Below are 127,155 nucleotides of genomic sequence, written 5' to 3'. Positions count from 1 at the left end.
GATTTTATTGGTGTTAGACGCTGTCAGAGCTGCCCAAGGTCCCAGCTCACAAAGGACCAACGCCAGTTCTTGCTATATACAAAAGTCTTTATTAAGGTTCAGTTTCCATTTCAAAGCCGCGGCGTGCAGCTCTACGTCTCAACCCTAGACCGCTGAAGCTCCGTCTGAATCTCCACCCCCCAGACACCAGTTTAAGACTCTAGCCTTGCTCCACCTCCTCCTCTGCTCTTTCCTCCTCTGGGTCCTCCTGTCCGCTGGGGTGTTGCCCTTTCTGGACTCTTCTGATGCTGAGTCCCCGGATTCTTCCCCCTCCCTCCGGCGGGCTTTAGGACCTGGCTCCCAATCCGTGCTTCCTGCTGTCCCGTGGGCCTGTACATTTGAACTTGGTGCGCGCGCCCAGCCAGCAACCTTTCTCCTGACCATTACACTGCTCCTGTCACTGCTTCCCCCCTCGGGGGGGCTAGCTGGACCTGGCTTCCCCTCCGTTCCCTCACTCTGCGATGGAGGTGTGGCCAGCTCTGACTCATCTTCTCTCCCTACTGGAGGAGACGCTGGCCCTGATTCATGGGACTCTTCCCCCCCGCTACGCCCTGGTGGAGAAGCTGGTCCCGATCTCCAGCTGCTGCTTTGGGAGTCGCCGCTGGCCCCTTGCTTCTGGTGCGTCCTTCCCGGGACCCCCCTTGCCCTGGCCATCGGTGCCCCCTTCTGGGAATCTTCCGAGTCGCTGGAGAAGCTCATGGAATCTCTCGGCCCACTGTCATACTCCCCTACGCTGCCCTCGGATTGTTCCCCTTCGCTCTCCGCTTCCTCCTCTCTCCCCTGTGCCTCTGCTCCTGAACCCCTGACAGACGCCTTCAGCCTGGCTCTGGCTGAGGAGGGCGGGGTATAAATAACATTTAATATTATTATTATCAGGTCAATGGCCCACATAGTCCAGCATCCTGTTCTCACAGAGGAAACCAAATGCATTTAGAAAACCCGCAGGCAGATGTCTGTAAAAACACACACACACAGATAGAGATGTGTTTTGTTTCCAGCATCTGATATTCAGAACCATTCTTGCCTCTGACCATGGAGGCAGGGCATAGCCATCCTGAAAGCAACCAAAGACATGTTTTTAAAATCAAGAATGCTCCAACTCATGACAGTAGTTTGAGGGAAACTTTGATTCAGAAAAGGGACATTTTTATGCTCAGGGAATATACCTGTGGACACTAGTCGTGGTCAGGAACTCAGTGGCAGATTCCGTGTTTGTGCAACATTAAAATTGCCAGCTTTTTTTTCCTGGCCTGCTCCTGTGCCGTTAGAAGCCACCTAGCATGCAGAAATGTAGCAGGTGTAGTTTTTCCTAGCATAAAGATAACGGGACAGAAAAAGCCTTGCCTGTTGCATTTCTGCAAGCCAGGCTATTGCTAAAGTGTATGGGAGAGAGTTGTAGTTAAAAAAAAAAAAGTCTGGCAGCCATAGGTGTCTTGCAGCTAAGGGGTGGGGTGGGGCACATTTAAAGATGAACCTGCCTAATTCACACTTTCCACAATAACACACCAACTGAAGCACAGTAATTTTGCAGTGCAGTTCTTCGCATGCTGGAGTGACCTTGTTAGCATCTTTTTATATTCAGGTAGGTAGCCATGTTCGTCTGACGCAGTCGAAATATATATAAAAATAAAAAATTGTCCAGTAGCACCTTAGCTACAGTGGGGGGGGGGAGTATTTGATCCCCTGCTAAACTTGCCCATTTGCCCTCTGACGAAGAAACGACCAGTCCATAATTTTAATGGTAGGTTTATTGTAGCTGTGAGAGATGGAATAACAACAGGATAACCCCCAGAAACTCAGAAGACAAAAGTCAGAGATTGATGTGCGTTATAATGAGTGAAATAAGTATTTGATCCCTTTGCAAAAGATGACTCCATCAGAGGGCAAACGGGCAAATTTAGCAGGGGATCAAATACTTCCCCCCCTCACTGTAGATTCAGGTAGGTAGCCGTGTTAGTCTGACGTAGTCGAAATACATATATATATATAAAAAATTGTCCAGTAGTACCTTAGCTAGATTCTTGTTATCATCTGTCTGTCTCAAGAGACAATGGAAGAGTGTGCCATTGGGGGCAAAGTCTAACCACTGGAGATTCACAGTGCCTGATGGGACTGTAAAGGCCAATATGGGAGAGACATGTTTTGTTGCAGCTGGGGCAGAGGAAGGCATCGCGTTTTGCTGCTATAGATGCACCATAGCATTTCTTCTCTCTGCCCTCCTCCCAGAGGTCACTTCTCCCCTGGTCACTGCTATGGGTTGCATGAACTGTCTTGTCTCCAAGTGCTACGGTTAATGCTGCCAACCTCCATGTCACATTTGCAGACATCTTTGTAACACAGAGTTCTGCCTGAAGCCAGCTCCCCACAGAGCACATCCCTGAGGAGCCCATCTTCAATTCTGTGGACATGACTAAACCAGCATCGGTGTCGCTGAGGCAGGAGTGTGCACAGGCAAGGAATGTGGGCATCTTTCTTTGTCCTGACATATGATGCCCCAATTCTTCCCGACACAGTGCAAATGGAAGGCTTGGAGATGTCGCTTCTGTTGGGTAGAAGCTGCCCACAATTCGCTTCCATAGATATTTAGCTCTCCCAGAATCAGAGCGTCTCTGCAAATGTAGTAAACAGGAACCTAATACTTTGGAGCATATTTTCTTTTCTTGTGATTTTGGCATTTATGCCAGAAGACAATTATTAGAGGCCTTATGTCAGGGGCTCAGGAGCAGAAGCACAGGGAAGAGGGGAGATGGAGAGCGAAGGGGAAGAATCTGAGGGCAGCGTAGGAGAAGATGACAGTGGCCCGAGAGATTCCATGAGCCTCTCCAGTGAATCGGAAGATTCATAGAAGGGGGCGCCGGTGGCCAGGGCAAGGGGGGTCCCAAGGGGGACACTCCAGAAGCAAGGGGCCAGCGGGGACTCCCAGAGCAGCAGTTGGAGATCAGGACCAGCTTCCCCACCTCACCTGAGCATAGTGGGGGGGAAGAGTCCCAGGTATTGGGGGTAGCGTCTCCCCCAGCAGGGAGAGGAGTCAGGGCTGACCACGCCTCCATCGGAGAGTCAGACAACGGAGGGGAGGTCAGGTCCAGCTAGCATCCCGGAAGAGGGAAGCAGTGACAGAAGCAGTGCAACAGTCAGGAGGAAGGTCACTGGGTTGGCGCGAGAGCCAAGTTCAAAAGTACAGGCGCGCGGGGCAGCAGAGAACGAGGATTGGGAACCGGGTCCTAAAGCCCGCCGGAGGCAGGGGGAGGAGTCAGGGGACTCAGCGTCAGAAGAGTCCAGAAAGGGGAATGCCCCAGCGGACAGGAGGACTCAGAGGAGAAGAGAGCAGAGGAAGAGGTGGAGCAGGGCGAGAATCTTAAACTGGTGTCAGGGGGGAGGAGATTCAGACGGAACTTCGGCGGTCTAGGGTTTAAGACGTAGAGCTGCGCGCTACGGCTTTAGAATGGAAACTGAACTTCAATAAAGACTTTTGTACATAACGACGACCTGGCATTGGTCCTCTGTGAGCTGGGACCTTGGGCAGCTCTGACACCTTACAACTCAACAGGCTCAATTCTATGCTACCAACAGTTCTGGACCTGCTCTCGGACAGGAATGATCAAATTACTTTAATAGTGGCTGAATTTTTGAGTGCTGTCCATGTAGAAAGACTGGGCCATTATAAAGAGATTTAGTGGTTCTTAACTGATCGGTGATGTGGTAGTGTTGTACTGTATTATTTATGCAAATTGATTTTCTCTGGAGTTAAAGATCTGGCTGGGAAAAACCTTGTTATGTTGAGCTCGTATTTTGAAAAATTTGTATACAGTGTCTGTTTGATAATGTGTGGTTTGCTATGCCTAATAAAGGATATTCGATTCGAATTCGCTTCCATAAATCTGTGCTCAAGCCGCATGGGCCTTGATATTGGTCATCAACATCACATTCTCCCACACAAATGCATGTATAGTGGAAATAGCGTCAAAATGTCCAGTACATTAGGGGAAATTGCTTTGCAAAATATGTAAATTAGGAGAAATTACATAGAAACATGTGCACAAGTATTTGGAGAAATTCACACTAATGAGCTGTGAATTTTCAGGCGTTCTGTTTTTCTCATGCAAGTTGTTTAGTCGTTTAGTTGTGTCCGACTCTTCGTGACCCCATGGACCAGAGCACGGCAGGCACTCCTGTCTTCCACTGCCTCCCGCAGTTTGGCCAAACTCATGCTGGTAGCTTCGAGAACAATGTCCAACCATCTCGTCCTCTGTTGTCCCCTTCTCCTTGTGCCCTCCATCTTTCCCAACATCAGGGTCTTTTCCAGGGAGTCTTCTCTTCTCATGAGGTGGCCAAAGTCTTGGAGCCTCAGCTTCAGGATCTGTCCTTCCAGTGAGCACTCAGGGCTGATTTCCTTAAGAATGTATCAGTCTGATCTTCTTGCAGTCCGTGGGACTCTCAAGAGTCTCCTCCAGCACAATAATTCAAAAGCATCAATTCTTTGGCGATCAGCCTTCTTTATGGTCCAGCTCTCACTTCCATACATCACTACTGGGAAAACTGTAGCTTTAACTATATGGACCTTTGTTGGCAAGGTGATGTCTCTGTTTTTTAAGATGCTGTCTAGGTTTGTCTTCTCGTGCAAACTGATGCAAAAATATGGAGAATGGGAAATGAGAAACAAACGTGGACAGTTCTGCGCATTCCTAGATTCAGCTCAGCCCATTAGGCGTCCACACATCCTGCTCACGGTTTTGAATGAGTCGCTCGTGGTCATTCCAGTGTTTCTTGCTTCTACTCCTGGACATTGAGAGAAAAGAAGTATCTTTTATGTTGTGAAGTGCCCTGAGATCCCCGGATGAAGGGCAGTATCATACAAATTTAATAAACAAAACAATAATTTAATTCTTTGCTGGTATGACAAGGGGGAAAATATGGGAGTCTCCGAACTCTGAATCAGTGAAATAAATGTCTTCTTCCTGACTCACATTCAAAGGAAGGAAGATGGTTTCTTCCCCACCACAACCACCACAACCTCCTCCTCCTCCTCCCTCTTCTGCAAGCGTCTAACTCCATCCCTCGCCGAGCTTGAATTTCTACTTGACACCAAGTAATTATTATTTTGATTGGAGAAGGTTCCACTTTTAATGTGGCTCAGGGTGTTACTCACAGCATTCCACCCCCTGCAAACTCATGGTAGCAACCGAAGGCATGTGAGGGATTAAATAAAGAAGCCAAATGGATGTCTGCACGTGTGTGTGTGAGCCAGCAAAGCAGGAGGACACAAGAAGAGCTGGGGAAGAGGGATCTTCCATGAGAACAGGAGAAGGACAGTAAGAGCAAGGATCAAGAGGTGTAAATGAATTCGGAGGGGAGGAAAACCCAGGCAGAGGCGATCACAAAGGTAGGAACATCCATGACTTTGTCACAAAATACCTTGGAACAGTCTTGGCCAATCTGGAGCCTTCCAGGTGTTTTGGACTGGCTGGGGCTGATGGGAGCTGTGGTCTGAAACATCTGGAAGACCCCAAATGTTTGGCAAAGGCTGCATTTTTCACATTCTGTTCCAAGCGGCTATGTTTCGAGCAATCATATCTCCTATCTGAGATATATCCTGCACTTGGAGCCATTGCTGAAAAGTAGGCTGTCCGTTGCCAGGTGATGAATGAAATACACATCTCACCTTATGATAACCTTTAAACTTTATTTAGTTAATAGGGGGAAATTTGCAGGCTGCTAAGCCTTAGCAAAGGGACACAGGTGGCGTTGTGGTCCAAACCACTGAGCCTCTTTGGCTTGCCGATCAGAAGGTCGGTGGTTTGAATCCCCACGACGGGGTGGGCTCCCGTTGCTTGGTCCCAGCTCCTGACAACCTAGCAGTTCGAAAGCACACCAAAAAGTGCAAGTAGATAAATAGGTACCGCTCCGGCGGGAAGGTAAACGGTGTTTCCGTGCGCCTCTCTGGTTTCGGCTTAGTCATGCTGGCCACATGACCCAGTAAAACTGACTGCAGACAAAAGTCGGCAATAAATAAAACAGATTTTAAAAACCCAGAAATCTGATACTGAACAGTTTCAGGCTGTTTAGGGTTTAATATCCAGCGTATTTAAAGAAAGAATGGTTTATTCTACCAGATGCTTACAGGTGAAATATTCCTCCTAGCTCTATTAAAACTGATGGGCTTCTGAATGGCACTTGAGACTTCAGCACTGAATGAATGCTCCCATGCACTTTCTTCAGATTAACACAGCCCTAATATATCAGTACAAATTGTCCTTATTTATCAAGCGAAGACTCTGCATTGTATACAACGCTGCACAAGCTGAGTTTTGCTCTTACAACAGGACTGCTGTTTCTTCCACAGGACTGCTGTTTCTTCCCATCCCACTGTGTGCCACCGAAATCTGCTCTTTGTGTGTGGGTGGGTGTACTCCAATCCCCTGGAGTGGATTTTGAGGGGCTGGAGGGGAGGGGAGTTGAAGAAGACAGTCTGTTGCATGAACATATGAAGCAGAGCTGCAGAATTGGATCAAACCCCTTGTGTTCTGATACCCACCTGTGCAAATAGTAGTGTTATACCAGGGATAGGGGGACTTGTGGCTCCTCAGATGTTGCTGGACTCCCAGCTCCAACCACCCCTGACCACTGAATTGTTCTGTCTAGGGCTGGAAGGAGTTGATGGCAGCTGGACCACCGGTTCCTCATGCCTACAATATATTGTTACGTCACTAGGTGGCACTGGACTACAGACAGTGGCCTCAAAGTTGGGCAGCTTTCAAAGGGGATGAGTCAAAATTCCTGGAGGAAAAACTTTCAGTGGCAACTAATCACGTAAGCCTCCTGAATCAGAGGTAGTTGTACAACTGTACAGTAAAAACCATTTTTAAAAGTTAAAAGCAGACATGAATCATGGTAGAAATACGTGTTCTTAATTGCCTGCATAGGCCTGGAGGAATAGAAAAGTTCCCAGCAGGCATTTAGAAGTTGAAACATTTGAAATATTTATAAAAAACACCCTTTCTCCAAAGGTGTTTGGGGAGACTTAAAACAAATATATATAAATATCATAACATAAACCGTATAAGCAGGATGCCTCTGAATGTCGATAACTGGAGGGCGGCAGCAGGGGGCGCCATTGTGCTCATACACTGCTTGGGGGATTCCTATGGGAATCTGGTTGTTCGCTATGGGAAATGGGATGTAGGGTCTAGGCGGGCCTTTTTTCTTATCTAGCTACAGGATCTCCTTTCTTTTTTTACATAACTGACAAAAAAAAATGATGTTTTACAAAGGGACGCTTGCTTTATCACCATATGTGATTAACATTCCCCTCCCGTCTTATGAGTTTGCTAATGCATATGATATTAATGCTATTAAATTATTACAGATTGAATTTATATCCTGCCCTCCCTTGCGAAGGACCCCAGGGCAGCTTTACTTATCGTACAAGTGTCCCCTCACTTACGCAGACCCCGCGAGCATAAGTGAAATCACGCCAAGTGGAGAGCACCCTCTAAACACCTCCTCTGTTGCTCTCTTCAATCTATACCAAAAATACTGTATCCAAAATTACCCGCAACTAGAATCGAAGCTCTGGGGCCGGCAGGAGGCCGGAGGATGTGCAGGAAAGCGGCTGTGGCAGCTGTGCTACCCCGCACATCAGCTGTTAGGCAGGGAGGCTGAGCAGTGCAAACAAAGCCCTGCTGCACCTCTGATCTCTTCGGGGCTTCCTCTGCCCTCACTGACGTCATCTTTGGGCTCCAGGGAGGGTCTCCTCGCGAGCCACGAGGACTCTCTAGCTCTCTCCCGCCGTTTCCAGGCTTGGGTCGAATTATTTCATTTCTTTCCCAGTGCCCTGAGCATAAGCCGGCGTGTGTAAGCGCAGGGGGCAGGGGCCAGTAGTCACCAATGTATTTCTGATGGCTTGATGAACTTACTCACAACCCTGGTATTCAAAATAAAACCATACAGCTTAAAAAAAATATCTCAGCCCATTCAGTGTTTCGGCCAAGGACACAGCCCCTTCGATTCTTCCTTTTGTGTCAGATGGCAAAGTATCAAGGAAGACTTCCGTAGATTAAACCAGGGGTGGGGAGCTGGATTATAAGCTTTGATAGGTGTGGGTGGCGCTGGCCACCTATCAGTCACCTGGTCTTACAATGACATCCGGTGACCTTTTCGACCTGCTGATGATCAGGGTCTTGTGAAGCCCCTTTCAAAGCCCTATCTTTGATCCCAGGCACCTCCAGGCAAGGGCTGGAAGTTTTCCCTCTTTGGAAAGTCAGCCAGTGTGGACATTACTGAGGAAGATGGACCAGTGGTCTGACTCAGTGAAAGGCAGCTTCCTATGTTCCTGTCTCAGCTTATAAAGCCAAGTTATGATTGTCCGGATGTAGCTGCTGCGAGGAGCCTTGAAAACTGAAGGCGCCATATGAGCTGCTCTTCAGATCAGCGGTGGAACGAGGCAGCCATTTCCATCCAGTAATGCGTTTGTCACAATCAGTTTTGCTACAGTTCAGCTTCCGCTAAAACCTAAGTTATTCATCTCGTTACGCACTGTGTCTGAAACTAGTGTTATTTGTGTAATTAAGCACTTCAGCGGAGGAGAGACATAAAAACCAATGCAGTAAATAATGTAATTATTTGCATAGCGTTTGCGGACTAAAACAACACCCAATACCATGCATATTCGATCGGGCAATTTCCAGTACTGACCTCCGTCAATGGTGTGCAATTTGCATTCCTGTTTCCATTTCCCCTCATTCCAGGGGAATTTGAAAGTTGAAAAATTCAGTGCGCCCTAAGTCTTACGGTCTGCTGTGGCAAAGTTACTAACTTACGAAAGTTCATGTAAGTTATGTTGACGTTATGTTATTCCACCCCGTTCGTTTCGGCACAAAGGAAACACAATGCATTTGGGGAAGGGGAATAAGCACAATCAATTATGTATCATTTGCATATGATTTGCAAGCGCCAAATAGATTGATTTCTCTTTGGGACACCTGTTGGGGCGCCTGGGTCCACGCTACAAATTATAGGGAGGCCTAATGAAAATGACGTGGTGGCACTGTGGGTTAAACCACAGAGCCTAGGACTCGCCGATCAGAAGGTCGGCGGTTCGAATCCCTGCGACTGGGTGAGCTCCCGTTGCTCGGTCCCTGCTCCTGCCAACCTAGCAGTTCGAAAGCACGTCAAAGCACAAGTAGATAAATAGGTACCACTCTGGCGGGAAGGTAAACGGCGTTTCCGTGTGCTGCTCGGGTTCGCCAGAAGCAGCTTAGTCATGCTGGCCACATGACCTGGGAGCTGTACGCCGGCTCCCTCGGCCAATAAAACGAGATGAGCGCCGCAACCCCAGAGTCGTCCACGACTAGACCGAATGGTCAGGGGTCCCTTTACCTTTACCTTTAATGAAAACGAAAGCTTCTTCTTTAGAAAGACGTGTGTTAACACAGGAGACTGAAATAATCACAGAATTTGGCAGAGGCTGGTTTCCTGCCCTCGGGCACCACGGCACTCGCGTGAACCCCGTGTCCCTTACCGGCGAGGCCAAGTCCGCCCCCACATTCCCCCCGCCTGTTGCAACCCGGCCCATGAAAACAGGTCAGGGGAGGTTTGAGGGAGCTCCTGCAATCCTCAGCCCGCAGAAGAGGGGTGGAGGCTGCAAGGAAGGAATGTTCCCCAACTGCCTGCCTGCCTCCTCTTTAAGTACCAGGAAGGATCCTGAAGGGAATAAAGCACGATTCCCTCTCAGAGGTGCGACAAGAGCATCTGGAGCAGCCTTCTCGGCACTTCCGAGTGCCGAGGCCACATGAGGATTTTTAGACCCTGAGAAAGTTTGGCTCTGCTGACACCCAAAGGCCCTTGATATGATCTAGGGTAAGTCTGGAGATGCTTCTGGGTTTGCGGCTGTCAGATGGGAAATTTGGTAGGACCTCAGATACACCTCGCCACATATGCCCTTTGGGCGAGTGAATGCAGCTGGCCATTTAAGCGAGGCGTCACCCTCGGAGGGCGAAAGGGCTGGTCATCCAATTCGGCAGAGTGACGTGCCCACCCTCAGGCACAGTTTGTGGTGCTGTCCAGAAAGGCGTGAATAATCGGTTATTAAGGGCGTCCTATATTTTACCTGGGGATGCGGGTGGCGCTGTGGGTTAAACCACAGAGCCTAGGACTTGCCAATCAGAAGGTCGGCAGTTCGAATCCCCATGACGGGGTGAGCTCCTGTTGCTTGGTCCCAGCTCCTGCCAACCTAGCAGTTCGAAAGCACGTCAAAGTGCAAGTAGATAAATAGGTACCGCTCCGGTGGGAAGGTAAACGGCGTTTCCGTGCGCTGCTCTGGTTTGCCAGAAGCGGCTTAGTCATCCTGGCCACATGACCCGGAAGCTGTCTGTGGACAAACGCCGGCTCCCTTGGCCAATAAAGCGAGATGAGCACCGCAACCCCAGAGTCGGTCATGACTGGACCTAATGGTCAGGGGTTCCTTTACCTTTACCTATATTTTACCACTGGGCAGGAGGACTGTCACCAAAATGTAATGGAGAAGGGGCCCCTGGGTAAGGCGGTTGTTCACGCCACGCTGGCAAACAGAGAATTCAATTTTACCGCTCTCTAGCTGCTTCCTCACATTTCCGGCCAGGCGCCGAGAGGTGGTAGAATTCTGCCCACAAGACCAGAAACACGGAGTAGTAAATTCCCCTTGCTCTTTTCGGCAAGATGGCACAGGACGACCAGATTACCACCGCATGGGAGTTACGATACAATATGATCATCTTTATTGTCATTGTCCCATAAAGAACAACGAAATTGAAAATCTACATCAGACATTCAGAAACCAACAAGCCTACCCCAGCTATCCCAGCCTGGTTAGCCCCCTAAAAACTCTGATAACCCGTAATTAAATACAATATACTCCCACAGAAACTACCTTACACTGGGTGTAAATGGTCATCCCTTTGCACCCAGCTGTGACCTTGGCTTGCAGGTTAGGCTGCTGCTGCTACTGCTGGCAAAATGGCTTTTTCTTTCCAGGTGTCCTCCACACCTCAGCCAGCCACAGCTCCCATTAACTTGTGAGCAAGGTCATAGAATCGCAGAGTCAGAAGGGGCCACGGTGGTCATCTAGTCCAACCCCCTGCAATCTTTTGCCCAAAGCGGGGCTCGAACTCACAACCCTGGGATTAAGAGTCTCATGCTCTACCAACTGAGCTAAATGAAATGAAGTTTCCCCAGCCAGCAACGTGGGGAGGGGGGAACTTCACCTGCTGTATTTCTGCCCATCCCGCAGCTGTTTAAAAGCACAGGCCAGCCTGAATAACGGCTAAGCCTGAGCCACTCACCCAGTGCTTGTAGAGTCAGGTATGCAAATGTAATGATATTTGTTATTTGTGTATTCTGAATGTTTCCTTGCCGCTTTTCAACCACGCTAGCAGTAGAGGGCAGCAGAGGAGGATGAGAAAGCAGGAAATTCTCTCTTAATCGATAAGCTTTCGTCACTGGCAATTAAAATCCTGGCGTCCCATAATGGCCCTGAAAACTGGGACGCCTCCTCTGCAGCCTTAGTCATGCTCCATTCTTCCCAGCTGGAAAGGAAAGACAGCAGCTGGGGAGTGTGGCTGCCACACCTGATTTTCTGAGTGTTTTTCTGTCAGTCTGTAGCATTTCCAGCTGGTGCGGTTAATTACGCCTTTGCATCCTTTTACATCACCCAGTTCTGGTGAGGCCTGCCCAGTCTGAGCACTTAAAACTTCCTTTGCCTTTTCCCTTCTCCTTGCCCTTTTCCCTTCTGCTCCTAACATGAGCAGAAGAGCCGTACTTCATTAGACTGACGTTCCCATCAGTCCCTGTTTCCTGCTTCCAACAGTGGTCAGCTGGATTGCTTTTTCTCTTTTCTCTCTACTTTATTTTTTATTGGTTTTCAAATTATAGAACCACAGAGACGAACAATTAAAATAAAACAAAAAACCCATAATATATCCAACTAACAGGGCACACATAACCTAAGCGTATTAAGTAGTAACACCTAATTTAAGATCATGACATTCTTGAAAACCTGAAACTAAAACGATATGTAATAAAGTCCCACAATGTTGAAGTGAAATGAACGGAATTTACGTGTCCCTTAGAGACCTGTAACCTATGCGCTATTTTATCAGCAATAACTAAATTCTAGAGATTTTTATACCGTAATGATATAATCAGATTTTTTCCATTGTTGCGCCATAGAGATCCTGGCAGCTGCGGGCATCCATGTCAGAAGTTCATTTTGGTGAAATGTCCACATAGTATCTGTCCACATATTTATTAGGGGTAACTGAGGAGCAATTGAACATGCATTTTAATCATCTTTGATGTCTCCTGATAGATTTCATTACAGAATAAGGCACCCTTTGGGCATTCCCAACAGAGATGGAAAAAAGTCCCTTTATCCCCACAGCCTCTCCAACTATTTGGTGATGTATTGCAAGCAATATAAGATAGTTGAATAGGTATGCAATGTATAAGATTTAAGGAACATTCTCTCACATGTGCAGATACAGTGGTACCTCGGTTTAAGAACAGTCCTGTTTACGAACAATTCGGCTTACGAACTCCACAAAACCGGAAATAGTGTCCTGGTTTGCAAACTTTACCTCAGTCTAAGAACGGAATCCAAATGGTGGAAGGGCACCGGTGGCGGGGTCTTATTAGGGAAAGTGCGCCTCGGTTTAAGAACAGACTTCTGGAATGGATTACGTTCGTAAACCGAGGTACCACTGTACTTATTTGTGTGGCTTATTATTTAAGTGGGTTTTTTAAACAACAAAAATCTAGTTTTCTATTTGTTTTTTAAAAATCCTCAAGGTAGCATATAAGACATTAAAAATCTACTATATTTTTGGGGAAAGTTGTTTCTCTGTTAGCTTTTGGACACCTCTTAAGATATTGTAACCCATTTTTGCACAATGGTTCTTGAGATGAAGGACCAGGTTTTCGTCTGTGTTCAGATACAATTGGATGCCATTTTGATTCAAGATGGAGGACTGAACTTTTAGCCACTGGTTTCAAAACTGCACCGATATGTTGGTTTCTTAAAATTCCCAAGCCATGCCTATTACAATGTTGCTAGTTCACAATACACAATAAAATAAGGTATAGACTAAAATGAGAATAAAGCAGCAACACAGAATAAAACCAGCAAATGACGTAAAAGTCATGACAGTTAATGTCAAAGATCAGGAAATTTTTATTGTATTTTTAGTGGCTGGTGCCTTTATGACAATAGTAGTTGACAGAGGGGAAATGTCCCTCAGGAGGGAATTCCAAAGCCAGGGAGCTACCACAGAAAAGGTCCATCTCTCCTGTAATCACCTGCCTAATCTCTGGTGACGAGGAAACTTGGACAAGGGCCTCCGTTGCTGAAAAGCCTACAAGGCAACAGGCATCCCCATTGCTTGCTTTCAGCATCTGGTGTTTACAGGTTGACTGCCTCTCCGCATGGAGCGATCATTGCCAATGCAGCTGTTCAGTGGAACCTCCAGGGTGAGATGCAATGTACCTGTCTGAGTTGGGGACAGTTGTCACCCACCCTGTTCTGTTTATGAGCTCTCCGGGGGGGGGCACTTCACCAACTGGGCTGGACGCTAGGTTACGTGGATCTTTGTCTGATCCAGCAAGGACTTCTCATAGCCTCCGATGTTCCTCAAAAGGAAATAAAGCATTTCATAATCTGATCTTAGTGCCTCACGGGGCCTTGCCAGGCAATTCACAAACACATGACGGTCTCACCACTGCGTTACTCACTGTGCGATTGCTCCAGTGTTTTTTCACTGCACAATAGAGAGTGCCAAGTCATTTGAATACCTGGTACAGCAAACTAATTGATTTAGGGCGCCAGCAGATTAAATACAAGCTTCAGAACACTCTTAAGCCCCGTAGTCGCTGCCAGTCAATGAAGTCAGCACTGAGATTGATGTCTGGCCTCGTATCAGGCAGTTTCCCGTGTGCCTAGCTGGCCAAGTCATTACGATCTCTTCCTTCACCTCTCGAAGGAACAAACTAACCCCAGGACTGAGCTGTGGGTGGCCAGCCGGACGCCACAGCAGGGAAATGACAGCCCAACTGACTTGTTTAATTCCACATAGAAGAAAAGGAAAAGCAGCCTCCAGCCTTTATGGAAATACATTAGGTAAATAGTGTAGTCAGGATACTCCTCAAGTGCCAATAATACAATTAAATAACTTAACAAGGCCACCTGTTATTTATGTTCTGGGAGTTCCCTGCTCCCTTAGGCACACTCAACACAAAACTGATGGATAACAGGCCTTAAACGGTTGCCTGAGATACTGGGCTGCTTCCTTCTCAGCTACCTGAGCTGAAAGAGGCGTAATATTCTGCTTTAGGCAACCAGTTGCAGGGGGTGGGCCAGTGGTGTGGAAAAAGTGTGCATACGAGTGTCACATCAGCTACAGTTACACAGTCCTTGAAAGGATGCTCACAGTAAGCAGTGGATGAATGACAGTTTTGGTTTCTCTCTGTTTCTCATTTTTTTAAACCTCCAGTTCCACACATCTGCCCATCAGGGTGCACTAAAAACAAAAAACAAAAAGCCCTAATGAGAACTCATCGTTTTAGTGGGAATTTCTACTAATATTCACATATTTCGATGCAATGTTTACCAGATATACACTTAAATAAAAGCAACTTCCTCATATATAATACATTTCTGCACATCACTTTAACATATATATGAGCCAAAACCCAGGGGCAGCTTCTCCAGCTCCAGCCCCACTCTTGCACAGCTCCCATTCATTTCAGCGGGAACTTCTCAATGGACTGTGACGCGCAAGTCGGTGTTAGAAATGCGACAGCAGAGATCATTCTGCGTGTAATTTAAGGGTTAATTCCCTCAACTAGCCAGGAGGGGGGCAGGAGGAGCTGTTGCTTAGCAACCAGTCAAAGTGGCATCATCTTTGTTGCAGTAGCACAGGCTCGGATTGGCTGTGTAGTTCTGAGGGAGATTTAGCTCCGCATGCTTTGTTGAATGTCTCACTGCTTTGTACAAGGTCTAATGTAAGGAAAACAAAACCTCTCTGTCCTTTTACACCGGTGTTTTCTGTTTGTTTGTTTGTTTGTTTTCCAGTTCCCTCAGTAAAGTGTTATCAGGACTTCTTTTCTCTCTGGACTCCGCCTGCGTTATCTAAGTGACTTTGCTAACCGCCCGCGCTGCCTTTTCCCCAATCTGCCAGCGCCGCTCTTAATGACACCCAGTATTCCTTGCTTTAGCCAGAGGCAACCCTCCTGTATCTTAAGACCCCGGGATCCTTCTCCAGACGTTTGGAAAGGCCTTGCTGCCTTGAGAGATCTCAGAGCCTTTGCTCCTTTTTGCATCCTATCCGTTCCTTCTCTTCGTCACAAAATAAGAGCACACAAAAAAAACACAGATCTCTGCAAAGCTCCACAGGACTCCAAGGCCTGGGAACGAAGCCCATCTAGGAAGAAGCATCCCATTTGGGGAAAAGAGAATTCCAGAAGTTTCCAGACTTGTCCATAACTTAGGCCAGGTTTTGGCTAACTTTGCCACATGCAATTCACGCCTTACACTATCAAATGTTTGCCCAGAGTCCAGGTATATCACCTCTTCTCACCCATTTTTTTTTGTTTTGTTTTGGGGTAGTGGGATGCGGCAAAGCAATAGGAGAGAATCGTGACAAGCTTTTCTTCCCATGTTTGCTTTTAAACCATTTTCTCAAAATGTCATTATGGGAGGTATGGGTGGTACGTGATTTCTAAAAGGGCAAATTCCAGGCCTTAATTCTAAGTATGTTTTGGGAGTGGGGCCAGTGGCAGTTGTGGAAGGGTGAGAGAAAGGCTCTTCGTACATGCACATGGGGACCTTTATTTATTATAGACCATTAATTGAAACATATCTCGTTAAATGGGATTAAAATGGAATAGATGTGGCCTAAAGGAGGAGGAGGGGCTTCTAAGTCTGGTAGCATCTGGGAGAGTGATGGCTGCTTATATGGCTGAGTCAGATTCTGTCAGGCTCTTCTCGTTAAGTTTATATATATAAGTTCCAATATTGTTAAGTTCCAATGTCTTCGTTCAAACCCAACTATGACAGATGCCATTGTGGCTCCGCTCCTCACCCAACTCAACTCCCTTCTGTCCCCAAGTTCTTCTCAAAGGGCCAGCATTTTTGAAATCAAAAGCCGAGTTGAGAGTAGCTATTTTGAAGAAAGGACGGCCGCCCACGGCAGTCTCCCTCAAAAAGGACATTGCAGCAAACCCTTTTGCCATTTGCCAAAAGCTCTCTTCCTCTCAGACTTCATATTTTCTGTTCAAAGGCTCTCGATATTTACCAGCGGTGTTGGCTGCTAGTTCTAATCCTGGGCCAGATTTCCTTTAGTCTTGCTCAGCCTTTTGAGTTGGCGACTCCAGGCGGGTTCTTGTCCTTGGGGGACTGGAATTGGGCCCCGGGGTGTCTAGTTGCCAATTCTCTCCTTTAACGGGTTTGAATTTTTGCAAGCGGAGCATAATATAACCAGAGAAACTCCCAAGGCACTCCGCTGTGCCCCCCCCCCAGTAGAAAGGAGATGAAAGCAGGCAGCAAATGACATTCAACAAATACTTTGCTTGCTTTCCGTAATACATCGTCTCTTCTAAATGCACCAGATTTTTTCAATGTATTGTTTAAAAAGAAAAAGGCTCTCTCTAGTTGATACGAGAGCAGGGTTGTGTGGCCTTCCTTGACTCAGCCCTCCTCCGTCACATTCCCACCTCTTAAAAAACCAGTCACCAACCACTTAATGCGCTGAGGAGCCATTATCTTTCTCAGGTGACTGAGATATTTGTCTTGCTAATTTGTTTTGTTGGTATGCAAAGGCAGATTTCAGGATGCGTTCCAACTTTTTGCCACGCCTGCTGGATATTTTGTTCCGCTCGGTTTTTAACCTTGGGTAGACTGAGGAAACGCGTGCCGTCGTTTCTGTTTCATCGGCTGTACCTGCCCGGACAGGTACATCGCCGGATTGGGCTTTTTGACAACAATTCCACCACCACCATCCCAACCCCAACCCCCCCCCCCCAAAAAAAATAATCTGGTGGGGAAGAGGGAGAGAATTACAGCCGCAGCAGAACACTGACACAACTGCCTGAAATACAGTTTTGGAAAAGAAGCTTAGCTGCCAAAGGCAACTGCTGAGACCGTTCTCTTTCTCTCTTGCAGGGTCCCAACTATTTGGGGACTCTGGTGAGTTTGCCTCCTGCAGCTCCACTACCTCCACTTCCACCTCCAGCTCCTGCTCCTGCTCCAGTTTCACCTCCGGCTCCAGCTCCACCTCCTGCTCCAGCTCTAGATCTAGCTCTAGCTCCAGCTCCAGCTCCACCGATGAGCTGCTGCAACGACGAGATCACGAGGTTGCATCGCTGCGAAGATCACCATGACGGAGGCTGTCCATGCTCTGGCGAGAGCTCGCATTGCTCGAACGCGGAATCCCACAGCCGGAAAGGTAAGCTCTTTCCTGACTCACGGCAGCTGGGTTTGGGTGTATGGGAGAGCGGGTCAGGTCATAACCCGCCTGTCTTCCAAGGTACGTGTTGAGTTCAGGTGCCCGTGGTTCTCCCTTGCCCGGGTTTATTATCACAACCACCCTGTGAGGTAGGTTCGGCTGAGAGGCAGTGACTGGCCCAAGGCCACTCAGTGAGCTTCGTGGCAGAGAGGGGGTTTCAAACTAGGTACCCCAGGTTTAAATCCTGTTGGCTCCCCATTAAAACGTGTGTTAAAAGAAACAATATACCGTATTTTTCACTCCATAAGACGCACCAGACCATAAGACACACCTAATTTTTGGAGGAGGAAAACTAGGAAAAAAATATTCTGAATCCCAGAAGCCAGAACAGCAAGAGGGATCGCTGCGCAGTGAAAGCAGCAATCCCTCTTGCTGTTCTGGCTTCTGGGATAGCTGCGCAGCCTGCATTCGCTCCATAAGACGCACACACATTTCCCCTTACTTTTTAGGAGGGAAAAAGTGAGTCTTATAGAGCAAAAAATACGGTACTCTAAAAATTGGAATGGTAGGAATTGTTTTCGAATTTCATCTTCCAGTTGTTTAATCTGAGCACCAACAGGACTTCTGTCCTCCGTATTATGGAACAAAACGTGTATCTCTTTACCACTTTCTTCAGATCCCCAACAATAGTTTTCTTAAACAGAAACTGAAAAAAGTTGTTTATACAGCAGGCTTCCCACTCACCACCTGAATTAAAAAGAAAACAATTCTCAGAAGGTTAACTGCCAATTATAATTTGTGTTTTGTTGCAGCGAACAATTCCTGTAAGTAGGAAGTTAATTAGCGCTTACCTCCGAAACATATTTGAATAGTTATTTCATTAATTAGCATAATACGTCAAGCCTTCAGTTGCTTAACAACTTCTCCTTCTTTTTCAAATACTTTGCAACAAGCATTAGGGCTGCCATTCAGAAGTTATGAATTAATTGCTAGATTTTGCTTCCTGATGTGGCGCTTCAGGTTATGTCAGAAACAAACTCATGATAAGTTCCTGAATCCAACTGCCATCGTTTTAACAGCTCAACAATTCTCTTTGCAGATTTCTTAAGAACACTTTTTCTATCTTAATTACTTTACACCTTCAACAATTCCCCATCACATAAGTCCTTGCATCTAGCATGGATACAATATCCTTGGGAGTAATATCTTTTAAGGAATATTAATAAAGCAGCCCCATTTTTATAAATTTGATGCCATGCTTGCACTTAAAAGTCTTGTTCTTAGATCTATTTCTTTTTATATTTATTTTCACAATATCCTCAGTAAGAATTTTCTTTTCAAAAAAAAAAAGAAGCCCTTCATCATTTGAATTCATAGCTGTAATTACTGTATTCATTTGTGAGCCACTTCCTGGTCAGTTAGACCCTTCTTTGAAGCCTATACCTCATATCCCTAATGTGAAAGAAAGGTTGATGTTCCTGCACTTGAATCTGCATTATTTCTGCTCGATTAAAAAAAACAAAACAAAAAACCAGCAGAAACTGACGCCTAGTTCTGACACCGTCATGGGTTATGCTACTTCAGACTACAGAGAGGGGCACATATAAATAAATGCACTACATGGGGGGGGGGATCCTTGCACAAAAATCCTAGCCTAAGCTTCCCCTGACATTCTAATTTTGTGTGTGGAGGGAATTATTGCCATGGAAGAGCATTCAGCAGTGTGAATCTTTTCCTGCCGTTTAGAATGGTACAGTCCAGACTCCATACACAGACTTGACTTTAGCCAGTTCTTATGCACTAAAGTTCCTATTTCTTTGAGGAACAACAGGCTCCATCTGGGGGAAAAAATGCAGGAGGAAATTGGCGATTGTGGAGCATTGCATTTTATTTTCACAACAGCCCTGTGAGGTATGTTAGGCCGAGGCGTGGTGCACGGCCTGAGGCCACCAGTGAGAATCATGACGGGATGAGGGGTAGAATTTGAACTCAAGATCTCTCCTGTCAAAGTCCAGCACTCTGTTAATTTAGGGTCCGTCTTAATACATGCCTTGGCCTGAAAGATCATGGGACAGCCGCTTTGTTGAAGCTAAGCAGTTTGGGTCTAGATGGAAAGCCTCCCTTGCTATCTTGTTATTTTCATCATGAAAGTGAGACAGAATATATTGGTGTTTTCCACTGGTTTGGAGCGGTAGCTCTTTTTCTGAGTGGGGGGGGGGGGGTGTGTCGCTGTTACTTTTCGCATGCCTGTTTGCAGAGCGTTAAGGAAATTCTGGAATGTAGGTCACACCTGAATAGTAGCAATGTAATTTATGTGTTTTAAACCATTACAGTGGGTGGCGTGTGCGGAAGGAAGGCCTGGATGTTACAGGAACACCCAGGGGAGGAAATGCTGTTGTGCATCTTGGCATTCTGTGGACAAGAGACGCATTTCACTCCCGCCAGGGCATTCCCTGTTGACGGAGGCTTTACTACCCACTGCCAACCCTCAAGTATGCAAAAATAGGCTTGGGTGCACGTGGACCATTGCTCTAGGGCAGGTCCTTTTTTAAAAAATACCTGCTCCAAAGGTCTTATCTTACTACACTAGGGATTATATAGCTATATCTGAAATTTCATACTGTACTTAACTGGTCTTCTAGAGTTCATCATTATTTTCACTCCAGACATATCTGAAATTTCATGCATATCAGTTAATATCTTGACCCTCCTCCACGAAAATAGCTGTTTGCTTGGCCGTTTTCCTACATCGTGAAGGCTGAAATTTCAATTCGGTGGAGCAGGGTCAAGATATTAACTGATATGCATGAAATTTCACATATAGCTATAGAATCCCTAGTGTAGTAAGATAAGACCTTTGGAGCAGGCATTTTGAAATATATATATTTATGAACCGCCCTACTATTGCTCTGTGGCATAGCAGGTCCAGTGGTGCCTCGCAAGACGAAAATAATCCGTTCCGCGAGTCTCTTCGTCTAGCGGTTTTTTCGTCTTGCGAAGCAAGCCCATTGACGGCTTAGCAGATTAGCGCTATTAGCGGTTTAGCGGCTTTTAGCGCCTTATCGGCTTAGCGGATAAGTGGCTTAGCGGCTTAGAAAAAGGGGGGGGAGGGGGAAAAACCTGCAGGAACTCGCAAGACATTTTCGTCTTGCGAAGCAAGCCCATAGGAAATTCGTTTTGTGAAGCACCTCCAAAACGGAAAACTCTTTCGTCTAGCGAGTTTTCCATCTTGCGAGGCATTCGTCTTGCGGGGCACCACTGTACTTTATGTACAGAAAGCCCCAGGTATGACCCCCAGGTAGAACGGCCTGAACCTCAGGGAGTGGGCTGCCGATCAGCACAGATAATTCTAAGCTAGATGCAACTGAGCTGGTGACAAACGTATTGCTCTGATGTAGTCATTTGGACAGCCCTGGACATCTATGCACACTACCCAGGCTTGCAGCCCAAGGAGGTCCCTGCTGTGCTGTTAATGCATTTCACCCCTGGAGGTGCACTCCATTTACTCTCAGCACAGACAGGTGCCAACCAGATGGGCCAATGGGATCCACTGGTATAAGGCAGGTCCCTGTGCTCTTCTGATGGAGAATACCTGTGCAGCGTCAAAAGCCTACGTGGCTGGGTGGACATGGGGAGTGTTGCCGGACAGGATTTCCCAGAGGCAGAATGTCCTGCCAGGCTTCTCTTGTCCCTGAACGTCCTCATGATTAACAGGACCAAGTGGGAGATGCAACATGAGCAATGCAATACACCCTCTTGTGGCATAGGAATATCTGGAAATGATGTCAAGCAGCCGGAAATTCCAGAGCCAATTCTGCTGTAAGGCGGAATCGCGGGAGATTTAGGAGCCTATCACCCCGTTTCTTCAATTGGAATGCATCTGTGCCATCCCAGAGTCAAAATAATCTTAGGGTGCTTTTGTTCTTTAAAAATGTTTAGGGTACTCTCATTCCGACTCAAGAAAAATCACCATTTTATAGTTCAAATGGGGGGGGGGGGGAATAAATATAGTAAATGGACAAAAGTACAGAGGGCATGCATTACCTCATGATGGTGAAAAATAGTTAGTAATTTTCCTACTCATCTTGAAATACTGCCCCTCAAGGAGGCCAAACTTTCTTCAGTAAAACACCACACATCCACATTCCACACTGCTTCACACATTAAACGCTTGCTTCTGTCTGAGAATCAGGAAACACCGTTAAGGGAAATGAGGCCACCATGGGGGTAGCAATGGAACTGACGATTCACCTTGCTAGAGAAGAAACTATTTTTTTAAAAAAAAAATTAGTTTCTTCTCCTGTTAGATTCACAAAATGTTTAGGGGTATGTGTACCCCTGCGTCCCCCCCCAGAAAAAAAGCACTAGGGCTATGCGCCACAAATGACAAAAATTGTAATCATGAGAAGCAAAAGTAAAACAAAAGAAGCTATACTATATTTTAGTATATTTATATTTAGTGTATTTTAGTATATCTAAGTTTTTAAATATATAAATATAAGGTTTTAATATTTACTTTTAGCAAAAGTGGATTTGCTGCAGTAAGGTGACAGAGTACTTTAGTTGCACAAACCTAAATTCCTGATATGCACTTGAATCCCCTCTGCAAAGTACTGACCGCCTGGAGACAATATTCATCCTGGTCCTGAATTCTGAACCAGGAATTGTCTAACCACATGTATCCCTTGCTCACAAACCTCACAGCTGAACTCCACCCATCGGTAAAAGTAAAGGTAAAGGGACCCCTGACCATTAGGTCCAGTTGCGAACGACTCTGGGGTTGCAGCGCTCATCTCACTTTACTGGCCGAGGGAGCCGGCGTACAGCTTCCGGGTCATATGGCCAGCATGACTAAGCCACTTCTGGCGAACCAGAGCAGCGCACGGAAACGCCGTTTACCTTCCCGCCAGAGCGGTACCTATTGATCTACTTGCACTTTGATGTGCTTTTGAACTGCTAGGTGGGCAGGAGCAGGTACAGAGCAATGGGAGCTCGCCGAACTCCACCCATAGGTATACAACCTAATTATGCTGAAGAAGAAATCTCTAAGCGTCTCTAACAATTAAGCGACTTTAAAGCTCACCTCAGCTTCCTGTTCAGTCACTGAATAGGCAAATAAAAAGACTTATAAAAAGTGCTTACAGTTGCCATTAATTCCACTGAATAATTATCTAAATTTCCAAGACGGTGATGAGGATACTTTTTTAAGAGTGCTGTAAAAAGGGTTCCTCCATGCTGATTTGTGGGCCCAGGAAACTGGTGTGGATGGAATAGAAGAAGCTATCCAGCATTCCCAATACAACTTCATTTACCCTTCTCTTTCATCTTTGTATTTTAATAAAACATTCCAGTAACCTAACTACTGTGCTTGCTCTCACTTAGCCATTACGGTCCTACCTCCTTTAGTCGGAGGGCTTGGGGCTGGCTAAATGGGGAACACAACAGCTGTTATGCACGTGGCCTTAATCATAAGAGTGCAACTGGCATTTTACTGAACTGAGAGTCAAATAAGAAACTGAAAGTAAAAGTGCAAAGTAGGTTACAATTTAAAGGAACAGTATTGGGGAGCAGTGTTCGTCCAGTGTCACATTTTTCTGCAATATCCCCTTAACCGTGACATTAGCAATAAGCTTTGCAAGAGATGAGTTGCCAGATGAAACCTTGCAGGAGCTCAGTGTTTGAAATTAGCCAGGCGCTAGGCGCTTTTTGCACCTGGCTTTCAACCACTTGCAACCAAGTGAAGATGTCTGGGTGCCAGGATGGGTGGTGCCTGACACCTTTACTGATCTGGCCTGTTTTCACACACTAATACCCCAATTTGCAGAATTCTATCCATTATATTTTATCTGCACAATCAGAATGAATTTCTCAAACCAAAATGCTTTTTCTGTGCAGCCTGAGCAGGAACAGTCACTTTTAAGCAAAGGGGGTCAGAAAAGGCCAATATATATGTGGACTATCCCTGGATCAAGTGACTTTTATTCTTTAAAGTTCTCAGAGTTCTTAACCGAGCTCAACGTTGTCATCTGAACTAGTCATACAGTCAATCATAGTCAATCCATCAAATGGCAACTAGATATTCTGTTCTGGCAACTGTAACCTTGGTTTAAGGAGACATTTGGCGCCTACCTTATATATCTGAGTTTCTAACACCGCAGAAACTGCTTTGGAAGGGGACAGTTTTCATCCCCACTTTTTCTAGAACTGCAGGGTTTCCTGTTCCCACAGTTACCATTAAAACAGGCTGCCCAATTATGGGCACTTCCAAGCGGTCTCTATTTTCAGCAGGGATTCAGTTACATACTGGCAAACTCGCGTTGGATGGTTAAAGTTGATTTGCTGCTCTTGTGCAACAAACCTGCTTCCCTCTTCACCGCACCCAAAATCTAACTTTTTGCACTAAGGAAAGAGTCAGCAAAATGCACTGGGAAGTGTAGGGTCACAACTGTTTCACACAACATCACCTACTGGTCTTCAGCTGGTCTGATCCAAGGTGGGTTGCAAAGGGGCATTAACCACCATGCAAAATATATGGTAAAAAAAATTAAGAAATGGGTCCCCAAAGGCATGTCTGGCTTAAAAGTAGGTCTGAAAGGTTTGACAATACCTGATCTAACCTCTCCGAAAACAGATTGCTCAATAAACAGCCAACATTGTCTGACCTCCCTGCAAACTTTGTGCAACCCCATCAGGATGAACGCCAACAGCCAGGTCATCTGAAAGCCACCCCCAGTTATCTGCTGCTGTCATATCTATGCTGGTCCACAGTTTATGAATGCTGTATTCCTTTCCTCTCCTCAGATATCCTGACGGAAGATGACATTTACTGCTGCTCCCTTTCCAAGACACTGTGCCACACCTCCACGCCCGTCACAGTGGGCTTCTACTCCCCCTGCGGAAACCGCCTGCATTCACTGCTTGATCATATTGGAAGTAAGTCCCTGGCAAAAAAAAAAAAAGCATCAACTGGGTGGTTTCAGTATTCAGTAATAATAGGGAGGAACATCCTGCCCCCATGCCTCCTAGCATGGATTTTTGCCATAGACAGGCCTTTTCCCCTAGCCTGTCCATTCAATCAGGATTTTGTTATTTAAGAGCCAAGCACAAATGTATTGCTCATTTGCCAATCAGGCTGTCCCACATGCACGGACCATAAAAGTAAAATAGGTACATGCATAATGCACCAAGCCACACTAAAATACGGATTAAAAATTATACAATTACAACTGGTTTACGTGTATTAACATAATATTAACATCTAAAGTAGCTTGTAAGTGTTTTCCACTTCCCTCAAGCCAATTTTACAAATTGCACACTCCTAAGTGCTATGTCCATAATCTGCTCCAGCCAACTCAAAGAGAACTTTTGCTTGACGGGGGAAGTTAAACAGATTCTTCCGGCAGTGCTCTCCCCGGCAATAAGAGGCTCAGTTTAACGGCTTCTCGGATCTAAATACAAGGGGCATTCTGATTTTAAAAAAGGGTACAGTGGTGCCCCGCAAGACGAATGCCTCGCAAGATGAAAAACCCGCTAGACGAAAGGGTTTTCCGTTTTTCGAGGCGCTTCGCAAGATGAATTTCCCTATGGGCTTGCTTTGCAAGACGAAAACGTCTTGCGAGTCTTGCGAGTTCCTCCCCCTTTTTTCTAAGCCGCTAAGCCGCTAATAGCCGCTTAGCCGCTAATAGGGTTGCTTCGCAAGACGAAAAAACCGCTAGACGAAGAGACTCGCGGAACGGATTATTTTCGTCTTGCGAGGCACCACTGTACCAAGTTCTCTACCTTCAGGCATGTACAAAAGAGAGATGATGAGTGAAGGTGTAGAATTATAAAATTGTAGAGTTGGAAGTGAGCCTGAGAAGCATCTAGTCCCACGCCCTGAAACGCAGGAATCACCGGTAAAGAGTCCCTGAAAAATGGCCATCCAACCCATTAAGAAACCTTCAGTGGAGTCCTCCACCTTCCAAGGGAGTCCGTTCCACTGTTGAACAGCTCTCACAGCCAGGAAGTCGGAATCTCCTTTCTAAGTTGAAGGGAGGAAGGATAGTAGCTGGTCCCGACATCTCACCCCACTTTTGAAAGGCTAATGCCTTTTTGTTCCACTTTGGCAGAATGCATGCACAAGGAAACCATCCGGAGAGAAGAAAACGAGTACAGGAGGACACATGAGAAGCCCCGGATACCGGAAGGATGGAACTACCTGACCCTCCTATGGTACTTGGTGTTCTATGAGCCAGTCATCACAGAGGTTCATCTCAGGCGGAAGAACATTGACTTCATGTTCATAAGATTCAGCGCCTGGGAATACGCTGGCAGTGACAAGCTGTGGGCTGGGCTGGTCACCACCTTGTGCGACCGCATCCGCCACCAATTCGGGCCTCTGCCTCTGAGCTTCTACCACGTGGTGGGGAGCAAGCCCCACTTTGCCTCTGGGTTCAGCCAGCAGGAGTGGAGGCTGAAAAAGAAAGCCTCGTTTGCAGCCGGAGGGTTCCTAACCATCTTGCTAGCTGGCATTGGCCTGGCCACAACTGCATACCTTGTGCCAGGGCTGAGGGACGGCACCGTCTTGAAGATCCTTGCTGCCTCCTTGGCCAGCGTTACTGGTTCAGGGGCCTTGGTGGCCATTGCTCCGGTGATTAAGCACCTGATCATCAGCCAGAAGAAGAAGATCGAGAGCATGACCAGCAATGAGAAATTCACCAGCCACCTGGGCTTCATGAGCGCTGTGAAGAGAGAGATTGCACTCCTCACCAACTTTGTGTATTACATGGAGATCTTTGAGAGGCGGCGGCTGAGGATTGTCTTTGAGATTACCAACTTGGACATGTGCTACCCAGAACGAGTCATTGGGGTCCTGAACGCCATCAACACTCTGCTTTCAGACACCAACGCCCCCTTCATCTTCATCCTGGTGGTGGACCCTTGCGTCATCGTCTCTTGCTTGGAGGAAGCCAGCTGCATGAAGGGCATGGCTGACAACGGCTACCTCTACCTCAACCGCACGGTGACGCTGCCTTTCTCCATCCCGGAAATTGGCCAGAGGGCAAAGCTGCGGTTTCTGCACGAGGCCTTTCAGAGCCGAGAGGACTTGATGTACAATATCATTACGAGAAACGTGGAGCAGGGAATCAAAAGAGCCAAAGGGAAGGACAGGGCCTTGGGAGACATGGAAGCATCGGCAGAGATGGACCAGCAACAGATTGACGCTCAGGCCGTGCAGTACATCCACGAAGCTTTCCACTGCTTGCACGACGAATTCGATTCCCTTTACAGGTACATCCCAGACAGTATTGTACAGATGAAAAGGATCGTCAACACCATCCCCATCACTATCCGGCTTATGACCCAGCAGCATGTCTTGAGACATGCCATCTGCCCCCGGTCGGTGGCGGCCTGGGTCGTCATGGCCAACCAATGGCCTTGCCGCTTGAGCTGGATACTGCAGTGCATGGAGGACAGGCGGCAGTGCCACACAGGGGGCGAGGACGGCGAGGAAACCATGTGGCACGTCTTCGCGGAGAACTGCAAGGAGCTCTTTTCCCATCATACAGAGCTTCACAACATCATGGCGTTGGACAACGACCCCGAACTCTTCGAGAACTTCTTGTGGCATGATTTCCCTTTCACCGTGAAAGAAGGGGAGAAGTACGTGAGGTACACCGTCAACTTGGACCACTCCATAAGGTATCGGATGGGGCAGCTGCGGTCCCTGGCTTCCCTAGAAAGGGACTACCTCAAAGAATTAGCTTCTCTGGAAAAGGAGAAAGAGAAGGAGAAAGAAGCAGCTTCCTTGGAAAAGGAGGAGGGCAGAGAAGCAGCCAATTCAGGCAGGATGGTGTAAGACGGAGGGTTTACAGGGGTCTGTTGGAAGGTTATCAAACGTTCTGTAATAAGGTATGACCCGTCATGGTGGACAAGCTATTTGAGAGACGATTTTGCCTGCGTTGCCCATTTATCCCTTTGGTGTGGATCAGCGAATGAGTGTCGGCTGTGTTCCCAGGGTGGGGTTTCCCAAACTGTGAGCTTCACCCAGGTGGTTCCATGGTGTGTCAGTGGATTTCTGGCACAGCCATCACATTTTCAGCTGTACCTTTTATTTATTCCTTTGTGTTTTATTGCACTGCAATTTGAATTCTGTGAAATGCGGCTGTGACACAACAAAATACAGTATGTAAGAAATTAAAGGAAGCAATAAAAATGCAATTAGAAAAACATACTGGACCACAGCTGCTGAAATGGCAGAAAAACCAGTCAGTGCCCCCACCCCAGCAATTCACTGACTTCAATGCAGGGTGATGGGGGAGGCATAAACATCCCAGAATCCTCTGGGAAAGGCACTGGGTATTGTGGCAGACAAGTTTACGGTGGGAAGTGTTTCTTGATGTCTGGGAAGTTTGAAAGCCAATTTACCATCAGCTGAGGAATGCACATCAATCTGGAGCGGGAAACGGGATTAGGAGAGACTTCGGGCGTTCCCACACGTGATGCTAAATGGGCCACATTTGAACTTCCTTCTGTTCTTTTTGCGAAACTTAATGGAAGCTGTGAATACAGGAACGAATGTGAAGAGAAGGGAAATGAGTGCTGCTGTAGCCAATGAAGGATTTAGATTTGCGCAACAAGCTGATTGAATTATTTAAGGTGTTTAAATAAGTTTTGTTTGTGGAGGGGGGAGAATATGGATGCTGAGTGACATCTACAGCAGGGCTGTGTGTATCTCACAAATGGAGAAACAGCAGCTCTGTCTGGCAAGGGCTCCAATTCTCTCTCTCTCTCCCCCTCACCTTTGGGCTTTCTGCCTTCTGCCATATCAGTCCCTTTGGACACTGCTGGCAGGTAGGGAAGGGTCAAACCAGTCTAATTTCTTGTCCATGCCGCTTTTGTACTGATTCTGTGATGACTCTGCATTCATCTTCTTTAAATAAAAAAATAAACCTGTGCAAGAATTTGCATTTAAATATGACGTTTTGAATGTATTTTCTCTCAAAGCACACATTTCTACTGTTTTGATGCTCCTTCTTTTTTGAGCTAACAAGTGCACCAGAACATTCAGGAAGTTTTAAAAAAACTAGCGGATAATCCAGTTCAAACCTGCACATTAGTCCAAGCAGTAAGAATCAGGTCAGGTAATCTGCAGCATACATTATGATATATCAACCCATACTTTATTCAGGTTCCAGCATTTGCTTTCCTTTGCTGTAGAGTTTCGGTTTTTAAAAGGCAGATAAGCACACAGCCCTGAGCTGTGTGTGTAAAATTTAAAAATGATCGCCTTATACCCAGTTAGAGAGCTAAGCCTGCAATCCATTGAAGTCAATGGGGCTTCTGAGCAGACATGTATAGGATTTTGCTGCACGTTACATTTGTTGGAATTTCAACAGCCTTTGCTAACCTGGCTCCCTTACAGATGTTTTAGACTACATCTGGAGGGGGTTAGGTTGGAGAAGCCTGGTCTAGAATGAAGGAGGGAAGGAGTCGGGCAGGCTTATGGATTTAAGGCTCAGCCTACTCTCCCAAGCAAAGCCTCAGGAAATGTTGGGGAAGAACCGCAGCTCAGTTGCTTAGAGCACCTGCTTGGCATGCAGAAGGGTCCCAGTTCAATCCCTGGCATCTCCAGGTAGGGCAATGAGAGCCTGTCTGTCTGAAACTCTGGACAGAGCAGTTGTCCATCAGTGCGGATAATACCTTGCTAGACAGACCAATGGTCTGACTCAGGAAAAGGCAACTTCCTGCTGCTGAAAACTCGCTTTTCTCGTCTCCCAACCCAATGAGTTATGAGCGCTCCAAAAAAAAAGCAGCAGCTTCACTTAATTTAGGTAGCACCTAAATATGGAAACAGCCGCACTCGGGTTGTCGATGACGACATCGCCTTGAGGGAAAGTGGGTGGGTCTCCTGCAATTTGCACCTCAGGCCAGTTCCACAAGGCCAATTATATCACCAGCTTGCCTCAGATTCATGGCTTGGGCTTACCCCTCGACATGAGAGCAAAGTTAGCCAGCTCCAGGGGCAAAACTAGGCTTTAAAGGTAAAGGTAAAGGTACCCCTGCCCGTACGGGCCAGTCTTGACAGACTCTGGGGTTGTGCGCCCATCTCACTTAAGAGGCCAGGGGCCAGCGCTGTCCGGAGACACTTCCGGGTCACGTGGCCAGCGTGACATCACTGCTCTGGCGAGCCAGAGCCGCACACAGAAACGCCGTTTACCTTCCCGCTGGTAAGCGGTCCCTATTTATCTACTTGCACCCTGAGGTGCTTTCGAACTGCTAGGTTGGCAGGCGCTGGGACCGAGCAGCGGGAGCGCACCCCGCCGCAGGGATTCGAACCGCCGACCTTTTGATCGGCAAGTCCTAGGCACTGAGGCTTTAACCCACAGCGCCACCTGCAGCAAGTTGATAAAGATGGAATGATACCCATTCAGTAATATGGAGGAAAGCAAATGCACAGGCTACTGAGGGCTGATGGTGCATGTTCCTGCCATGAACGATAGCTATGTGGATTCAAGAGCAAGTTTTGCACACAAGCCAGACTGTAGCTAGTTTAATTTATCCCACAGAATTCAATGGGAGCTGCTGAGATGGCTCCATCTGCCCAAGAGCTTCGCCCTGGCCTTGTGTTTTGGTCCTATGGCTAGAGAATGACAAGCATGTGGCAGAAAGCTGGAAATATCTCTCTCTCTCTCTCTCCTCTGTGTGTGTGTGTGTGTGTGTGTGTGAGAGAGAGAGAGAGAGAGAGAGAGAGAGAGAGAGAGAGAGAGAGTATATATATATATGAGTATGTGCGTGTTAAGGTCCTCAACACAAAGGGACATTGTGTTCTGTGTTTCCTGTTCCTTCTCAGAGCTGAATAAAAAAAATGTTCAAAACTATGTCTGAGTCTCCCCTTTCACCAGCAAAGCCTCTGTGTTTCTGTGGGACACTTCTCAAACTAAGATGATCCAGCTTCCATCAGAATACCCACTGGACAATGCACAAAAGAACACAGGAGAAAAACCTTACCAATGCGTACAGTGCTGGGAGTGCTTCTGCCAAATAAATAATAATAATAATAATAATAATAATAATAATAATAATAATAATATCACCTACTTGAAAATCCAAATCAACAAACCTTTCTGCCAGAGAAACCTTTGGGATTGGGAGAGTGGGTTCCTCCATCCGAGGCTGTCGATATGTGCAAACTTAACCCCCCTGAGAATAATAATAGCGGAAACAGGGAAACGCACAAGCCCAGCCTATGTCAGAAGGGAAACTTTATTTCAACCGAACATGGTATAAATAGTTAAATGCATAAACACAGATTCCCTGGGATTTCCTTTTCGTGTTTAATAAATAAAACTAGCTCAGAACCAAGGGCGAGCTTTCCCAAAATCAACAGGAAGAAATTATTCTCTCCTCCCACCAAAGTGCTGGAATGACAGTTTTGGTATCTACAAAAAGAGAGAGAGAAGATTCACCGGTGCTCTGGGACATCCTTGATACCCACAAAGCAATCCATCAGTGGGACACCGGCAAGAATTGAACCTTGTTTCATATCCCACCTCTCCGCCACGCAGGAATTCAAGGCAGCTTGCAAGCGTATGATCGGCCAAAGGAGTTTCCAGTTGTAACGGGGGTGGGGAGTAGGGAGCCTCCACATTCGAACCCTAAAAGAGAGAGGGGAAGGGCCTCAGCTCAATGGTAGAACAGCTGCTGCCTTGCATGCAGAAGGTTTGAGGTTCAATCCCCTGCGTCTCTGAAATTTGGAGAGCTACTGCCAGTCTGTGTGGTTACTACAGAGCTACATGACTTGATATAGCCTTCCCATCTTCCAAGCTGCTCCCCTGCCTTGTGCCCCCCCCCTGATGCCTTCTCAAACTTGGGGGACGATGAGCAAGCCCTCCCTGCAAGCCCCCGTCCTCTCTAGGCCAAATCCAGGAGCTGAAAACATCAGCCACGTCAGGAGGCTGGAGTTGTTTCCCACGGACAAGAGTTAATGTGCCTTTAAGAGAGGATCTTCACTGAGACAAATCATAGAATTGGAAGGAATAAATAAAAAAACAGGGGAGGGTATGAATACCATATGAGAAGTGAACTAGAAGACAGAATAGGATCTCTTTTTTTAAAAAAACAAACCACAAGTTTGTCCCATGCTCCATGAAGGCTGGGGGCAGGCGAACAAATGAACTTTCTCACGTTGGCACTTGGTTAAAACTATGAAATTCGCTCCAGTAAGATGTAGTGGCCGCCTCCAGCTTGGATGACTTTAAAGAGGATTTTGACATATTCATGGAGGGAAAGGCTATCGATGGCTACCAGCCAGGATGGCCATGCTCTGCCTCCCATGCCAGTTGCAGAGGAATCACAATTGTGGAGTGGGGCACTGTGGCATTCAGGTCCTGACCGGGTCCTGCTCCCCATTGGGGCATTTGGTTGCTCACTGTGAGAACACGACGTTGGACTATATGGGCCTTTGGTGTGATCCAGATACAGGAGTCTTCTTGTATGCCCCAATCTCCTGAGCATCTGCCTGGACACAGAATAGCTGGAGCTGATTAATCTTGCTCTGCTCCAGCTAAGCAATGTTTTAAGTCCTTACTCCTGCAGTAAAGGGAACCCTGACCATTAGGTCCAGTCGTGACTGACTCTGGGGTTGTGGAGCTCATCTCGCTTTGTTGGCCGAGGGAGCTGGCGTACAGCTTCCGGGTCATGTGGCCAGCAGGACTAAGCCGCTTCTGGCGAACCAGAGCAGTGCACGGAAACGCCGTTTACCTTCCCGCCAGAGCGGTACCTATTTATCTACTTGCACTTTGATGTGCTTTCGAACTGCTAGTTTGGCAAGAGCAGGGACTGAGCAACGGGAGCTCACCCCGTGGTGGGGATTCGAACCGCCAACCTTCTGATCTGCAAGCCCTAGGCTCTGTGGTTTAACTCACAGCGCCACCCTCTATATTTCTAGGCCCTATAATTGTGGAATTGGGACCCCGAGGATCAATATTTTCCTTTTTTGTGGGGGGAGGATTTACAAAAAAAAAGCAAAAAACGAAACAGGCTTGTTTATTTCAGAATGCACTTTTAAAACATGCATCAGAGATAAGCACGTGAGCAGGACCCCACCTTTCTGATGGCAGGAAGAAGTTTCAGAGGAGTTTAAAATAAAATAAAAACTTAAGCTTGCATATGAGTATTACTACGTCACGAGGAATTCACTCTGCCATTTTTTCCTTTGGCTTCCTGACAGTTCCACCTTTCTCACACCAGAGGGTGCTAGTCCGGTAGATTACTGCTTTTATTAGAAAGGGAAGGTTGGTTTCTGTAGGAAAGCTCTACACCTTGCCTGCTGATCTCTTCCTCAAACTGCTTTCCTGGCGTCTCTCGTCCGGCAAGTAAGCACCCCGCCCCCTTTTACTTCCTTCCCTCGGAACTGCGCAAGTGCACAATGCGCCCCCAGCTTCAGAGGCATCAATTCCTTTGCAAAGGGTCAGGGCTCACTGCTCCAATCCCTAATCTCTTCTCAGACCTATTTGCCCATGAAGCAACCAAACGCTAACAAGCAAAAAAACCAACCAAACAACTGCAGTGCCCGATAGGCTTGGAAGCAAAAGTTCAAGGATGAATGTGGGTGCGTAACGCAGTTGGGTGGAGGGAGAACTAGCAAAGCTGTTGTGCAGCCAGGCGATGAAATTGCAGCGTCTCTCCAAGCTTTTGGGAAAGCCAGAGACAAAAAACAAAGTTTCTTCTGAAGCTCATAGTTTAACCTGCAGAGTCCTCTCGTTCTACACCAAAATAAAATCTCAGTATGCACAATTCCTTTCCCTTCCTCTCCCATTGATAAATTATGCTGGAAGATTTTGAGGGCTCAGGACTCTCTCTTTTTTTTTGCTTACGTCACTCTGTAAAAGCACATTGTCACCCAACGGCAATACATAAATAAGAAGGATGTTGTGCAGAGACCCAAGCCAGCCTCGGCACACTTTTCAATTCACAACACCGCTCATTTGGCGTCCGTTTTACTGGCAAAATGTGACTGCGACATGGGGCGAGAACGCAGGTTGTGCTTTGGACCCCCCTTCCCCAAAGAGACTGAGAGAAGCCACGTGATGAATGCAGCTTTTCATTTAATAGAAGACAGTTTCAACAAAAATAAAACTCCACACACACACGAAACAGAAAGGAATGACAAACTTTAGCCAAAAAAAAAAAAAAAATGGGGGGGGGAGGGAGGAAAAGGAACACAAAATCAAACTGGTGCCATCTTCTTTTCTGTAAATGTAGTGTTAATGCAGCAAAAACTCCATGTGTGTCTGTGTGTCGGGTTGTGTGTGTATGACAGAGAGAGAGAGAGAGAGAGAGAGAGAAAGGAATCATGGTCAGGCAGGTGGTGGGCACACAAAGTCTTTGTTTTTCTCCCTCCTGCCTCTCCAGCCTGAATTTCCATGCAGCAAAAGTGCCCTCTCAAGCTCCCTGATAAGATTTTTATTGCACTTAAGAAAAATAATAATAAAGTAAAAAGCATAAAGTTCTATGTCTACCCAACAGCTGCCACCCTCCCCCCACCCCACATTTTCAGAGGGTGTTGCGGCGGAGAAAACAGTTCCTCTGCTAAGTCTATACAAAAAAAAGAGGGAGATTCCTTTTCGTTTCATTTTCGGGGTTAGTACCGCAAATCTCCTGCGGAGATTTCGTTTCGTGTCACCAGGAGGAAAGTAGTCCATCGTACAGGGGGAGAGAAGCGTGTATCTTTTTCTTCCTTTCCTGCTAGGTTAGAGTCGAGTGATCCCAGCGGGATTTCGTGAGAAAAGAATTCAAGGGCCCAAAGAGAGGGCTACTCTTCCCGCCGCACCTAGGCTTGAACCAAAAAAAGATGGCCGCTTGTTTTTACACCTGTCGTCCTAAAACACAGACTTCCCCATGCAAGGGGGCTGGTTGCCCCGGCTCTCGTCCTACTGGCGACATACGAAAGCATCAGTCCTGGTTTCCCGCCTTGGCAGGCAAGCTTCTTCTCTTTTGGAAGAAACCTTGCCTATCGGAGCTAATCTCTGAGGCCATTTGAACCTGGTCTTTGCGGAGCTTCCCGTAATAGCCTTTGGGATCTCTTCCACTGGGTCTCAACGCACCACCGGAGGGGGGGGGCAGGGGGAGGGACTGCACTGTTGGCTCCACCAGCTTCCCCCGCAATCCCAGGTATTTTTTTGGCTGCAAAAAAGTCCTTCCCTGAGAAATAAAATAATCAACCCCCACCCACCCTCTAGCAATACACTTTGTGCAGCAACCCACCTCCTCCCCGCTTTCGGCGCTGAACGGCCGGCCAGGAGACCCACAAAGCCTGGAGCATTTCCTCTGTGGAGCAAAACTTGGGAGAGCAGTTCGCGTTTCAACTTTTACCCCCTTTTCTCAAGGAAACTGAAGTTCCAGGGAGTGGGATAAGGGGTGCTGCTGTGAGGGATTCGACCTCCTTCTGCAAAAGTAGTGATTTTGGACCACGAAAGGCCCTGGTGATAGCAAGATAACACGCTTATCACTGCAGCTGGGTCCTTGTCCACAGCTGATGTACGCACAGGAACTGTGGGAAAGCCTACAACTTTTTGAGGAACAAAGTAACAATAAAAGATGAAAACTGCCCCAAAAATCAGCAGCATCCTAAGAAGTTTCTCACGTCAGTTTTATCGTATGGGGTGAACAAAACGGGAGGTGGGGGGGGGAGAGAACCACCCTGCCCTCTTCATAAACGTGCCATTTATGTAGTTTTACGGTCAGTTAAAATATTCGCTACTTCAACAGTCAAGCCATACACAGTATCACCCCCATCGTCCAAAAGTTCGGCATGGTATGGCTTGAAGAACAAATCTTGATAGGAGATGCAAGGAGTTTGGCTTGTTCTCTCTGCTGAAGGACAGGAGAACCCGGATCAGTCGAAGCCACGGCAGTCCTCTTATTGGTGGGCAATGGGCAAAGGTTGCCCATCAATGCACAAAAAGGCATCTCTCACACACACACACACACACACACACACACACACCGGGGCGCTCTCTCTCTCTCTCTCTCTCTCTCTCTCTCAGCTTACTTCAAACAACTTCACCAGGGAAAAGCAGCTTCTTGGTGGCTTCCCCGATTCGGTGCACTCTGCAAATTGGGAGGAAGCAGAGATCCTTTTCCTTTTTTTAAGGTGGTTGGAGGTTAAAAGGCGGGAGGAAAAACTGTTCCCATTCTGTTCAACAGACACCGAAGAAAAGACAAACAAACAAGGAGACGCAAGTAAGGGAGGGCGGTGGGTGGGGAAAGAGAAACTGGAAAATAAAAATAAATAGTAGTCTGTGCTGCGGATTAAACAGCCTCAATAGTCTTGCTTGGCAAGGGAGCTACAGCATTACGGCACTCTCAGCCAGCGGGACCCAGGAGAGGCCTGCTCCTCCCCAAGCATTCGTGGAAAACTGGACCTACTGGGACCTGCAGCGCTCGCGACACACACAAAGCAAACACACAGGGCCCTGTTCATCTGTAGTGTTCGCCCTTTTCCTTTTAAAGTTTCCCAGTTAGACTGGAGAGAGGCGGTGCCAACGATCCGAGTCTGCAAAACAGCCTCTCTGCCTTGTGAAATCACTTGCAAGGGGCATCCCCTTGCAAAAGGAAAAAAAAAATGAAACAAAAACATTGTTGAGTTCCGCCCCCCCTGGCAAGAGTTCCAGGGAGACACACCAAAGCAGCAAAAGATGTCAAGAGTTCGCCCTGAAGGAAGCTCTTCTCCTGGGTGAAGGTCTCCTTGGCTCTTCTGTTTCCTGAATCCCGACCCCCCCCTCCAAACAGAACATCTTTTATCAGAGGGAAGACTTCGAGAATGAGAAAAGGGGGGGTGGCGGCGGGGGAAATGGTCACAGTTGGAAATGGATGCCGTTCGGGGGAACGGGATGGGCGGCGCTTGTCACGTTGCCTCTGTGTGGCAGTCAGGGGGGCGGTGGTGGTGTTGTTTTCGGAATCACATGGTGAAGGGAGGAGGTAAAGCTAGGCAGGCGCTTTCCCAAAGAGACCCCATTGGATGCGGAATGGCCCAGAACTGAAAGAGAGAGAAAAGGAGAAGGTGGGGAGGGAAGCAAGAAAGATGTCCGGGAGACCAGAGTGGGAGGGTAACGCAGTGGCGTAGCGTGGGGGGTGCAGGGGGGGCCGGCCGCACTGGGCACAACATCTGGGGGGGGGCGCGCTCGCCGCCTCCGGAATTGCCGAAGAGCCTCGGGCGCAGGCTGTAGCAGAGCCCCATGTCTCGCGGAACCGACGAGCTGTGCGCGCGTCCGGGCTGAAGCCGTCCGGCAGGCAGCAGCTCTCAGCACTCGCCGCAGTCCCCGCGCGTCAGGGCCGCGGAGGGCGCGCCAGGCAGCCCCTCCTCACAGCCCCCTCGCCACCGCTGCTGCAGCTGCTGGGCCATGTTGCATTTTCCTCGCCTCTCTGCCCTCCTCCTCCTCCGGGCAAGCGGCGTCGTTTGGGCGGCAGCGCCAGCGGCAACTCGCCTCAGATCACCTGACACGGACCCACCGCCGTGGCTACCTTACCATAAATACCCCAGCCCAGGCAGCAGCAAGAAGAAGCTGGCAGCGGCGGCAGGTTAGGGGTTAGGGGCGCAAATTACTTGCCTTGCCCCGGGTTAGGGGGTGCAAATTACTTGCCTTGCCCCGGGTGCTGACAACCCACGCTACACCGCTGGGGCAACGCAAGCAGATACAGACCCATATCTAATTATAAAATCACCGGCTTCTTACCAACTCATAAAAATGGCACAGTGCTAAATTTTCAATGTAGCTGCCTTGAAAGGAGGGGGGGGGAGGTTTGAAACCCTTAAATAAAATTTCATTACAATTCTCTTCAGCCCCCTTCCAATCTTAACTTTCTCCCTTCAATTTGTCCCGGGATGTTAGCACCACGCTGACTGCTTCTGCTTCCCCATCCAGCAATATATTGAATAGTAAGTATGTATTTCAGGTTATCCCAACCTAGAAATACTACTACTCTAACAATAGCTCAAGTACCCGGCCCTCCCCATTCTCAGCCCTCACAAACACTTCCCTCCTGCTCTTGCTGTGCTGTATTATATATGTTTCGGGTAAATATATATATAATATATATACATTTTAGGTAAATATATTTACCTGAACACCACCCAGATTTGTTTCTAACGCCATGAGATTGAGAAGCTTGACAAACAGGCACACCAAGCTTGAATTTTCAAAATGCTCAGGTTCTGCTAAAGCAGTGTTTCCCAAGCTTGGGTCTGCAGCTGCTTTTGGACTACAATTCCCATCATCCCTGACCTGCTAGCTAGGGATGATGGGAGATGTAGTCAAAAAACCTAAGTTTGGGAAAACCTGTGCTAAAGCTTACTTACTTAGAAAGTGGAAAACTCACTGAACCCAGCGGGACCTGATTCCTGCATGAGTGTGTTCAGGATTAATGCTTTCTAGGTGCCATTCTGCTGGTGCAGCAATGCAGGGATGAAGAGGTCCTGCCCCCCCCCCATGTTATCCTTCCTGGAGCCACCCCTTTTAGCAGGCAGCATATTCCCTCTGCCCATTTTGACACGCAACTCCCTTACCTAAAGCGTCACATTGGCTCCTGCCCCATCTCTAGGCTTGCTTCCAAAAGTAATTCCTCCAGCTCCTTCTCGTTCTTGGAACAGTTTAGCTCTGGAAAGCAGAGTGGAAAGGCAGAGAGTCAGCCAGGTACTTGCCCTGCTCCCAAGGAGTGTCTAAACCTGGCCTTTGCTTCTGTGTTCAAAATCCCTGTGAAATCCGTAGTCACCTGCCTTTTAGGAGGCAAGACGCCACACGGCTGAGCCCACCCCACCCACCCACCCAGCCCCCCCCCCCCGGTTTCATTCCTTGACACAATAAGAGTAGGGTGGAGCCTGTCTGGTACCCTATATATACGCCTCTCCCAGAATGCAAAGCATGCTCTCTCTCTCTCTATGTGCTTACCATGTTCTACAGAGCAACTGGCCATTTTCCCATCATGCCCTGAGGGAGCATCTGGTAGTGCATGAACAAACTCCATCCTTAGTCCGTTGGGCAGCAGAGAGCTGTGAACAGCACTCTCACATGGCCCAGAGTTCATCTTTTCTGCCCCCAAAACAGGGCTTGGTGTGGAGGGGGAGGTTTCTGAGCCAGCTGCCCACTTGGGAACAGCCTCAGTCTCTTGTCCATCTGAGCATTCAGTCTTTGCTGGCTGAGCCTGAGGGGCTGGAAGGTCGCTCGGCTTTGGCGGAGAAGCCTGTGGAGGAAGAGGGCTTCCCTCTTGCCGCGTATCGGCGCCCCCCGGCGCTGCCTTCTCCGGCAGGCTCTCCACCCGCGTAACGACAAATATTTTGTGGCCTCGCCCAGGGCTGGAGACCGCAATCCTCCTCTCGTTCCCGGGAGAGCTGGCCTGAGCTGGAGGCCCACTGGTGACTCCCAATCGAGATTCACATTTTATTTCTTCCGTAGTGTTCAAGGGGCGCAGCTCCCTGCTTTCGGGGCTAAGGACACCGCTGGTCTTTGGGGGGGAAGGTGGCTTGGGCAAGTCGCCCGCATGATCAGGGCTGCTGAGCTTCTGAGGCGACGGCGGGAGAGCCTTCATCACCAGCTTCTCATCCTCTTCTTCGTCTGTGTCCGAATCGGAGTCTGAGGACTCGTCGTCGCCACCAGCTCCCTTGTCGGCCGCCCCATTCTCCTGGGAGGGCGGTGCCTCCCTGATTTCCTCCCCCTCCTCCGGCGTGGGCGCCATGTCGCCGTTCTGCCCCTCGTCCTCCACCGGCCCCTCCTCGAGGGGCTCCGTGATGGTGATTTCGGGCATGGAGGCGGACTGCTGGAGCTGCTGCTCCTTCTCCTCCTTCTCTTTGGCAAGGACAAAGTTGCGCTTGCAGCCGTTCTGGATCTCTGTCAAGAGGGCCTTCTGCGTCTCGATAAAGCTCTTCACCTGCAAAAGGGAGAAAGGCACAGGGGCGCCATTTATTGTAAAGCTGGGGTAGGCAAAACATTTTTCAGCCTGAGGGGCCCACAGCCTCCTAGACAACTTGGGGGGGGGGCAAAGTTGGCAAGGCAAGGAGCGTAAATTTTATCTTTCAATGCCAGGTTAGTTTTCTCCCATATTCATGCACCTCCTCTCCATCTTCAATGCAAGCAAGTATTGTCAGAGCTCAAGGACATTTTCCAGCTTAGGCAAAACATCCCAGGAGGAAAGGAAATGGGGGCACTAGGGGATAGGTTGGGAGAGTTGTGTGTGGTAGAGGGAGAGTGGCATGGGGCAGACAGAAAGACTTGGGGCCCAAGAGTCTTGAGGGTCCCAACCACCGTTGTAAGGGAAGCTGGCACAGAGCCCGAAGGTGGGCGTTTTGATGAGTTTGGCCTTGCCTGCTTGAGCTCAGATGCTGCATGGGTTGGAAGGAATCAGAGAGCTATTATTATTATTATTATTATTATTATTATTATTATTTTATTAAATTTTGACATAAATATATTTCACAAACATACAAAAGACAAAATGAAAAAGAAAAAACAGAAAAAGAGAGAAAAAAAACAAAAAAAAACATGAAATACATACAACTTTAATGACATTGATTGACTTCCCTTTATCTCGATTTCGGAAATTATTATCTTGTTTATCTATCTGTTGTGTCTATTCCTTAATAAAACTTTTTACGTAGTAAGCGTTATCTCATGCTTACTGTGATTTCTATAAGTACATATGTGTTTCTGATCAACATTTTGATTTTCCCCTTGTCTCTATTTCCATATATATCCTAAATTTATCCCATTCATTGTTAAATTTTGCACTTCTTTGATTTCTTATTTTCTGTGTCAATTTAGCCAGCTCCAAATAATCGGATAATTTATGTTGCCACTCCTTTAGTGTTGGGATTTTTGGTGTTTTCCAGTACTGTGCTATGAGGGTTCTGGCGGCCACCGTTGCATATTGAAAAAAGGTTCTATCTTCTTCTTTGATATCCTTACCAATTATCCCCAGCAGGGAGGCTTCGGGTTTTTTAACAAACGTGTATTTAAGAATTTTTTTTTAATTCATTATAGATGGATTCCCAAAATTTTTTGAGAATCTCGCACGTCCACCACATATGAATGAATTCGCCCTCCTTGCTCTTACATTTCCAACACAGTTTATCGCCCGTTCTATACATTTTATGTAGTTTTACCGGCGTTATGTACCATCTGTACATCATCTTATACATGTTTTCCTTTAGTGTCGTGCATGCTGAAAAATTCATATCTTTACACCACAATGCCTTCCATTTGTCAAACTCTATGTTGTACCCTAGGTCTACTGCCCACTTCACCATCACATCCTTTACTTCCTCGTCCTTGGTGTCCCACTCAAGCAACTGGTTGTACATTTTTGATAATAATTTTGTTTTACTTTCTATTATTTCAATCTGAAATCTACATTTCCTGTCATTTATTCCGATCTTATTATCTTCCTTCCACATTGAATTAATTTGATGGTATTGAATCCAGCCAGTCAGCTTGCTTTTTATTTCTTCATAAGGTCTAATCCTCCACCCGTATTCTGTTTTGGTTAGTAAATCTTCATATGTCCATCTTTCCCCCTCTATATTTAATTTTTTAATTGTTAAAATGTCTATTGGTGATAACCACCAGGGCGTTTTCTGCTTCAACAGTTTTTTATTCCTTTCCCACACTTCCAGCAGTGGCCCTCTGAAAATGTGATTAGAAAAACCTTTATGAACCCTTCCCTTGTCTCGCCATAAATAGGCATGCCAACCGAATCTTAGATTAAACCCCTCTAGATCTAACAAATTTTTGTTTTTGATGACAATCCAGTCTTTTACCCAACAAAGACATGCAGCTTCGTAATATAACCTCAAGTTTGGAACCGCAAGGCCACCCCTATCTCTTTGGTCTGTGAGCAATTTAAATCTGATTCTTGGTCTCTTTCCCTGCCAAATGAATTTAGAAAGTAATCTCTGCCATTCTTTGAATATTGAGGTTCCTCTAATTATTGGTATATTCTGAAATAGGAAGAGTAATCAGAGAGCTTTTATGCTGGAGGGGATCAAAAGACCACTGCGGCCCCGGACAAATTACACACACAGAAGCCTTGCAAAGTATGGACCTTCATGGGCAATACAGGGGGAGGAGAAACGCTCCTCAAACATCATACATTGTAGAATTGGAAGGGATCCTGAGGGTCCTCTAGGCCAACCCTCCTCAACGCAGGAATCTCAACTAAAACATCCACAACAGATGGCCACCCAACCTCTGCATGAAAACCCCCAATGAAGGAGGGTCCGTTCCACAATTGGACAGCGCTTACTGCCAGAAAATTCTTCCTGATTTTGCTGATGTGCCTCTTTTCTCCCTGCAGCAGGTTTCAATGTGGGGGTGCATCTCTCAGGGGCCTCTCTGTGGCTACAACTGCCTCATCGAGTGCACACCTGGCAGTAGCTGAGAGACGTCGGACTGACAGATCTGCATTTTCCTAACTTGTAGGTGTACTTTTGACAATAAAGAGTTACTAACTTACTCCAGATATCCCTTGCCCAGCAGTACTATGACAGGCCACAGGAAGCTGGTCTGGCTACTGGTGTACCTAGATCAGTATTGCCCGCACTGACTGGCAACAGCTCTTGCCAGGGTTCCAGGCGGAGTCTCTCCCATCTCTACATGGGTGATGCTGGAGGCTGAACCTGGACTCCTCCGCGTGCAAATCATGCGCTCTGCCATTGCGTCACAGCTCTTCCGCACGGGGAAGGCCTTCCACAAGTGGGAAGGGACAAAGAGAAGCCAAATGCCTGACACAACTGGAGTTTTTCTACCTGCCTACACCACACCTGTGACAGTGCCAGGCACTGGGCCTCTATTTTTCCGGAGCGGAGGGTTTATCAGAGAGGCAGTAGGGTTACCTGGCTGGCTGTGCCGGCACGCGCCATGTGCGGACCCAAAGCTACGCCAGCAAAACCGACCTATAGCAACAGAAACGTGAGACGGCGGGTATCGAGTGGCTCGGACAAAGGCTTTTGCTCCCTGGCGGGCGGAATCGTGTTACTGCCTCGCGACACAGAAAGCTTTTACAACGCGGCATTTCAAATGAAGGCAGCTCAGCAGCAACAGCAGTGGGCTGTCGGCAAGGGATGCCGCTCCAAAGTTCGAGCTTGAGGGTCCTGGAAATATAAATTGCTGGGAACAGGAGACAGGTGCCCACACGAAGGCATTTGCCACAAGCTCCCCAGCAGCTATTTAGACACCTGTAGACGTCAAGAGTGTTTATGTGTTTGGTCATGAGGGACCAGGAAAGCACATGGCTACGCCATTCTGTTTCCATACAGAGAACACTGCTGGGTAAATACTAAGGTGTGTGGCTTCCGCCCTTTATAAAACACCCTGTTCCATCTTCATACCATCTCCTGCTCCCAGCCAAATTCCTTCCCCCCCCCCACACACTTTCTCAAAAGACCCTTTTTGCTTCTGCTTTGATGTCTCTATCCCAACCTGTCTTAGTGGGACTCAGGGTGGTGTACACAAAATCATCCCATTTCGTGCAAGGCTGAGAGCCTTGACCCACAACAGCCTAAAAAGCGAGTTCTGGGCATTTAAGAAGGATGCTGACAAGCTGGAATGTGTGCAGAGGAGGGCAACCAAGATGATCAAGGGTCTGGAAACCAAAGCCTTATGAGGAACGGTTGTGGGAATTGGGTATGTTTCGCCTGGGAAAGAAGAGGCTGAGAGGAGAAAGGACAGCCATCTTCAAATATCTCAATGGAATATCTCATGGAGGATGGAGCAAGCTTGTTTTCTCCCACTCCAGAGGGTAGGACTTGAACCAGTGGATTAAAAGTTAAAAGAAAGGAGATTCCTACTAAATATCCGGAAAAAACTTTTTGACAGTAAAAGCTGTTTGAGAGTGGAACGGACTCCCTTGGAAGGTTGTGGAGTCTCCATCCTTGGAAGGTTTTTATGCAGAGGCTGACCCTTGGGATCCCTTCCAACTCTACAATTCTATGGGCTAGGTGGGGGTTGAAGGCTCCAGGGGCACCCCTGGTGGTTCAAGCACTCCCTGCATGCCTAATATGAGCAGAAAATCAAACTAGGCCATCTCAGGAGGGTTCTGACTTCCCCAGCTGCTACCTTCTGTCTGCAACAGAAGCACAGCACAGACTCACCGATTCCTTTTTGGGCTCCCTGTCGAGGTCCAGCCTGAGCAGCGAGTGATTGACTTTCAGGGCTAAAGACAAGGCCATCAACCCTCCGGTCTTGATTTCGTTCTCCCGAAGGTCCAGCCGAAGTAGCCGGGGACTCTCCGCGATGAATTCCGCCACTGCCACAGCGCCTGGGCACCAAGAGACACAGCCAGTGAGTCCATGTGAAACGCAGGGGCCAAGCCTGTGGCGGCTGCTCTGCCCTCGGAAAAGACAGAGCGCCGCGTGAGCACCCGGGGAGGCTGCGTGGCCTGGCTTACCCTCACACGTCAGCTTGGTCGACGCCAAGCCCAACCTCAGCACTGAGCGGTTGCTGATGAGCCCGTTCTTCAGGTTGCGGACACCTTCATTGCCGATGGGGTTGTGTCCCAGATTCAGGGTCTCCAGGCTCTGAGTGTGAGGCTGGAGATGCAAACAGGGAATGTTGGTTTGTTGCTTGTTTACTGACTGCCTCTGGGGGCTTAGTCCACTTCAAGGCAGCTCACAACGGCTCAATTTGCACACAACACTGACCCAAACCAGGGATCAGCCCAGTCCGGTGAGTCTGCGAGCTCCCGTAGAGGAGACTGCAGTTGCTTTGTCCCTCCTCTGGTCCTGTTACTACTGCGAGCTATGCCACGGTTTGAGGATTAGCATGTTGTCTGAACCTGAGCTCACGCTTTGTCTCCTTCAGGCAAACCATGAACTGTAAATCAAGAAACACACCTTGGTAATGACCTTGTGGTCTGTCTGGAGTGAGACGAACAATGAGTCGAGCTTTGAAAGACACGCTAAGACAAACAGTGGCTTAGCTCCCAGCAACAGAATCAAACAGAGAACCGAAGAGGCTGCAACTGCCTGTCCAGAAACCCACATGCTCACCTGTTCGCACAAAGTCATGGTTTCACTTAGCCTCACCCGTGAACCGGGCCTATGGTCTGAAGACACAATTCACACAACAGATTTTTAAATTGATAATGGCAGCAGCATGGACATGAGAACCACCATACAGAATTCCTGCATACATACAGAGCTCTTTTAAGATGAACGGCTGTTCTAACAATGAAGGCCTTATGTGTAGAAGGTACAGCCCCAAATAAGTAGTTTTTAAAACCCACATACAAGTTTGGGGGCCAAATGCACCTCTGTGGGAAGGGCTTTCCACAATCTGGGTTCTGAGTCACTCTGTCCTCAGGTCCGCTGGTGCTCACATCGCCCGAGAATTTGCAAGGCTCTCTGTGCAGGATTCTGGCCACCCAAGTGGGAAATGAACCCCGTGTTTCGTAAGAGAACTGGCAACTGGCTGATGTTTAACCTCCATCCAGCAGGGACCTCATCATTCCTCCCTACTCCCAAATCAACAGCTGTGAGGAGGGTAGAAGGCAGACCCACTGAAACCCAAAGCAGGTCCAACATACAACAGAGTTGTATGAAATATTTTCTGTCTCTTAACTACACCCAATCCAATTCACCAGGTGATGAGAAAGGGACAAAACGTTCTCTCCACACACTTGCAGCTAAAAGCAAACATTAGCCGTTCCTTGGAGGAAAATCCTTGAGCCCCCACCCAAGCCATTTTTAGTTGTCCTGTTCAGCACCTATTCTGGGAAGGCTGCAGCTCAGTGATAGAGCACCAGCCTTGCATGCAGACGGTCCCAAATTCTATCCCTGGCATCTCCATGTAAGCCTGGGAAGGACTTCCTGCCTGAAACCCTGGAGAGGCACAGCTGGTCAGCGCAGACAGCAGGAAGAACCCATGGTCTGACTCAATCTAAGGGATAGCCTCCTTGGGATAGCTCCACCGGCAGAGCTCAGACTCTAAACCTCAGGGTTGTGGGTTCGAGCACCATGTTGGGCAAAAGATTCCAGCACTGCAGGGGGCTGGACTAGATGACTCTGGCGGTCCCTTCCATCGCTACAATTCTATGATTCTAAGGCAACTTCCTGCCTTCCATTACCCCTTTTTTCCTTTTTTTTTTTTTAAGACGGGACAGCTGAACGCAGTACAGGCAGAGAACATTTCGCACGGGGGTCCCGTTCTCACCCTGCCTTTTTCTGGGTGCAAAAGGACCCGCGTCAATTGGACGCCCCTAGAATGGTCACCGCCTGTATTCTAACGATGGCAGAAGCAGCCCTAAATTTATAATGGCTTTTGGTAGCTGTCTGTTGTTTTCAATACCGGGAAGGAGAAAAAGGAGGTTCTGTTTTCAAGTTGGGCTGGATGGGTAGGAGGGGGGGCAGCAAGCGCAGCTGCCTCTGGGCTTTCCAGCTCACAGTGTGCTTTGGTGATCCCCCCCCCCCCGGACTGCACCAGGCCAGATGTTCCCACCCCTAACATGGAAGGAGGGGGTTAAAGCTCAGTGGCAGAGCTCCCATGTTGCACTCAGGAGGCCCCAAGGCGCAAACCCCAGATAACAGATCAGCTGGGCAGAGAGGGCCAACATGTTGCCCAACAAAGCTCCCACAGGGCTGGAGCGCTGAATGGCCTCTGGCTCCCGAGCCAGAGAACGAGGCCCCAGGGCAGCAAGGCTGCCTGTGACTCACCAGTGTCATCCCCATGTAAGCCATGCCGGTGTGAGTCAGCTGGTTGTTCCACAGCACCAGGGTGACAAGGCCTTTCCGCTGCTCCTTCAGCCCCTCGCAGATGTACGCCAGGCCTGTGAAGCGAATGACGAGCAGTTGAGGGAGGGAGGGAGGGAGGGAGGGTGGGAGTCCTTTTTCGCAGCCCTCATTAGACGCGACACCAGCTCAGTCGGACACAAATACCCAGGCACCATCGGCTTTCGGAGGCAGCACTTTCCTTGTCTCAACTAATCCCCCTCCCCTTTCTCTCCCCCCCTCGCTCCGCCAACTCGGCTGTCACGGTGGCAGCCGGGAAAATTTTGTGCGCTCGTTGGATTTGTGTTTAAAAGGACAGAAGAGAGTACCATAAGAACACATTTGCATTTTCTCTGCATGTCCGATTCAGGGAACAGCTAAATCGGTTTGCTCATCAGATTTATATCCTCTGACGGCAACAGCTGGGCAAATTCCCCATGTTAAGTTCAATTGGTTCTTTTGGTTCTAGTTAGGAGGGGGATTTTTAAGATGGGGGAAACTGAAGACGGCAACTTTTTATTTGGTTGTAAATATCCAACACCGCCTTCCGTTATGTGCAAAAGACACCCACGTGAGGCTCTGGTAAATGCGTCACGTTTTATTTCAAATTAAATGTGTTCAAGGATTTAACCAGTTGATAGGCAGATGATCAGAGCCAACCAAACTCATTTAAGTAGCCGACGGCTCTGTTCTTCCAAATTAGAAGAACTTCTTGCTGGTGAGTAGTTTGGCACAGCTAAAATAAAAATACATTAATATATTAATTAACACACCAGACATTATAAGCTTCCCGATACAGGGCTGCCTTCAGGTGTCTACGGAAGGTTGTATAACAGTTTATCTCTCTGACATCTAATGATGTCAAACAACATGTGTTCAAACAACAGAATCCGACCATTTCTTAGAAGAGAATTTGAGCTGCCCTGGCCTAGACCGCAACTATTGTCTTTCTTCTTAAGCACACTGCAGAGACACAGCCTGAGCCCTCCTCTCGGTTTCTCAAAGAACTTTGGGGGAGACCGAAGCAGGGATCCCTCACCTGAGTCCAGGATGTGGTTGTTCCTCAGATCCAGAATCTGTATGAAGCAATTGAACTTCAAGAGGTTGCCCAACTGAGCCGAGTCCTGGAGGCTGTTCAGCTTGTTGTCAGCCAGGTAAAGCTCCCGCAAATTCATGTTCATTTTAAGAGCCGTTGCTGGAAAGCAGACAAAGGGGAGAATAAAATTAAAGAGAAGTGGCTGCCTTGCTGCACCTCCCAGGTGACAACGAGATTTCTGCCTGCCCAGCTTGGCAGCGGATGTGAGTCCAGGCCACAGACCCCCTGTGCCACTGATGCATCCCTTCACAGGACAAGCCCAGGGCTTCGGCCTGTTATGAGTCTGCCAGCAGCAAGTAAGGAGGAGAGATGGGCCTTGCCCCTTAATCTGAAGAAGAAGAGGAAGAGTTTGGATTTGATATCCCGCTTTATCACTCCCCTTCAGGAGTCTCAAAGCGGCTAACAATCTCCTTTTCCCTTCCTCTCCCACAACAAACACTCTGTGATGTGAGTGGGGCTGAGAGACTTCAGAGAAGTGTGACTAGCCCAAGGTCACCCAGCAGCTGCATGTGGAGGAGCAGGGAAGCGAACCCGGTTCACCAGATTACGAGTCCACCGCTCTTAACCACTACACCACACTGGCTCTAAATTAGCCCACCAGCCAACTGGCCGACCGTTTGAAACCAACAAGTTAAATAATGAGGTCTTCTGTCTTTCTCCAGTTTTCCTCAGTGAGACAACTCCCCGTTCCTGCCCACAAGACGAGGTGGACAAATCTAACTGGCTGCCCCATGCGGATGGAGCAAGGAGAGGCACAATCTACCAGAAGCTCTCCTGTTTATTTATCCGCCTCAAGACGTAATAAGTGAGTAAAGAGGAGATAAGCTGGGGTCGCTTCAAGGGCAGGTAACGTATGAGAAAATGGCAGCGGTGTCTTGGAAGCCTATGAAATCTCAGGAGGGGAACTGCCTGTCGTGCCCAATACAGAGAACTGTCTGAAAGCCGTGAGTTCTCATTCAATCCACCTGCCTTCTGCCTGGGGCTGCAGAGAGACCACAGCTAGCTTGTAAAGACTGGCTACCCAAGAGGAGGAAGAGAATGGAATTTAAGGACCAATCCCTCCCTGCTCTTCATTTATAGACACCTGGAACTGAAAGCACAAGGTCAGCCGCAGCTGGGCATTTGTCACTAGGCGGCCCGTAACTGAAGGAGACTGTCTTTCAAACTTCATCCATTATTGCTAGCATTCTTTAGGCTGGCTCCTATTCATTATTAATGCCTTCAGCAGGATGCAAAAAACCAGGTGAGGGTGTTTCGTTCTCCCAAGTTTAATACTGCTTCTCTTGGTATCTCTCACCTAGGCTAATCTTTAAAAATGACGCCTTTGGGAACTGGAGTCCAGTGTTAGTGGTAAAGCCTGGATTTCATACTCAGAAGAGTCAGGATGAACCAAAACCAGAGCATGTGTGGTTCCGGTTCCTATTCAATCCTCCCCTATATTTTACGACACCTCCCTTGGACTCTGCATGTGGATCTGGGAGCTCTGGCAAGGCAAGGGTCCCCTTCGAACCTCCACACTGCGCCTTTCAAGGATCTAGGCAGACTGAAGAGCCCAGGGATGAGGGAAGGCAACAAGGGGGCTTCTGCCTGCATCCGTGGGGACTGCTCTGCCCCTCATTATGACCATCAATGCTGTCACATTCGCAGTGTTGCAGAAGGATGCCTTTGGCAGGCAAGGAGCCCTCGCAGAAAAGACCCCTGCTAGCAGCAAGCTGAGCTCTCAGCGGGGAATTAGGAAAAGTGGCAATGGAAGCGGAGGGTCAGCAAGAGAGAAGGGCGTTTGGCTGGGTACATAGAGGGCAACTCAAGCTGTTCACCTAGCAACATCAGGGGCCGCCCCGACAGGCTGGCGTTCTCCAGGTGCAGCACGGCCAGGCTGTTGCTGATGCGCAAGGCGCGCGCCACAAACGGTGCCGAGTGATCGAGCAGAGGTGTGTTGCGGGCGTCCAAGTACTGGAGGCAGTTTGTCTGTGGAAGGAAAGAAATGTTGAGAGTCAGGTCATAGAAAAGTATGAACGGTGCTGTACCTGGATATCAACAAATGTTTCAGCTCAGAATGCCTGTGAGCCAGAGGTGCTCTTAGCCAGCACCCCAAAGCAGGTTGTCGTGCAACCAAGTCAAAGGGCTGGAAGCAGCCAGAAGAGTATGCAGTGGACCAGACATGCGCAGCAGGAGAGAACAATCGGTATACAGTGGTACCTCTGGTTACAAACTTAATTCATTCTGGAGGTCCGTTTTTAACCTGAAACTGTTCTTAACCTAAAGCACAACTTTAGCTAATGGGGCCTCCCACTGCCACCACGCCGCTGCTGTGCGATTTCTGTTCTCATCCTGAAGCAAAGTTCTTAACCCGAGGTACTATTTCTGGGTTAGTGGAGTCTGTAACCTGAAGCGTCTGTAACCCGAGGTACCACTGTATTGAAAGTGAAACCACTGCTGCTCCTGAGTTCTCATGCCACCAGCACCCGGCTGCAGCCCGTGGCGAGGGACGCAGCTTGTGGTTTCACTCGTGATATAGCGCTGGGTGAAGCAGCCATCTCGCACTGGCCCTCATACCGCTGAGGGAGAAACAAGCTACATTGGCCAGACCAATGTAGCTTGTTCCTCCCTCGGCTGCCCACACAGGCAGGCGGATTGTTTCTATTTCTGCATTGAGGGGCGCACGGCTGCCTGCTTGCACAAGCTGGAGACGGGGGTGGGGGCTCTGGTAGACTTCTCCGTTTAGGAGCTAGCAGCTGCACACCTGCGCTCCTCAACGGACAAAGAGTTAGCTCACAGCCCCTGCACGAGCGAAGCGGCGGGCTTCTCTGCTGATCAAGCCCACAGCCTTCGGCTCGCACAGGGTGGGTGGGTTAGCTCTTCCTCCCGGGAGGAAGTGCTGGGGCTGCCTTATGCCGCCATTGGGCTCGGTGCTTGGCAGCCTTGGCATAAGGCAGCCCTGCTCCACAAGGTGTGGATGGGGTGCCTTGTGGAGGGGTGCCGAGGCTGCTGCCGCTGTTTAAAGAGAAAAAACTTTAAAGAGGCTTGTGGTAAGGGTGAGAAGCGTTAGCCCCTGCCCAAGATTCCTGTCTGCTGTGCAGGCTTTGCATAGCACTCCACACTGGGGAAACTATTCTATTTGCAGCTAGGAACAGCAAGATCAGTAAGCCCGTTAAAGCAGGAGATTATCACTGAGTTCCTGAATTAACAGAGTGCAAGTGTGAATAGGGATGTGTGTCAATCTGAACTTCATAGAATCATAGAGTTGGAAGAGACCACAAGGGCCATCGAGTCCAACCCCCTGCCAAGCAGGAAACACCATCAGAGCACTCCTGACATATGGTTGTCAAGCCTCTGCTTAAAGACCTCCAAAGAAGGAGACTCCACCACACTCCTTGGCAGCAAATTCCACTGTCAAACAGCTCTTACTGTCAGGAAGTTCTTGCTAATGTTTAGGTGGAATCTTCTTTCTTGTAGTTTGGAACCATTGCTCCGTGTCCGCTTCTCTGGAGCAGCAGAAAACAACCTTTCTCCCTCCTCTATGTGACATCCTTTTATATATTTGAACATGGCTTATTCTATGGTTTATTACTTATTCTATGGTTTATTACTGCAGATCGTGGCGTAAGTAAAAGGACTGGCATAACTTAACAGGAAACGAGATTCCCCACTATGAACCGTGCTTGACCCTGGAACCAGCTTTATCACAATGTGTTCCGAAAGCCATTCAGAAAACATCCTGAGCTCCTCATGCTTGGTCAAGGCCAGCATATCGCCAGCGAAGTCTGTTTCAACACCTGAATGGATGCCATCAAGATAACAGTGAGATAATGCTAAGGTGGGAGGCAGACGAAAGGATCACCAAGGTTTAGTCAATTGCACATGGGAACAGATTCTTTCCAGCTTTTGTAAAGCAAAGCACACAGAGTGGGAAGCAGGCAGGAAACGATAAAATAGGAAATTATAGGAATTGTTCATCTCAAGGCCCTCCTCCCTTTCCCCATGGAGGGCATTGGCTGAAATCAGGATTTTTAAAAACCCCAGTCAGTTCTCGCAGCGCCAATAGCTTACCCAGCGCTCTCAAGGAATCGGCACAAACCCACTTTGCCTTAAGGACACGTACATCTCCCCCTCCATTTCTGCCTTACTTTTAGTGTGAGTTCTGTGGCACAACTGTCACAACACATTTCTATGGATTTTTAAAAATAGTTAGGGAATCTTTTACTCTTCAGATCAAGGTGTGTATGTATGGTAGTATTTGCTGCCTGCTTAAATTGTAATTTTGCTGGAACATTAATATAGTCTGTCCTACTGGAGTCCCTATGTCTGCCAGTGGCACCAGAGAGTACAAATTTCTTCCACCAGGGAAGTCTACAGCTGGGCCCATGGAATCGTGGAGAACCTGTCAATGCTCACTCTTACGGAGGGAAAGTCTTTTTCTCTTGGCTGGGGGGGGGGGGGGTGGGGGGGGAAAGAAAAAAAACAATAACACCACTGCAGAAATATTAACTTACGGCATTTCCAGGCAATGGGAGCTGCAGCTTGATGGTGAAACTGGGCTTGGGCATGAATGAGGACATGGGCTCAACGCTTGCCCTCTTTTTGCAACACTACTGCAAGCGATGCAATGGGGGGGGGAGAAGAGGGGATATGCTATCTAATCGTGAATACAAACCTTCCTCATCATGTGCGCAGCTGCCTGCCAACCTCGTGTGCCGATGTGTTTGTTAAATGAGATGTTGAGGTGTGTGGCTGACTCATAGTATTCAATCATATCAAACAGCGCCGAGGCACCCTGGCAAAAACAAAAGAAGAAACACCAGGACTGTTAGCAAGGGTGTGGCCGCAGCAGCCTGCCTGGGTGCAACCCAGAGAGGGCGCAAAATGGGCAAAGTTCATGCAGCAATACTGATATCTTTTAAGACGACATTACACAATGTACAAGTTCTCTTTGCGGTTTGAAACGAGGTGCACTTTTTCAAGGTGGTAGATCCAAACCAAGTATCAGCTTGCTCACAGCCCAAATCTGCATGTGCCTACTTGGAAGAAAAGTCTCACTGTGTGCAAATGGAGCCGACTTCCAGAATCGCAGCACACCTTGCGACAAAGCCTCACTGACCCGGTCCTGCAGCCTAACACAGTACAGCACATCGCTCAGCTGATTAGAGTGTGGTGCTGATAATGCCAAGGTTGCAGGTTCGATCCCCGTATGGGGCAGCCGAATATTCCTGCGTTGCAGGGGGTGGGACTAGATGATCCTCAGGGCACCTTTCTCAGCTACTGAGTATTACTGATGGGAGAGGAAGGAAGGGCGAGACTGTCCGGAGACAGCAAGCAGGTCTTTTGCACACGTTTCAGAGCAGTAGGAACATGGAAACTCCGCAAGCAGTAAAGGTCTGCAAAGAATCGAATTTAAAACTCTTCCAATTTGATCATCCATTTATGATTGCACCTGCTGTATTTGTTCATCGCTACTTCTCAAATGCCATTTCTGGTTCTGAAGTTCTGCAATGAAATGTATTAAACAGAAAATACCCCCAGAAGTTTTGTTCATCTAATTTGTATACTGTGGAGCTCAGGGCTAGTGGGAGGGGGAAGGAGAGGCTGGGAGGCTGCCCCCAGGGAAATAATTGGCTAGTCATAGCACTGAAAAACCAGTAAACTAAGTCAAGGAGACAACACAAGACCTGTCTTGCTCTAGGCTTCCAACCACAAACTATTTGTTCTTTCGCGTTGGGACTTGCTTATCAACAAGCCTGTGAGAGGAGCAGACTGAACTGGCACGATGTACTCAAATGCAACTCCCGTAATTTGCATGAAGAGGGAACCACAACACATTGCTGATGGCTGTGTAATTTAAGATGAGACACTCAGAGTAGACCCACTGAATTACTTGCCATGACTAGCTTAGGTTCATTCATTTCAACGGGTCTACTCTGAGTAAATGTTAGCTGACTACAGCCCCAGATTTATACTCTTTAGCAGGGAGAGGGCAGGGGGAGAGAGGGAGAATTTGGAGCTGGTCATCCATCACTTTCAAGTGCCTAATAAATGAAGGGGTCATTTTTATTTTTATTTTAATGATGGGTGTACATCTTAACAAAGTGGGCCATAAACCTAGTCCACAGATGAAGTGGGAAGACATGGCAGAATCCCAAGGTGGAGTTGTGGTGGATGGTCACATTTAAGTCCTCATGCAAGAAGAAAACAAGCACATAAGGAGGAAGTTTTTAACCCCATCCGTCTCCCAGCTGTGCCAATTCTCCACTTGCATTGAGCTTTGCTTGCTTTTTAAAAGAGGGAGGTTATTCAAGAATGGCAACCCCTACCTATATTCTGAAGGAGCACAGTTCACTTTTTACTTATTCCTGCATTGCAGGGGGTTGAACTAGATGACCCTTCAGACACCTTCCAATTGTACAATTCTAGGATTTAATGTGCAGATCAGGCCTTAGACAGGGTCCAGGGAGTGATGAGAATGAGCCTTTGTAAGGCCACCTCAACGCTGCCACCACACTCGCCCTACGTGACCAGCAGCAGCTCAATAGGATTTCAGATTTGCACACCCTGCCTCTTCGAAATTAAGGGGCCTCACTAACATGTCTTATGAACAGGGCCCCCAAAGCCTAGACAGAGCCATCACTAGCCAATGTTGGGAATCCACTTTCAGGAAGCAGTTTTTGAAGAGGAGCTTGTCACGATATCCCGTCTGGGGACTTGAGCCAGTCACACCATTTGGAGGGGCCCGTGATCTGGTAGCAAAGCTCTGTGTGCACAAGGGCCCATGCTCACTCTCCAGCCACAGGCCTGGGCAAATGCTTTGCCGAGGGTGCCAGAGAGCTGTTGGTGATGGGAACAGACAACACTAGGCCACATTCCTTATTTATAAACACTCAGCCCTGAACTGTAAGTTTCTCCAGGATTCAGCTCAGCTGACTGTTCACAAGATGTGGGGTAGAGGAGAAGAAAGGCAGTTCTTTATATGTTACATGCAAACCTACATCTTCATCTAGGTTCGTTTGCTCCAAATCCACTATTTTGAACTGAAGGCGCTTAAAAATCTCTTCCAGGGCCTCACAAGCCTTGTAGTCTAACTTCTCGCCTGGAAAACAAGAGACAAAGTAAATCTGCAAGCCTCTAGCATTTAAAAGGGTTCACTGTCAAGCACAGGATGAATTACATCAGTGTTTCTCAAATGTGGGTCCTCAGCTGTTCTTGGACTACAACTCCCATCATCCCTAGCTAGCAGGACCACTGGTCAGGGATGATGGGAGCTGTAGTCCAACAACAACTGGGGACCCAAGTTTGAGAAACACTGCATTAAATACTGGAAAACAACCGGCATTAAGGTACAACTTGGTGGGGTACAAAAATGATTTAAACTAGGGGCGGGGGGCGGGGGAGGCTGGTTTAAACCAGACTTTCTAATGACACTTCATCATCTATTGGTGCAAGTCTAAATAGGAACATTCTAAAAACACCTGCTGCATGAGAGCTAAGAACCGGCACTCTAAATATTACAGGAAAGGCAGAGTTATTTCTTAAACATATGTCCCACTCCTTCCTCCAAAGGAGCCCAGGACATTAAGCTGAATGTTTTGCAGCACGAAGCATCATTGGCGCTGTACTCCAAATATGAAGAACGACTGCAGGCCTGGGCTTCGTTTCTGCTAAGGAGCCAGCAAACCCAAAGTGGCAGCTCTTTCCCCTCCTCCTGCCCAATCACATACCATCTGCTCAGCCACCGCTTTGCTTTTCCACTCCAATGAAGTCCCCACCCTTGTATGCCTTGGGGCCTTCGCAATCTTCTCCGCCCTGCCCACTAGGACTAGCCTCTCAACGGCAGCAGAAATTTCACAGGCAAACTCTGTACGTAAACGTGCCCTGAAGTCAGCAACCTGTATCCGCAGTACGAATAGGATGCTCACTCGTTTGTTTGCAAGGAGCGACTCGCTGGTTATGAAATATGAAACCAGGTGAGGGAGTGGGAGAGGCGAGGGAGGGGATGACCCCAAATCAAGGCCACGTGCACCTCTAGCATGGAGTCAGCCGTGTTCCGTTTGCATGTGCCAAACATGGTTACACAATCTGGTTCGTTTCCAAACATTTGCGAGCTATTGCAAATGTTAAATCTGGGACCAGAGAAAGGATTTGGGATGTGAACAAAATGGGGTGCTGTTGGGGGGGGGGGAAGGGTTGGAGGAGGGTGTAGATGCATGCTGGCAAACCTCTGAAATAGTCAGCTGGCTTCAGAACGCAAGATTTCCATGCATTTGCCAGCAAAACAAGACCTCCGAGTTTATCAAATCTGCACATGACACTATGTTGTAACACCTGTGGCCTAGGCAGAATGATCTCACATTTACAACACTGAACATTCCTTCTCCCCAACCCCTCCTAATCTCCAAAGGGGACCATTTTCAAGCACAGACTCCCAGATAGAAGGTTTGAGGGATCATAGTCACTGAGGAATAACCAGAGTTGGCAAGATGATTGTGATCTGCACTGTGTCAACAGAAGACTTGGGAACGGAAATATGTACCTTTCAGATCCAGGCACTCTATCCTGGGAGTCAAGTCTTTATATTCCTGCAATAAAGCAACAGCAAATTACTACACACGGAAGGGAACAGCTTAAAGGTAAGATATAATGAAGAAGAAGACCTAAAGGGAAGCATGGACAGCCCAGGGTTTCAAAAGCTCTATGTAATATGAGCGTCTTTCATCTCCCAGTCTGATCCAGGCCCAGCCCAATTTGGTTCAGATCCAGAGTTAGGAACAGGTCTGATCAGAGGAGATATCCCGATATACAAGGGGTGGCTCCTTTCTGCAGGATTGGTTTGGGCTGCTCCTGGGTCCAATCTGGAGACTGGCCTTTTTAAAACAACACAATTTTCTTTTTTCAAAAAGAAATGAACAAGACAGATGTACACACATTTACACGCACACGTCTAATAACAGATTTAATAATAAAATTTCCCAGCTAATAGAAGGGAGAAAAGTTCATTACACCAATGTAAACAATGACTAGGGATGCACATAATCAAATCTGTCATTCCAGAAACTGATAATAGCTGGCCACTTCATAACAAAGAGGTTTTCATTCATCGGCCCAAATATACAATGCAAGTGTGTGCATTACATCGCAAATCCTGCAAAACAAGTAGAGGTGGATTCATTTTCTTGCCCTAGTTCATGATAATTGGCATTCTGGTTGCTACGGGTAATTCTTCAATCATCTCAACATGAGCTGAAAGCTCAGTTGATGATTTTCTGTCCCAAGCTGTTGTTTTCAGAGAAGGGTTTCAAATCAAAATAAGGGGCCCAAATTGTCCTCCCTCTTTCACACCCTGGGTGTGTAAATGGCACCATTCTGAAGGTTCCTGGGAACCCAAACACTTGAAGGGGGACCTCTCCCTCCCTCAGCCTGCCCAGCTCTCACGTTCTGCAGAAGAGAGGGCCTTCGTCTTGTCCTGCCAATGGGTGTTGCCCATTGTGCAGTGACATGGGACATAATGTCCCGTGTCATAATGTCCCCGTCTGTGGAACCCCTGCCCTTTGGAGTAGGTCTCTGATGCTGAATTGGAATATATTGTTCCTTTTCCTTGTCTCCAGCAACAGAGAGAGCAGCACTTCCTAAAACCACCCAAACGGCAGCCGCTATGGGAAGGAGGGTAGGAAGCTGCTGGTTGGAGCAGGAGTAATGGGCTCTAGATCACTGTTGCCTGCATGGATAGATTTATCCCTGTATGCTTTTAGGGAGGGCCCAAAACTCAGCATCTTCAGTTACTGTGTGAAGCACCTTCCAATGTTCATAACTTTGCAGACTAACTTAGCTCTCTGGGCTCTGGCCCAGTTCCCTCTCTAGGTTAGTACAGCCATCTTGGAAGCAATGGAAACACACACACACAAACCTCGTCCTTGTTTAGTGTTTGCTGTGCTACATGGGCCTGGGCTGCAGCCTTTGAAATACATGTGACCCAACTTCAAGAGAGGACTTTTTTTATTACTGTTCAGTTCCAGCGACAGCCAGCTTTCTTCAGTGTTTATAAAAATCCATCTCTGCCTTTGACAGACGAATCTGATAAGCGGTTCTGCTGTGCACTTAAGGAAAGGCACATACCTGGATCTGCTTCAGTAGTTTGGGTATCTGTTTACAGTTTAACTTCTGACAGGCTTGCTTGTAGGCGGCGATAATTTCTTCTACAGTCACATTCTGAGCTGAAAGAGAGGGAGAGGGAGAGAGAGAGAAAGGATCACACTGATGGTTAGCAGTCCATTTGATTTATGCCGCCTACACACTGGAAGGAGCCTTTGGGGTGGGACAGGGTATTTTTAAAAGTCAAACAACCAGATAAACAAATACACATAAAGTAAATTTTCAAAATCCATATTGCAATTTCACAGGTCACCTGTCATTAGTGGTGAGTGCTAGCTAAAACCTTGCAATCAGATTATAATATAGTGCTCTGTCACATTCCACTCTTATTAGCAGAAGAGTCGGATATATAAATATTAAATAATAATAAAGAACACTTTCTTGCTTGTAAGAGCCACAATGTGCACAGGGACCGATTCTCCATCTCTTCATGAATTAGAAAATTGCGGAAAAGAGTTAACAGGGGAAACTGAGGCGGCAGAGAGGGGAACTGGCGTGATGTTTTTTGTGTGTGCCAATGAAATCAGTTGCAGGACTAGTCATAAGGATTTGGCCCCTTATGCAAACTTTTATCCTCAAGTGTTCAATACCTGAAAAAAGAGATTGGGGGTATTTTTTCTAACCTATGTGCCAGCATTTGGTTTCTAGGATTTTTCCAGCCCTGTCCAAGCAGCCAGCATTTTTGCTGGTGTTAGCAGATGTTGCATAATGAGATGATTTGCCAGAATCCCGATAGCAGCCACAAAGCTTTGTTCACTGGAGCAGGGAATCGGGTACCTCAGGTGCCAGATAGTCAAATTGATTCAAGCAGCAGAATGCAGATGGCTGGGCTCAGAAACTGGATTCTTTCAAAGCTGAAAGCTAGAATATTTAAGCATCACCTCTGCATTTCAGGTGTTCAGAGCTCCTTTACACACATCTGCTTACGAAAGAGGTGTAAGGGGTGTTAGGGGAGGGAGACACATCATGCTCTTTCTGAGGCAGTTTGTCCACCTTTGGTCCCCACCCTGGACTTAGCTCTCACTTGTGGCTCCTAGAAGGTGTCAGCATGGAACAGCGGCCACACCCTAGGAATGGCTTTGACTGGCGGGCTAAACCAGGTGAGGGTAGCCAATGGGCATCAAAGCCTCCGTGAGTTAGGGACTTCTACTGCATGCAAAGACAGGATCCAGCAGATTGAGCAGACAAGACCAAGAGCACGTCCAACAGTCAAGAAGGCAGATTTTGCAAGTGCTGTAGAGGGAAGGGCAGATGGGGCTTGTCCACCTGGGAAGGGAGCCCATCTAGGAGAAGGAAAACTCTGGTCCTCAACCTCTGCTGCCTTGCAGAATATCTTTGGGAGAAGAAAAAGGCTAAGGAGTAAACCCAACACAAATCTGGAGTAGAGTCCCTAAGATGATTGGATGGTGTCTTGTATGCCTCCTTCTGGCAACTCCTGCAGCCAAGCTGGTACTGAATGTATTGCTCTGCTTTCCTTTGGAGCACATCAGTGAGACCAAGGCAGGGTGTGTGTGTCTTGTCTTCTGGGCCGTTCAGGACCTCCACAACCACTGCGCCCAGAGAAATCACTTTGGTGCTGCTAACACAGCAGTTAGACTTTGCCCCTAGAGGTGCACTCCATTGTTTCAAGACAGTCAGATGCCAACAACAGCTTACGAGAGCTCTGAAAAGTGATGCCAGCATTTACACCCCCAAATTGCATGTGGAGGTAAAGGCCAGGATCCAGAGCATCACCCTACATGTGCACACAGGATTGGGCAGGCCCAGTGGGAAGCTTGCCTTTATAAAAGTAAAAACCACCAAGCGAGTTTGATCCCAAATCTATCAGGCTTCATTACAGATTAAAGAAAATGATCCAGCTAAATGGAGAGTTAATTTAAAGCCTCACCTATGACCATTGGAGAATAAATTCATTAAAGTCATCCCTCATGTTACGTTTGCTTCATGTTATGTTCTTTCAGGTTACATCCCGCGGCGACCTGGAAGTACCGGAAAGGGTTACTTCCGGGTTTTGCTGCTCACGCATGCGCAGAAGCGCAAAGTGATGTCACACGCATGCGCAGAAGCGACGAATGGCAACCCGCACGTGCACAGACGAGCCGCTGCGGGTTGCATTCTGCTCATGTTGTGAACAGGCCTCCAAGACGGATCCCGTTCGCAACCAGAGGTACCACTGTATTGCTTCCCTCTGTGTGAAAAGTATTTTTAACTGTCAAAAACAAATGAGAGGGGCTGAGGTATATGCTGGAAACATGGAGGGGAAAGGATAATTTTGCTCATTGGTGGTGGTTCTGTTATTAAAGCTATAAAATATATACTAAATCCTATTAATGACACGTTGAGAGTTAAAATTAACACAGGATCCCAAGATGTTTTCATTAGCAATTTCCACAGGAATTTTATTATTTGATTTGTCCACAGCCCATCAAGATTCAGCATGCCCAAAACTTGAGCCCCCCCCCCTAAAAAAAGTGATACATAACAGCACAGGATTTAGCAGTACACGGGCAATTTACTGGAGCTATCTGGGGAATGACAAAAGGTATGTAATCTCAATTGTTTTGAGAGAGACTGAAAGCGTTGCAAACTTTATTGCAATAGTAGACCAAACAGAATGACTGGAAATTCTTTTCCATTACTGTAAATTGTATTAATGAATTGTTTTGTGATTCTCTCATGATTTCAAGGCAGGCTACTAGCACATTTTGTCCTTTGAAACAAAAAGACTGCACACCCATGATGACACACGTCACAAAGAGCAGCTGAGGTGACATTTGAACTGAGGACTTCCTAGTGCAATGTGTGTTTTGGGATGGACAACTCTTTCATGAGAATCTTGGGTCTCTGTTTTAAAAAAGCAATCTTCTAGAGCCTGTTCTTGCAAATATTGTTATTGTTGTCAGATACATTTCTGGTTCCTTTATTCGTGAAAAGTGACCCAAAACGGCTTAAAAAATACTAAGACAAAGAATAAAAACGAAAGCAAACCCTAAAAACCAACCATAGTATATAAAAAGGCAGAACTAACACAACCCAGGGACGTGGGTGGCACTGTGGGTTAAACCACAGAGCCTAGGACCTGCTGATCAGAAGGTCGGCGGTTTGAATCCCCACGACGGGGTGAGCTCCCGTTGCTCAGTCTCTGCTCCTGCCAACCTAGCAGTTCGAAAGCACGTCAGAGTGCAAGTAGATAAACAGGTACCGCTCCGGTGGGAAGGTAAATGGCGTTTCCGTGCCAGAAGCGGCTTAGTCATGCTGGCCACATGACCCCGAAGCTGTACGCCTGCTCCCTTGGCCAATAAAGCGAGATGAGCGCCGCAACCCCAGAGTTGGTCATGATTGGACCTAATGGTCAGGGGTCCCTTTACCTTTAACACAACCCACCCCACTAAGTTAAGAGGCCACAAGTACACCTAAAACTCTTCAAATAAAGTACATAGAACCTAGCTGAAAATAAATGTTTTTGCCTGGTGCCTAAAGATAAATATGATGTGCCAGGCATGTCTCCTGGGGGAGAGCCTTCCACATGCAGGGAGCCACCACTGAGAAGGCCTGTTCTCAAGTTTCCACCATCTGCACATCCCTCAGAGGTGGGCACAGGGAGAAGGGCCTCCAGTGATGAGCACAGGGTCTGGCTAGTTCATGTGGGGAGAGGTGGGCCTTGAGGTCCTGAGCTACTTATGTCTTTCTAGGTCAAAAGCAGCTCGTTCAATTGCGCTGGAAACTAATTGGTAGCCAGTGCAGTCGTGCCAGAATTAGTTTCACGCTCAAAAGCGCATTAGCAACATTTGCAGACATTTCCAAAGCCAGAGGAGCTGTGGAATTAAGCTCCACAGATGCCAGAGCTTCAGCACCTTGTATACGCCAGTGCAAAATGCCTTGCAAAAACTTAATCTGGCAAAGTCTGGAGAGTCTGCCAGTGCGAGGAAAAGAAGGCAGGGCTGGGAAAGGACGACACAGAGGGTCTTACAAGGGATAAGGGTAAGGTAGAAATCAGGTGCAACGGAACAGTAGCAGCAACTTTGGAAGGAGGGAATTTTGCTCCCAGCCTTCATCCACAAACCACATAGCAGGGGCCAGAACCAGTCTCTTTGATTCAGAGGGGCTTGCAGGGGGCCTGGATTTATTTGCTCCCCCTTCCCAAAGGGCTCCTTGCCCCTCCCAACTGGCTAGGAGAAGCTATTGCAAAGCAGGAGAAATTAGGCTTTGAAAAACTGGGTCCTGTTATGGCAGGATTTGGGGGTACCTTGCAGCAGAATTTTAGGGGGATTGCTTTAGTACAATGTACATGCACAGCCCCATTTACTGCCAATTTAAATTGCTTGTGCTTCCCTAGGAAGAAGTCCCCCCCCATTGCCCCAATCGTCCCTCCAAAGGAGGCAGATAGCAAGAGGCCTGTTATTAAGGCAAGAAATTCTGGCAGCCCTTAACAGCTGCCCTCAAAGCGTCCTTTTTACACACCAGAACAGACAGAGACCGACTTGGAACGCTCAGAGAGCAGCAAAACAAGTGGCTTGCATCACAAAACGGAGTTCGTTGCGCAGGGATCCAATTACAACGTTGTAATCCAGTCTGGATTACTGAAGCAGAGCGATCTCTCCACCCCCCACTCCAGGCTCAGTTCGGAGAAAGGATAATTCCACCACTAACGTAATTATCGGGGAAGACCAGAAATTTCCAAGCTGCGGCAGCTGCTGCACACTTCCACTTTAATTGCTTTATTGTGCGGGCCAGGCGCTCAGATATGCGAAGAGAAAGAAGTCTTTCATTGGGCATCACATTTCGTCCTGGGCTTTGAAAAAGGATCCTAAAGAGAGTTCTGTAGCAAGCCCCTGGCCAGCTTCTCGAAGTGAGAACCTAAGGTTGCAGTTTATTACTCAATTCCGTGTGTGAATTTAATGTGCAATGCACTATCCAGTCTGTTTGTTTAGTCTAAACTTTCTTTGAGTTCTGATGGCGACAGTGAACAAACTATAGAATATGACAATGCTCTTCGAGGATATCAGTGGAGAGTGGGTAAATAAAAGTGATTACTGCCTTCTGAAAATAAGGATCAGTGAGCCAAGAAATGTGGAATATCAGACCTTATTGAAAGCTCCAGTACCTTATTTGCACTTCCCTTGGAAGTTGTCTCCCATCCCTAATCAGCAAACCCTTAAGCTACTAATAAACTCAAGCTACTAATTGCTGAAGGAGAAATGCACCTCAAATGGCAGGCATTCCAGCTAAGAGAGACTTTCCTGCGAAATTCAGCCACTGGCAGAGCAGCCCATTAGCAGAAAAACGTTATCAGTTTGGGGTTTGCATGGCATTCAGCCGAATGTAGGTATCAGCCAGGGTTTTCCAGAATGATGGAAGAGAGGGTACACACTGGGCAGACCTTTCTAGCTAGTGCAGAGAAGTTGAGATAGGATGGCCAGAGTCAAAGAAGGGGAGGTGACAATCATGTTGACCAAGGAATTGCAGCATTGGAGCCCGGTTCTCTTCCACTGTTATTTGTAGTTTTGGCTCTTGTTTTTATAGGGAAGCGGGGTATAAATCTAAAGTAGACTAAAATTAACTTAAAACTTTGGACTAAAAATAAGAGCAAGTGTGTTCAATTTATGAAATAAATCTGCACGGTTGTTGCTGATTTTCCTAATACTTCCTTAGCACAAAAGATAATTTGTTGTTTATGAATAGTCCTGCCCAAGAAATTCCACATGGACTTTCAGTGTGCCAGAGGAAAGCTGCTCTAGATTATTACTGATGTATTAATCGCCTTCTCAAGGCAATGTACATTTAAGATTATAAAAAACAGTTAAAAACAAAAAAAGCAAATACATTTAAAACAAAATGAAAATGATACAAATTAAACACTTGTGGTAAAGACACTTTTATGCTGTTCGATATAATTTACATAGATACAATTTATACATTATAGAAGTATGTTGTTCTTATAGCTCTGTTAAGCCAAGAAAGTCTATGGGTGGTGCTTATCTTGTATAAAGCAGAGTTGCTTGGTCTAAACTTAGATAAATTTTAATCCTGGGAGTCTCCCCATTTCCAGCCCTTTGTTTACTGTAAGGAGAAGGCGTTTTCTTGCCAATAATTCGCACACAGGGTGTAATACACTGTACAAAATATGTATTGTGAAATTTCCGGTTTTAAAAATTAAGCTCAAAAATTGCGTATGAACAGACAGGCAGTCTTTGTTCCAACAAATCACTAAATATTATTCACACTCAGTGCTCGCTCAAGATATTTTGGTGCCTGAAGTGGGAAATCCAAATGGTGACACCTCTCCCTCCCTCATTCACAATACACAGCTCAGCCTCCCAAATGAAAGCAGTGCACACAAATGTATGCGTTGTCAAAACAAAGTATGCTACTAAAGCCATTTGTTTCCTTTATGTTCCATCTCCCAAATCAGGGTTTATTCTCATTTTACAGAACGGAACATTAAGACATTTCAAAAAACAACAACCTGCAATTGCCTACAAGTATAGCAATCATAATACTAAATTAAATAATTTACAACCTGCTGCCCTTTAGGTTCTCAAAACCAACCTCCTGGAGGCAACTGCGTCATTCCAGCTAGTGTTGAGGCTGGGATTGCATTTACTCTGTATTTTTAATACCAGAGAGGTCCTTTCAGCATCTAAAGCACACTGAGTGTCCTTCTTTACTCACTAAGTAGCACAGCCACCCTGTGAAGTAAGCTGCCCGGACCCATTTTACAACTAGAGAACTGAGGATGTAAAAAAGGGAGAAAAATGAGACTGCCTTGTAAGCGAGCAGACCCTGAATATGTAGCACCTTTTTTTTTTTACTCCACCGGGCCCTTTTTTTTCATGTCGTGCATCTACGCCTTTTATTTTCTCATAAACCGACCCTACACACATATACCAAAACCACAGGTTGTCAACAAGCAGGAGCAGCATTAACGAAGTCTATTCCAATGTTTAGTTCTGAAGGTCTGGCTATCCAGGTGCGCATACCCTGATACCCTCGTAAGGCTACTCTGCTTTTAACATGGGCCACAGATTAAAACTGAGCAAGGGCTGAAGGTTGAGCAGCAGAGTCTCCAACTAGTGACTCACGTGGCCTTAAATGGGCAGTGTCAGGGCAAAGAACTCTCCCTTTTTTTAGGCACACACACATACTCTTAAACTCACTTGCCTTTTTTTTTTTTACAGAAGCTGGATAATTTACTTTGGACTGCACAGAATTACTTCTGCAAGTTGTTTAAGTAAAAGGTGTCTCTACCAACTCCTGGAAGTCCTAATATCATTTCTGTGATATGGACGGAAGCTCAGGTGCTGGCCAAGTGGGTCCTAATCCTAAAGCACCCATTTTCTCCTGGCTCAGCTCTTTGACCCACCCTAAGCATGAACAGCAAAGAGACTTGGGCAGAGTTCCTCCCTCTTGCACCTCAGAAGTTCACTTTTTTCACTCCTTCCCTTGCCAGATGCTTCACACAGGGATGATGTGGGAGGGAAACCTGTTCACAGGTAACATAGTTAAGGAACCAGAGAGAAAGAAGCTCCACAATAAGGGGGATATGAATAGAAAAAGGGATGCGGGTGGCACTGTGATCTAAACCACAGGGCCTAGGGTTTGCCGATCAGAAGGTCGGCGGATCGAATCCCCATGATGGAGTGAGCTCCCATTGCTCGGTCCCTGCTCCTGCCCACCTAGCAGTTTGAAAGCACATCAAAGTGCAAGTAGATAAATAGGTACCGCTCCGGCGGGAAGGCAAACGGTGTTTCTGTGCATTGCTCTGATTTGCCAGAAGCGGCTTAGTCATGCTGGCCACATGACCAGGAAGCTGTCTGCGGACAAATGCTGGCTCCCTCGGCCTATAGAGTGAGATGAGCACCACAACCCCAGAGTCATCCGGGACTGGACCTAACGGTCAGAGGTACCTTTACCTTTATGAAGAGAAAGGATTTTGTCTCCCACTCCACTCTGCCTATTCAAAACATCAGCTGAATAAAGCCAACCATTATTGTTTAGAAGTCCCACTCAATTCAACGGGGCTTTCTCACAAGAATACACACAACTGCAGCCTTCACTGATTAAATAATCTGCTTTATAACTGATCAATGAAATGCACCTCAACATCAAAACTTCAATACAGTGTTTTGCTTTTAATGGAGGAATTATATGATTTAGGCACACACCCTCAGAATAATCACAAGCTCACGACTTTGGGGTGGGGGGAGACAAATTTCATTTTCTTCTTTTCCATTCATTTTTACAGTAACACACCAGAACCAAAATAGCTTCAAAATCATACTAGGTTTCTCACCTATTAAAATTTGGAATAAAGCTTCAGTTGACAGATTAAAACTTGCCGTCTTGGTTCACTACAAGTGCAAACACGTAAAAGTAAAAATGCTGCAGGTAAGCCATATAAGTTCTCCACTACAAATGCGACACCAATTTAGAAAGCCAACTAATAAACGTTCAAGCAGGATTTTTAAAGACAAAAACAAAACCAAAAACAGCAACTCCAACTTATTTATTCCCAGAAAGTATCACAAGTGCCCGACTCATCTTTTGATCTTTTTAAGCTCCGGGCAAAGCTAACAACTGAGGACATCTCTCTGCGAAAGAAGGAGTCCTGTGATAGACCAGGCTTGTTCCCCCAATTGAAGTAGTGTTTTGCAGGAGAGTTGCAAGGCGGGGGGGGCGGAAGAGGACAGATCCGCTTACTGTAGCTGGCTGTACTTGGCTGCCAGCCCAGATCAGCTCAGCAATATAAAGCTTGCACTGAAGTCCAGAGCAAACGCAGGATTCTGCCTCCACCCCCCCCACAAAAAAAATCCCTCCCCAGAGGGCTTAAACTCTCACAGTATTTCCTTTTATGTCTGAACAGGGTAATTTTTGGCAGGCCCTGGTGGTAAATGTGTTTACAGAACAAGAAAAAGAAAAACGCCAGAAAAGGTTGTTAGGATCTGAAACACCCGAAAAGCAGGGTCAGGGAGAGAGAGGAGGAGGAGGAAGGAGGGAGGGAGGAAAGGAAATTCTCTGGGAGGCTGTGACCACAATTCCAAGGAGAGCAAAGAAACATGACAAACCATACTCTGAACCGATTGGGGTAGGTAAGGCATGGGGGGACTTCTCAGTGTCATCTGATGGAAGGATCCATTTAGTTACAGGAATGCACAAATAACGGCTGGCTGCAGCATCAATGTCCAGGTGGGAGTGAGGGTGGCAAGGTGGAATTCTCCACAAAGGGGCCAGAGCAGCGAAGAGGTCGGGGGGGGGGGGTGCTGTGTGAGCTGCTCTGGCTTCCTGGCACAAACAGGCTTCCTTGGCTTCTTTCTCTGCAGTTCTCCAATGGGGAGTCCCAGGGCATCAACCTGTCGTATGTCCTTCCCCTCCTGCTGGATATACTCAAAAGCTCTCTCCCCGGCTGCCTGCCTTTGTCATCTATATGCTTCCAGCCCAGTACCCCAAAACCATAAGCCAGCCTCAGTTTGCTAAGAGAAAGCAGCTTCCAGCTGGGTATTGGTGCAGCTACAACAGATGGCTGAAACCAATTTCAACGGAATTGTTCAAAAACGGATTCTTCAAAGAGCCAGTGTTGTGTTGGGTTCCCTTAACGCTCAACTGCAGTTGCATCTGTATGTTGCTTAGACGGAAGAAACAGACCATCTGGACTTGAGCTCAGTCAGTCCTAACCTGGGACGTTAGGCAGGGGTTCGGCTTGTGCGTCATCACCATGTAGCTCCAGCCAAGGGAAGGAAATGGCCAGCAAGATCCCCCAAAAGCCCCATAGCAAGCATTGGCCAGAGTAGATCAAATAGTGCTCTTTGAGCTCAGTGCCTTGCCAGTCTAAACAAAGAGACATTGCTACTAAGCACCTCCATGATTACCCAACTTGAAAAGAGCAGAGTTTGGCAAGAATTCCCTGGGAACAGAAAAGTGGAGATGTGCTTCTAGAAGACAAAACCTTTGCCCACCCGGGAAGAATGGCAGATGAAGGTGATGGACTATATGGAACTGGCGGAAATGACTGGCAGAATCCGAGACCAGGGAGAAGAGTCGGTGGAGGAAGATTGGAGAAAATTTAAAGACTATTTACAGAAACACTGTAAAATTAATATCTGTTAGAAGGATGTTGGAACAATATTATATGATTTTAGCAGGAAGGATATAAAGGATTTGGGAATAACTGACTGTTAATTGGTGAAAGGAGGAAAAGTAAAGCTACATTATATTAAGACAATTTACAGGACAAAAATTTTAAAAGAGGGAAAGGATTTGCTGAAATAGATAATAGACCTAGAATACAAAAAAGGGAGGTGTGAGGTCAAGGAAATAAGTTAATGAAAGAATGGTAATGAGGAGATCTGATGCATTTTCTTTTTTGCGTTTATGTTTTTGTTTAATGGGCTTTATTTCTCTGTTTTCCCCCCCTCTTTTTTATATTGTGGTGTGTTGTTTTGTTTTTGTTTAATGTGGTATGTTTATTTTTTCTTTCTGTAATTGTTGAAACTTTAATAAATATTATTTTTTTAAAAAAAATAGAAGACAAAACCTTTGGCCCTCCAGACCTTGAGGAACTACAACTGCCAACCGCCCTAGCAAGCATGGCCAAAGGCAAGAGATGATGAGAGCTGCTGCTGTTGGCATCCAAGTGTCTCGAGAGAGAGAGACTGGAGTGTGCTTCCGGAGGTGAAGTCAAACTGCTGTGTTGGCAACACTGAAGTGACCTCCCCAGGGCATAATCCTGGGTTATGTGTATGAAGGCCCTGGGCTGCCCACATGACAAGACCCCCTCTCAGCCTCACTGAAGTGGTCCAAAGGTAAGCACAGCAATACATTTGGTGCCATCTGGGCTGCAAGAGTTTCTGGAAGGAGGCGTACAAGGCACCATGCAACCATCTTAGGGGCTTCGCTCTGGATCTGTGTAGGGTTTACTCCTTAGCCTTCTCTGCTCCAGAAAATATTCTGCAAGGCAGCCAAGATAAGAAGGCTTCCTTAGAAAACAGAAGCCTTGTCCAAATGAGACCAAAATGGAACGCAAAAGATATGTAAGTGGACATTAAGAGATGCTTAAAAACAATTTGAGGAGCACGTTGCTGAAACATAAATAAAGGTTAACAACAAACGGTTCTTTAAATACATTACTAACAGGAGACCAGCTGGGAAGGCGATTGTAGGATGACAAGGCAATAGTGCCTTAGGTGTGCTAACGGAGGATAAGGAGATTGCAGATAAATTGAGTGAATTGCTTGCATCTGTCTTCACAGTGCAATACATGATGTAGAACAACTTCCATATGCGGAGAGCCTAAAGAACTAATGGAAATAGTGTTGACAAGAACATTCCAGGCCTTATAGACAAAATAAAAACTGACAAACTGATGAGTCCAGATAGCATTCGCCCAAGAATCCTTAAGTAACTCAAATGTGAAATTGCTGCTCTTCTAAGAGTTGCAGTTCAGCAAAGGTTCCCCACACTTGTGACAGCTATTTGGAACATGCTGGTCTTACATGAAGGCACATTGCCTACATGAAGGCACATTGCCTTGAATCCCACAATAAAGACATGGAAGATAGAAATGTAAAGAAATATAAATAAGTAACACTGGCAGGCCCAACACGATCCATTTTTTACCATGCTAATTTATTTACATAATTTATATCTCACTCCTTCAACACAGATTTAGACTCCCAGGGTGTGAGAAATGTAAAGTACAACTTAAGGCAGGCAAGCTTTTAGCAGAAACAGCATGCACAGAAACGAATTAAGGACAGACTACAGCAGAGCCTGTAGGAAGCTACTTCATTAGGCGGCTCTCCCCATGAAAGCTAATGACATCATAATTATTAAGAAGTGCCAGGCAACAGAGAGCAAGGATGCAAGTAAAACCAAACATTGCCAGTTCCTGCAGCGGCTCTTGATCTAGGGAGCTTTCTAGCCCCCGAGTCCACAGGCTCGGCTTTTGACATTTCACCTCCCAGCTCTCAGGCAAAAATATTGTTTGTTCCTGCACAAAGCCAACTCATTTTCCATCTGGGACTTCAGCCAAGAGTCACGACCCAGACATTAACCCTTTCCCAGTCTCTTGCTTTGGCAAGCTTGCCAACATTTGTCTTTCTCACAAGCAAACAAAACTGTGCCAGCGAAAAGAAGCACTGCAAATTGGACAGACCTCTCGGTTCTGACCCAGAAGCTTGGGGAGGGGGGTGGCAGGGAGAAAGAGAGAGGGGATAGAGAGAGAGAGAAAAGAAGCAACTAGGCTAGGAGAGGAGAAGCAGCACGCTGTGCTGATGGCAAGGAGTTGAGTGAGCAGGCTCTAGCCCAAACTTTACACACGAGAGGCAGCCTAAGCATGGAAGGTCAAATTATGAGATGCATGGAGCTCTTGCCAAAAACAGCATCGTTGTGGAAAGTTCTGCCACTCTGTAACATGTAGCAAGATTTACCCCATGCGCTGGTCTCAGCAAGCTGAACGTCCACATCAGTGGCCGACGCTGGTAGGGGAACACAGAACCCAATAATTTCAGGTTTCTGGCTATGTTTTCCTACACGTTAGAGGGGAACTGGGAAAACTTGGGTGTGGAGCTGCCCTTATCTGTGGCAACACAGTGTTTCTTATAACATACAGCTCCATCCTTAATATTAAGCGGGATTTAGACTTGAATGGCTTGCCAGAAGGCGCGCAAAGATAGTCCTTGCATCATGTCTCAGCGGATTTTTGCAGCCCAAGGAACAGTGGCCAAGTAAGAACTGGCTTCAGTGGCAGAGGACACACTTTGCATGCCAGAGACCCCAGGTCTGATACCCACCATTGCCATTTAAAAAACAACCCCATAGGCAGCAGAGCTGCTGTCATTCAGAATAGACTAGGTATAGCCAACATGGTGCCCTACAGCTGGGACTGTCATCTCCCATCATCTGTCAGGAATGAGGGAAGCTGTGGTCCAACCACATCTTGGGGGTACCACCATGGAGTAGATGACTCAAATGGGAGAGGGCCTGTTGGTCAGGCCAAAAGGTCTGACTAGCCCGGTGTTTTGTTTCCACAGCAGAGTACTTCTCAGAAAACTTACAGCAGGGCACAACAGCAATAGCCCCATCCATTCTGCTCCTAGCATCTCATAACCAAGGGTAGGCTGTTTCTGACAATACAGAGATGCCATTTACTTTTCGTGGTTCAAAGCCCTTGACAGATCTACAGTGGTGCTTCGGGTTAAATACTTAATTCGTCCCGGAGGTCCGTACTTAACCTGAAACTGTTCTTAACCTGAAGCACCACTTTAGCTAGTGGGGCCTCCTGCTGCTGCCGCGCCGCTTGAGTACGATTTCTGTTCTCATCCTGAAACAAAGTTCTTAACCTGAAGCACTATTTCTGGGTTAGCGGAGTCTGCAACCTGAAGCATGTGGAACCTGAAGTGTACGTAACCCGAGGTTCCACTTATGGAAGGTATTCCATAAAAACTGACTTGACAAAATGAGCCAGTGACCCGATTCAGATATATATATATATATATATATATATATATATGCTCAGTTTCTGCACAAACCTGGAATGAAACCCCAGGCCTGAGTCCAGGAGGCAAGCTGTGGTTGGGCTGTGCTGCCATTTGGGCACTTCAGTGCCTGATGCTCAGGCAAACCATTTCCCTCTCAGCCCAGCCTATTTTCATAAGGTTGTGACAGTTCATGTCATGCTTAGCTACTTGGACGAAGGGTGGGATAATAACATAACAAATAATTTAGGACTGCTACCCAATTAAATAAATCTTAGTGGATTGACTGATTATATTTACATACAAGTAAAACCAGTGTTTTGGGAAGCAAAATCATACTTTATTTGTGTTTAGATTATGCATCATCTTAGAAGAGACATTTCCTTCTGTGTGAGAGGTAAAAGTCAGTGTCTCTCCTAAGATGGTGCTTACCATCTGCAGTTTCTTATGCGTACTGTACTTATTTCTTAAATGTCTCTCTCTGTTTTAATTTGCACATTTTTGTCACTTAAAAGCCTGATTGATTTCCCAAACCTGGGTCTCCAGCTGTTTTAGGACTGCAATGCCCATCATCCCTGGCAACTTGGTCCTGCTAGCTTGGGAAATCCGGATCTAACCAATTAAAATTGCAGCCGTAACATGTCTAGCCTCTGAAACACAACAAGCTATAAACAGCTGAAAAAAAAATCACACGCACAACAACTTTTAAAAGCAACTTTATTCTGATCTAGCTTTGACGGTCACAACATCTAACACTGTCAAGCAGGAGGTTCAATTGGGGCTATACATAAGCTTCCAAAGTTTGTTCTGCAAGTCCACAGACTCCACAGGTCCTCCGAGTTGAGCAAGTTGGGAGCTGCTTGCTTACACAAGGCTTCCCAGGAAAAACATTAATCGTCATGACCAGACATGACTCAGCTGAGGTTTTAAAGGCAAAAGGCCTCTGGAAAGGCAACGCTTCAACTTGCGCCAACACAGTGAACAAAACTACATCATTATATGCACCAGAGCAGGCAACACACAGCCACCAAGCAAAAGCAGTTCCGAGATAATAACTGGGAAAGGGAAGGGTGGGGAGGGTCCCGTCCCCCCAATAACCCAATGTAAACCTTCAAAAACTGTCCTTGTTAGCCTACAATTAGAGCCAGCTTCTTGCTAGCAAATGTTTCCTGCAGTGAGGAAAGGGGCGAGGGGTGAAGAGAGAGAATCATGCTTGCCTTAGGTAGAGCCTACACCATTTATGACACAACCAACCAAGTAAACACCCCACTTCCCTAAGGCTGCAAATAATGGAGAGGGCTTTGCCAAGCTCCTGGGAAGTTCCCACATGGGGCTACTTCTGGCTTCTTGTGTCACAGGCTGCGCAGGCCTGGCCCAGCTCCACCCCCCTCCTATCACCACCCCTGTTGCCCATTATCACTCCTTGCCAAGCTCCCAGGCCCATCCCTTGTCCAGCAACAGTGCCTGTGGTAGCCTCCAGTTCTCCAATGAGCTGAAAATACTCAGCCGAAGGATCGGAACATACAAGGTGGTTATAATGCTTTAATGTGGGCCACACCACCCACTGGCATGGGTGGGTGGGTGCTTTCAAGGACTGTCGGAGGGTATGAGAGACAAAGATGGGGGAAGAAAATGTAGGGGCCAAAACAGGGAGTGGGGAATGTCCTTGAGCTAAGAAATGCCGACCGGAGGCAGCAGTTTTAATAGGGCAGAGTGCTCTCTGCCACACTTCTGCAGACACTAGAAACTTTGTTTTAAATGAATTGATCTGCAATTTCCACTGACCATACATACGTGACTTGGTGCCCAGGCTCTTGCCCACAACATTTCAGCAGAAGCTCTTAGGTATGAGTAAAAAATTATGCTTGAAAGACCTACATTGGCTCCCAGTACGTTTCCGAGCACAATTATTCAAAGTGTTGGTGCTGACCTTTAAAGCCCTAAATGGCCTCGGCCCAGAATACCCCCATTGTTCGGCCCGGACGCTGAGGTCCAGCTCCAAGGGCCTTCTGGTGGTTCCCTCACTACGAGAAGCGAGGTTACAGGGAACCTCAGTAGTGGCTCCCGCCCTGTGGAACGCCCTCCCATCAGATGTCAAAGGAATAAACAACTATCTGAAGTTTAGAAGCCATCTGAAGGCAGCCCTGTTTAGGAAAGCTTTTAATGTTTGACGGACTATTGTATTTTAATATTTTCTTGGAAGCCGCCCAGAGTGGCTGGGGAAACTCAGACAGAAGGAAGGGTATAAGTAATATATTATTATTATTATTATTATTATTATTATTATTATTCTTAAAACTTGCAATGGTACAAGTCGTGGTGCAAACACAGTTCATCTAAGGCAGTAGCCTTCAACCTTTTCAGACCCAGGAACCACCTTTAACCCAAACATGCATTTGGGGGCCCACTTAATCTATTGCCATATATTTGCATGGTGGTAGTGCACCTATTGTGACCCACCCTGGATCAGTTGAAGATCCGCAATCTAAGGAACAGGACCCCTAGAGGAGTCCAAGACTGAATGAAAGCTATGAAGATGTCTCAACAACTGGCCATGCCATCCCAAGAGTTTTTAAAGGCGGAATGGCCACACTCATTTGCAAGACTCTCTCTCCTTACAAGGTTGGAGGCACACACTTCTCAGAGGGGCATAGGTCCACTACCAACATGGGGGAGGCAGCACAAAGGGGGGGGAAAGCTCCTCTGGCTCCTCCTCCCATTGCTAGGGAATGTCTCTGCTCTATGGGCAGGGCACCTGCAGGACTGCCTCCCCTTCCTCAGCGTTTAAAATCAAAGGGGCAGATGGGCCCTTCCTAGGCAGTCCCCACCTATGGAATCACTCCCGCTCTACTCCTCTTGTTTTTCACCTGAAATCAACTGCTACCCCAGCCCCGAGCTAGTCGGGATTGTAGGGCTCACGACACCCAGAGGCTCCATGCAGCCCATACACCATTATATTACGTCACCCTCCCAGAAGCAATTTAAATGCTTTCTAACCAGTTAGACCAGTCAAAGTGCCAAAGTACACTGAGAAAAGGTCACTGTCCTCTCTTCCCATGTGTAAAGGCCACGAAAATGATGCAAGCTAACTGTGAATGGGAAGCAACCACCAATAACCCATTCATTTGCTCTATAACTGAATGATTTCATAGGTGAGGGATGGCTGATGCTGATCAATGGTTAGCAGCTTCCACAACTGGCCAGAGACGACTGTGGCAGACAAGTCTACTCTCTTGCTGTGATCAGACAGCTGGACAGGCAAGGAGGAGCTGGAGGGTCATGCTCAGAGCAAAAGGCTGCCCAAGGCCAAGAGATCCTTTGCAACAGTCAGAGACCTAGGCCTCCTTAGGAGCTGATGTGGAGCACAGCCTTACCCAACTTAAGTGCCCTCTGGATGTTGTGGACTACAACTCCCATCAGCCATGGTGCCTATGGCTGATGAGAGTCGCAGTCCAAAACATCTAGGGCATTGCTTTTTTCCAACTGTTGGGTTGCAACCTCACCAGTAGTAATAGGACAGTTCTGTGGAGGAAGGGCAGCAGGGGAAGAAATTAAGTTTGTCTACATAAGCCATGCATGCATTTGACATCAGCAAAGACTGACTTCCAGACCAAAGTTGTTATAATGTTGTTTGCACATCCAGATTGCCATCTTTTGTATTGCTGCTACTGAATGATGGATTTGTGGTATGGAACAAAAAGTCATGCTTTGTAACTGGATTAAACTGCCTTGAATAAACAGGCTTGGGTAAATGGTACAAATACTTCGTTATTAGACTGTGCGCTTGCAGGGAGGGTCTGTCTTTTTTTGATCTAGGCAAAGCTCTTCATTTTTGGGGGGTAGTGAGCTGCTGTTGTTTTTTGATTAAGCACTGTATAAACGTTAATAGCAGTAGTACTAACAGAAGCCTGTTTGCCGGTTTGGATCAAAGGTGGGCCCTGAATCCAGTCAAACCTCACAGATAGATGTGACAAATGTGGGGGAGGGAATGCACCCCACATTTCCCCCTGGGCTTTTACATCTTTAGCTACAGGCGGAGAAAATTAATTTTAAGTGGGATGATAAGGATGCACACAAGTGGGTCTTGCCCACTTCACACCAGCTGGCACCCTCATTTTGTTTTCTATAGCTTGCTTCTTCGTTTGTGTTGGGGTTTGTTTTTGCTTTTGGGGAGACACAGAGGCAATCAGATGCAAAGAAGGACAAGCCTTATGCACCCTTGAATTGCTGGTAGAAGACAAAATTTTGGTAGGTGCAGCTTGCCATGCTGGGAGAAACTATTAGAGTGGTATTCTCTCTTTTTGTATGATTAAGGGAATTTGCTGCCACTGGACAGTGCCGTAGCTGTGTGCTTAGGGCTTTAAAAAGAGATTAGGCAAATGTATGGAAGTGTTTCTGTGGCTATTCGCCACAATAGCTAAATGCAGCCTCTAGGTTCAGAGACAGAAATCACAGTCCCTGGAGTGGTCTGCTGCCTTCATGGGCTATGGGATTTCCTGAAGCGTATGACTGGAGTGGCCACTCTGGGAAACAAAATGCTGGACAAGATGGGCACTTCATTGAATTTGGCAGAGCGCTTCTTATGTTCTGATAAGACAGAGGAGCCCTGTCTTCCTTTGCAGTTGGTCACCCAGAAAGAGGACAAGAAATGCTAACATCTACAGTCTTTACCTTACAGTCAAGAAAAGGCAATTCCTACATTGCAGGCTGGAATTAAAAAGAGGACAGTGCATCTGATAAGTCTGAAGGCCCTGGGTATACAAGCACTGTTCCACCAACAAATGGCATTCACTTCCTGCTCTGATCACAGCTGCGAAAAGGCCCTGATTTGGGCCAGGGCTCAACTGCTGTTGTGCAACACGCGCTGCTGGTGGACAATGCATGTGACCAGGCCCGGCCTGCACAGCCTCTGACCCACCTAGCCAAGCACAGATGTACAGTAGCCCACAAGGGGCTCATAAAGCTTCCTGGTTGTCAGGTGGGGGCTCTCATGCACCTAGAAGACCCTAATGGTTCCTTAGCTAGTTGATTATAGGATGGTGAGTCTCAAACCCTGCAGTCCTGTGTTCAGCCAACTAATGTCCACAGTGCTAGAGAAGACTATCTGAGGGCAATGTGGGTGCTGTGTAAGCATTACACACTAGCAGTAGCAAAGTTCAGTATTAATCCAGCAGCTGACATTGGGGAGAGTACAATATTAAGAAAAATTCTGAGCTCTCTTAAAGCTCACGCAGTAAGCTGGCTTTCAGCTTTAACATCCTTTCTAGTTAAATGTGGTGCAAAACACACACACACACACAAAAAAAAAAAAAAAAACCCAGACATTTTCTTGGCTCAGACAAGCAGCTGTGCCCTTACGGATGGGCAATGATTATCTGGATAACAGGACCTGACAGGTGTCAAGGAAAACAGGACCCAAAACAGCGTAGGCAACGCATACCACAGGCGCAATCAGAAGGAACAGAAGAAAAGTACAGTGTTTATGGAGATGTTTGGATAAAGAAATCAGCTACAACAACACCAAGAAACCCGAGAATGATACTTTTCAAAGAAAATATGTTATCAGCTATTGTTTGGACAGGATACAACCCACCCACCCACCCTGCTTCAGTGGCAGTTGCCTAGTAGTCTCATTCCCAAATGACACCATGAGAGGGGCACACTGCAAGGGAAGCTTTGTGCCTAGCTGGCATGCTGTTGATGAACAACCCATGGCACAGGTTGCATGGGTAGGATGTATGACCTGTGTGCCAATGTGAAACCAACTGATGGATTTCTGGATACGCCCTGAGTGGAGACGAACACATGAAAAGCACACTGCTTTCTTCTTGTCACATATCATTTGCATAATGTGCCAAGAGGATACCTCCCCTCTCTTGCTGAAAGCAACTGAAGGGTATGGGAGTGTGAGCTGAAGGTTTGTCTTATAATAGGAAGCAGTGAGAATGCATAATGAAAGGAAGGCTGCTTTTCTCACAAATCACCTTGCATGCATGTGACTCGGTGTCTCAGTCAGCCTTTGCAGGTTAGGTTTGACAGGGATGGCCACCCACTTATAGCCTAGAACCACCACCCACTTCTTCTGCTCCCTTCTCCTACTGCTGTGTGTCAGAGGCAGAAGCAGCAAAGACTTAGATCCTGCTATGTTTCTCCAAGTCATAAAAAACAAATGCATGCATATGGTACATCACAGGGTTCAAAGCACTTCAGAACAATACCCAAGATACACTTACAGCAATCCTGTAAGGCAAGACAGTATCTTCAGATGGTAGTTGAGGGGTGCTGATGGTGAGGGGACTTCACCAAGAAAATGCAGTGAATTTGAGACAGAGGCAAAATTTGAATTGAGGACTTCAAATCAATGCAGCAGGTTGGACCAGATGACCCTTGGTGTCCCTTCCAACTCTACAATTCTATGATTCTATGTTTCTAGTTTTTATAGTTGCCCCTGAAGAATTCTTACACCAAATGTACTGGCAAATTTATCTTATGTGCACGCTTGAGGTTCTTTTTTTCCTCTTTCAGTCCTGCATTTTTTACTTTCAGCCCAAATATAAACATTGCAAAACCATATAAGAGGTTAAAACTAGCATCAGTGAAAACAGACTGAAACTGGAGTGGGTATACAATTAAGAGAGGGAGAAAGTTTTCCACAAAAACAGATTATGCACACAATGTTTGACTACCAACAGAACTGTTGGCACATGCAAATAAAATACATTGGTTTTCAAGAAGGCAGTGCAGAATCTGTCAGAGAACAAGCCCCAGATTCCTGAACTGAACAGGAATTTATAGCAAGGGGCTCTGAAATGCCATTAACCTGAGCAAAGGCTGAACGCAAGTGTTACGCGCATGCATTGCTGCTATAATCCGATTTAAAGGGGCATTTGATATTGAAAGCGAAATTAACAGCTCCAACTGTCCCTGCTTGAATCAATCACTGCTTTTACATGACAACCACTTCAATTAAGCCACACAGCCATCTGCAACAAAGCACCATGACCCACAACATATGGGCATTGTGCAACACACACACACACACACACACACACACACACAATCTCTCTCTCATAATCACTGACTAAGAGCTCTGGGGGCTTCTTGATACACACACAGTATTCTCCTGCTCCACTTCTAGAGGAAGTGGCTCAGATCACGAATAAGCACAGAGGAATAAGCGCAGCAAACTGCTGTACCAACTGGGAAGGCCATGGCTACTGTAGGATCTCTGTGTACAGACTGCAACTCCTGCATACCTCATGAGACCTTATGGTGAAGGGCGGGCAAGAAATCCAATAAACAAGCAATAAAGCAAAAAGAGCTGCAAGGGAAACTTGATCTACTGACTTCAATGAAACCAGAAAATTGCCTAGCCCAGGGTTCCTTATATGTAGGCACAGACAGCTGGATGGCTCCACTGAGTGATGCAGGATGTAATTGTGTTGTGACTGTATCTGTAGCCACCAGGCATGTCTACTAGCAGAACAGGGAACTATTGCCTCAATGAAGTCCCACCAACACAAGTGGCATTTCCTTACGGATAGGTGTCACTCTTTGTTATAGTGTTTAAACCATATGCTTATAAAGATGTGTTCAAAAACTAATTGGTGGCCACTCAAAAGAGTCAGAAACAATTGGGGGAGGGGAATCAAGCACATCTTGCAATTTCTGTCTGTTGTGTTTTCTGCCTAAGTACCGTAAGTGGCTTATTGTTTTTTAACACTCCACAAACTCGCCATCCTCAACCCAATGCACAACTGAAACATTTGTTATTCTTATTACGTTAATTACATTTGTATACCACCCTATACCCGCAGGTCTCAGGCCAGTTCACAAGATAAAATCACAATATAAAAACACAAAACACATAACAAAAACAAGAACAACCCAATAATCCCCCCTCCCCAACACATTTTAAAAGGGCATTTGATATCAATCAGCCAAAAGCCTGTATCTGGTCTTACAGATACAGACAACTCTGACAGAATACAACATTGTTGATACAATTATGGTCTGCAGCCTCCCACCTCCCCCTACTAAAAAATAATAATAAAACCACATTTGACAATAATGTAAAATCATGACCATGGCTTACTTCAGTTGTAACACCAAACTATGGTTTGGCACCATGAGAAGGACTCTTGTCCTCTGCACTTTCTTTCATCTTCTCTGCTTCAGCTAGTTAACTTCTGCAATTAGTTAAGTATTGCTTTTATGTACACTGTTCTGATTATGCTATGTATATTTTATTTTCTACATAAAATAAGTACTGGTGAAAACCATTACTGGTTTGTGTGAAAGAGGAAATAAGCAACTGAGGAGTGAGAACATGAAGGGAGCAGTGAGAATGTAAAATAAAGATGCAGCTGCAGTTTGGCTTTATGCATAAAGCAATCAAATGTGTATTCATTCTCCAGTATGCAATGCGTTTACTATGGAAACTGCCTAGAAACTATCATTTCAAGTCTTGTCCTACTGGCCAAATGTTAAGGGGCTCATTGAAAGTAATATAATTTATGAGACCACAACTGTTCTGTCACATGCACTTTCTCCCAAGTTACCTCAAACTTACCACAAATTAATTTATAAAAATCCACATCTGGTGTGACCCCATCAAAACTGCTCTCTAGGGGTCTTAGTAGACCACAAGCTGAACATGAGTAAACAGTGTGATGCAGCAGCAAAAAAAGCTAATGCTATTCTAGGCTGCATCTAGTGTCCGGATCAAGTGAAGTCGTGGCAAAGAGGAGACAGAAGAGATGTGATAGCCATCTTCAAATATATAAAGGGTTGTCACATGGAGGATGGCGCAAGCTTGTTTTCTCCTGCTTCAGATACTAGAAGCCAAACCAATGGATTTAAATTACAAGAAAGGAGACCCTGGCTAAACATCAGGAAGAACTTTCTGACAATAAGAGCTGTTCCACAGTAGAACAGGCTCCCACGAGAAGTGTTCGAAACTCAGATATATAAGCTAGGCACCAAACAGCTCCTAAAAGAAGAGTTACAGCCACCAAAATGGAATGCCTAGTTATCATTTTGGGGGCAGACAGTTCAAACGACCTATTTTCCAATACAACTTTTTGGTTCCTGAAATTCATTCTGATAACGCAGATAAAATATATCAGATAGAATTCCACAGGACAGGGTATTAGTGTGTGAAAACAGTCGAGATACAAAGGATACCTAGGCATGCACCTCCACATGGTGGAGACCTCAGGCGCCAACCTGGCGCCTTGGCACCTTCACTTGGTTGAAAGTGGCCAATAAAAAGGTAAAGGTACCCCTGCCCGCACGGGCCAGTCTTGACAGACTCTAGGGTTGTGCGCTCATCTCACTCTATAGGTCAGGAGCCAGCGCTGTCCGCAGACACTTCCGGGTCACGTGGCCAGCGTGACAAGCTGCATCTGGCGAGCCAGCGCAGCACACGGAACGCCGTTTACCGTCCCGCTGGTAAGTGGTCCCTATTTATCTATTTGCATCCAGGGGTGCTTTCGAACTGCTAGGTTGGCAGGCGCTGGGACCGAACGACGGGAGCGCACCCCGCTGCGGGGATTCGAACCACCGACCATGCGGAGTTTAGATGTCTATCTGTTATGTAGGACCTAGCTGAGATTCCTGCATCGCAGGGGGGTTGGACTGTTTGACCCTCAAGGTCCCTCCCAACTCTGTAGTTCTATGAATCTATGATAGGTAAGGCAAACCACGCACTTGGGGACAGAAAAATGACTACAGGGTCATTCTCCTCCTAACATCTGTACATCCACCTGGCGTTCCTAACAAAAGTATTTACACATATTTTCCTTTGAGCTCAACAAGTGTAAATGCATTCAAGTTTACTTTCTTAACCTCCATTTATCTCTAAACATCCACTTATCCCAAAACAAAGGCTTCAGGGAAAGTAAAGGAAAAGTTGGGACAACTTTACATTGCTGTTCAATGTTCAGTTCAATGGGTGGAATTAAACATCACACTATTAGGATAGTTCTGTCAGTGCAAGCATTCCTCTTTGCGGGTGAAACACTCTTCTCTCTCCTCCCCTACCCCCATGTGTTGTTATGGGGATTCTCCCAACAACCCCTCAGAGACTATGGGACTGCAGGGGTAGGCAAGCCCCTTGGTGCTAGTGGGACTTGCTGCGTTGACTCCTGCTTGCACAGTTATTAAGTTGACTCCGACCCTATTTCTCAGTTCTGGAAGATCAGCACAGGTATTGTCAAAAATATTTAAAAATTTTAAAACTCCAAATACAACCTCAGAAAAACTAGAGCGAGTCAGATGCTCTTACAACTGGGGGGGGGGGGGCAACAAGAAGGAAAGTGCTTTGGAGGGAGATCAAGAGCTCCCAATGCAAACGTAATAATCCAAGGTTAGACAGATCCTTTGAAAAAGACATCTTAAAATGGCATACAAAACGTGCAAAAAAAAAAATGTTCTCAACGCACTTGCACAGCATGCATACCTGCAACACAATTCTAACACCATGCTCTGCCACAGAACACTTGTTGTATACACCATCCAAATGTACCCATGTGCTATCCATAAGAAATCTTAGGATCAGGCTTTTAGATTCCAAGGAATGTGTAACTTGAAAGAGGAAAAAATACACATGTAATAGGACATGCTCAGGAATGAAAAATTCTTACCACCAATGTAACATTATTATCAACCAGGCATTCATAAACTTTTCAGTCCTATGCATAATACTATAGTATTATTCATTATTGAAAAATGCTCAATGATAATGCATTCTCAATAATGCTAACTAGTGATATGAATTATCAATAATAATAATAATAATAATAATAATAATACTTCACCATGTAGCTTTTTTAAAAAAGTCATCTGAACCTAGATACTGTATTTTTAAACAATGGAGCCATCAAAACTCCACAATGCATACACTACGGCAGTGTTTGGATGCAATACTAAACCATAGTTTAGCACTACATACAAGAATAAGCCTAATTTCTCCCACCCAGGCCTCCTCTAGCAGACAGAAAGAAGATGGTAAACTTCTGTTTTAGATCAACCACACTTTTAACTATATTGTCCAGGCCCTAAACCATGGTTTATCTTAACCACTGTTAGTGACAAGACAGATTTATGCCTGGAAGTTTGCTTGTTTCCATTATCCACAGTTTAGATGAACCAGTTTGTCCAGATTTAGACAACATGGCAAGCTGTGGTTAATCAAAAGCAGAAGGTTCTGTATTTCTACTCACAGTCTACTCAAAGAAGGGGGCGAGTGCAAATTAGTTTGGCATTCTGTCTGAACCAACCTGATAAAAGTCATTTATGCAGGGCTACTCTGTGCTTAGAATATCAGACATGAACCAGGAGCCCCAGATTCAATTCTGTGCTTAGTCACCAATTCAGTGAGTGACCTTGGAAACAGTTCAGTTCTGCAGCCATGGGAATTGTAATCCTAAATATCTTGAGGGCACCAGGTTGGGGGTGGCTGTTCTAGAACTGAGTCTGACAACTGAATTATGTTCCTGTTTTCAAGAGCAGGTCAGTGCCTATTGCTTTGTTATTTCCTAGTTCATCTTGTATCAGCTTTCTGCTTTTATGGCATGCACTTACTTTTAATTGGATTGCATAGCTTTGTGTTTGAAACCCTTGATCATAAGACGCATTGAGAGCTTTTGGTAGATAAGTGACTAACAAAGATAAAAGGAAATATTCAGTTCGCATACTATAAACCAATTGCCGATCCTGTGAATAAAGGGACTGGCTTGGACAAGTCCAGTCCAGTTGCAAGAAGAGAAAAAGGTCTCTAGAGAAGTTGGAACTTGCTTACCATGACGCCAAGGATCTTTGGGTTCCACAGCTCCAGACACAATGTCTTCATCGGAAGGAAATGTGACATGTTTTGCACCAGGCTTCAGTTTCCCATCATCAGCAGGCAGAGAACCATGGCTTGTTTGGTCATCTTCTGGACTCTCTCTACTTGTTGCTTCCAAGCCTAAACAACAGTTCTGCGGAGAGGAGTCCAATTTTTCCTGCAAACAGTTGTTCTGCTGAGAACATTTTTCAGCAACCGTAAGGCATTCTCCGGCAGCTGTGGCCAAAGGAGGATTATTACAGGCCACCTTATTTGCCAGCGACTCTTCCAGTAGTGGATGGCTCAAAGTCTCTTTCCCCGATGGCTGCAACTGCTCCTCTGCCAGATGACAGCGCTCAGTATCTTTCAAATCCTCCTTTGAAGGACATGCAGTAGAATTGCCCACCATCTCTCTGCTAGGATGGCTCCCTAGCGTGGGAGGGCTGTGCGTGAGGTTTTCTGTATTCTGAAGATGTGCTGAAAAGTCCAAAGCCTCCTGAAGTTTTGTCCCACCTTGACTGCCGTCCACTCGAGAGACAGCCCAAGGATCAGAAGCCCTTAGCAGGCCCTCCTCTTCCTTCTGCACAGCAGGAGGTGGCAGCAGCAGCATGAGGTGGTCCCCCTCAGCAGCTTTCCCTTGTTGCTGCTGCATGGGGGAGACTTGTACACACTCCATGGCCAGGCAAGCGTGATAGGTTTCTGTCAGGGAGAGCTCTCCTTCTTCCCTTCTCATGGAGTCATTACTGAGGGGACACCTCCTGTCTCTTTTTCACCTTCCCTCACCTGGCAAGAAAAGGCTCCCAAGGTCTCCAGACCCTTTCCTCCCAGCAATGTTGCAATGAGACCATGAATGATGAATGGGATCACCTGGAGGAGGATGCAGGGAGGACCCCTGCCTTTTTGGTACAAGAAATAGAACCTTTACTTAGGGTTGGAGGAGAGCGAGCAAGACAAAAAGGGCACTACTATAACTGGGCTTGGGTCAATTTCTGTGAAGATTTGGCAGGGCACGGAAATATTTTGCTGGTCTGGGAAATGTGGAATGCTCCCTTGCCGGTTACGTTTTTACCCAGTAGGGGTAAACAATGGAGTGTTAGTATAATGGTTGAAGAAGGACTGATTGGAACTAACACCTGCAGAATAGAAAAAGGTCCAACAGAAAAGGAACAAAATGGGGCCAACGTCTGCTCCAGAGGCCCAGGAAAGGAAATGCACAGGTTCCTTGTGAAAGCGAGAGCTATCGTAACAGGAAACAGTCCTGTCTGAGTAGTGTGGGAAGCTTATGTGCGTGTAGACTAAAAACACCTGCAGCATAAACAGGAATAGCTGGCAGAAGAGGGCTAAAAGGACTAGTGTCAAGCTGCAGAGGAAAATAAACCTCACAGCTGCCCTGCTTTTACAGAAACGGGTGCCTGGGTATGCGTGGTAAGAACCAGAGAGCAATTAATGCCTCACAGGTAAGTAGGGACTCTCTGCCAAGCCTTTAAAAGGAACAAGGTGAGTGCCCGCTCTCTTTTTTGGTGTGCGTGTGCTGGGGGGAGGGATGGTAAAAGGTATAAACAAACGCTATCCTTTGGGAGGAAAGGCGATGCCTATCAAGATATCTGGGCTAGGGGGTGGGGTAGATAAACCGTGATTAGTAATGGAAAGTCGTAGAAAGGCTCTTCGTCGGCTGCTGAGGAGTAAGAGGGCCTTTGCTGATCCTCTGGCTCAGGGCTTTGGTGGTGGTGGTGGCAGGCTCGGAAAGGAAGGGGAAGAGGGGAGGGCTGGCGGGGCTGCCTGAGCCGAGGCAAATACGCACCCGACGAGGCTGCAGGGGGGAAGAAGAAGAAGAGAAGAGGGAGCCGGTTCTTGGGTGCCGGCGGGGCTCAGGAGGGAGAGCAAAGGCGCCACACGCTCGGGACCGGCAGGGAGGGAGGATGGATGGAGGGCCGGGCAGGTGCGCGCGAGAGAGGCCCGTCCTGAGCGAGCGGCCCCCTCCCGCGCCGCCGCTTCAGCCAGGGACGGACCCGAGAGAAGCCTCCTCGTAGTCTTCTTTCGCCGCCGCCAGCAGCGAGTGCGCCAGCGGCCTGCGCATCCGCCGAGGCCCTTTCCGCGCGTGCGGGTGGATCAGCCTCCGCGACCACAGGAGCCTCCGCGCGGGGTTTCTCCCTCCGTCGGCAAACCCAGCGGCGGTGGCGGCTCTACCTCCGTCCCCCTCAGCGGCGGCGGCGGCGGCTCCTCTGGCAAAACACCCACCTCACGCTCGGAGCCGACAGGGTCACGTGCCCCCGTTTCCGGCGCTCGGATTGGCGGGCCGGCGGACGGCGCTGGTTGTTTTTTCAAAACGCAGCCAAGCTTGCCCCCTCCTTTCCTTCCCACACTCACTTCTCGGCCCCCACCTTCCCTTTCGCCAGGCGACAGCCAGCTGCTTTTCAGCTACGGCACTTTCGACAAGAGCGGCCTCGAGTGAGGGGGAGGGCGGGGCGGCGCGGGATAAACCTGCCAGTGCTGCTTTCCGCGTGGGGCGGCAAAAAGTAAATATTGTATTATTAATATTAGTCGTGTACGCATCCTCCTGCCCAAGCGGCGAAGAGGGAAATGGAAGGATGGGTGCCCTCGAATGTGCTGACCGCGAGACAGGGAATGGCGGAGCACGGAGGGCCTCCTGATCATGACGTAACGATCACGCGCTTCCCTTTCATCTTTCATCCCACCAATCGCTAGAAGGAGCGGGAGGCGGGGTGCAGGCACATGGGCCAACGCCGCTCGCCGCCGCCTAGGGGCATACAGGGCAGAGTCATAGAGTTCCCAGTCCTCCTATTACCAGAGGGGATCTTTAAAAAAAGGACGATAAGGGAAGAGCGGCTTGTCGTCCGCTCATAATAATGTACTTCCGGGTGAAGAGGCTGCTTCTTCCTGTCCCGGCCGCCAACGTGCTGAGTGCTTTGAGGCCCGCAATTTTGAGCGGAACGGTTTGGGGTTGCCATGACGACTTGAGGGGACCGAGCCAAGGCCTATGCAGGTTAGTCGGCGTTAACTGAATTGTTTCATAACTGAGAGGCAACCTTTATGGCCAGAGAGAGGAGCGTCTGTTTTCAAAGAGTTTATAGCTCAATACAGGATGTGGGAAGAAAATAATGGGCGGAGGGAAGCTATTAAATTTGAAAAAAACAAAATAAAAAAATTCCTTCCAGTAGCACCTTAAAGACCAACTAAGTTAGTTCTAGGTATGAGCTTTCGTGTGCATGCACACTTCTTCAGATACACTGAGACAGAAGTCACCAGATCCTTCTATATAGTGAGAAGGTGGGGAGGGGTATTACTCAGAAGGGTGGTGGGATTGGGTGATTGGCAGATGGCTGTGATGAGCCTGTTGACGACCTAGCTACTTTGAGATCTTGTATAGAATGTCCTGGGAGATTGAAGTGTCCTACTAACAAAGTAGCTGTTCTATTACAAAGGAATTTCAGAAATAGACTGGAAAGAGAAGCTGCTGAATTGCAACTTATTACCAAACTTAAAACCATGGAGAGACCTGGTCTGAACAAAGACATTGGATTCTTATCTCATTATACATGACAAAGCCATTTTTCGTGGACCTGCCCTAGAGTGAAGGCCTTCTGGGAAATGATATATAATGAGCTGAAGAAGGTATTTAGGTATACCTTTACTAAGAAACCAGAGGCCTTCCTTCTGGGTATTGTCGGCCAGAAGGTGTTAAAGAAGGACCGAACATTTTTTATGTATGCAACAACGGCAGCAAGGATACTCATCGCTAAGAATTGGAAAACTCAAGATCTACCCACACTGGAAGAGTGGCAGATGCAGCTGATAGACTATATGCAACTGGCCGAGATGACTGGCAGGATCCGAGACCTGGGAGAAGAGAGGGTTGAGGAGGACTGGGGGAAATTTAAGACTTATTTACAGAAATATTGCAATTTGGTTGAATGCTAAGAAGGATGCTAGATCATAAATAATTGCCTACCATTGAATTAGATTTGATTTTGATGATAAGTGAGAAATAAGGAAAATATAAATTTATTTTGGAGAATTGTTAGATTTTACCTAAATGAGCGGTGATAAATATTGTAAACAAGTGGGTAATTTGCTTGGAAAAAATCTTTTGCAACGATGTAAGTGGGAGCGGGAGATGAGAGGGAGTCCAAAGAAGAGACGAAATTATGTTATGATATAAGTAATTTTTATTTATGCATTTGTATTCAAAAATCTTAATAAATATGAAATTAAAAAAAAAAGACAAAGCCATTTTTCACCTTCTCATCCCTTGCTTTTTCCTGTAAGACCTATTGCAGTCGTTAAGAGTCGTCAACAGGCTCATCACAGCTATCTGCCAATCACCCAATCCCACCACCCTTCTGAGTAATACCCCTCCCCACCTTCTCATTATATAGAAGGGTCTGGTGACTTCTGTTTCAGTGTATCTGAAGAAGTGTGCATGCACACGAAAGCTCATACCAAGAACTAACTTAGTTGGTCTTTAAGGTGCTACTGGAAGGAATTTTTTTATTTTGTTTTGACTATGGCAGACCAACACGGCTACCTATCTGTAATTAAATTTGAAGTAATGGAAGCGTTTGGGCCTGGCGTGACCAGGCGAAGCTCAAGGGTGCTTTCTGGGGAACTCAGTCATGGAGCATCTCTGTCTGCCCTCACCCCTGACACCACATAGGTCGTAAGGTATGGCATAGGTGGGGGCGGTTCGTAAGGTATGGGCTAGGTGGCAACTTGGGTTGAGCCAAATTTGGCCCACAGACTAGCAATTCCCAACCCCTATTTTGGACTATAACTCCCAGCCTGGTGGCTAAGGCCAGATTATAAACTAACCCATGTAGGGGATGGAGAAATATATTATATCCGGTGCTTTTTTCTAAAAAAAATAATATATTTAGGGCTACCTCGGGTTACATACGCTTCAGGTTACATACGCTTCAGGTTACAGACTCCGCTAACCCAGAAATAGTGCTTCAGGTTAAGAACTTTGCTTCAGGATGAGAACAGAAATCGTGCTCCAGCGGCATGGCAGCAGCAGGAGACCCCATTAGCTAAAGTGGTGCTTCAGGTTAAGAACAGTTTCAGGTTAAGTACAGACCTCCGGAACGAATTAAGTACTTAACCCGAGGTACCACTGTACTCTCATTTTGACTCAAGAAAATCACCATTTAATAGTTCAAATCAGAAAAAATAAATACAGTAAATGGACGAAAGTGCAAAGATTCACAATGTTTAGGGGTATGTGTACACCTGTGCACCCCCAGAAAAAAGCATTGATCATTCCATCTCTCATATATATGCATATGCATCCCAAGGTATGTGGTTATTTGCTACGGTGCAATAGGAAACTCGCATTAATCAAGGCCCATTGTGCCCATTATGTTGGTTAACCTTCATAATAAAATGCTTTCCTCTGAGTTGCTTTTAATACTAAAAATAGCCTCAAGCTATATAAGAGAGAGGGCATGATTCAGTTTTAATATATGCCTGCATTCTTTAAAGTTTAATAGTAAGAATCATTTTATTCAGGTTTCATTTTAATTTTTAATTACAGCATCTGTTACTTTTCTATTATTGATTGGATCTACCCAGCTTCTGATTCTCAAAAGCTCTTCCCACGCTAAGTCTTCCTGGGTCTCTGGTTAATTTATTTTTCTCTTGCCCTGTCTGCATTTGGTTTAGTTGCTCACTCTGATGTGTTTTTGATAGTGTGGTTTTTCAGTGTCCACCCTTTAGTGTACGTAGCTTCCTTGGATGTCTTGATGACAGAAAGGCGGGGTAAAAGTGTTTAGAGGTGTTTTCTTGTTGTTCATCCTTGCATCCTGTCCCGCCCATTTCAGACCTGTAAACTGGAATCCACCCACATGATACTGTCTCTGTCTCTCTACATTACTTACTTTGGAGTGCACTATTAACTCTGACAGAGGGACGCAGGTGGCGCTGTGGGTTAAAGCCTCAGCGCCTAGGGCTTGCCGAGCGAAAGGTCGGCGGTTCGAATCCCTGCGGCGGGGTGCGCTCCCGCTGCTCGGTCCCAGCGCCTGCCAACCTAGCAGTTCGAAAGCACCTCCGGGTGCAAGTAGATAAATAGGGACCGCTTACCAGCGGGAAGGTAAACGGCGTTTCCGTGTGCGGCTCTGGCTCGCCAGAGCAGCGATGTCACGCTGGCCACGTGACCCGGAAGTGTCTCCGGACAGCGCTGGCCCCTGGCCTCTTGAGTGAGATGGGCGCACAACCCCAGAGTCTGTCAAGACTGGCCCGTACGGGCAGGGGTACCTTTACCTTTACCTTTATTAACTCTGACATCTCTTTCATAAAGCTTCTATGTTGCATCTTAGCCCATTTTCTTACACCCATATTTCATCTTTTTTAAAAGAAGAAAAACATCAGCAAAAGCTGTACAGTTTATTTCTACCTTTGTATACATTTTTTTTATGGACACAAAAGTAGCAATCTTGTGCCCTTTGAAAAACTTTCCCCAGCCAAGTGGTCTCCAGATTTTTTGGATTACAACTTTCACCATCCCATTGTAGTCCCAACAACATTGGGCGTGGGTGTGTGCCAGTTTGGAGAAGGCTGACTTAAAACAATGCACTAAAATGCACCATATTCCTGTTGAGTGCTACATGTCTCCCCACCACATTCCTCAGAGCTTTTTGTCCCTTTCCTTGCTATGAAGCAGAACTTGAGACTTGCTTTGAGACACCAAGGAGGGGCTTAGAAGCAATGACTTAGCAAGGTGCTTTTTCGGTGTATGTAGTTAGAAGCAGGGTGGATAAAATAAATTATTTAAAATATAAATAAATCAGATTTTTAAATTTAATTTGGATTTTTTTATTTAAATTGGATTTTTTTAAAATTTTGCTTTTGGAGGAAAAATCTTTCTAAAGATGGTTTTCTATTTAAGTTACATTATAGTCCAAATGCTATTCATCAGGAAATAAGGATTTGTTTTTAATTATGTAGCATGAGGCTTTACATGCAATGTTTAAATTTTTAGGTAAATGAATTCCATTAATCCATTTACAATGTCATGCTCTTCCAGAGGTTTCTGTAAGATTATTTGGGGCAGCTTTTCTAAGAGAAGATATTATCACAGATGCTTGTTTTTGCAGTTCTCAAAAGGGTGAATTTGTGTCTGCAGAGATAACATGCCTTCTCTTCATAGGAAAAATATTATAAAATAAACATACAGAGTTGAGAAAAAAACTTTAATCCCATTGTTCCTTTGCAAATTTATATACACAGAATCATGCTAAGTTCCAAGAGGTTCAATGAATAGATTTGTTTTGAATGGAATAGATCTACATAAGTAGCTAAGTGTGAAGCAGTAAAAATGAAAGTGCAACCTTGTGACCAGAATACTCCACAAGTCTTGGGATCTTTGTGTAATAATTGTGCAAGTCAGTAATTTTTGATAAAACTGTAAAAAGCACTTTGAAAATTTATTATTCCAAAAAAATGAAACCTTCATCTGGTTGTAAATATTAAGATTATAACACCAAGAATGAGTCTTTCTGTAAAAAAAAAAAAAAAATGATTTAAACCAAGTCTTACTGACTAGTGATTTAAATTGATTTGATTTAAATCAAATCCACCCTGGTCAGAAGAAAATGCTGACCCTCCACCAATAAGATATGGACCACCTGCTCTCTAGTGTCAGTCTCTTGCTGCCTTTTTGTACACACATTTGGTGCAGTAAGGTTTATGACACCCCTCTGCTTAGAAACAACCCCCAGGGGTATTAGACTCTTAATTCAGGGGTGGAGAACCCTCAGCCCTTCAGGTGCTGCTGGAGCACACCTTGTGTCATTCCTGACTTAGTGGCAGCGATGGCTGGAGCTGATGGAGATTGGATTGGAAACCACATCCCTGCTGTAAAGTGTTCGGGGGGGGGCTTCATGTTTCACACAACAGCTGCTGGGAGCACCCATCTGTCATTTTTTCACCCAAAATGTCAGTTCCAGCAGAATTGACAACCACTGCTCTCCTCTACTGGATAAACAGTCTGACGGAGAGCTTCTATTTTAGAGCAGGAGTGGGGGAAGCCTGTGGTCCTTTGAGCATTGTAGGGCCATTGGCTGTGCAGCCTGGGGTCCATGAGAGCTGGGAGTCCAGCAAGTTTGAAGAGCCACAGGTTCCCCATAAACAATGTGTGAAAAGTCAGCCAGCTCTCCTGAATCATCTTTTCAGGCATGTCTGGTGCTGATTCTCTTTGGTCATGTGAATTCACCTTTAGTGGCAACCACACCGTCACACAGTTTTCACCTTGGTTTAAGGATGCTCACTGAGACAGGCTTGGTAGCTTTCTCATTTATTGCTCAACTAAAGGTCATCACAGTTTAAAAAAAACAACAGCAGGTATTCATCGTATAGAGAACTTGATGAGGCGTGATAAGAATATGAGAATTCTACCTTGTTGAATCAGAGGCAAGGTACATCTGTCTCGTACAGCAGGCTGGTGATAGCCTTTGCCTGTTTGCCTCTGGTGTTTGGTGTTAAATCATATGCTGCCTCTGTGCCCAGATATCCCATGTATCTCATAGCTGAGCCATCTAATCTTCTGGCTGTCCCCCCTTCTTGTGGTAGGAAGTTCCATACATTAATTCCAAGTTGCCTGAAGAAATACTCATGACGGTTCCAAGCCCTCTGCTTGGGTTACCTGAGAGGAGGCTTATCCCTGCTGTGTGGTTTCTACCGGCACCCACAGCCCTCCACCACCATGTCCTGGTACGTCTTCAGAACCACCATGTCGTGTTGGTCCAGGTAGAGCATAGCGATGGGGCTGAGGTCCGTCGGGACGCAGCAGGCCTTGGGCACCCTGGAGTTCACCGAGCTCAGCATGGTCTGCACCACAGCGTGGCTGGAGGAGTTCATGTGGTCGGCCAGCGGGAACCGGCACTCCCCGGAGCAGTAGAAAGCGTGGTAGCCGCTGGGGGCAACTATCCAGTCGTTCCACCCAACCTCCTTGAAATCTACAAACAGGCGCTGCCTCCGGCACCTTGTGCTGCCTTTGGCCTTGGGCTTCAGGCCTTTGCGTTTGCTGCGGGAGGCTGGCCCCTTGGAGGCTCTTGGAGCTCCTTTCTGGGGTAGTCCACCCGGCTGGCTCCTGCTTTGTCTCTTCCCACGAGTCAAAGGCTGCCCCCTCCGGTCGTGACTGTAGGTGACCAGCAGAGGCCTTTCTAGAGCCCACTGGGCCTCCTCCTCTCCGGGAGACCGCCTTGCGCGAAGCGGAGCCTGGTGCTGAGGAAGCTCGTGGCTGCCGTTGGGGTGCTCCACCTCAATGAGAAACCCAATGTGGGGCCTCTGACCTTTGGCCCTCTGGAAAGCAGCGGTCACGTCAAAGCTCTCCCACTTGGGCTGCTTGGGAGCCAAGAATCTGCGAGCCAGGAGGAGACTGCTCTTGTTTCTGGAAACGGGTAGGGGGCCCATTGCGTGGTATATGTTGATGTGGAAACCCCTGCTTTCCTTCTGCGAGTGGTACAGGCGCAGCTCCAGGGCAGTCAGCTCCTCTTCCACAGGCAGCAAGCTCAGGTTGAACAGGAAGTAGAGCGAACCATCTAGGACTTCAGGGGTGTTTTCCAGATCCTCTAGATGTGAAACAGAAGCCGGAAAGGGATTGAGGACTGAGTGTTTGGGGCTGGCCTTGCAGATGTTGCTGAAGTACAGCTCCCATCGCCCCTGGCCTTGGGCCAAGCTTGCTGGGTCTGTTGGGAGTTGTAGTTCAGCAACATTCACAAAGGTTGTCCATGCCAGGACTACAGGAATTGCCTTCTTGCATCCAACCAAGTGTCCATCTAGCCCATCTGTGTTTTGCCCCCTGCATCCTAAGAAGCTCTCAAGCAACAGCTGTTCCCTGTAAATTGTCTTAAAGTTATTGCCCTAACTTTTTAAAATAAAAGAAAATACTTATTTGTGGCTATTCAGTGTGCAGCACTTTTTTCTTAGACTGTTTTGGGATTTTTAAAGAATCAGAACTGTATTTGGCATCCCTTTCTGTGGAAGTAACATGTCCTTGCCTGAAGTGGTGCTGGGTTCCTGGCTCTGCTGATAAAGCAAGCGCCTCCGACCCTGTGTGTGGCTCTGTTGCCTTGCTTGCTCTGCAGGTGGCGCTGTAACCCAAGGCAAATCATACACCTCCCAAAACCCAAGAGGAAAAAAGAAGAGATCTTCCTTAAGTAAGCCGAGCATGGGGGCATTCTTGAAGTATCTTGGCATTAGGGAACTTTGCTTTCCTTCCTCCTCGATGAAGCGTGTTTGACCCTCAGAGTCAAAATCAGAATTGTAGAGTTGGAAGGGACCACAAGGGTCATCTATCAGTGCAACCCCCTGCGATGCAGGAATCTTTCAATGTGGGGTTTGAACCCACAACCCTGAGATGAAGAGTCTTGCGCTCTCCCAACTGAGCCTTCTACCAGGTCAGGCTATTTGTCAGCCTCTTATTGTCAGCCATGGCTGGCAGTTGCTCTCCAAGGACCAGGGCAAACAGGGGGGCTTTCCTTTTAACTGGGGGTGTCAAGGATTGAACTTGGGGCCTTCTGCATGCAAAGCAAGGTTCCTGCCTGCTGAGCTACCTCTTTTTCCCTTTACGCAGTGCGGCCGCTTATCTACAGCTTTCCACCTCTCCTTCAACCCTGTCCCTGGCTTCTAGTTTTGTGCAGTCACTTCAAGGATGGAGAGCCTGTGGCTGTCTCTAGTTGGACTCCAGCTCCCATCAGCCCCTGCAGCTGGCATGGCCAATGTTCAGGGAGATGATGGGAGATGTAGTCTAGCAATTCCTGGAGGGCCTGGGTTAAATTTCCCCACTTTTCTCCCCTCTGCTGCTACCCCAACCGATTTTTCAAGGCCCCAGCCACCCCAACGGCCCAAACGTGGAATTTGAAGGCGGACGTGGCAATCGCAAGCTCACCAACATGGTGGAAGGTGCGGATGGTGTTGGCTCTCCCGGCTTGTTCCTCCAGGAAGGGAAGCTCTGTCTCTTTGAGGGAGGAGGGAACCTTCCCCAAGCAGAACTGGTACAGATCCAGAAGATATTGGGGGACCACAATCCCCGCCCTTGGCTCCGGGCGCCGTTGCAAGCCCAGGCGTCTCAGCAGGATGGTTTGGAGGGCTTGGATCGGGACCTGCTTTGAGGAGTCATGCTCACCAGCAGTTCCTGGAGAGGCCGCTAGGAGGCTTCCAGATCTCCAGAATTCAAGAGGTATAAGCAGGACCACCAAAACAGCCAAGTTACCAGAAACCATTGTGGAACTGGGGAAGGCAGAGGGAAGACAAAGACATGGTTGGTGAATGTGGCTTGTAGACAAAATTGGATTTCCTGGGTTGTTTTTCCCTTTTCGTCTCCACTCCCTGCCACCGCCCCCCCAAAAAAACAGAAAATAAAAGAATGCATTCGACTTGGAATATGTATACTGTAGATTAAAGTATAGTTAAAGGGAGCCAGTCAAAAAGCTGGGTTGCCTTTTTAGCATTGTGCCCCCTGCTGGTAGTGGGGGAAATTACCCCATGCTGCACATCAGTATAATTTGATGCAGTTCAGTTAATTCTGTGGCATTAGGATATAGCCTCAGAGAGCATATGCGTGTTAAATTTCTCCCAGACCGTCTCTGCAGGATGCTGCAGGAAAATTGCTAGCAGAGGTCTTAGTGAGTACGAAAGAAGCCTGAAGAAAGATGCCGCTGCGGAGACTTTTGAACAGAGCAAAACCCTGGGGAGTTCAGATCCCTTTATTTTATCAAGTGCACATTTTGCTTTGCAAAAGGGTTTCAGTGCCAAAAAAAATGTGTTGCGAGAAGGCAGAGGGGCTTCTTGGAGCAAGCGAGTTAGATTATTGAGAGTGATGTGTGCTGCGTTTTTTTGTTTTTGTTTCAAGAGCATGTCTTTTGCCTTTGGAAGAATTCTATGGTAGATAAGAGAAAGTCCTGGTGTTTGTTAATGTCTTGACATCCCTGCTCTTCCTTGATCTTCCATTTGCCTAGGCTTGGGGTGGGGTGGGCAATCATGCCTGATGCCTCACTCACCCTCCCAATAGCTTACCACAGAGGAAGTCATCCTCTGTCATCCATAGAATTGTAGAGTTGGAAGGGCCCGCGAGGGTCATCTACTCCAACCCCCTGCAATGTAGGAGTCTCGGCTAAAGAACCCCTGGCAGATGGCCACCCAATCTCTGTTTTAAAACCTCCAGCGGAGGAGAACCCACCGATGAAGGAGAGAAACTGAGGCACAGAGAGCTTGCCCTATAACACCCACGAAATGGGCACAGTTTGCTACAGGCCGACATTTGCAACTAGCCTTGACCATAAGCACTCATGTCAGCTGTACCCCGGAGATTGCACAAACCCTTTGAGGTGTTGTGCAGATGAATGTGGGAAGATTCTGGAACGGTGGCTGTAGCCTTGCCCTCAACGTGGCACCATGCACTAGTTGGGTGGGGTTTCTGCCAGAGGTGGGCAGGCAGACTGGCAGTGGGTGGAGCTTCTCATGAGGGCATCTTGCTGCAGGATGCTATCTTGAGACACCCTCTTCAGCAAGCCCCGGTTAATACATGTAAAATTAGCAGAGCAAGCAAGGGCCCATCCAGGGCACTACCCGTAAGAGCCCTCTAAGCACGTCCACAAGGAGGGTAGTGTTGCTTTTCTGAAGTGTTGTTGACAGTGTGGATGTCCGTCCCCCCCTCGCCCTGCTCAGAAGTACTTACTTGCAAAGGTTGAGGCTGTTGGCAAGCATCCATTTTCCCCACTCCTGCAAATCCAGCAGCTTTTCCTTGCCGTTAGGTCTCTCCCAACCTTGCTGCTGCTTCTCTCGGGTCACCCAAGCCAGGGAACAGCCCGCACTGCCCCATGGCCACCCCACTTCTCCCTGGCGACCTCCGTCGTCCTTCCCTCGCTCAGCAAGTGAGCCAGAGGCCAGCCAGCCTCCCAGTTCTTCTCCAGAGCGCTGGGGCTCTGCCCACCCTGCCTGTGGAGGTGCCGTCCTCGCTGCCTTCAGGATGTGATGTCAACCAGCCCAGGAGGCCGAGCCAGAACAAACAAGTTTGTTGTGAGTTGTCGCCTCTTCGCTCTCTCCAGCACAGCACGGTGGCCCGTTTTCTGGACTCGCCACTCGCTTCGGCCCTGCCAGGAAGGCAAGAGAGCTATGCCAGCTCTGATCCCAGGTGGGGAACAGGAGGTGACTTGCATCTCCACCCCAGAAAATTATGGGACATCTGCTTCACGAGTTAACAGCTGGGCCAAGGACACGAGGTAGCCAAATTTGGCCGACTCTTCATCTCCCCACTGCCCAGTTAGCAACAAGGCCTTCAAAAACACCCAGAAGGTGCTGCTACCATGAGCCAAAATTGGTGACTTGACACTGTTTGAAGGCCGACCCTTCCAGTCTGAAATTTGGGCTGCCTACCACCTGGAGCTGACGTTTATCAACCTGCTACTAAGGCACACTGAAAAACAGGGACATGGGGCTTCGCTTGGCATGGGGCTAGTTTTCACAGCGTTTCTGCCGGCAGCCCAATCTACAAGCCTGCAAAGTCAATGCAGGCTTTTACATTGCAGCTTTGACTGCCCCCCCTTCTTCAAAGTAACACGTGCGATTATTCTCAGGTTGCGTTCAAACAGAAGCTGGTGCCGTCCCAAAGGCATGAGCCTCGCCAGAAAAACAGCCAACCCACCCCCTCCCCAGGCCCCGTTCTTCCTGGCGTGCTGCCCAGGAGTGCAGGAGATCTGGGCCAGGTCCTTATCAGGCCAGAGGGGGAGAGGGCTTTCAGGGGCCGGCGCTTCCTCCGCCACCAGACAGCACGCGCCGGGAACGAGCTGTCTGTGGAAAGAGCGCGTCAACAGGGCCTGAGGAGGAAGCGCTGCGGTCATCGCCCAAGGCAGACTCTTGGAACAAACACACGGTGCAGGAATGTGGCCTCGTTGGGGACCTGGGTGAGGGGTTGGGGAGAGGTAATCTCCTGCAAGGCTGAAGCTTGTGGCATTCCCTCCCAGAAGCCTAAGCTTGGCTGCAGGCACACATTAAGCCAGATTGAATACGCAGCAGTTCGGCTGTCCTTTCCCAAGGCAGAATTGCAGTTCCTTAAGCTGGAGGTGTGCAGTATAATGGCTGCTTTAGTTGAGATCCCTGGATTGCAGGGGGTTGGACTAGATGACCCTCAGGGTCTCTTTCAACTCTCCAATTCTGGGATGCCTTTTCTTCATGCTCATGCTGAGGACCCTGACCACTAAGCAAGCCACCATCATTCCCAAGCAGCAACTTGTGCTTTGAGTCCACCACCGACACCGGTAAAATTCTGCGGGAGCTTCCATGGTACGTGGTCCATTTGAACCATGGGAAGGTTTCCTCTGGCACTCCAAAATTGAAAAATCGGGAGCTTTTTGACTCCCACCAGGTGGTTCAGAGAGCATGCTGAACCTGTAAGTGTCCTGGCTACCCACTTGAATGACTTTGGAAGATGATGGAGTAGATTCACTGTGTGTGTCACAGCACTGTCAGGCAAGGAATGTCCAGAATGAGGAGTTAACTCTTTATTGTCAAAAGTACACTTACAAGTTGGGGAAAGGCATGTCCACCCATATGCTACCTCCTTCAGCTACGCCCGGTTTACACCCAATGAGGCAGTTGCCGCAACAAAGAGCCCTCGCCCCCAGTTTAGGTATATTCCCTACCCGAGTTTTGCACTGGCAGGTGCAGACTACAGCTGTGTGTAACCTGCTTTTACTGCTCCCACTTCAATCCTCTTCTAGTCCTGGAACCCAGAGGCAGAGATGCAGCAGGTAGCTTCATCTGAGGACAGGCAGCCCTCTTGCAATCACACCCATGGCAGAACCTCACCCAGTGGCAACCGACTGGAAGGAGGCAAGACGGGCATGACAAATTGGGCAGAGAGGCAGCAGAAGGGCTGCTCTATGGCTGGATCCTTTGAGCCTAGAGGACTGTGAATCATGCTGCTTTCTCCCAAAGCTAGTGTGTGCTGCCCTGCCTTTTTGGAATCAGCCCACCTCTGGGGGCACGTCTCCACTAAAAACCCAACAGAGGTCAACTGTCACGAGTTTTCCCGTTGCAAAGAACTTTGGGAATTCCGAATCGGCCCAGGGGTTAACCGCCTCTTCTTCAAGCTACTGTCCACCAGGGATGCTGTGGAGAGGAAGCAGTAAATTCATTTTAGGTAACTAGAGTTACCTAGCGTTTGGCTAAAAGTCTAAGCTTCTGGATTCAGCAGCATCCATTCCTGGCCCAGGCCAACCCCTCTTGCTCTCCTCCTTGCACCAGAGTTGTCCTTGGCTGCCGGCGGCTGTTTCTCCAGCTCGCTGTGCAAAACATCCTCTTCGCTGCTGACCCTGGGCTTGGCCGCCCGCCACAGAGGATGTTGGCACAGTGAGGGAGCGTCAAGTTGGTGCCGCCACCGTCCAGAGGGGAAAACAGGCTGTCCTCGTGCAGCAGCACTTCCTGTTTACAGGCCCCCATAGGCCTGTGCTTAACCCTCTGCTGCCTGAAGACCAGCAGCCATGGCTGCTGCAGCGGGCAGAGAGCTCCCAGCTGGCACAGGGCAGAAGTGACCCAAAATTCCAAGTCAGTGGCTCACCTCTCCCCTAAATCTACAGCACAGGGTGGGAATAATTTTTCATTCTCTTATGGGTAATGGGGGTGGGACACAGAACAGCCATGCTGCATACTAGTGGTGGGCAGGGCCAGAGACAGACCTGGGCAGAGCAATGGGTGAGACTTTTCCTTTTGTACAGTGTGCTACATTCCAGCTGTGCAAAGGTCAGAGGTTTTCTAGCAAGAGGCTTCATTGCCATTGTAGGACACAGTCCAGGCAGGCAAAAGCACTTCAGGGGCAAGGTTGACAGAAGAGAGTAGCCTGGAGGGAGACCCAGGGCCTGGAAGGCTGCTTTTGCTCGGAGGTTCCCAACCCCTAACCTACCACCCACCTAGAACAAAAAGTACATTGCTTACCTAGAGCTGGTTGTCTTCAACCTTCCCACACCCCATGACCCACATTTAACTCAAACACACATTTGGAGACCCATTTCTCGAATCTTCTATTTGCACGGTGGTAGTGCTCCTGTTGACACCCACCAGTTGAAGACAGGATGTGAAATTTGTCGCCATCTTGATCAGGTGTGAGAAATCCGAACATTAAGGCCACGGGACCTAGAAATCTTTGTAAGTCTGGGTTTTTTTCTCTCTCCTAGCGCAGAATCATAAGGTTCCTTTAACATACAAGCTTTTCTTTCAACATTAAAATGGGCTCATACCTCTCGTGATTATGGAACACAGCAACAAGAGCAAAAAATCCTGCAGTCTATTTCAAACACTTTAAACTACAGAGGTAACTTGGTCTGCTCAGCAAGGCGAATAGGAGGGCAGAATGTATTCTAAGCCATAGAAGCACCTACCTCCTGAATTACCCTTAAGAGTACCTGCTGCTGCTGACACAAACAAGGCACCAATTGTATAACGTATTTCTCCTCTTTGCCATCAGGGGTGCACGATGAAGGTGCCGGTTGCGGTCATCCGCCTGCCCCATGGACCCGACGGGTCAAGCCGCGGCTTTGATCCCAACTCTCCCCGTTTCCAGGCCCTTGGTCCTGCCAGCCTCTCCTCTGGGAGCACAGCAGACCTAGAGCAGGAGCAGCAAAGTCGTGTGACGCTTCGAGAACGCTACCTGCGCAGCCTCTCAGCCATGGCTGGGCGGCCCGTCAGATTCACCATGTATGAGAGGGTCAAGGTCACAGCTTTGTTTGGCGCATCCGACATTGACATCCTGAACTTCCAAGTCTCCGAGCTTCAGACTCCACTGGGGATACAGAGAGAAGCGCTGCTCCGATGTTCGGACATCATCGCGTACTCCTTTGAGCTTTGACAGATCTGCCTTTTTACTATTAAAGCACCTTTTATAAGCAAGTGTTCAGTCCTTTGTGAGTTGCAGAGAGCAGGCTCGGTTTATTCCTAGCAGACATGTCCAGTGGGCTATAACAAATTAAGGAATGAGTTTGACCGCAGAGGAGGCTGCCTGCTACATCTCTTCATGATTCACTGTTCTGCACACACTGCCTCCCACTCTGATTCTGGGTCTGTGTTGCAAGTAGGAGCTGTAACAAAATGTCACAGTATGAAGTGCTGCACCCCACCGCTTTCCTGTTTTGTTTCCCTAGTATTGCCAACATTACAAGCTCCCATTTTTGCTGTTTCAGGGGTCTCCCCCATAGCCTGCTAATTCCTCCTCCTTGTGGGCAGCCCCATTTTAACTACGCTAGCAATGACGCAGCATCAACACTGTAGAGGGAATTATTGTATTTAAAAATGGGGTATCAGAGTTTTTAGGGGGCTAACCAGGTTGGGATAGCTGGGATAGCAGGCTTGTTGGTTTTTGAATGTAGATTATGTAGATTTTTCAATTTCATTGTTCTGTATGGGACAATGACAATAAAGATAATCATATCGTATTCTCTCATGCAATAAAGCATTGCAATACAGCAAATGCCGATTCAGCAGCTGCTTCTAAACAAATGGCAGGACTTAAAACCTTGTCTCCCTCATCCCTGGAGGGATGGCAGTTGGCTGCAGATGTTTGCTGCTGGGTCTCCCGTGTCCTTTGGCATTTACCTGAAACTAGCCGTGCACTAGAAATTCTCAGCTGCTTCAGCTCAGATGAAAGTGAATGAAGGGGCCCTTAATTTTTTAAAATATGCATTGCAGCTCAGTTCAAGCTCGCACACAGGCCTGACTTTTTTGTTTATCCTTTTGAGTTTATCATAAGCCATCATGAAATATCCAGTTAGCCTACTGACCGCTGAGGACTCCAAGCCTCCTTGTCCCAGCCACGGTGCTTTGATTCACACTGAGTTGCACACACAGAGAACAGGACGCTGCCCTAGATAGGCTTTTGCTTTGATCCAGCAAGGCTTTTGTGTCCAGAGAAGGGACCCCCTGGGTCATTTGTGCCTGCCCTTGGACTTATGTCACTATATTTCACTCTAGCACCCTGACTAGGGCTGGGCGATACAACATCCAAAACTGGTGTGAAGTCAATTTTGTGATACCAGTTTCATAATTTTTGACCTGCGAACACATCTCAAATCATGATTGTGTGTGTGTGTGTGTGCGCTCTGCAAAAATAACAATGCCTCTCTAGATTATTGCAGCCTGTTAACTCTGCCAGCTCAGCTCTCCCCTGCCTCCTGCAGGGGAAGTGAATGACAAGAGCAGGCACCAGCAAAAATCACAATGCAGGAAAAACCGTGAAGCCAGCCAGTGCCTTGACATAGCTCCATCCTTCTTTCAGACACCATAATATCACTATACCACAATGTTTAGCTGGTGATATATCGCAGTGTTGAAAACCATGTCTCACCCACCCATCATTGGTGGGGGGAAAACCCCCTAAAGTAGGAGCAGGCTTGATTATCACATAGTAGTTGCTCTGATTGGTGCCTGTGCATTTTGCTTCACAACTTTTGAGCTGAGAGGCTTATTCCCAGGCTGACTCTGGATGCAAGCAGAAGCCCCTGGACTTCCCATCCTCACTCCTTGCTGCGTACGATCTCTACAGCGCTTATTACACACAGACTGGGGATGAAAGGAAACACACGTCCTTAGAAGCTCCTATCAAAGTCTTTCCAAAAGGGAGCAAGACGGTTCTGTGCAACTGAAGGTGCTTGTCAAGAGATGACCGCTTCTGGTTTTTTATTTCTGTATTTATTTAGACAGCATAGAAACAAAAACCAGCAATGTACAGCGTTATTACAGGATTACATGAGGCCTGGTGAACCAGCTGGGCAGGAGGCGGGCAGCGTGGAACTGAACCAGGAACAGCTTCTAGTGGCGGTAATGAGGGCTCCGGGATCGGGACCGCGAATGCCTGTAGGAGGCAGAAGAACAGGTCACATGAGAACTTAAAGAGAAACTTACATACCGTATTTTTCACTCCATAAGACGCACCTAGTTTGTAGAGGGGGAATGCAAGAAAAAAAATATTCTTTAAAAGGAGCTCTGAGCAGAGCCTGTATGCATCCCAGGCTCTGCTCAGCGCTCCCTTTCACGAGCTGCGTGGAGCGTGTGTGCAGCGCTTGCAGGCTTTTCCCCAAGGAGAGAGAAGGACCGCTCGTCACTGACAGGCTGCCCTTCTCCCTCCTTGGGGAAAAGCCCCCAAGAGCCACACACACCTCTCGCAAAGGCCAGCAGGGCAGCCCCTCAGCCCCTTCCCCCACCTCCCAGAAAAGCCCCCAAGAGCGCGCTCCCTTTTAAGAGCCACGCGGAGCGTGTGTGCAGCTCTTGGGGGCTTTTCCCAAGGAGGGAGAAGGGACTGATGGGCTGCCCTGTGTCCCTTCCCCCACCTTCCAGAAAAGCCAGCAAGTGCCGCGCGCTTTTTAAAGAGCCGCGTGGAGTGTGTGTGCGGCTATTGGGGGCTTTTCCCCGAGGAGGGAGAAGGGACTGACGGGCTGCCCTTCTCCCTCCTCGGAGAAAATCCCCCAAGAGCCGCACACACACTGCACACGGCTCTTTAAAGGGAGCGCCAAGCAGAGCCACCTGCATTCGCTCCATAAGACACACACACACTTCCCCTTACTTTTTAGGAGGGAAAAGGTGCGTCTTACGGAGCAAAAAATACGGTAGTAAGAGTCCCACAAAGTCACAACTCCCGTTGGTGGTAGATGATCGCTCTGTTAAGCAAGCACTAGCCAGAGCCAACACAACGTAGCAGATAAGAACATTGAACTTGATATGGGGAAGTGGTTGAGCCCTTTTAATTGCCGAGCCACAAAGCCCACAGTGGCTGGCCTTGGGAAAGTCTTCCTCTGTGTCAGCTGCATTTTATAGGGTTTTTGTGGAAGTAAAAAAATCAGGAGGCCTAATTCTGCAGTGCACCAAGCTCCTTGGAAGCAGGGCAAAGCACATTCCACTATCCATGTTCTTAACCATGTTACTTGTACAAAGAGACTTCAAGGGCACTTAATGACAACTCATAAGTTCAGAACTAGTCACTTGGGTCTTAATAAAGATAATGGCTTCCTGTCCCCTGACAGATGTGGACACAATCATCCCAGCAATGCTGAAATAAGTTATCACCTCTCTGCCACTTGCAGAGGCTTCTCATGCCTACTGCTTCCCTCGTTATTAATATTTAGGCAGAATTTATAAACATTGCTGTTCACCCAGACGCTTGTTGGCTGAAATATATTATTCTTGGCAACTCTGAAAATTATTTAGCTGGGAAAATATTCTGCCGTTTTTTTAAAAAAATATATATATCCTTTGCATTGTTTTTGCTGTTTTGTTGTTTATTACCCCAGGCTCCTTTGGGAGGAAGGGCAGGAGAAATAGCTAAAGACAATACAGAACATGCATCTGAAAGCTCGGACCAAATGACCACAAACTCTTACTTTTTGCATCTCACTGCGATTCAGTTCCTGCCTTGCATTTTTCTCCTTTAAAATTATGCACACACATGGGGGTGTATGTGTGTGCAAACGCAAGCAAGCACGGATGTCAGGGACTCAGTGGGAGCGCAGGGAGGAGAAGAGATGGAGAGCGAGGGGGAGCAATCCGAGGGCAGGTAAGGAGAATATGACAGCAGCCCGAGAGATTCCATGAGCCTCTCCAGCGAATCGGAAGATTCACAGAAGGGGGCGCCGATGGGCAGGGCAAGGGGCGAGCCAAGGGGGACACCCCAGAAGCAAGGGGCCAGCGGGGACTCCCAGAGCAGCAGTTGGAAATCAGGACCAGCTTCCCCACCAGAGCGCAGTGGGGGGGAGGAGTTCCAGGTGTCAGAGCCCACATATGCACCACCAGCAAGAGAAGATGAGTCAGGGGTGGCCACGCCTCCATCGGAGAGCGAGTTAACGGTCAAGAGGAAAGTTGCAGGCTGGGCGCGCGCGCCAAGTTCAAAGGTACAGGCGAGCGGCACAGAAGGTAGCCCGGATAGGGAACCAGGTCCTAAAGCCCGCCGGAAGGAGGGGCAAGAATCGTCAGGGTCAGCGTCAGAGGAGTCCAGGAAGGATGAGACCCTAGCGGGCAGGAGGGCCCAGAGGAGAAAGGAACTTAGAAAGAGGTGGAGCAAAGCGAGAGTCTTAAACTGGGGTGGAAGGGGAGGAGACTCAGACGGGACTTCGCCGGTCTAAGGTCGGGACGTAGAGCTGCACGCTGCGGCTTTAAAATGGAAACTGAACCTCAATAAAGACCTTTGTACATAACTACAGCCTAGCGTTGGTCCTCTGTGAGCTGGGACCTGGAGGCAGCTCTGACAACAACTATACATATATAGTTCTGTGGGCCACCCTGAGACTTCTGGGTATGGGGCGGTATATAAATTTAATAAATAATGACAAATAAGTAATATATACATGCATACACCCCACCAACTTGAGATTTCATTTCCTGCACCTAACAAAGTAGGTTTGTGCCCATGAACATAGGAAGCATATTGCTCATGCCTTAGCAAAACTAAGACTTGAAGGTGCCAAAGGACCCTTTGCGAACTGTTACAGTGGCTGGAGAACATCTGCAGCCTGAAAGGGATCAGGCTGGCCTCAAGTTCAAACTATTTAAATATTTCAGGCAGCTCAGAGGAAGAATGCAGGTTCTGAAAGGCGCCCGTTATCTCTCCACCGTCTTATCAGCTCAGTGAGAGGCCTGCTTCTATCTCCCTTTCTCCGCTAGAGTCTATAAGCAAAAGCTGCGGCAAGAATTTTAATGGCCCAAAAATGGAAACAAGAGGAACTACCGACAGTGGAAGAGTGGAGAATGAAACTTATGGACTTTGCAGAATTGGACAAAATGACTGGGAAAATTAGATACCAGAAAGATCACAAGTTCACTGAGGACTGGAGAAAGTTTACGATTTATCTGGAAAATATTTGTGATGAACAGACAACTCTAGTCGGTTTTAAAGAGGCTTTGTGATGCTAAAGGGTATTGTAAAAAGAAAAAGAGACGAAAGGATATTATTAACTGGCAATATATTACAAAGGAAATGCGTAACAAATATAAAATATGAGGATTGTGGGAGGAGCTGGTGGAAGTCAAAAATTGGTAAATTGGTGAATATGGCTATGTTTGAATAATGTGTGAAAGAAAAATTTGTAAAAAATTTAATAATAATAATAATAATAAAGAGTCGATAAGCAAAAGCAAAATTTACCTCCTCGAAGAACTGTAGTCTCGACCTGCAAGACAAACGGGAAAGTCAAGAACCTCCAAATTACATTTCTGGAAACTCTCCGCCTTTGCCTATTTAGGCTAAACCTGTTAATCTCTTAGCAAGGGCAGTAGAGGAAGGAAAGGATGTAAACCTTGAGCCATTAAGGAGCAGAAAAATCACGGAGACCCTCTGATGCCCCTGAGGTTCCGTCAGCCTTTACAAGGGACAAAGCTTCTTGTTGTAGGCCAGTCCCTGCGCTATGGAACTCCCTGCAAACAGAGGTTTGGCAAACCGTTTGGCAGGAATATTTGCTGCCTTCTTTCAGCGTCCCAAAGCCGGCAGAAAAGCGAGTCGGGGATGAATCAGCTATGGGGGAGCACCTAATTCTCTTGCTAATGGTCACACCTAAATCTTTACGAGGGTGGAATTCATGTTCTAATCCAATGTTAACGCATTCCAACCACCCCAGTGTTAAGAGCAGAGGTTGGATGGCCCATCTGTCGTGGATGCTTTAGTTGAGATGCTTTTATTGCAGGGGGTTGGACTAGATGACCCTAACTCTACAATTCTACGATAGTTGTGTGTGTGTTTTTTAAGTAAGAGTCAATCTGCAAGCAGTGAAGTACAGTGGTACCTTGGTTCTTAAATTTATCCATTCTGGAAGTCCGTTCCAAAACCAAGGTGCACTTTCCCATAGAAAGTAATGCAAAATGGATTAATCCATTTCAAACTTTTTAAAAGAACCCCCTAAAACAGCAATTTAGTGTGAATTTTACTATCTAATGAGACCATTGATCCGTAAAATGAAAGCAATAAACAATGTATTGCAGTCACACAATCCATCAATCAGTAGCTGAACTGGGTTCCATATAAAAAAGTAAAGGGACCCCTGACCATCTCTGGGGTTGCAGCGCTCATCTCGAATTATTGGCCAAGGGAGCTGGCATACAGCTTCTGGGTCATGTGGCCAGCAGGACTAAGCCGCTTGTGGCAAACCAGAGCAGCGCACGGAAACGCTGTTTACCTTCCCGCCAGAGCGGTACCTATTTCTCTACTTGCACTCTGACGTGCTTTCAAACTGGTAGGTTGGCAGGAGCAGGGACCGACCAATGGGAGCTCACCCCGTTGTGGAGATTCGAACCACCGACCTTCTGATCAGCAAGTCCTAGGCTCCGTGGTTTAACCCATAGTGCCACTTGCGTCCCCTGGGGTTCTATATAGTCACACACACAAAAAGAACCGCAAAAACTTAAAATAAATAGCAAAAACAGACAGACCTCAGCATAACACTCAAAACGGAAGCGTAACACTCAAAACGGAGCACGTTCGGCTTCCGAAAAACATTTGCAAACCAGAACACTCACTTCCAAGTTTGCAGTGTTTGGGTTCCGAGTTGTTTGAGTGCCAAGGCGTTTGAGAACCAAGGGACCACTGTACTCAAGAGGCATGAATGTTTTGGCCAGGACCTCTCTACTTGTCTGGGTGAAGTTCTTTTATCTCAGTAAGGACCTCACTGTCAAAGTCGGACCCCCAAAATAATTATCTTTTCTCCAGTGTTTCACAACAGCCCCACTGCCACTCACTGTAACGTGGGGAAGGAGACCGACTCTGCCGGCTGTACTGCCGCTCCCACTCCTCTCGTTCCTTCTCCCGGCGCTCGCGCTCCCTGCCAAGAAAAAATGCTGCAGATTTAGCAGGCAGGCAACCAAGCCACTCCCTCTCCCCCCCCCATGCTCCCCCACTGCTCTGTGCCGGGAGGGACAAGGAAACCCCAAAAGGCATTACTTCATCCGGATCTTCCTAGCCATGGCACGCAACTCGTCTTCCCGCTCCTGGAAGAGACGAGATAGCACATGCCAGTCAGCTGAAGGGTGAACACCACGCAAGGCAGACAAGCCAAGGTTCGAACTTGACAAACGGTACGCTCTGCAGTAAGAAAATGGTAATTCTGCAAGTGGAATAAAAATCTGCATCCTTGAGAGCCATGGTTTGCTTCGCCTCGCTATGGATCGTTTGAACATCCAAACGCCCAGCCCGGTAGACTATTGTAGCAACAGACCACAATGTGAAGCCATGCTTTTTTCTGTTGACTTGCTTTTAAGTATGGTTTGGCACTATGTCTGAACCTCGCAGTCTGAAGCAACCATGGTTTGTTTGGCCAACTCGCCAAGCTACAAAGGTGCAAGGCAAGAGCCGTTGGAAAATAAGTGAAACCAAAGAAATAAGCTGTGGCTTGCTTGCTCATCTGTGAGACAACTTGTAGTTTTTGCTGAAGAAACCATGGTTAGAAGAAACCAGGGCACAGCACTGTATATGAACCCTGTCTTTAGTGTTGCAACCTTGTCTTAGAATCATACGTGTTGAAAGGGACCACAAGGGTCATCTAACCCAAGCCCTTGCAATACAGGAAACCTTTTGACCAACGCAGGACTCGAAGCGACAACCTTGAGATTAAGAGTCTCATGCTCTACTGACTGAGCTGGCAAGGCTTATTAGACAACAATGGGAAACTGAGCCTTTCGTGTTATCGGCCTGGTCCTGAGGAACACACTGCCAATAGAGGTTCAGCCAGGGTTTCAACTTTTAAATGCCTGCTGAAAACTTTTCTAATCCATCAGGTTTCTGCAGACAATTAAAAATGCCTCCTTCCATAATAGCCAGCTGCCTTCTGACTTGTAACTTTTTATATGGTTTTTATTGTATGGTTTTATGCACAACTGTTGCAAACTGCTCTGAGATTTCTTCTCATGAACAGCAGTACATAAATATTTTTTATGCATCCCAGTTAGCATTTGTCTGTTCCAGCTCCATTTTAAGTTTATTCCACTTGCAAAATGGGGCTTTTCAGACTGCAGAATTCAGTGCGCCTGCCAGTTACCTGTCTTTCGTGTTCCTGTTGCATCATCTTCTCCTGGGCAGCCTTTTTATCTGCTTTGACTGAAGAGGCAGAGTGGGGAATATGAGCGTGTGCAACAAACAGGTCAAAAGAAGGAGATGGCTCCCCTGTGTCGCCCGCCCGCCCACCACCCCAGCCATCCTCCAGCCCAGATGCTTACACTGCCGGTTAAGCGCCTTCTGCATACGCAGCTTCAGCTTCTCCTGTGGGGTCAGCTTTGGCTACAAGCGGAAGGCAAACAGAAAGGTGTTAAGACGTTGCCCCCGCCTTGGCCTGAACTCACAGTCAAACGAGTCTGGGAGAAGGCATACATGGGGAGAAAAGGGCCTTGGCGGAGGGACCCTATATAATGTATTTCTGCAATGTCACACAACATCTGGAGGGAGGAAAAGAGAGACTTCAAGACAGCCATGAACCAGAGTCCCACTTTCAAGCAAGGAAGAGTAGGTTGAGTTCCAGGAGACTCACCAGCAGCACACCCCGCTCAAGGGGGCTGTGCTTCCCCCAGCAAGAAGAGGGAGGCCATCTCCCCAGGGTATATAGTAGGAGAGCTAGCCAAGGCCTATGGGCTCCTTTGCCTGTAACGATCAGGAGCCAGGCGCTTTCAACTGAAGAGGATTACCGTATTTTTCGCTCCATAAGACGCACCTAGTTTTTAGAGGAGGAAAACAAAAAACAAGAAAGCAACGCAAAGCCTCTTGAGCGAAGAGGCAGGAGCGCTCCCACTGGGTTCAAGAGGCTTTGCGTGGCTATCCCTGAAGCCAGGAGAGCAAGAGGGATCGCTGCGTAGCCTGCATTCGCTCCGTAAGACGCACACACATTTCCCCTTACTTTTTAGGAGGGGAAAGGTGCGTCTTATAGAGCGAAAAATACGGTAATTTTAAAAGGAGCATTTCAGGTGCAGAAAAGGAAGCTGAAGCCTGCGGGAAGGGAAAACAGTCCCTGGCAAACTAGACTGGGCCATTCCCAAGGAGGTGGCAGTAGGGAAGATGCAAGGAATCAACTTAACACACATTGACAGGGTACTGAAATCCACTCCAACCCCAGCAAGCTTGTTAAGCAGACAGTCACGGCGACTGGGCATCCAAGTCAATGGATAATGCTTGCTGGTACTCAATGGCCTTGAAAAGGGCAGGCCGGAGAGCTGAATATTGCATCTCGTAGGCAGCCAGTAAAAATGTTAAGGCCAATAACTTTCGAAGGGTTCTTTGCAAAGGTGGGCTTCCATCTGCTTCTCCTCCACTCCTTCCTGTGGCTGGGTTAATCCTCAAGAGAACACGGGGGTTCCCAACATCCTCTGTGCAAGCTGCTTGTGGTGCTTCTGCGGTCACTGGTATGCATTACCCCACCCCAACTGAAAGCCCTGAGAACCCCACCTTTCCATATAAAAAGAAGAAGAAAAGCCAAAGTCCTAGCACTCATGATTGCTAAAACACCAGACACAAGCAAACAAGCCCCACCCCACCCAACACTTCATTAAGTGTCTGAAGTTTAGCCTTTCAGAACCTGAAACCTCTTGGTGACTCTCAACCAATGTGTTAATTGTCTTCACCGGGAAAATACTGTTGGGAGAAAATCTCATTGGGAGATGGGACAGTTGTGCCTCAGGGTCCAAATGCAGACAAGCAAGTCGCGGCTGGTGCTGCAGTCAATGAGCAAGGATCCCCACTCTGGCTCAGCCAGTCCTCTGCTGTCACCCATGATGGGATGGCTCTCATGATGAGGTTCCCATACATTTGCACTGCTTGAAGAACGTGGACTATGGGGCCATCACCTGCACCCCCACGTGCCAGGATAAGCAGCCCTTCACTGGACTACCACCCCTCACATTTCTACTTTCCATGCCAAAGTAGGGACATTTGTGCCCACCTGTGAGCATCAATTCCAACCACTACCACTACTTCTCAAAGACATGCCCAGGCATAAAAAATACAAGCCCAAGGGCACTCCCTGAGAAAGCCCAGTTTAAAACGAAGAGAACTTGAACTAGAAGAGTTAAATACGCTGCGAAAAGACAAGAAAGCCACATTTGCAATATGCCTTGGGAGACCTGGCTTTACATTTTGAGAGATGGGGAAAGAAACAGTAGGTTTGTTAAACTGTGCCCTAAAATCGAGAGGTTTCACTTCCTTCCTTGAGTTTCTCAAGAGCTGCAAGCATCATTCAGATCTACAAGTAGTTTACCCCACTACGAATTCCAACAAGGAAATCAGCTAGCAAGTAGTTTCCTTTGCTTTAGGCTCCAGCCCAAGCAAGATCAAATTTCACAGACAACCCCCACCTCCCCAATGGCTCTGCTGCCTGCTTGGATAACCGATCTCTCTGGAAGGTGAACCTGTGGTTTTCCGTATTGATTTTTTTAAAGCTCTATACCAACTTTTCATGCCTTAAGAATTGAAAGCAAACAAGGTTTGAGCAGGGGTGGCTGTGCTCTGCCACAGACACCAAAAGCAGGCATGAGTCATTTCTAGGAGAAGCACAATCTTTGAGGGAGCAAGCGGACACTGTAACTGAGATAACAAACGTACTGCTGTTGAAAACTCCCTTCAGTCGTACAGTGGCTTGAGCTAGGGCTAAAAACCTCCTGCGCACATAAACACCACCATCCATACCTCAAATCTGTCTTGCTGACACCATACCCCATTGTTTAAATGCTCAGGGAATTCCATGAGATGTCAGAAATGCTCACACTGGGGCCGCTCCCAGCTCCCAGTGGCTCTCTCTGGGACAGAATGCCCACTCAGATACTTGTATTAAGAGTGGAGGATACTCTCTATGTGTTTCTCTTAACCCAGAGCAAAAAGAAGCCCTTGATTGTGTCAGAGGCTGCCAACACTTTCAGGTCACTCCTTGGATTCTGAACCAAGGATCAGGAGGCATTACTCCAAGATAGTCCACAGAAATCCACCCAAGACTCAAGACGAATCAAACATCTGGAGGGCACGCTGTTGGCAATCCCTAACATCAGTTTTAAGGCCTGGCTCGGGGGGAAACAGTTTTGGATGCCGCTGTGTGGGGGAAGGGCATGTGACAGCTGTTGCTTTTTCAACTTTTTCCTCTATTTTTCAATATTTTATTGCTGCTTTGGTTATTATTTCTCCTAAATGGTTTCTGAAACTTTTGTTGTTTTAATATACTGTTAGCTACCTTGAGCCCACCAAAGAAAGGCAGGGTATGAGGAATTTAATAAATGGAGGAGGAGGAGTAAATCTAACCATCGTCCTAAACAGCCCCAACCGCCAGGGGCAAGGGTGCATCAAGACTGGCCCAAGACACAACTCCACCCAGCTTTCCCATGACAGATGCTTTCCCAATGGGCTCACGGTTGGGTAGGAAGACAGCTCAGCAGCACTGCCATGTTTCTTTATATGCACACCGATTTCCCATGCGGTGGGGTGGGAACAGGCAGGGCATTTCAGGGGAAACGGAGCCATAAAACACGGAAGGAAAAGGCTTCCCGGAGAAGCAAGATCTGGTTTTGGTCCCAACAGAGGAAACCACCAGAAGCCAGGGCTGCATGGCAGGATCAGTGCAAAAGGGCAGGCTAATGTACAAGTGTCAACAAGAGAGAGAACAAAAAAATCCAAGTTAACAGGTAAACCATGCACTCACAAACACACACACACACAAACACACTGACTGTGTGTGTGTGTGTGTGTGTGTGTGTGTGTGTGTGTGTGTGTGTGAGTGAGAGAGAGAGAGAGAAAGAAAGAAAGAGAGAGAGAGAGAGAGAGAGAGAGAGAGAGAGAGAGACCCTCCCAAAGAGACAACTCCTGGTATTAGATTCTAGACCAGGTCAGGAAACCCCGCTCCAAAGCAGCTACCCACCCACCCCCTTTGGCAATACCAAAAAGTTAAACCCCAACGTTAACACAAACTTCCCTGGAGACCCAACCCCCTCAACACTAGCCTGACAAGGTCCAAATTTAAAAAAACAGCTTCCTGGTTTGGTAGCACCCTAAGGAGGTGCTCAAGAGCTACATTTCTGACCACGTCTCAATCAGGCAAGTGTGGCCATCCAAACTCTAAAAAGCAACAACACTTCCCCCCCCCCCCCCCCTTTGCATCTCTATCGTTTCCCTGAGTCTTTTTCTGCAGTGATGGAAATTAAGAGGTGAGGTTTAAATTCTTACTGACTTTGGCAGCTCCTGTCTCTTTACCACCGGCAGTTTCAGCCCTGGAGAAAAGGGAGGGAGAGAAGATAAACAGGTTATATTTGTTACAGCAGCAGAAGAAAGATGGGTGCCCACTCTGGGACAGGAAGGGGTATGAACGTCAAGCCAGTACAGACAAAAAGATGCTCAGATGCACCTGCTGCTAAAGGAGCACCTGTTGCTGCAGAGGCTGCTATTTCTATTCCCAGATTTTATTAGCCACTGTGGCCCCCTGAGCAGAAACCTGCTTGGCTCGCAGGAGTTGCTGGAAGGAGGCATACAAGGCACCATCCAACCGCCTTAGGGACCCCACTCTGGATTTGTGTAGGGTTTCCTCCTTAGCCTTTCCTTCTCCCGAAAATATCCCACAAGGCAGCGCAGGTTTCAGATCAGAGTCTTCTTTCTCCTAGAGGGGTTCCTTTTCCAGGTTGATATACTATTGTGCTTGATACTGCAGTGACTGCAATGTTTGTTGCTTGCCAAAGCTATTGCAATTCTTTTGCCAGCCACCCTGAGCTCAACAGTGTTGTAGGAAAAAGCAGGCTACAAACATTAAATTGAAATTAATAATAATAATAATAATAATAATAATAATAATAATAATAATTTTATTTATACCCCACCCTCCCCGGCCGGAACCGGGATCAGGGCGGCTAACCCCAATAAAATTACAATAAAACATAATAGAAAAAGAAAGAACAGTTAATTAAAATATGGGTTAAAATACGGCTTAAAATACAATTTAAAATGCAGCCTCATTTTAGTAGTAGCCCACAAATCAAAACCATAAGGGGAGGGAAACATAAGGGTCAGACTGAGCCCAAAACAAAGGCCAGGCGGAACAGCTCTGTCTTGCAGGCCCTGCGGAAAGATGTCACATCCCACAGGGCCCTGGTCTCTTGCGACAGAGCGTTCCACCAAGTTGGGGCCAGTACTGAAAAGGCCCTGGGCCCTGGTTGAGACCAATCTAGCCTCCTTGTGGCTCGGGACCTCCAAAGTGTTGTTATTCGCAGACCGTAAGGTCCTCCGCGGGGCGTACCAGGAGAGGCAGTCCCGTAGATACGAGGGTCCTAGACCGCATAGGACTTTAAAGGTCAAAACCAGCACCTTAAACCATACCTGTCAACTTTTCCCTTTCCTTGCGAGGAATCCTATTTGGAATAAGGGAATTTCCCTTAAAAAAAGGGAAACGTTGACAGCTATGTCTTAAACCTGACCCTGTGCTCCAATCAAACCAGCGTGCACCCCTTGCTCACTTTTTCAGTTTCTCCCCTACAGCCGGGGAAGCCACAGGCCTCAGCAGTTTCTCTCTGGCTGGAGACGCTGACCGGCTGCGGCTCCGTGACTCGCTGTCGCTGTGGCTGCTGCGGCTGCTGCTCCAGTGCCTCCCTCCCCTGCCGCTGCTCCACCGGTAGCGTTCTCCAGACCGTGAATGGCTTCTAGGGATGAGAGAAGAAGTATGTTGTTGGGGATCGATTTCTCTCTCTCTTCCACCCCCCACGAAAAAAATATCAGGAGCTCCTCCGACTCACCTGGACCTGCGGCGGGAGCCGTATCGCCAGCCCCGCTCGGGGGAGCGAGATCTGGAGTGGCGCCGGCCATCCCGCGAGCCTCCCGCCGAATAGCGCCTCGTTCTGCTTCGGGACCGGGAGTACCTGTGGCTGCGCGAGCGGCCATAGCGGCTAGCTCTGTGATAACCCCCGGCCCGGTGAGACCGCGAGCTGGAGCGCGAGCTGGAGGACGAGGACGTCGACGACGTGGAGGAGGAAGAGGAGGAGGTGGAGCGTCGCCTGGAAAGAGGAGAGTCACGGCGCTGGATATTCACACGGCGCAGGCAGATCAGCAGGTGCGGGGAAAGTTGAGGGGGGTGGGGAAGACGAGAAGGTGCAGGAGGACACCCCAGGAGGCCAAGACCCAGCCCTGCCGACGGGTCCACAAGTAGAGACAGAAGCTTCCCAATTAGCAACTACAGTGCCGGAGCTCAAAACATTCACATCTTCAACTTCCTCTCTTTGCTCTGCAGCAAACAGAGCACACCAGAGGAGCAGGAAGGGTTTGGGAGACCCTGTGGGATGCTGGGTTACTGCCAGATCTCACTGTAAACTCGCTGCAGCTCGGCATACATTCCATTCCTGATCATGCCAACTTTTACCTCTCCACAAATGGAAAAAAGCTTTCATTGGAAAAGTTCTGCATGGAAACAGATTCAGAGGGAGAGACTGGGGGGGGGGGGCATTGACTAAACTGTACTGATTCTTGCAGCCTCCCAAATTTTTTGAGCAGTGAAAGACTGAATGAATGCTTCCAATATGCAATTGTGGTTTTGCCGGTTACGTCCCCAAGCTAGCAGTTAGTGATTTCACTGTTCTAATACCAAAGCTATGGTCTAATTCTCATATTGAGGTGGTTGACCTGGGATATACCACTTCAGACTAAAAAAAAAAAAATTCCCTTTCTGTGGGAAACTGGCGTGGCAGGGAGAAAGGTGGCCTAGATCCTTTCTCCCCAACCTTTAAAACCATTTCCGCACCTGCAATCTTATGGGACACAGCCTACAAGTTAACCACCTTATCCTTTTGCAGTATTCAATTTTGCCTGTTTACAAAATTTTATGTTTCAACTTGCAGTAAACTAGCAACCCAGGGCTCTGGGATCCCCCAACCAAAAAGTACAACAGGGCCCATTTTAACTCAAGGCCAGCCACACAGAGTCTCTGACCTTCCTGCTTCCTTCAGTGAAACAACAGCAGCTACTGCTGCTCTCGTTGGAGAGATACAAGATGAGCCAGAAAGAAAAACCCCAGCCCCATATTCTCCCCGCCTGGTACAAACCATGGCTGAGCCCGCCCACCTTAACATCCCTTTGACCAACCACCCTTAGGTCTCCCCACCATTCCACAGGAAGAAGGGAATCTCTACTTCCCCTCATTTCCCAGGGGAGACTCTGCAATGAACAGTTTGACTTTGTGGGGATTGGCCCACAGGAGAGGCCAGTGGGAATGCAGTTCCCAAAAGTTGGTGGTCAAGGTTTTGAGCAGTCGGGGAGGATGGGAAAGAAAATAAGAAGTCAACCTTTGACCCTGGAATGGTCTCTGCTTTAAGGTTTGGGAAAGCGAGGCAGGTACGAAAGTTACCGACCGGGAGGAGGCGCTATGACCTGCCGCAGCGCTCCCCTGCTGCACTTGGCTGGAGCGTGCCTTGCCGAGGGAGGCGGGCTTCCTGGGGGCTCCTGCGGTTTGAGCGGCGGCGGCGGCAGCAGCGGCGGCGGCTGCCTCTTCATCACTACCCCCGAAGCTGGTGATGAAGGTGATCTTCTCCTCGTGACCCGGGGAAGGCGAGCGAGAGCGGGAACGGGACTCAGAAGTGGATTCCGAGGGTGATCTGACGGATCAAGGCAGATAATCAGCTGCAGGCTACAAGCAGCAGAACAGAGCAGCTGGGCGTTCCACTTGCTCTTTACCAGACACCCCAACAAGATTGAGGAATGCAAAACTCAGGTGTTCAGGAGTGTTGAGCATCCCTGATCTGCACTAAACAATCTGGGTGATGCAGTCTTGCTTGTGGACATATCTCGTCTGAACAGACCAAAACCCACCTAGCCCAGTGTCCTTTTGAGAGAGGCCCAGCAACCAGCAGGCATTATTAAGTGGACTACCAGCTACTTTTTCCCCACCTGTGTGGTAGAGGATGAGCCAAGCCCCCGGAAGGCAGCCCAAGCTGGGCTCAGTGCAGCGCTAGCAAACTCTGTGGTGCAATGCAGCTTATGAAACAGCGGGGGAGCAAAACCGCCTTGGACAAAACACAAAGCCATCAGCATGGAGTTTCCCCCCGCAAGGCAACTCGGAGTTATTTGCCTCACACTGGACCCCCAACTCTCTCTAAAACAAAGTGAACACACAGAGAGAGCGCATGTGTTCTGCAAGTGCAGTCATACCTCATGATGCGTCTGCTTCAGGTTATGTGTTTTTGTGTTGCGTCCCACGGCAACCTGGAAGTACCGGAATGGGTTACTTCCAAGTTTCACCGCTTGCGCATGTGCAGAAGCGCTAAATCGCACCGCGTGCATGCAGAAACGCGGCACTTTGGCTTGTGTCAGTTCCATGTTATGGACGGGCCTCCGGAACGGATCCCGTCCGTAACACGAGGTTCCACTGTACAGATGTTTTGTTGAATGCGAATGAAAACCTCCCCTTCACCAACCCAGGTATATGACACACCAAGAGTACAAACACCCACCAGCACATCTGGGGGGCAGCTGCATCCACTCACCGTTTGTAAGGATCATAGGTGGGACTGTCTCTCCGAGCATAACTGCAACGATAGGGGATTAAATGAGGACAAAACCGGCACCGCTTCTAGAATCACAGAAGCATCACGGGAGACTTGCAAAAGCCCAACCTCTCAGCAAATGCTTCAGCCCAACTCAAGGAGCGCAGCCTATTTTTGCCCCAGCCGTGCCTCAGCATCCTTTCCTCCCCGCACAGACTGTCATACATGCTGCCCTTGTTGCATGGCCCTCACCCAGTGCCCTGAGCTGCCATGAGGGACAAAGGGGAAAGTATTCTCAGGTGCTCCCTCTCAACTCTTGTGGAGAGACAGAAATGCCTAGGCTCGACGGCGGCTGAATTGAGCCCCCATGTTCAAAAAGGCTTACCTCGGAGGACTGATTTTCCTTCCTTTCAAACGCTTCTCTCGGAATTCCCTCCTCTGTCTCCGAGAGCGGCGGCCCTGGAAAGAGGGATAGTCACGAGAGAGTCCACCATGCCAAGAGGGAGGCCCAGAAAACGCTCCCATTTTCTGTTTTTCCTGGAATAAATTGTTTTTTGGGGGGGCTATCCCACCCACACCCCAAGCATGCTTCCATGAGGAATTGATCCTAAAGTTCTCCCCGCTGTTTAACCAAGAGGAACCTCTTGGCCCAGTCAGTCGTAAATAGAGGGAATCACAGATGAAGGCAATGAAGGTAGGCAAGATGGAGAGGGCTTCTTAGAACTGCCCAGGTTCCCAACTTTCCATACCGAGTACATGGCTTTCTCCTCCTCCAAGGCTTTGGCATGTTTGATGGCTTCTGCTTCCTCCTTGTCCTTCCGCAACATCCTTTCAGAAACAAGGGGAGGAAGGGGGAGGTGGGAGAAAGACAGGGATGCTTAGATTTGTGGGGGACACAGGCCTTCCAATGTTCTGCAGCAGCTATTCTAACTGCTACCAACACATTCAGTGCTCCCCACCCCGCAAAAACACCCTCAGTCTGGTACAAGGTCTCATGTCTAACTCAAAAGGCAAGTGGCAAGCTTAGGCCTAGTTAGTAGCTCAGCCATTACTGCTAAAACTAGGCTCTCCTCCCCCATTCCCTCCCCCCAACCAAGGGGGAAAGGCCTGCTGTTCCCCTAAGCACAGACTTCTAGTACCTGTCCCCCTCAACTGGCCCTGTGATAACGTCAATGACATTATAGACAGCAGAATAACTCCCGACTGCAAGGGAAAGACGCTACTGCCAGTATCATGTGGCTTACAGCTGACAAGCCAAAGCTTGCTAACACAGATCTACACGTTTTATGCATGCGGTGTCAGAAAGATGGGGGCAAGTTCTGAATTACGAGGTGTTTGCTTGGTTTCTGCAGCACAGCATCTTTACCCCATGAAAAGGGCCCTACAGGGTCATGTCTTAGGCTCAGCTAAGGTCAGCCTCCACAATCCAGATGTTTTAAGACTACAACTTTAAGACTGACCTTTAAAGCCCTTCACAGCCTAGGACCTTCGTACCTATGGGACCGCCTCTCCCAGTATGCCCCACGGAGGACCTTAAGGTCCATAAACAGCAACACCCTAGAGGTCCCGGGCCCTAAGGAAGTTAGATTAGCCTCAACCAGAGCCAGGGCCTTTTTCAACACTGGCTCCGGCCTGGTGGAATGCTCTGCCTCATGAGACCAGGGCCCTGCATGATCTGATTTCTTTCCACAGGGCCTGTAAGACAGAGTTGTTCCACCTGGCCTTTGGATTAAAATCAATTTGATTCCCTCCCCCTCTTTCTTTTTTCCTTTCTCCTCCTGTGAAGAGGCTGCATTTTAATGTTTTAATATTTTAATGTTGTATTTTAATTCTGTTTTTTTAAGTTGTATTTTAATCAGCTTGTTTTTATTATTGGTTATTAGCAGCCCTGAGCCCGGTCTTGGCTGGGGAGGGCGGGGTATAAATAAAATTTATTATAATTATTATTACAACTGTCACCTTTCCTGACCATCAGCCATGGCTGGCTGGGTCTGGTGGAAGGTTTAACCCAAAACACATGGAGGGCACCAGGTTGAAGTCCAGCAGCAGCAGCCAGCCAGAGAGAAGGCAACAGCCTCTCTTAAGGGTGGCGACTCTTTCAAGCTGAACCTAGACCACTTGAAAAGGTGACTCCCCTGGGCTTTTCCCCAGCAACTGGTATTCAGAGGCAGACTGCCTCTAAATATGAAGGTTTCATTTACCTATCATGGGCAACAGCCACTCACAGACCTCTCCTTAAGAAATCTGCCTAATCCCTTTTGGCAAGCGGTAACCAGTGTGGTAGTTCTGAACCCCCACTCCCGTTGGCTAGGCTGGCTAGAGCGGATGAAATCTATAATCTGCAGCACTGGCTATCAAAGTCATTGGTTATTCAGCAAGGCCAGGAGGCGCACATTCTGCAAGTTACTTATGCCTTCACAGAAGAAGAAATTCCTCTCCCCTGCCCTGAACAAATTGCCAGAGCTCCTTGGCTGACCCCAAAATCTATTATGAGCGAAGGACATGGTGATGGTGAGCTTACATATCCACTCTCGAAAACTTTCATAATTTTATAAGCTTCTGTCTTGGGGAAGGTGGTCTACCCCTTAAATTATGTTGGGTGCCCTTTTCAGCACCTTTTCTCAGCTCCATGACACTACCCAGCCACCTTGCAAATAAACCCATGAAGTCACTGGCCTGCAAAGAGTTTTACCAGTCTCCTGTAGAGGAGAGACAGAGAGCTCCAGACCTTCCTAAATCGACCTGCTGCATTTCCATGCTGGCCACAGAGGAAGGATGCAATACTCTGGCCCTCCTGCAGGCAACTCATTGTAACCCATGGTGTTTAAAAATAAGAGGGTGGGTACCATGCAAGGTCCCGGGTAACCTAGGTGATGCATCAGCCACTGCACAAGCCCAATGCCATGGAAATGCCTGGCTGATGATGCAGAGGAGCCCTGACAGAACAGGCATCTTACCGGACAAAGTCTCCCTCCGCCATCCCATAGGTGGTTGCCTGCTTGTTCAGGTCAGCCACCTGCTCCTGGTTCAGCTCATCTACATCGACTTCAACATCTGCAAGCAACACAAGGGAAACAGTTGGCAGCTGCACACCCAGGAACTCCATTTAACTAGGGATAACGTTCTCTGTGAGACTTCTCTTCTACTGATTTGTCCCATCCCTATGGAAACACACCTGGTGCCTTCATTATCAGTTTTCAGGCACCAGGCTAAGAACTTTTTCTTCCATTAGGTCTATGGCAACTAAACTGACCACATCTTTTAGAGGGGTGGGTACAACTTGTCCCCTTTATGTTATCAGATGAGTATTTCAGATATTTTGCACTGTGGGTTTTAAACTGCATTAAATTTTACCCATTTGTATTTTTACCTTGTTAAAGTCGCCCTGAGCCTCTTTTTTTGTGCATGAAGCGGCTAACGAACGTAATACCATTTTAGTTATTATAAAGCTATCCAAGCCAATGCCATACAGTGGTGCCCCACAAGACGAATGCCTCGCAAGACGGAAAACCCGCTAGACGAAAGGGTTTTCCGTTTTGGAGGTGCTTCGCAAAACGAATTTCCTATGGGCTTGCTTCGCAAGACGAAAATGTCTTGCGAGTTCCTGCGGTTTTTTCCCCCTTCCCCCCCCTTTTTCTAAGCCGCTAAGCCACTTATCTGCTTATCCGCTAAGCCGCTAAAAGCCGTTAATAGTGCTAATCCGCTAAGCCGTCAATGGGCTTGCTTCGCAAGACGAAAAAACCGCTAGACGAAGAGACTCGCGGAACGGATTAATTTCGTCTTGCGAGGCACCACTGTACGGCGATTCTGCATCGTCAAATCAACCTGTCTACTCGGAAGCAAACCCTACTGAGTTCAATGGAATTTACTTCCAGGTGAGTATGCGTAGGATCACATCCTCAGTGGCAGGAGAACCCTGGGAGAAGTGGCTGAGGGTGGTGTGGCTGTGGGGGAAAATGCATGCGGCAGCAGATAGCTCTTGGGAAAGAATACAGGTCCCCATCTCCCACAGACCACCACCTACTGCACATGGATTAGGGGTGGAAGCATACATCATGTTCAGCACATCGTAAGGCAGGAAGCAGACTGGGGATACTGGGAGAGGGCAATGGAGCACCGTCAGATCCCCGACTTTCTAAAAGCCCAATCCCAAACGCCAGAAGGCCTTGGAGACATACCAATATCAGGGATAACTTCATCCTCATCCGTGTTGCTGTCTTCTTCTGAGTCTTCCTCCTCTGTTCTCTTCTCAGATGGGTTCTCAAGCTCCGCCACCGTGCTGTCCTCGTATGTGTAGCCAATGGACGCCTTCTTCTCTGCTAACCTAGTTGGTCAGACCCCTCCCATTAAGTACACGCTGGATGGAGTATGCAGCACAGACACTTGCGCTGGGATTCTAAAGCTTCCCCCGTCATCAAGCCATACCCCTCTTTGCAGCCTTTCAAAGAAGCAAAAGTAGGAGGGGGAAAGGAATACCTGGGCCTGCTAAATATAAAAATATACATTCGTGTTGCCACTGAAATTCAAAAAGAATGTGAGGATTTCTTCTCAGAAGGAACTGCTTCATAAGGTTTTTTGAGTAAAACAAAGACCCTAGTCGTATTCCAAAGCAGGAAGGGGAAACCTCAGGCCCAGGGGGGAAACGTGGCCCTTCATGTGTCTTATCTGGCCCTTGGATCTCTCCTCAGGCTACAACCCTCACTGGCTTGCTTTGCCCTTCAATTGTTTTTCCAGGATTGATTGTGTCCTTGAACTCTGCTCATGCCTCTTGTCCTAATGGAGGGCAGAGAGAGAGGTGTGAGTAGGTGTGCCCCAAAACTAGCCCACGGTGCAAAGGTAAATTCTACATTTGTTGCCCCACCCACTTTTCCCCCTGACCCCACCCACCACTAGCATGTGTCCTCTGCACGGAGGAGAATGTGGCCCTTGAATTGAAAAAGTTCCTCATCCCTGTTCCATACACATTCAACCTGTCCTCAATCCTCTGGGTAGGAGAAAGGAACAAGCTCAAACATACAAAAGGCTCCAGATCATGAGCTCTGCCTCCATGACTGAACTCAGTCAAGCTGCAACTCATCCCTTTGCCTGCCGTTCCCAATACACTCACTTCTTCTTTTCGTCCTCGTTGGGCTTCTGGAGTCCCCCGTACAGCTCATCAATGTAGATCTGATACAGACACTGCTCCTCTGAGACTGGGGGAGAGAGAGAGGAGGAGATGGAGATGAAGCAGACCAGAAATTCCACAGGTCTAGCGCAAGGAAGATTGCCTGAGAGGGCAGCACAACTCTCTGTCCCTCCACCCCCATCTACTGACTCCCCCTCCCCTCCAATCCTGACACGCTTGGGAAGGGGAAAGGGCAGCTGAAGAGACCCGTTTCAGGCAGCAGGTAGCCAAAAGACAAGCAGATGCGTTTGCGGAGAGAAACTGCCACCAGCCTCCCCAAACTGGTCAAGCAATGCTTCTCCTCAGCCTGCCTCCAGAACTCCCGTGTTCTCTTCCCCTGTCACTCAAGGAAGAAACCACACCCCTAGGGGGGAGACACAAGATGGTATCAGCAGGAGCTAGGAAGCAAAGAGTGACAACAGTGGTCCTTCCACTCTCAGCTTGCACCAAGCAAGAATTTGTTCCTATCTGCAAACACACCTATGCTTGCATCTCTTCTCAGGCAAGCTGGTTTGAGTGTCTTCACAAATTTGCCGTACACAAGAGAGGCAGTTTATTGGGGGGGGGGGTTGCTTCAGCTGGCTGGTCCCCCATCCCTGAATGGACCAAGTGCTGAATAGTTTTTGGCATCTAGAGTTATTGCCTCCACCAGCTGAAGAGGCCGCTCCTCCCAGCATTTGCAGGAGACAGTACTGTCTTATCTTGTCATTGAGGGGATGAGAGAGAGAGGCAGCAATATCCTGATCACGGGGACTCTAAACTATGTCATGGGTCTGACATACTGCAGCCCTCCCTCAATCTCGCCCATTTAAGGGATATAAGAGAAGGTAATCAGATCAGTTGTGCTTCCTGGTTATTAACCTACAAAATAATCTGGGGTGTAACTTATCAGCCTTCTTGGCAAACAGTAGCAGCAACTGCCACCTGAGCCAGAACGTTAAGGACAGAAGCTCTACTCTTTCCTGACATCTGCCCTATACAGCAGTAGAAAGAAAGTCAAAGGGAACTTACTGCCAGCAAAGTCGTTCTGCACCAAACCTCTATACCTTTCGTAGTTGCATTTCCTCTCATCAGACTCCTGTTCTGGGGTACTGGAGAAGGAAGAGGAAGAGGCTTAGGAAGAGGGACTAGAATGCTAAATATTATGACAACAATTTGTGGGGAGGGAACAAATCTGAGTTATGGTGCCTAACCCATTAATGAAACCTGGTTGCTCGCTGTGCACTAACAGAATCTTTGTCCTTTTCTTTTTTAAATGACACCTTTCTAGCTGTTTCCTTTTGCATGTGAAGTATATTGTCTACCACTGAGCAAGGGCCCTCACCCCCACGTTCAGAGAAGTCAAAGGGGACCCCTTTAGCATCACAGGATTAATTGCACGGTTCTTTGGACCCTAGCTTACAAAGCCAACTGTTAAAAGGATGGAAAAATGCTCAATGAAGGCATAAGCAAAAACATACAGGTCTGCATGTAACCATTCATTTCCTTAGCTGTTTCTGAGGGAAATCCCTGCACACATTTTTTGCATCACTTAGATATGAAGACAACCAGGGCATTTTACTTTAATAATGAAACCTCAATCCTTTCAGCCATTAAAAAAACCCCAACTCAAACAAGGTTAACAACTAGTAGTTAGAGAATACCCATTAGCCTGCATTATTTTATGTTCATTTGCATAATACGGGAGCACAATCTTGGAGAGGAAATCCTCAAATCTCTCTTGGATAGCAACAATGCTCTGTTGCCTCAAACTGTGCAGTATATTAATAGCCCAACTGTGCAAAGATTCTGGACAATTCTGGCCTTAACCTACCCGACATGAGAGATCCCACTATTTCGTTTAACGCTTGCCCCTTCCGGATGATACAAGTCAGGCGTCAAGCCTAATTATCCAGGCTCCTCTTTTCTTCGTTTTCGGCTTCCAATTAACCATGTCATTGTGCAAACAAAGCAACCAACCCAAAGCAAGGAGCAGTGAATCTCAGAATAATAAAAAAAGCAAATGAACGCCTTACATTGGGTTTAGCAGCGGAGGAGTATACATGGGGATGTAGTCCAGGTGGGCTCGAACATCAAACCGATCAATCATGTTGTTCGTATCCCCCTGCCATGGCATCCTGCAAGGGGCAAGATGTGTCAAGGGAAGGGGGTTAGAAGTCTTTCCAAAATACCCTCGGGGAGGAATCACATCACAAGGGCAGCCTCCCCACTCCTTTTCAGTAGACAAACTTCCACATTGCCAGCACAGAGCTGAAAGCTACTCACATATTCACAGGGCTTTCAGCTGCAAGAGCCACAGCAGAATCTAAGTGGACTTTGCATGCACGGCCGTGGACCTGGAGGAACTGGGCAGGATCCTTTTTCTGGAAGAGAAGCACAACACAACAAGCTGTCATATTCCTAAGCAGACCGCAGCTTCATCTTGGCACAGTATTGTCTATGCTTATGGGAAGTGGCTTAAAAACTACAACTCCCATCATCCTTGGCCATTTGTCATGGTTGCTGGGGCTGATGGGAATTACAGTTATGGTAACATAATAACAATAATAATTTATTTGTACCCCCGCCCACCTGACTGGGTTGCCCCAGCCACTCTGGGCAGCTTCCAGCATATATAAAAACATAATAAAACATTAAACCTTAAAAAGCTTCCCTATACATGGCTGCCTTCAGATGATTCCTAAATGAAGGGCCAGAGGCTCCTCTCCTCTCCTCTCCTTTGCAGGGCTTCAGATGAAGACTTTTGCAGTCCTTCCTGGAGATGGCAGGGACTGAACCTGTGACCTCTGCATATGCTCTAAGCACAAATTCTTAGAGGCAGAATTCTTAAGAGTCACATCTTAAGAAGAAGCCAGATGGTGCCATTCAAGAGCTACTTGCTCCCCGTGATTTCCCTTTCCCTTTCTCAAGGATGAGGAGAGGAAGGAGCGGGAAAGAGAGAACTCCCTCACTGGGAACATTGGACGAAACGGGAGGGTAGGCAAAAGAGGGAAACACTCACTATCTTTTCATAATACTCTCTCCGGCGCTCCGCTCGCTTCTTGTAATCAACCATCATCCCCCGGAGCTTGCGCTCATGCTTTCGAGCTTCGTGCCACATCCTGCCCGCCTACAATCTGTTAGAGAGAAAAGGCCAAGAACAGGAGAGAAGATGACACCAAAACGAATCAACATTCTCACACACGTACCCAAGGACCTGTTGCATCCAGAGCCAATGTAATAGTTTGATAATAACATTAAGAGATCTCATTGTGCATCCCAAGCAGGGAGAAAAGCAGGCGCTCCCAAAAATTGTGTCGGGACATGCTAGTATGACATAAGAAATACAGTAAAATAAATTGAAGCCTCCTGTGAAGCCATATAAGCCAACCAACCAACTAACAATAACAATTATAATAATAATTTATTATTTATACCCCGCCCATCTGACTGGGTTTCCCGAGCCACTCTGGGCAGCTTCCAACAGAACATTAAAATACAATAACCTATTAAACATTAAAAGCTTCCCTAAACAGGGCTGCCTTCAGATGTCTTCTAAAAGTCAGATAGTTGTTTATTTTCTTGACATCTGGTGGGAGGGTGTTCCACAGGGCGGGCGCCACTACCGAGAAGGCCCTCTGCCTGGTTCCCTGTAACCTCACTTGCAATGAGGGAACCACCAAAAGGCCTTTGAAGCTGGACCTCAGTGTCCAGGCAGAACAATGGAGGTGGAGACGCTCCTTCAGGTATACTGGACCAAAGCCATTTAGGGCTTTAAAGGTCAGCAACAACACTTTGAATTGTGCTTGGAAACATACTGGGAGCCAGTGTAGGTCTTTCAAGACCAGTGTTATGTGGTCTCGGCGGCTGCCAAGAGAGGAGGCTGCCCATTATGTTGCTTAGACAAGTTACTACTCTGGTCTTGCCTCCTTCCAAGCAGCCTCAGGTGGGGGCAACTAATACCGGCATCTCTGTGCATCATTAGTGGATTCAACCCTCCCCAATGGAAAGGTGTGGCAGAATCAGCCAACCTCGGAGAACAATGCCTGCTTCACCTTGTGCAAATCATTTTTCTAAGTTTGCCTCCTTCAGATGGGAAGGAGTTGGATAGTAGAAGCACACTCTGAAAAGAAAACCTGTGCAGGTATAAGAGCGAAGTGGATGGCTGGGAAGAGTTGGAAGTCAAGGGAGCTTTGACAAATCATACTGCAGCTGGAAGTCCTGACATGCAAAGCCAATACTCACTCAGAGCAGGAACTTGAGAAATGTCTTTTCACTAATCACAACCCATGAAGAGATCGAAGACACTCTGTGTATCCAGGAGGAGTATCCTAGATAATTGTGAAGTCAGAATGAGTAAAGAATGGTTGTGGGAAGACATTTGCCTGCAGGTTCACCCGCAAATAGAATAAAACATATTCACATTGGAATAAAGACACAGAGTGCACAGCAATTTAACCCAAGTTATTGTGTACCCAAGCAAATAGGCTGTAACTAGGAAGCCCCTTTCCACTGGATGGTGTCATTAACAAGGCTTGTATTGACTGCCCATGAAGGTGATCAATTTGTGAGGCAAAATACCCTTCTGTCTCCTGGGTCTTTGTGTAAAGAGAGTTTCCCTCACTCCCAAAATAAATCAGCACTGTCAAATTTTAATCAGCAAGGATAAAAACTCTGTGACATACTGCTTTATTTTTAATAGGTTGTTTTAGTTCTGGTCCATTACTACAATAATGAACAAAAATATTGTTAGAAGAGGGCCATTTTTAACATGAGTGGCAGTTTTTTAGAAAAAAAAAATCTCACACATTAATATCTGAAGGTGAAATTTCTATATGGAAACCTGTATGATATGCAAAAATATTTAATCAAATAAGCTGCTAAGAAGAAGATCATCTATCAGGTTGACATCTCCAGGAAAATCGCTGGCGTATTAGCCACTCCTACGTTACAAAATATGTGCATCTTTTTACCCAAATGGGGACCCTACATGTAGAAAAAGGCTATGCAGAAACTCGTCCTCATCTGTGTATTCTTTCTACAAGCATACAGATTTGCTAAACATTTCCAAACCACCATGAAACCTAGAAACGTTGCTTGTTTCTAATTTAAAACCGGACACCAAATGCAAGTCACTTGGACAGCGCATGCAAACCCCTGGAGCACCCTTCTCAATCTAGTGACTTTCAGATGTCTGGGATTGCAAATCCCAAAGGCTTGGGGAAGGCTACTGCAGAACCTATGGATGGTTCTGAACCATTCCTATCTGTGGAACACATACTTCTCATATGTATGTATGTATTCTGTATGTCAACGTATCTGAGTGATGCTCTTCTCTTGTTAAAAAATAAATAAAACCCAGTCTTGTTTAAATCCTTCAAAAGGAAAAAAGCCAAGGAGTTACAGACACCAAAAAGATAACCTACAGTGCTCCCATCTTCAAAATATTTGGCACAGTCTAAGCTAATTTGCCTAGTCAGCAACTAGTTTATCTCTTTCAGAAAGGGGAGTAGCAAATTCCTACCTCAAACTCTCTCCCAATGGTTCAGTCCTATTGCTGCAGCTACTATACTCCTTTTTACTGTACTCCCGAGCGATTGGGAGGCAAAGTAGAATAAGGAGGCTCAAGATGTGGTCCCATGGACCTCCAGTTTCCACCCTGTATTCCAAGAGCATTGCAAAGCTATTCTGTTCAGGCTGCAGTCACCAAAACTCAAAGCAATTAGCCAAAGCACAGGGAATCGGGACTGTTTTTCAAGACAAAAAGCAGAACACACTTCCCATCTTT

At 47.4% G+C, this 127,155-nt stretch overlaps 5 protein-coding genes across 15 annotated transcripts; 2 read left to right on the top strand and 3 right to left on the bottom strand.

Moving 5' to 3' along the window:
* Positions 1-5,015: 5,015 nt before the first annotated feature.
* On the top strand, positions 5,016-28,462 carry NKPD1 (NTPase KAP family P-loop domain containing 1). Of its 6 annotated transcripts, none has more exons than XM_079985413.1 (5): positions 5,016-5,419; positions 15,137-15,622; positions 17,225-17,507; positions 24,309-24,440; positions 25,616-28,462. In XM_079985413.1, the coding sequence occupies exons 2-5, from the start codon at positions 15,578-15,580 to the stop codon at positions 27,343-27,345; spliced, it is 2,190 nt and encodes a 729-aa protein (XP_079841539.1). In that variant the 5' UTR covers positions 5,016-5,419; positions 15,137-15,577; the 3' UTR covers positions 27,346-28,462. The 6 variants fall into 6 exon arrangements, with proteins under 6 accessions (XP_079841539.1, XP_079841537.1, XP_079841536.1 ...); XM_079985410.1 differs by lacking the exon at positions 5,016-5,419 and adding an exon at positions 9,461-9,894; XM_079985414.1 differs by lacking the exon at positions 5,016-5,419 and adding an exon at positions 10,537-12,467.
* A 5,115-nt stretch (positions 28,463-33,577) lies between these two features.
* Positions 33,578-85,151, bottom strand: PPP1R37 (protein phosphatase 1 regulatory subunit 37). The gene is made up of 13 exons (XM_079985323.1): positions 82,751-85,151; positions 57,440-57,537; positions 55,860-55,905; positions 54,319-54,419; positions 51,993-52,112; positions 49,156-49,306; positions 47,282-47,437; positions 46,189-46,301; positions 43,926-44,067; positions 43,630-43,796; positions 38,438-39,413; positions 38,056-38,146; positions 33,578-36,528 (listed from the first exon to the last, which is right to left on the bottom strand). The coding sequence occupies exons 1-12, from the start codon at positions 83,505-83,507 to the stop codon at positions 38,064-38,066; spliced, it is 2,910 nt and encodes a 969-aa protein (XP_079841449.1). The 5' UTR covers positions 83,508-85,151; the 3' UTR covers positions 33,578-36,528; positions 38,056-38,063.
* Positions 85,152-85,534: 383 nt separating this feature from the next.
* Positions 85,535-99,670, top strand: GEMIN7 (gem nuclear organelle associated protein 7). 5 transcript variants are annotated; one of them, XM_079985832.1, is made up of 2 exons: positions 85,535-85,778; positions 99,249-99,670. In XM_079985832.1, exons 1-2 carry the CDS (start codon positions 85,773-85,775, stop codon positions 99,627-99,629), a joined length of 387 nt encoding a protein of 128 aa, XP_079841958.1. In that variant the 5' UTR covers positions 85,535-85,772; the 3' UTR covers positions 99,630-99,670. The 5 variants fall into 5 exon arrangements, with proteins under 5 accessions (XP_079841958.1, XP_079841962.1, XP_079841960.1 ...); XM_079985836.1 differs by lacking the exon at positions 85,535-85,778 and adding an exon at positions 87,363-87,457; XM_079985834.1 differs by lacking the exon at positions 85,535-85,778 and adding an exon at positions 95,838-95,921.
* On the bottom strand, positions 89,966-95,694 carry LOC307221229 (bone morphogenetic protein 4-like). Its single transcript, XM_079985620.1, has 3 exons — positions 95,466-95,694; positions 93,678-94,018; positions 89,966-92,358 (listed from the first exon to the last, which is right to left on the bottom strand). Exons 1-3 carry the CDS (start codon positions 95,492-95,494, stop codon positions 91,463-91,465), a joined length of 1,266 nt encoding a protein of 421 aa, XP_079841746.1. The 5' UTR covers positions 95,495-95,694; the 3' UTR covers positions 89,966-91,462.
* Positions 99,671-101,415: 1,745 nt separating the features above from the next.
* On the bottom strand, positions 101,416-125,712 carry CLASRP (CLK4 associating serine/arginine rich protein). 2 transcript variants are annotated; one of them, XM_079988185.1, is made up of 21 exons: positions 125,613-125,712; positions 124,390-124,504; positions 123,654-123,751; positions 123,404-123,505; positions 122,400-122,479; positions 121,332-121,416; positions 120,403-120,548; positions 119,182-119,278; positions 116,974-117,052; positions 116,610-116,683; positions 116,225-116,266; positions 115,094-115,336; positions 113,489-113,746; positions 113,213-113,395; positions 111,940-111,979; positions 107,963-108,023; positions 107,785-107,843; positions 106,692-106,738; positions 106,490-106,572; positions 104,907-104,931; positions 101,416-101,627 (listed from the first exon to the last, which is right to left on the bottom strand). In XM_079988185.1, exons 2-21 carry the CDS (start codon positions 124,486-124,488, stop codon positions 101,585-101,587), a joined length of 1,944 nt encoding a protein of 647 aa, XP_079844311.1. In that variant the 5' UTR covers positions 124,489-124,504; positions 125,613-125,712; the 3' UTR covers positions 101,416-101,584. The 2 variants fall into 2 exon arrangements, 1 of the variants encoding a protein (XP_079844311.1); XR_013841864.1 differs by lacking the exons at positions 101,416-101,627; positions 104,907-104,931 and having other exon boundaries at positions 106,536-106,572; positions 111,936-111,979; positions 125,613-125,697.
* Between the last annotated feature and the right edge of the window lie 1,443 nt (positions 125,713-127,155).

This window comes from Podarcis cretensis (assembly GCF_951804945.1).
Source record: "Podarcis cretensis genome assembly, chromosome: 8".
In the NCBI taxonomy this organism is placed as follows: Eukaryota; Metazoa; Chordata; class Lepidosauria; order Squamata; family Lacertidae; genus Podarcis; species Podarcis cretensis.
The sequence above is the reverse complement of the archived record's forward strand: the minus strand, read 5'-3'. Positions and strand labels throughout refer to the sequence as shown.

Excerpts from the sequence above, each read along its gene's own strand:
- CLASRP (XM_079988185.1), bottom strand. The coding sequence starts at position 124,488 with ATGTGGCACGAAGCTCGAAAGCATGAGCGCAAGCTCCGGGGGATGATG. Across the intron at positions 123,506-123,653 it reads GCTGAAAGCCCTGTGAATAT|GATGCCATGGCAGGGGGATA; the intron begins GTGAGTAGCTTT and ends TGCCCCTTGCAG. Across the intron at positions 108,024-111,939 it reads AAGAGACAGGAGCTGCCAAA|CCAAAGCTGACCCCACAGGA; the intron begins GTCAGTAAGAAT and ends TTCCGCTTGTAG.
- LOC307221229 (XM_079985620.1), bottom strand. The coding sequence starts at position 95,494 with ATGCTTGCCAACAGCCTCAACCTTTGCAA. Across the intron at positions 94,019-95,465 it reads AACAGCCTCAACCTTTGCAA|TTCCACAATGGTTTCTGGTA; the intron begins GTAAGTACTTCT and ends TGCCTTCCCCAG. Across the intron at positions 92,359-93,677 it reads CCGCACCTTCCACCATGTTG|AGGATCTGGAAAACACCCCT; the intron begins GTGAGCTTGCGA and ends TTTCACATCTAG.
- NKPD1 (XM_079985409.1), top strand. The coding sequence starts at position 16,874 with ATGCAAAGGCAGATTTCAGGATGCGTTCCAACTTTTTGCCACGCCTGC. Across the intron at positions 17,015-17,224 it reads GGCTGTACCTGCCCGGACAG|GGTCCCAACTATTTGGGGAC; the intron begins GTACATCGCCGG and ends TCTCTCTTGCAG. Across the intron at positions 17,508-24,308 it reads GGAATCCCACAGCCGGAAAG|ATATCCTGACGGAAGATGAC; the intron begins GTAAGCTCTTTC and ends TCCTCTCCTCAG.
- PPP1R37 (XM_079985323.1), bottom strand. The coding sequence starts at position 83,507 with ATGAGAAGGGAAGAAGGAGAGCTCTCCCTGACAGAAACCTATCACGCT. Across the intron at positions 52,113-54,318 it reads AAACGAACCTAGATGAAGAT|GGTGCCTCGGCGCTGTTTGA; the intron begins GTAGGTTTGCAT and ends TGTTTTTGCCAG. Across the intron at positions 49,307-51,992 it reads CTGCGCACATGATGAGGAAG|ACAAACTGCCTCCAGTACTT; the intron begins GTTTGTATTCAC and ends TTCCTTCCACAG.